Below are 144179 nucleotides of genomic sequence, written 5' to 3'. Positions count from 1 at the left end.
GGCGTTGTTCCTCCTCTCTTTCAGGTTCTTCCTGTTTTTTCAGGAGTTCCATAACAACAGCTTCTTTGAAATTTGTTATGGATATGGGTTTTCCTGTTACTTTTTTGTACAGGATATGTACATTGACCAACGTTGTACCAAAAAGTAGCTATCTTTTTGTACCGTCTTAGAGATTTTTTCAGAGACAAAACTTAACTGCTCATCTGAACGGATAAGCCTGTTTGACCTTTCCCTTCATTGTAATCGAGAATCATTGTTGGTTTCCGGATGTTACCACGCCTTCTTTCTACTTCTACAGTTTCATCACTATGTTTTGTCGACAACATAAGCACGTCTCTTTTATCCTTCCATTTGAGGACAGTTATGCCTTTTCCATTCTCCTTCGCAATCACTTCACCTTTCTACAGTTTCTTCTCAACAACTTCTTTTGATATACCTTTCCTGTTTTTTCTCAGAGTTCCCAAAAGATGTGTCTGATGATCAAGCAGTGTCGTAGCTAACTCCAAGCTCATGTAGTAGTTATGAGTTACTATGGTTCTTCCATCTCCAAGCAAATCTTTAGCAAGTTTCATAACTACGCTTGTTGAGACAGATCTTCCTTCATCTCTTTCCTTTCCTGCATATATTATTATATTCCAGGTGTAACCTTTTGCACAGCAAAGTTTGAAAGCTTTGACCCCGTACTTGTGTGCTTTGTTCGGGATGAACTGTTTTATTATCAGTCTTCCACGGAAGGGTATCAGAGATTCATCGATGCAGACTGGCTAGGTGTTAGTAGCTCCTTGTACTTTGCCACTAGCATTGTGATTAGAGAAGTGCCACATTGCTAATAACAATTGGAATCTGTTTCGGCTCATTGTTGGTGAACATATTTCGTTCCTATATAGAGACAATGTACTCTAGTAATCTGCAACGTGTGACATTTGCACTAGACCCATGTAGCTTCTAATACCTATGAAATTTCTCATCCCATTTTCATTGGTTGGAGTCCATGAGCGGATACGACTGAAAGGAGATTTTCCTTCCACAACAAGTGTTTGTTCTGCGTACAAATTTGTTTTGTTCACCATAAGAGTGATAAGCTCACTGTTAACAAATTTATAGTAGATATCATATGGAGAAGCGCTGACAAATTCATCATTCAATTCAACTGTATCTCGAGTCCCAACATTGGAAGCAAAATTCTGATATCCTCCCTGAGGATTACGCCACATAACAAATATTTCCTCTCTTCATCTTCCTGCACCTCATTTTCCCCCTCTGTACTCTCGCGTTTGTCATTAGATGGTCCTGGTTGCACATTATCTTCAACTGATGCCACGTCTTCCTCATGAATGCAATTTTGCAGATGTGTTGTATTATTCTTGTCTGCTGTATTATGTAGATTGTTATTTTTACTTGACGTCTCACTTGAGCTTTCTCTGGACTGCTTTCGTTTAGGTTCTTCAGCTTCGCTGTCACTTGACCTCTCAGTACAGTAGTCTAGATCGTCTGAGAGGTCATGCATAGCCCGTAACTCATCATCTACCGATTCTTCTGAATCAGAAATATATGTATACAATTTGTGGTTAGTAAATATATTTCAAATTTCATTTGGTGAAGAGTTTTTTTGTCTTGCAAAACGTAATAGATCAGTTTGACATGGACACTACTTACCAGAATTCTCATACTGAAGGACTAGCGTCATTATCTTCAGAGATCAAGAAGAAAACGGTTTCATTCTTATAACTAATCTCCGTTCACTGGTAAAATAACTTAGAAATATCTCCCAAGTATTTCACACACACCCTACTGTAAAACAATGAGTGCCTTGCAATTGTAGTGCTAAGCGCTAATAAACAAATCGTGGCACGCTCTGTTATCTACAATGTGTACTATCAAGCAATGCAAGCTTCTAGTACCGCTAGACTGTACCGCTCTGGCCATCTAGGCAAAACTATGCAGCAAACTTTTCTTTTGACAGTTGCTTTACGTCGCACCGACACAGATAGGTCTTATGGCGACGATGGGACAGGAAAGAGCTAGGAATGGGAAGGAAGCGGCCGTGGTCTTAATTAAGGTACAGCCCCAGCATTTGCCTGGTGTGAAAATGGGAAACCACGGAAAACCACCTTCAGGGCTGCCGACAGTGAGGTTCGAACCCACTATCTCCCGAATACTGGATACTGGCCGCACTTAAGCGACTGCAGCTATCGAGCTCGGTGTGAACATTTCTGTGGGGCGAGGGCAGTACCTTGGGATGCTAGGAATTTTTATTGTATTTTGTATGTATATTGAACACTTAAGCAAAATATCCCTTCGAATTTTGCTTTACTACTTATTTACTACATGCATAGAAGAAAAAATGCTTTGGCCACCGGGACATTTCTTGCTATGTGTCGTAGCAGTCAACATGTTAAACTATGACTTTAGAACTTGACATTAAGAAAGGAAGTTCGAAACCTTCCCCTCAAGCTATCTGCCTGGAGCTATCACATGTTTAAATATTTCTGCCATTACCTTGAGTCGTTAGGCCTTCCGAACGCCGCCCTGTAGCCTCTGCCTCCTAATCATGCCGCACTAACTAGACCATAGAGATAAAGATGACAATACGGCCTTAATGCGCCCAGCTTTAATAGCATCTCAGAGGGCAAGATTCCAGAACTCTTTTCAGATAAACTGGATGCCTGTACACACCCCCAATTTTAATTGGCTAGAGAAAATATACACAAAATGTTTGATTGGTTGCTAGGTCAGAAGTGTTAACAACCTTGACACAAGAAGAAAACAATCTTCACAAAAAGTTTTGCCACCCGTAAAAATTAACTTTCCGTTAAGAATTAATTGTCCTTAATCCCGCCAGAGGGGCACTTAGGCCGATGGTAGAGATATCTAATGGTTGAAGGTCCAAGTACCTTATACTACATTATTTCAAGATTCATAGTACAGAACTGGGCGAGTTGGCCGTGCACGTAGAGGCGCGCGGCTGTGAGCTTGCATCCGGGAGATAGTAGGTTCGAATCCCACTGTCGGCAGCCCTGAAGATGGTTTTCCGTGGTTTCCCATTTTCACACCAGGCAAATGCTGGGGCTGTACCTTAATTAAGGCCACGGCTGCTTCCTTCCAACTCCTAGGCCTATCCTATCCCATCGTCGCCATAAGACCTATCTGTGTCGGTGCGACGTAAAGCCCCTAGCAAAAAAAAAAAATAATAATAATAATCATAGTACAGATGGCCTTCTAGAATGTGCACAGTTCAGTGGGAGAGAGACAGCCAATTATTATTATTATTAATTATTAATAATAGTAATAATAAAATCTGATTAAGAAGTTTCAGGCATCAGAATTTGACCCACTTTTTCACCAAGTTGCAAGTTCTTTCTTTTTCTTTAGTAAAGACCAGAATTTCTCTTTAAAAATGTGGATTTGGTAAAAAGAGGTTCTATTGAGATATTAAGAAATAATATGAAAACAAACCTTAATCAATAATATTATGTATTTAATATAGGTTGTGTTCGGTAAACTTTACAAACAGTGTTCAGTTCAATTTTTAACTCCCCAATTTCTGTGGGAATTTTTGAAACAGAGTTGAAATTCATATGCAGTATAGACTCTCAATTATCCACAGGCAGATTGGCAAATTATACATTATTGAAATATGTCTTTGTTTTGAGGTTGAATGTGCTGAATGTTCAGTGACGATACTAGTGTTAGGTGGAAAAAGGAAACCAACAAAAGTTATATTAACATTCCTTTAATTCTAAAGAAGTTTATTGGCTTCAGTGAATCGAAGACTACCAAGAAAAGAGAAGTGAGCAATAATTAAAACATTAGCCCACATCACTGAAGAAACTAAAAGCTAATAGAAGACCATTTTACAACAAGTGATGTTAACTGAAGACCCACCACCACCACCACCACCACCACCACCATTATCACTGCTCACTTTACCATGATGTAAAATAATCACGTTATCAATGTCCATTTCCATTTCAGTTATGAATTGTTGGTGGTTTTCATTTTTCATCAGATTTGTTATCAGCATTTGCTGTGGATAATCAAGAACCTACTGTATCCTGATTCTCCTATCCAGTTCTTTGTATGTATGTGTATAAAAATATGCAATATGTCTCATTATACTTTTAAAAACTGGATTGGTGCAGAGGAAGGAAAAAATAATCTATTCTGCTTCTGATGTATTACTAGTTAAACCTATGGAACTTATTCAGATGGAGTGGTAGCAAGTTATTTATTTTAATTTTATAAGCTCTGTGTTTACTCACATTACTTGCATTGTTGCATAAGATGTGCTGCGCCATTTTGGAATTTTGGCATTTAAATGCTATAGTTTATTTTTAACGTTTTAAACTTTTTAAAACTTTGTAAAAATAAGTATTTCTCCAAAATGTTGGTGCCAATTGTTTTAACTTCACAAGTCTAGTCTTCTCACTGCTACTGAAGAGCATTTATTACACATCTACAGTATAGGTGTAGTCAAATTATTACAGTAAAATCTTATTTTCACAATTTATAGCCTCAAACATATAATATAAAGCATGAGTTCATTTGATGACCCTTTGGGGTAGATGAATGACCTAATTGGCTGGGAAATTTCATTAATCAGAACTTGATATGTACTGCTTATGTCATCATCCTCAAGACCTTTTTTTCTTTTTTGTTCATAAATTTCTCATCCTGCCTTCATTTTCCGTCTATAGATTCTCAGTAAAGAGTACTGTATATTAAACACAGTAGCAGTTTGTTGCACAAAATGTCAGCAATATGTTATTCAAAATATTTGCCATTGAGGCAGTTGCATACAGTAACAATGTATCAAGATCATCTCTCCTTACTTCGTCTAATCTCTTTCGTTAGTATTGTACCCACATTTATGAAGGATGGATTATCATGAACTGTTATTACTGTCTTTATATGAAGTCAAGATAATTAGAAGAATGTTTATAATGGAAGTCGTGAAACATGAAATGGCTGTAGGTAAAAATGATACAAGTGAGTAATATCTCATATGCAGCATTAATCAAACAGTTGGATAATGACAAATTTAGAAGTAATCTCTGAACTGGTAAAGATACATTGTCATGATTGGTTATTAACCATTTATAAAAGCAAAATACACAGGAGAAGATCCATTTCTCTCCATAAAAGACTGATGGCAACTGTAATAGAAAAATGTACTGTGACTTAATATATTCTATTCCTATTTCTCAACTGTGATTCTTACATTATTCCACAGACATGCTGTATAGTTTACAAAGCTTTGAACCATGACTCTATGATGGTAAAAATGTCTTTGCTTTCAGATTATGTCATATACCCGTATTAACAGTACACTGAAACTTTTTGTTACGGACACCAACGGGACTGAAAGAAATGTTCATTAGGAAGGGGTGTCCTCTTAAGAGAGGTCATGAGAAAAAACCCATTACTGTACAAATAAATTAGAAACACATAATGCTCTGAAAGTAACACAAGCTCTTAAATTTCTCTAAATACAGTACTGTATTTGTACGGTGTCATATGCAGTGGTCCTTAATTTGTAGACGAGTATTATCATGCTGATACAGAAAAGATGCAATTCCAAACTGTTGCCACTTTGAGTGAAGCATGCTATTTTCTAAAAATATGTTTTCATAAGCTCCTGTGTTCATTGTTCTATTGACCAGAACTATTGGTCGGAACCCCAACCAAGAAAAAGAGACCCAGACCATCACACCACCTCCACCGAATTTCACTGTCACCACAACACAGTTACCTAAATATCGTTCGTCAGACATCTGTCAGGTTCACGCATGCTCATCCGAGTGCCATATCATATAATCTGACTCATCACTCCATAATTCCTTCCTCCACTGCTCTACAGACCAATGGCAATGTTGTTTGCACCACTCTTAAGTGGTGTCGCACATTCGTTTGTATAATCAATGGCTTCTGGACCTTAGCACAACTCTGAAAACTAAGTCCTATCACCTTTTGATGGATCGTTCTGCCACTGACCTGCAGCTGTAGTTCTGTGCAATAGTTGATAGGGATGTCTTGACGATTGGTTCGCACAGTATTCTTAAGGCCCTCTACACAAGGTGCTATTCATTAGAAATGTATCTGGTCTGTGAATGGGCACATAAATTGGTTAGTAACGGAATAGCGACTCGGCTCCACACACAAAGCTACTGCACAGAGGCGGTTTTTTACTAATTAGTCACAAAGTTTGGTGAAGACTTGCTGGATCTCTTTTATGCTGTGCTAGAATGTCTACTACTAACTCAAGTGACAAAGAAGACATGGTTGTTTCATTGTTTCAGGAGAAAAAAAATAGAAAAAGGTATTGGGTTCACCCATATCTTGAAAAGAACATCCACTGCAGGTTATTCATAGCAGCAAAGGAACTCAAACAAACTGACGTTAAATTAATTTTTTATCGTATGACTGAATATGGTTATATGGACTTAGTGAAGCCTATTGTACCTGGCATTTGTCATTATAAAAGAGTACTTCATCTTTGAGAACTGAGAAACTAAACCCACTGGCAACCAGCTTGGAAAGTTACCTGGAATAACAGACTAAACTAATTACTATTGTAATTGATTTCTAACTGGTAGTGCCATGTGTGGCATTCCATTGAATTACACAGGAAGTGATCAGCAAGAAACTCAAGTTACCAATGAGTTTCTATCAAGTAGCTCCGTGTGTAGAGGGCCTGCCATTCAGTACTTCCTTGATGTTTCCATTTCACAGTAACATCACTAACAGTGGACCTGGACACACGTAACTCCCGTCAAATCTCTCTGATGGAATGCCCAAACTGCTTGGCCCCTCAAATTCACTCTATTCTCTATGTTGACTATACGGACCATTCATATTGGTGTGATCTGTGTCGCACATGTGGATTTTATGGCTGGATACCTCTTTGATGCTGATCCTATGTGGAGGTATGTATCCTACTAACATATGTTTTTGTTTTCCAATGTGGTATGTTACATGAATCCAGTACCCCAAGCCAGAGGATTAACCAGGCGTGCTTAAAATCTGTGACCCAACAGAGAATTGGACCCAGAATCCTCTTTTAACTAAAGACAATTGCGTTATTCAGCCAAGGGGCCAGATATGTTTTTGAATTTCATCCCTAACCATTGCTACTTCAGCTTCTAGACTGGATGCCATGAATTAAATGTATCACATTCTTCCCTGCTGGGAACGTGACATTTTTACTATAAGCAGAAGCAGGCACTTTCTATATTAGCCTCTTAATCACAACAAAATCTGTCCATATCATGGAACTTTCTCGTAACAGCCAGCATCTTGCCATGCTTTCCTCTAGACCACGAAGGTGGTCTTCATTTCTGCTGCAGTTTACAAATTAACTAGAAATGAGCACTGTAATAAAGCAGGTTTCTACAAGATAAATACAAACAATCCTATTCTATTCTCTGCTGTGACAGTGTTTATGTACGATTGTGATGAAGATGGCCATGAGAGTTATGTGAGTAAATACAATAACTCTATTTGTAGACATTTTTCTCTGTATATTTATTCTCTTACCTGACCTGAACAAATTTTAATGTACAGTTTTAGATGTGTATATCAGCCATGTATTATATTTGAGAATATTAATAAATGCCAGTTTTGGCATTTTTATTACATTTTTACAAACTTTTTTGTGTGGCACCTTTGCATTGAGGAGATGCTGTAAAATGGTTAACAATTTATTCCAGATGTCTATGAACACTCATCGTATTTTGAACTTTATGATCATCATTAGAACTACTTCACTCACAGGGAGGCAAACTAATCATTGTTTTCATTGGTGCTAATGATACTTCCTATTTTTAAAGGGTCTATCTACAAATATTTGTATGGCCAAATGCCCTACCTGGTGGTGGTAATTGTTTTAAGAGAAATTTCAGCTGGGCAACCATCCTCTTTTAACACTAATTGGAGGGAAGACAGAAAAGGGCCATACCTTCAAAGAATGAAACCATCAACAAAAGGAAGGGATGGGCCAAGAAGGGCGTGAAAATGAAGGACACCCTAGGTCTTTAAACCTAATACCATTGGGGTTGGAATAGAACAAGATTGGACCAAGGGACATCAGATTGGAATAATGGTGAGGAGTCAGACCCAGGTAAGTGGAAACAATGCCACGTTGAGCTTGGGGACCAATCCCATGCTCCCAAGATGGAAGTCCCTGCCTGTTAGTTGCCTTCTATGACAGGTAGGGGATACCGTTGGTATATTTTACCACCCCGCAACCACAGGGGGAGATGTTCTTCCTGACGTCTACTTCATTTGAGTTAATGAATATGAAATGAATTAAATTGAGTGAGGAGGCGGAAGGAATTGGAGTGGCCTATGAATAGGAACTGTCCCAGCATTTGCCTTGGAGTAAAAATGGGGAAACCACAGAAAAATGTTCTCAGGACAGCCTACGGTAGGTTTCGAACTCATGTGCCTCCCAAATACAGAGCTTGTCTCCTTAGCCATAGTGTGTTAACTCTCAGCGGACGACTGTCGGGCATTAGTTTCCTGTTCTGGACGTATGTCGAGATATACCCACCAGCTGTTTCCATGGTAAATACTGTATATATGCATCTGAAGCAATTGTGCGTGCTGCTGTTATATATAGTTATTGTATAGAACCTTTAGTAATGTCACAGCCTTCTAGATGCATTAAAACTTTGTTTTACAAGTTTTACAGGTAAATAAAGAATGAGCCGCTGTTTAAATCAGTCAGCTGTGAAAATGGCGGCGCGCAGCAAGGGTAGTGCTACTTCGTCTGATAGAGCTCATTTTTTAGATGAAATTGACAGCAGTGATGATGAATTATCAGTTATGGACAGTGAGTTGGATGTTCCTGAGAGTGATTATGACAGGTGTAGTGAAATGGAAGTAGTTGAAAGCGAGAATGAAAGCGATACAAATAGTGGTGAACCAGACAATGGTTGGAGAGTTTATTGCCCAGCTGATCCGAACTTTGTAAAGAAACCACACGCTTTGATTAGTGGTTTCTCACCTCCCGCAGGTAAGAAACCATCTACTCCCATTGAATTTTTACACTATTTTTTACAGAAGAATTGGTGCAACAAATTATTAATGCGACTAACTGCTATGCAAGAGAAAAAATACAAATGAATACACTATTGAGGGAGAGGAACATCTGGGCTAATTGGACTGATGTGACAATCGCAGAAATAAGGTCTTTTCTTGGTGTAGTACTCAATAAGTGCATGAATCCTAGACCGGATATAAAGAAGTATTTTGCTGAAGGTTGGATAGACAAATGCTCATTTTTCAAAGATGTGTTTTCAAGAGACCGTTCTCTAACCATTTTTGGATGTTTCACATGTGCCCTCCTAGTCCTGCTGCTACTAGAACCAGGGGCGACAAAATACTTAATGTAGTTGACTATTGGAGGGAAATTTAGAGATTATTATGTTCCAGGGTGTAATATTTCTATAGATGAACGTATGGTAGGCTTCAAAAGATGCATCATTTTCAAGTGTTACAATCCCCAGAAACCGACTAAGTGGGGACTGCTTATATATGTAGTAGCAGATTCAAAGACAGCATTTATATTCAACCCTGTACCTTCCAGCCTTTGAAATACGGTGCCGGCAAAATCCCAGGGTCATACACGGGTAATACCCAGAGATATCTTCGAGTAAAAATAATTAATCTTAAATTACTGAGCAGGAAGGATACCCCCCAAACCCCATGGCACTAAAACCCTTGAAGGGCCTTGGCCTAACAAGCGACCGCTGTTCAGCCCGAAGGCCTGCAGATTACGAGGTGTCGTGTGGTCAGCACGACGAATCCTCTCGGTCGTTATTCTTGGCTTTCTAGACCGGGGCTGCTATCTCACCATCAGATAGCTCCTCAATTCTAATAACGTAGACTGAATGGATATTGAACCAGCCGTCAGGTCCAGGTAAAAATCCCTGACCTGGCGGGAATTGAACCCGGGGCCTCTGGGTAAGAAGCAAACACACTACCCCTACACCACGGGGCCGGCAGGAAGGATAAGAGAGAAGAAAAAAAATATGAATGTGAACCTTTGTTGCAAACTAATTTATTAAAGAAAAACAAAAGAAACTTTGGCAAAGAAGGATACGAAAAGCATAATTTTAAAAATGAACACCACCTCGATATACAAATTTGTCACTAGGACAGCTGAACCCCTTACTAATTATTTATATCATAAAATTTATCAGGTCTACTCATTATTTATTCCTAGTAAGCACCAATGCTTTCATTTATTGAATTTCACAGGTCGACTTAATTTCATTTTAATTCCATTTTACTCATAAATTTGTTGACACAAACAACAGTCTTCCTTGGTAAGCTCCAAATCCAAATAAATGCATTTTTAGGTGAGCGGTTAATTGAATTTTGTATTAACCATGGACTAATTTTGGAGACAACAAGGTTTAAAAGAAAACCTCATAAATAAATGAATTGGAAATGTCAAGCCCATGTGACAGGTTCCCTATCTGTTGTTTCCTGACATTTTCTTAATTGATTGCAAAGAAATTGGACATTTATTGAACATCTCCCGTGGTAAGTTAATCCAACCCCTAACTCCCCTTCCTATAAACGAATATTTGCCCCAATTTGTCCTCTTGAATTCCAACTTTATCTTCATACTGTGATCTTTCCTACTCTTAAAGGCACCACTCAAACTTATTCGTCTATTGATGTCATTCCACGCCATCTCTTCACCGACAGCTCGGAACATACCACTTAGCCGAGCAGTTCGTCTCCTTTCTCGCTTTCTCCCAAGTCTTCCCAGCCCAAACTTTGCAACATTTTTGTAACGCTACTTTTGTGTCGGAAATCACCCAGAACAAATCGAGCTGCTTTTCTTTGGATTTTTTCCAGTTCGTGAATCAAGTAATTCTGGCGAGGGTCCCATACACTGGAACCATACTCCAGTTGGGGTCTTGCCAGATACTTATATGCCCTCTCCTTTACATCCTTTCTGCAACCCCTAAATATCCTCATAACCATGTGCCGAGATCTGTACCCTTTATTTACAATCATATTTATGTGATTACCCCAATGAAGATATTTCCTTATATTAATACCTAGGTACTTACAATGATCCCCAAAATGAACGCTCACCCCATCAACGCAGTAATTGGAACTGAGAGGACTTTTCCTTTTTGTGAAACTCACAACCTGACTTTTTACGCCGTTTATCATCATACCATTGCCTTACTCTGTACAGAATAACATCATCTACAAAAGGCCTTATCTCTGATTCCACTTCTTTACATATATAATTGATATTGATATATAGAAGGTGGCCAGTAGTAGGAGTGCAGGTGGGGCTTGGCGGATGTGTCGATAATGGATGCGGTCGGGGCCTGGAGCGGTGTCTCGTGTTCGGTATAGAGCGTCTATGATGTCTGTGACTGTTATCGGGGTGTTTAAGACGTGGGGTGTGAGTGGGTGGATTGAGGATGGTTGTAGTTAGGGTGAGGATAGAAGGTTTTGATAAAAGGTGGGGTCAGTTACGGAATGATGAATGGTGGGGGTAAAGCGTTGATGAAAGTGAGAGGAGAAGATCGCGAGTTTTTCCGCGGTGTTACTTGGAGATCGGTCGTTATGAAGGATGGGGTAAGACAGGGTGCGAAGTTTGCCGAGAAGGGAAGAAAGCTTACGCCAGAATTTGAAAGGGGATTCAAATTGAGCGTTTAGAGAAGTGCATGTAGCAGACCAAGATCGACGATGGTGAACATGGAGATAGTTGCTAATTGTACGGCTGGTTTGGTGATGGAGACGGAGAAAGTAACGATCACGCGTTCCGGAGAATTCGGCGAGGTCGTATTGGGATAGTTTCTGGAGATGGCGGAATTTAGGTGGGTGGCGCGGTTTATGGGGTGTGTGAAGGGAGTTGGGAATATGGGCGTCGGAGGCGGAAGTTATTGTAGCATGGATGAATTGTGCAACGGTTTCTACGGATTGGGCGTCGGTGGGAGGAGGAGGGGCTTGGGTAAGGGATTGACTAATGTGGTCGCGATAGCCTGGCCAGTTGGCTTTGGAAAAGTGGGTGATGATGCGCCAGGGGGTGGGGTTGGTGTATGGGCCATGGGTTGGAATTTGGAGTAGGATAGGGAGGTGGTCACTTGCTATACTGGAGAGAAAAGAGACTTGCAATAGATTTATAAAGGAATTATGAGCGATAACGGCTTCGGGGGTAGTTTGTGAGGAAGGGCGCGATGATCCTGGAAGCGGAATAAAGGATGAGTCTATGGTATGTAGGAAGATGTCGAAGTTATGAAGTTCAGTAGCTGTTCGACCATGGAGGTTGAATCTGCGAGGAGGATGAAATGCCGGAATGAGGTATGGAGATAGGTGTGGAAGTCTCTCGGAAGAAGGTTTTGGGAGCGGTTGTATATTGTGGCTAGATGAAGCATTCTGGATCTGAAATAAATGGTTGCGTTAAGGGATTCGGGAAAAGAATGAGGGTGAGGGGGGAGGTGGATGCGCGTTGGGAGGGAGGTACGGACGGTGATAGCGGAGCCCCTACGAGCAATCCCATCGGGGTGGTCCGCTTTGTGGAGGGTGAATCCAGGTAAGTGAGCAGATTGGCAGGGATGGAACATGGTTTCATTGAGTAAGACGGTATGAGCGGGATTTTGGTGTAGAAGAGCTTGGAGGTGATGGCGTTTATTTCGGAAGGATTGAATGTTCAGGAAAACGATGGAGAAGGGAGGGGAGGGTTTTCTACTTTGGGTTGTATTATCCATCATACAAGGGTTTTGAGGGAGGAGAAGTGAAAATGACAGTTTAAACCAAAGTGGGTTTTCTGAAAATGGAGGTTTAAGGCTTGATTGGCGGCAGCTTGGGGGTGGAGGGGAACGAGGGAGCGGTGATAGGAAAAGATATTAAGGAGAGATAAGGTAAAAAAAATCGGACAATATGATGGGGGGAAACTGAGAGTTGGGTGGAGTGCGGGGGGGGGGGTCAGTGATTCTGATTGGGGCAACACATTCGGGACGGTTTTCAGGAGGGGGAGGGCGAGCTTTACATAGGTGTGAGTAGGTGGGATGAGGTTGACCGCAGGTTTTACAGAGAGGTGGAGCCTGGGTGTTGGGACATTGGTTGGTGGGGTGAGATTGGGTGGAGTGCCCACAGACCGGTTGTTTGGCTTGGTACTGGGCAGTGCTGTGTTGATTGTACGTAGGGCGACGTTCGCAACGTAAGGGCCTTGGATGGTTCCACGCGGTAATGTTGTTTAAAAAAGGAGACTTCAGTAGTTAACAATCTATCCACGTCAGCCTTGGTAGGGAGGAAAACGCAAACCAGGAAGGTCGGCCCAAACTCATTCCTAATTCGAAAGACTTTCCGTGCGGGGACGTTTTCTGCATTAAGTTCGTAGAGGATTATATCGTCGGTGATTTCAGGGTTGACCCCCCTGATTACGCAACTAAAAAATCTGTGTCTGGGGGTGGGAGAGGAGTCTTGATGCGCGGTTGGGAAAGGTGCTCGAAAGGGGAGGATGAGCCTAGTTGTGTAGCCTCGATGGTATTGACGAGTTTAGAGGCGGCCTCCTCACCATTGATTTTTATGATATATCCGTTGGAGGTAGGTCTGATGTCTGCTACCTCTTCATATCGTATCTATGTAGGGTGCGGAATATGGCTTGGGCAGAACGGAACGGGGGAGTTGGGTTTTTAAAGACAAATTATGTGTGCCCTGGGGGCGCTGTTGAAGGAGTCTAGCATTTGAGATGGGGCGAGGAGCTTGGGAGAGGGTGGGAAAGTCAGTGGCTGAAGAGGTGTTTGGGGGAATCGGCGCTGTCTCCATGGATCGCTGGTCCTGGTCAAAGTCGGCTGTTGCAGAGGAGTTATTGGTGCCGGAATGTAGTCCTTGGTAGGATCCTGCAGGCGGCAGAGTGTCCTTGACCTGTGATAAACCGTGAGGCGGGCCTGGAGTAGGAAGAGAGGTTGCCGTCAGTTTTCTGGGCGGTTCAGATTCTGCAGCGGGATGTGGGTGTTGACGTTTGTACTGTACTCGAGTAGAGTCCCGTTGTGTTGGGGCTGACTGAACTGGTAGGTGACGAGGAGGTGGTTGGTCTTCGGAGGAGCACATAACAGAGTGATGAGCAGTGGTGCTTGTGGTGTTTGTAGCACTGTTGATGGTGGAACTGGCGGCGTTTGCGGTAGTGATGGTGGTGGTAGTAGTTGTGGCACAGTTTGTAGAAATGGTATCTATGGTGTATGGAAAAAGTCACTGTCTCTGAGGGCAGTCTTTATATACCCTTTGGTGAACCGTAGTGGGTCAGGGAGTCACCAAACCCGAGCTTTAGCAGTATACTTGCAACTAGGTGTCAAGTCAAAACTCCGTTCTGAATTGAAGTGGCCATCAGTGCTTCTTCTTCTTCTTCGTCTTCTTGATGAAGATAGTCCTGAGGTAGACACCTCCCGGCAAAGCTAAGTCCACCTATCAGGTAACATTTTCAAAGAGGAATACCTCTCGTCACTGATTTCAGTGTCGGATTACGGCTGGACCGAATATGTTTACATATAAGATTATATACACGCTTAAAGCAGAGCGGCCGCGCGCGACATAAGTTCGGTTGAGGCAGCTGCCGTAGCGCGTTCGGTCTTAGTTTATACGAGAGACCCTGTAGTTGAATATGTAGCACTTTTCTAGGCGTTTTACAAAATAATATCGGCACACTCATTTTCGTATGAGAACGTTATTTTACGCAATAAGTGCTTATTATATACTATCTACCTTGCACTCGTAGTTACTGGAACGTCGCATAGATGGCAGCACAGGAGATTCCCTACCATCGGGTATCACTTCAGGTCACGGCTGGTGGTGATTGAGGGAACTCTAACGGCACAACGGTACTTCACGGACATCCTACGTCTTTATGTGTTACCTCTCATGCGACAGTATCGGGGAGCTATTTTTCAACAGGGCAATGCTCGTCTGCACACAGCACGAGGCTCTATGAACAGTCTGCGTGATGGTGAGGTATTCCTGTGGCCAGAAAAATCCCCAGATCTCTCCCTGTTAGAACATAAGTGGACCAGCTTGGACGTCAACTCCTTCCCAGTGTCAGGATCCAGGATATCAACGATCAGTTACAAGCAACAGTTGTGGGCCAGCTTGCCTCTGGAGAGGATACAACGGCTCCATGGCACCCTTCCCAACTGAATCAGTGCATGATGCATCCAGGCCAGAGGGGGCGCAACGTCGTACTGGTAAGTGCGCTCGTACTGCCAAGTTCTTTGTAAGCTTGACACGATTTTGTAATCACTGAAATAACATCACTTAACCTCTCAACAAGTTTCACTTCGTTTCCTCCTCCCCTTCTGGGTGCTTCAAGGTTTATGTCAGTCAGTGTATTTTATTTTTAAATACCGCAACCTCATCTCTGGCAGTAGGCCTACCGATGCTAGTTTTTCTGCACCATTCTTGCATTAATCAGCATCCTACATCAAGTAGGTGCTTTAAATATGACACCGTGCCCATGGTAACAACAACGTCGTTTTATTTCTGTTTTCTGATAACCATGAATGTTGTTTCTGAATGTTTAATTTAAGGCAAACCTACCCGCTTAAATCGTTGATCATGTTCAAAACAGAATGAAAGTCTTCTAAATTGACAGGTTGATTGATGTTTATTCGCTTTCCCTTGAACTTGACTCCTTCATTAACTTTAAAGGCGATAAGAAAAATAATTCTGAGTACCGGAATGTACCACCACTTTCTAACAGGTATGGAAATGGTGCTCATATAACATGCTTTTCGAGCTGCTGGTAGGGAGAGTGCCGATGCTGGCCCAACTAAAACCCTGCATAAACATGAAAATGAAATCCAGTTTTCCGTTAAAGGAAGTCACGACTGAAATTTGAAACTTCTAGTTTACCGCTTATCACAACCAGATTTAAAACACGAGTATCTATATATATATAAAATAAGAGGTTTTTTTTCTGTACATTGCTCAGAATTTAAAAAGGATTATATTTCTGTATCAGCCGTGTCCATAGTAATAAAAAAGGCACTAGGAAAGTTTTGCAATACGCAAAAACGGTTGGCTGGACACCCCTGTTATGGTGAGGGATAAAATGAGGGGTAAAAACCGGTCTAGAAAACAGCAAGGCACGACCTTCACACCAGTTGTTACCAAGCAGTGGGATTAAAAGCAAGTTAAGATGTCATTGTGATCTTTTTTTTTTTTTTTTTGCTAGTGGCTTTACGTCGCACCGACACAGATAGGTCTTATGGCGACGATGGGATAGGAAAGGCCTAGGAGTTGGAAGGAAGCGGCCGTGGCCTTAATTAAGGTACAGCCCCAGCATTTGCCTGGTGTGAAAATGGGAAACCACGGAAAACCATCTTCAGGGCTGCCGATAGTGGGATTCGAACCTACTATCTCCCGGATGCAAGCTCACAGCCGCGCGCCTCTACGCGCACGGCCAACTCGCCCGGTCATTGTGATCTAAAGGTGAATATCGCGCAATTATCCGCTAAAATTTTGCTCGTAGATTAACTGTTGGAGGAAATGACTTCTGTACTGGGGAAAGACTGTCCACATCGAACTAATATTACATACTTACACAAAAAACATTATTTTAAAAATTAATTGAAAACGTCCGATAACAGGAACAGGTGCTCTTAAATCCGGACATCACTGAAACATGCATTACATTTACATTTTACTTTTTTACGGACATCATAAGGTAACTTTTGGAGATTCTGACATGAGGGAGAACTCAACACTTTCACATTTTACTTACATTTTCCGGCCGTCGTAAGTTATTTTTGCCGGTTACGACGGTTTAGTTCCCCACTATTCACGGTACATTACTATTTACAATTCACATTGTTTTACAACACATTTACCACACACAAAATCACGCTTTCATGCTGTTCCCACACAAACTTCGTGAAACCATGTTTGGCACAGACCGCACTGAATCCATGATCCCATTCGTGCAGGAACGTTACTGAAATAGTCAATACCACAAAAGCACATAAACATGTATCGCCCTTATTATTTTGTAATTTTTTCAGGATGGGGTTGAGGTAGAGCCTCATTTCTCCTCTATCTTGGACATCCCTCTATAACTGAAGCTGATCAGCCCTGAGGGTCATACCAAGTCTGTCCTGTTAAAAGTGCTAAATTACCTGATAAGGGTACCTGATGAGGGTTCAGTCGTCATGAACTCAATACACAATGGGTTTAGAGAAATAGCTTTCGAGGGTGCGTTTTCCCTGTAAATGAATCTTCCTTTTTCCACCTGGCATTCGAATAAAAAGCAAGTGAGAGAAGTCGTATGGTTGCGGGGTAAGGAGTGCGAGAGGTACTGTGTAGAGATGAGAAGAATGCAAGGATGAGGGATGTGGCCTGCAAGTACGAACTTCCTGTTCTGCCCAGACAGATCGGCTCTTATCTGCTACACGAAAACATTAACTCACACTTTGCAGTTTGCTGGATTACAACTGACAAGAGCGAATAGCTGCCAGTAGAAGATAATATAAAGTCGCCTGGGTAGTAGCGGAGTTGCTATGGTAATCATTGCTTCACTGGCTCTGCTGGTGAGAACCCTTTCGCCCCGTGCCTCACCGGGCATGTGCATTCTTCTGATCTCCCAACAGTAAGCATTGCTGCCACGCGTGTGTCTATCTCAAGGCCTGACAATAAACATCTGTTCCGTCCTAGGTGACTCTTGCGAACTGAGGTGCAGTTGTGAATTTTTAAAGTGGTAGTACAATTATACATTTACTATAACTACTGCATAATGAACAGCTTAATAATGAACATGAATCTGATTTTGCTATCACGACTAATGTTTGTAATGAGTACAGTATCTGTTACTCTTACCGTACCTACAAGCTGGCGCGACTTCCCGTATAGTATCTTGCGTTTACTGAGTAATTTCATCATCTCAGAATGTATCTACAGCAATACTGTACTGATATGTGAAGAACAAGTCATACCCCTTTATCTTGTGCACCCCTAAGTTGAACTGATAGTTTGAGAACCAAACCTTTCACCTTAAATACCGGTACTATAGATTCTTACTCTCAGGTTGTACATTTTTCCAATTTAAGTGAAACGGAAAATCAGAATAAATATACAATCAAGAAAAAGTATAGGAGGCGCGTCTTACCGTGTTTCTTTTGATATTGTCTGGAGCAAAAACCGCGCGACTCCTGTCATTCACTACCGTTTCACTCTAGGCTACTGCAAGAGGGTGCTGTCATCTAGTTATCTGTTTTTAAAACACATCTGACTCTTATTTCAAACTAGCTGATGTACCCGCGCTTCGCTACGGGATTCTCAGAAAGACTGACCTTGTGGATTTCCTAACTGAAGTTAACAAAGGCCATTACAAAAACGTCAGTAGGAAAGTAGCGATGTTATAATAATAATAATAATAATAATAATAATAATAATAATAATAATTTCGTGCGGCTATTTCTAGCCGGGTGCAGCCCTTGTAAGGCAGACCCTTCGAAGAGGGTGGGCGGCATCTGCCATGTGTAGGTAACTGCGTGTTATGTGGTGGAGGATAGTGTTATGTGTGAGTTGCAGGGATGTTGGGGACAGCACGAACACCCAGTCCCCGAGCCAAGGGAATTAACCATTTAAGGTTAAAATCTCCGACCCGGCCGGGAATCGAACCCGGGACCTCTGGTCCAAAGACCAGCACGCTATCCATTTAGTCATGGAGTCGGACAAAGTTATCTTATAAAATACTCGATCAAATGAAAAACCGCACATTTTCTCACTTTTAATGAACAGTACTACGGTGCCGATCTAACAGTCCAAAGTTCCAGAGCTGGAATGACCAGGCCACAGACATCCGTCATCACTCCTCTGCCATAATTCTCTTAAATATGCAAACTTCTCATTCCAATCAGTGCCTCAGAACGGATTGAACAGCTCGAATGCTATGATGAACCAGTGTGTTATGTACCAGTAGTATCCGAAATTTTATGAACCAGAGGAATAGCATGCTAAAGAAGAAAGTTATCTAAGTTCCCATCTACTTCCCGCTAATATTCAGGCAGGCTGTTACACTCGGTACGACCGGGCGAGATGGCCGTGTGGTTAGGGGAGCGCAGCTGTGAGCTTGCATCCGGTGGATTCGAACCCTGAAGAAGGTATTCCGTGGCTTCCCATTTTCACACCAGGCAAATGCTGGGGCTGTATCTTAATTAAGGCCAAGGCCGCTTCCTTCACACTCCTAGCCCTTTCCTATCCCATCGTCGCTTTAAGACCTACCTGTGTCGGTACGACGTAAGGCAATTTTCATCCTAACTATCGTAGATGTGTGGCAACAGAAGACACAAAGCCCACCACAACAAACAATGGTCAATGTAATGTTATTGTTTATCAATGCTACGCGCTTTCATTATTGTAGGCCTTCACATTTAGTTTTCTTACGACTCCGAAATACCACTCTTATCATAGTCGCTACGATAAAATTGAATAAAACATAAATGGTCGGAAATTGTATTATCACCGGGCGAGTTGGTCGTGCGCGTAGAGGCGCGCGGCTGTGAGCTTGCATCCGGGAGATAGTAGGTTCGAATCCCACTATCGGCAACCCTGAAGATGGTTTTCTGTGGTTTCCCATTTTCACACCAGGCAAATGCTGGGGCTGTACCTAAATTAAGGCCACGACCGCTTCCTTCCAATTCCTAGGCCTTTCCTATCCCATCGTCGCCATAAGACCTATCTGTGTCGGTGCGACGTAAAGCCCCTAGCAAAAAAAATGTATTATCCCTAAACTACAATTTCATACAGGGCGCATAAAACTGTTTATAGTTTAGACTGTAGTTTCTTATTCCCCTGGCTCGGCGTTGATATGAACTTGGCAACAAAAATACAAATTCATGAATATCTGTGTTATCAAAGACGATGCGGCAACAATGTATGACATAAATGATCGGAAATGTAATTCTATATAACTTTTGTTATGTAGTATTTATCGATAGGACCACTAATAATATAAATATTTGATGATTAAATTTTAGGCCTTCCCCTAAACTACCATTTCACTCAGCGTGAGTAAAATGATTTATAGCCTAGATTGTAGAGGCTCATCCCCCGACTTCACATACCGATTTTCATTAAATTCTCTTCAGCCGTTTTCTTGTGATGCGTGTACATACATACAGACAGACAGACAGACAGACAGACAGACAGACAGACAGACAGACAGACAGACAGAAATTACGGAAAAGTAAAAAGTGCATTTCCTTGTTGCTATGGACATGACCGATACAGAAATACAATTCTTTTCAAATTCTGAGCAAAGTACAGACAAAACTCTTATTTTATATATATAGATATCTAATCTGTTTGTCATACTCATACCTTGGGCTACCCGTACCGTTCTTACCGCCTACACTTCCCTCAAGATCCGACTGAACTATTCCTTAGTGCAGGCCGTTCCAACTCGAGCACTTAGTGCTGGGGCGCACCAGCGCTGTACTCAGCAGCACCGTTCCCCTCCTTCCCCACCTTCCCCACTCAATACATTGTACTTTACATCAAGAAAAATTATGTGCAAAAAACGTCCGCAACTTTGAATCTGTTATGGATACTGTGTCAAAATGTGTAAATTTCTGCTGAAAGCAAGGTTTGAACCATCGGCAGTTCAAAGAATTTTTAAAAGATCTCGAGGCAGAATGTAGCGACATTCCCTTTTATTGTATTGTGCGCTGGTTAAGTTGTGCGAAAGTGCTAGCAACCTTCTTTGCAATAATTGAAGAAATTTCTCTGTTGATGGAGATGAAAGTTCCTCCACAACCAAACAATGGGTAGCTGACCTCGCTTTCTTGGTGGACATAACGTCTTATTTCAATAATTTAAATATTTCATTGACTCGTTGGCTGAATGGTCAGCGTACTGGCCTTCGGTTCAGAGGGTCCCGGGTTCAATTCCCGGCCGGGTCGGGGATTTTAACCTTTATTGGTTAATTCCATTGTCCCGGGTGCTGGGTGTTTGTGTTGTACCCAACATCCCTGCAACTCTCACACACCGCACATAACACTAACCTCCACCACAGTAACACGCAGTTACCTACACATGGCAGATGCCGCCCACCCTCATCGGAGGGTCTGCCTTACAAGGGCTGCACTCGGCTAGAAATAGCCACACGAAATTATTATTATTTAATATTTCATTGCAAGAGAGAAACACATTGATTGGCACCATGTATGATAGATTAAGGCTTTCAAAATGCAAAGTTTGTTATTGAAAAGTCAGCTTGAAGCCGGAAATTTTGACAATTTTACTTCATTAAAATCATTACATTTGTCCACTTACGAAAATATTAGAGGCCAGCAGACGTCATTACAGACTTTGCAGCATGAATTCAATGACCAATTCAAAGAAATGAACGATATGGCACCTCAACTTAAAATATTTATGACCCAATTTTCAGCGCGTCCTGAAAAACCACCATCATATTTTCAAACATAGCTGATAAAACTACAGTGCATCGCAATCCTAAAGGACAGGTACTACCATTACAACGGTGATTTAATTTCCACGAAGGTGTTCATCCACAAGAATTTCCCAGACTTCATGCTTTTCCTTAAAATTTACCTAAATGTTCGGTACAACTTATGCATGCGAACAGATGTTTTGCAATTCTGAATTTAAATATGTAGAACTAGGAATTCTCTCTCTGATGTTGTCGTAAAGGCTGTGTTTAGAATTTCTACTGCCAAATCGATTGTACCTAATATTGGTAAATTAGTTGCCGCAAAACGATGTAAACAATCGACTTAAACGCTAAAAGTGCATTAAGGCAAACGCAATGTATGTACAGAATAAATTGTTTGTTTATGTGCTCACAGAATTGTCATAAATAATATTGTTTTTGTTGTGTGTCCTTCGCGCTCCTAGCTCTGCGCCAGCCAGCACCGCGCACGCCGCAGCTTGGATTATTCGAGACTCTACGAGACGACTCCAGTGCGCTTGCTTGTGACGTCAGTCTGCACTATAAAAAGAGCACCTTGCAGCCACTTAGTAGGATTCCCCAGTGTCCAGCACCAGATTACACTGAACGTCGAACACGGAGGTTATCCCTCTTAAACATGTGTCTCGGCCAGGTGGACTGAATTCTGGTTGTATGAGGTTTCACCTCAGATCACTGCCTCAGTTCCCGTTCCTGCAGCCACGTCGAGCCCCGATGCCTGTATTCTACACATCCTCAGTCCTCACTCAGGCTCCGACACTCACATTAGATTCTCTAATAGTGAATATTCATGTCATTTCATGACAGGCCAATGGAATTAACCGTATTATGTTAGTAGGAACTTTCATGGCAAGTTATGCTTATAAAACCGATAGTTTTCGACTATCATGAACTCTATCTTTTTACAGACTATCTCATCAAGATAGCTTCGAGTGTACATAAAGTTAATGTGTATAAAGTGTACATTTCTACAGACTCTCAGTCTACTATCAAGATTAGTTACTTGCGAATTTACTCAGCTTCAAGAAAAATTTGAGTAAATTCATGTATATATTGTATAAAGTTATATTGAAGCAATAAATTTATGTTGTGTTCCAGTATACCTGATCTTGTATACAACACAACAAATTGGCGACGAGGAAAAGTTCTTAGTGTGTGTCGTCAACAAATTGGCGACGACGTAAAAACACCGTACTCCGTGCAACCGCCAAATTTCAACAAATTTGACCACGAAGAAAATTCAACAGGTCTACCGCATCATTCGAACTACGAACAGTCAGCTGACATTTCCTAGGCTATCTCTCTCTCGCAGCACCTGTTCTGCACGCGCCAGCTCGCTTGCTCTCTCTCACTATCAGCCGCTCGAGGTGAAGGTCTAGTTAACAACCAGTCTTTGTACACGCTGCTTCGCAAGTTATTTTCTCTTTCACACATCCCAACATGGCAACGACTGAGCAGTTCGCCGCCGTCTTACAAGCTTTACAACAGCAACAACAATTCATGCAGCAACAGCAAGCAGCATTGCTTACAGCTATTCAAGCTCTTTCTGCTTCTGCACAGCCCAAAGCCGTTCCTCCATTTGCCGCCTTTGACCCGGCCAAAGAAGAATGGTCCGTTTATTTCGCCCGCCTCCAGCAACACTTCATATGCCATTCAATCACGGATGAAAAGCGCCAACGTGCTCTCTTTCTCAGTTCGGTTGGCAACTCTACGTGCGAATTACTGCAAAAATTAAGCCCGGAGATGCAAATCTCCGAAGTGCCTTTCGCGCAGCTCTTAGCTCGTATCAATGAACACTATGCTAGAGACCCACACATCGTAGCCGCTCGCTACAAATTTTTTTCAAAGCAGGAAGCAACCGCACCAGACTCTGCCGAGTGAATTGCGGAACTACGTGGTCTAGCCAAGCCCTGCCAGTTTATATGTTCCAAGGACGGTTGTAGCACGCCCTATACAGATTTGCTCATTCGGGATATGGTCATTCTCCATACTCCCCAGGACAAAGTTCGTTTCGACGCTGTCAAGAAGAGTAACCCTTCTTTGGAAGACGTCCAGCGTATTGCCACAGTATACGAACTAACTACCAAGACTGCTGCGGAAATAGCTACTAAACATGAGGTCGCTCAAGTCTCTGAACCAGCCCGCCAGTCGTCTGCTCCTTTGAACCGCGCAGCCAAGTCGCTCTCTGCCAAGCGTTCTCGCCAGGTTCCCTCTCGTTCTTCTACAAGAAAGCTCACTTCTCAAAACACGTCTCAACTCCTGCCTTCCTGCAGAGGATGCTTCAAGCATCACGAACGCCGTGACTGCCGTTTCTTCAAAGCCACTTGTGATCGCTGTCATAAAGTTGGGCACATCAAGGCAGTATGTAAGAGTTCGCTCCGCCCTGTCAAGACTCCTTCGGCACGCCCGCATCGTACACAGCCCCGACAGGACATGGAAATAGATCAGATCAGTCTTATTCTTCCTACCACGAATTCTAGCAAGATAATCGTTCCAATCTCTTTCTCTGATCGCTCTATTGATTTTCAGTTAGATACTGGGTCACCTGTCTCTATCATTAACCTTGCTACGTATCACGACTTAGGTTCACCTTCGTGCTCTCCGGCCGACATAGAGCTTGTTACGTTTAACAAGAGGAAGATTGACATTAAGGGACAAATCACTCTTCCAGCCAGTTATAAAGATTCAGGTCGTCATTCCCTTGCTCGTAGTCAACAACTACACCGCATCTAATATTCTTGGCATGGATCTCTTCAATTTATTCGGCTTCCAAATTCATGACAACGTGAATGTAGTCTCTACTTTGCAACCTACCTCTGATGTTACGGATCACCTAGAACAATTTCCAGAAGTCTTCGACTCTACGCTAGGCACCGCCAAAGACTACACAGCTCACATACAGCTGAAACCAGGAGCTAAGCCTCGCTTTTTCAAAGCCCATCCAGTACCACTTGCACTTCAAGACCAAGTTACTAAGGAGTTAGAAAGATGGGTGGAAGCCGGTATAGTGGTACCTGTCACTTCCAGTCAATGGGCTACTCCACTCGTCGTAATTAAGAAACCTGATGGCAATATACGACTTTGTGGTGATTTTCGATCTACGATCAACTCACAGATTGAAACCGATGTCTTTCCAATTCCCCGTCCTGAGGACTTATTTCGCCGTTTAGCCGGTGGTCAATTCTTCTCTAAAGTGGATCTTAAAGAAGCCTATCTACAGCTACTTTTAAATGAAGAATCCAAGCAATTTCTCACGCTCAATACTCCTCTTGGACTGCTCCAGCTCCAGCGTCTCCCTTTCGGCGTCTCTTCCTCCGCTGCTATTTTCCAGCGCTATCTAGCACAGCTCACCGCCTCCATTCCCGGTTGTGCTAACTACCTTGATGACATTCTTGTGACTGGCAAAGATCATCAAGAACATCTACATAATCTGCGCCTCCTTCTCACTAAGTTGAAAGAAAATGGCCTCCGAGCGAACCTCGCTAAATGCACCTTCTTTCAACCTCAAGTTCACTACTTAGGACATATCCTCGATAAAAACGGCATTCGACCTAGTGAACGGAATGTCTTGGCAATTGTCAACATGCCTGTACCGCAGAACATCAAGCAGCTCCAATCCTTCATAGGCAAAGCCAACTACTATAACAAGTTCATTCCACGCTTCGCTTCAGTTGCAGCTCCATTGAACGCCTTACGCAAGATAGGTGTTAAATTTCATTGGTCTCAGCACTGCCAACATGCCTGACAAACGATCAACAAAGCCCTTGTTCAAGCTGTCAAACTCACTCACTTTCAGCCCGGAAAGCTCCTCACGCTCGCTACAGACGCCTCCGATTACGGAATCGGCGCCGTTCTGTCCCAGAAGGGTCGTCACGGACAGGAACGTCCTATAGCTTTCGCTTCAAAGACACTCAATGAGCATCAACGTCGTTACTCCCGGATAGAAAAAGCTTTCGCTATCATCTTTGGTATTCGCCGTTTCAACGAATATCTCTATGGCAACCATTTCCTGATCATTACTGTTCACAAGCCTCTAGTCCACTTATTCCATCCTGGTAATAAGATCCCTGAGCATTCTTTCAGAAAACTTCAAAGATGGTCAATGTTCCTTTCTGATTATTCCTATCAGATCGCCTATCGTACCACATCCCAGCATTGTAATGCTGATGCCTTCTCTCGCTTACCAATAGGTCCTGATACTGCCTTTGATTCTCAAGAATCAGAATGTCTTCAGTTGGACATCGACCTCGAAGACACCGTATACTGCTTTCCCATTGACGCTACCTGCATCGCTAAGGCAACGGATAAGGACAGTACACTTGCTACAGTACTTACTTACATCCACAACGGTTGGCCTCTTCAAAACAAACTTACTGCCAACCTTGCCCCTTATCATCGTCTTCAGCATCGTCTCACGACTCGTGCCGGAGTTATACTCTTGGAAACCGGCACCCTCTTCCGAGTGGTTATCCCACTTAGTCTACGACAACAAGTTCTCGCCTTGTTACATCAAAGTCATTGGGGAATATCACGCACCAAGCAACTCGCCCGTCAACACTGCTTTTGGCCCGGTATTGGTGCCGCCATCGAGAAGCTCATCCGCCATTGTGAACAATGTCAAATTCATCAGAACGCCCCGTCCTCTGACCTCGCTTCATGGCCTCCTGCTACTTCTCCATGGGAACGAGTACACATCGATTGCGCCGGACCTTTTCTCAACTCCATATGGCTCATCGTGATAGATTCTCTATCTAACTTTCCCTATGTAGTGGGCATGCATTCCACTACTACTACAGAAGCTACCATTCGTGCACTTCAGAAAATATTCACAACTGAAGGATTACATCAAATGCTAATTTCTGACAATAGACCGCAATTTACGGCTACTGCTTTTCAGAACTTCTGTACATATAATGGCATTCGGCATATCCTAGCACCGCCTTTTCACCCTCAACCTAATGGTGAAGCTGAACGTTTTGTGCAAACTTTTAAGAAAAGTATGAAGAAAGCCGTATCTTCAGGCTTAAGTAAAGAGCAAGCCTTGTTACAACTCTTAGGAAATTATCGAACTCTGCCCGGCGCTGACAATGTCACTCCCGCTCAAAAGCTCCATGGACGCCCTCACAGAACTTTACTTTCTCTGTTGCAGCCTCTTCCGGCACAGCCGAAGCGCTCGCAAACGAAGTTCAGCGTCAACGACAAGGTCTACATACGAACATTCAAGTCCAATCCGCTCTGGTTACCTGGTGTCATCTGCCGCTCCTTGGGCCATCGTCTCTACGAGATTCAGACTGCTGAGAAACGCATCTGCCGCCACCAGGACCAGATACGCCTCCGCTACCGTCCAGCTCCTTCTATTGATTCTCTTGTCAAACCTGATAAGTCTATTGCTGAACGAGCTCTAGATCACTTAATTAACATGGGTTCCTTTCAGGACGATTCAGCGCCCCTCCGCTCAGTCCCGGCTCCGGACGACACAGTAGAAACGGCCGACTCTCCTGCCCAGCATCGCTGCCGCCGCCAGCGCCGCCGCCGCTTCGCGCCGTATCGGCGTAATTAGGAGGGGAGGGTGTTGTGTGTCCTTCGCGCTCCTAGCTCTGCGCCAGCCAGCACCGCGTACGCCGCAGCTTGGATTATTCGAGACTCTACGAGACGACTCCAGTGCGCTTGCTTGTGACGTCAGTCTGCACTATAAAAGGAGCACCTTGCAGCCACTTAGTAGGACTCCCCAGTGTCCAGCACCAGATTACACTGAACGTCGAACACGGAGGTTATCCCTCTTAAACATGTGTCTCGGCCAGGTGGACTGAATTCTGGTTGTATGAGGTTTCACCTCAGATCACTGCCTCAGTTCCCGTTCCTAGAGCCACGTCGAGCCCTGATGCCTGTATTCTACACATTCTCAGTCCTCACTCAGACTCCGACACCTACATTAGATTCTCTAATAGTGAATATTCATGTCATTTCATGACAGGCCATGGAATTAACCGTATTATGTTAGTAGGAACTTTCATGGCAAGTTATGCTTATAAAACCGATAGTTTTCGACTATCATGAACACTACCTTTTTACAGACTATCTCATCAAGATAGCTTCGAGTGTACATAAAGTTAATGTGTATAAAGTGTACATTTCTACAGACTCTCAGTCTACTATCAAGATTAGTTACTTGCGAATTTACTCAGCTTCAAGAAAAGTTTAAGTTAAATTCATGTATATATTGAAACGGGAATGCCCTACGAGCATTCACGTGTCATTCATTTATTAAGAGGAACTCGCTAACACCCGGCCGTAAGCATTTAAAACTTGCGCCGAGCGCACAGGCATTGTGGGAACTGCAAGCAAGCTCGCGCTGTTCCAGAACACCGGCCAAGGTCAAGCGACGTCACGCAGAAGGTTCTTTCGTGTTCCATAGCATTGCAGCATGAACGAAATGTGATATCAATATTTCAATAACGTCACCTTGCAGGCAGGAATAATGAACGCTGCTAGCCAAAATTTGATGTCAATCGGTGTAAAGATGGCCAAGATATAAAATTTTCTTAGGGCCCACATGTGTTGCCACGCCCACCGACCTTCGGCAATATAAGCGAATCGCCAGCCTGGGGTAAATCAGAAAGTGTGCAGTGTGCAGCTGCAGTGTGCCGTAGGCAGAGAGAGTGAGAGGAGTCGGCAGTAAGCCGTGAACTCAGTGTGTGTGTGCAAGTAAGCACGTCGCGATATAATTCGTCACTCGGTCCGGCTGTGTACTTCAGTTCGGAAACGTTAGTGTTGGAAGCCTTCTCCGTGGGCTTGAACTTTGTGCATGAACAAAAACGTAATTTCGTTTTTATCAGTCTGTACGACTGGGCGATTATATTTCGTTTGTGGACTATGAATGTTTCTAGCATAAACTGTGCCAGCCTTGATTTCATTTAAAGACTGTGTGAAAACCAAGGCCCCACACCGCTGGCTGCGCAGAAGCGTGTGAGTGGGGAAGATATGTCCATGCGCGTACCGCCATGTTGCGGGCACTCCACAGCTCGCTGTGGAGACCGTAGTATGGAATTCATGCATAAACTTACATTTCGCACATATGAAAACACCTGCCCTAATAAATTAATGACAGCCTACACAGACTATCATGTACATACGCAATAAATATACATAATATCAAGACTGCGGTAAAATTAAAAAATACTTATGTATAAAAACTGAACACATTTTGCATTGTACTGAACAATCTAGACAAATCCTTTGGATAGCGTATAAGTGGCCCACATAAAAGAAAATTTAAAAATAAGAAAACCTTTAGCAGACTGAATATGAAGACTGAAAAATACACCACAAAAAGATATGCATAACTCCTATTTGAAATTCAGTCCCCGAAAACAGAAAAAAAGCAGTATATAGGCCTAGCGGTACTTAAACATAATCATGTCGCTCATTTTAATATAAGGGTCATATTTGTAACTGATATGTTTGAACATTCGGAACAGATACATGTAATTGAAACCTAGGCTCTACACTTTAGCTTTATTGAGAATACGAAGGCATGTTCAAATGACAGCGGTCTACAACTTAAGTACGATTACATATCGCGAGAGAAAAATTGCCCGTCTCTCAGCAGACTGGAGAACACATTAGTTAAATATTTACAAACTCCTGTACCTATAACAATAATTTTCAGTATCAACAAAAAGAAACCTGTGAAATAAAATATTTCTATGAACGGTAGGCCTACATAGCTTATAATTCCCCTCTGATAAGTCATTACAGGAAATTTTACTCAAGTCTCTGCACACTTTGTTTAAAAAGCACATAACTGCGAAAATCTTTATAAAATATTAGATACATTTATCATTTTCTGAATATGAAATACCGGCTCCGCGGTGTAGGGGTAGCGTGCCTACCACTTACCCGGAGGACCCGGGTTCAGTCCCCACCCAGGTTAGAGAATTTTACCTGGATCTTAGGGCTAGTTCGAGGTCCACTCAGCCTACGTGATTGCAATTATGGAGCTATCTGCGGGTTAGATAGCGTCCCCGGTCTAGAAAGCCAAGAATAAGTCCGAGATGATTCGTCGTGCTGACCACATGACACCTCGTAATGTGCAGGCCTTCAGGCTGAGCAGCTCTCGCTTGGTAGGCCATGGCCTTTAGGTTTGGTTTGGTTTATATATGATATAACGCAATGGTATGAGTAGAACTTAAATGATCATTTCTGTGTGATTTGGATTTAGGAGAACTTAAGATATAAGTTACGACACCAATAAATCATTTTTCAGATAACTGATGATAATTTGAAGCAATACCTTACCCTAATATTAAAAGGGTTTTATCAAGCTTTATCAGTCATATCTTACGGATTCTAGGCCAAAGTTTATCAAATTTGTAAAACCGGTACACCGTGTGTACGAAAAATATGTGTGCTTTTTCAGAAAAGCTGTTTAGTTCTAAAAGGTTATCCCCGATGAATTGGAAAGAGGCGAAGAGGGAAAAGAAAAAGCCTAAAAATTCTAAATTTAATGTCCATACGTTGTCTGAATCAACCACCTTGTAACCTGTTTAGTTTTCTAATATTGTCATTGAAAGTCATTTTATAACAGTTCAATTTTTACTCACATGTGAAAAGAAATACCAGATCCCTTCTGATAGCGATCTGTTCAAATAAAGGTTGCACACGAATTCACCCTGGTGAATACGGTACCTTTCCATTCCACGCGTAAGGCCTAACTTACTTCCATTATTCCCGAAAAATTTAACTAGCGTGTCGTACAAGTTCTCACATTCCTTGGCGATATTAGACAATATAGTATCACTCCGTCACATATAATACTAAAACAGATCCACTAACAGACATGATTCAAAACGAAAACATGCAAGGGACAGTAAACATTACCACGTGCTAACCATGCATTCGAAGCTGAAGCGCCCGCACCATGGCGATGCGCGAATGTGTTCAATATTCCGCATAGCATCAGCGCGCTCTGTGAGTCTAGATAAGTAATATTAAAGTCTTTGGTGAAAACAGCGATAATGTTTCTAGCATAAACTGTGCCAGCCTTGATTTCATTTAAAGACTGTGTGAAAACAGCGATAATGTTTCTAGCATGAACTGTGCCAGCCTTGATTTCATTTAAAGACTGTGTGAAAACAGCGATAATGTTTCTAGCATAAAGTGTGCCAGCCTTGATTTCATTTAAAGACTGTGTGAAAACAGCGATAATGTTTCTAGCATAAAGTGTGCCAGCCTTGATTTCATTTAAAGACTGTGTCTATCCATTTTTCGGAACTGTGTTCGTAATAAAACTGTGCCAGCCTTCATTTCATTTAAAGACTGTGTCTATCCATTTTTCGGAACTGTGTTCGTAATAAAACTGTGCCGACATTCCCTCTTAAAGACAGTATTAACTTGTGGAATACGGTATCGTCATTTCTTTCCGAGGGACCATGCCAATTCCCATCATAACCTGTTCAGAATCACGTATGATCTTAAGTGTCAGTGATAATCTTCTGAAAATTACGACGTAACAGAACTTGGACTGTCGTTTATTTCAACAAGTGTGTGAATATTGTGCTCATGGTGTACAGTGCAGAGACTGTACCCGGTGAATTTAATTTTATTTGTGAAGTGCTTAATCACTGCACCTCGGAAAGTCCTAGATTGTTTTCGTTTGTTTATTATTCCAAATACGATAATTCCTTCCATCTTATTCTCATGGAACTGTGACTCTGACTTTATCCTTGTTGCTAAAGTGCGTTCAACATCATTGACTGTGGGAACTATTTCGGTGTGCTTCGCCTTAGAAAAGTGTCACACCAGAGTCCCATGACGTCCGATGCGGAAGCTCCACATTTCCCCGTTCCTGCCTCAGGTTCGAGTCGCCATCAACACTAATACAGAGAAAACACCAACGACGGAAGACGACGCCGGCGCCGACCGCAAGACGACGCAGACGCCGCAGGACGACGTCCCCTCCACGCCTTCAAGGACAACCCCACGATTCAGCTGTAAAAGGTGACATAATTCTTTGCATATCTATTGAATAAATTGAAGGATCGACTTTAATCATACATTTTTTTTTCACTACCCTTCTCTCTCACTCTCTTAGCATTGGCCGTACACGCCTTGTCGTTTCTCACGCTCTCCGAAAATCTGAAGTACGGGCGTTCCTGTTTCAATATTGTATAAAGTCATATTGAAGCAATAAATTTATGTTTTGTTCCAGTATACCTGATCTTGTATACAATAGTTTTCGTAAGTTGCGCCCTGACTTGACGACCTGTGGTTCTGCCTCTGCCACTTCCCCTCCTTCCCCTACCACCTCATCGGGGCTACAGCACAGCACCAGGGGTGCTGCCGGTGCCGCCGGTGACATGGGAGCACCTCCGTTGGAATCGTTTGCCTTAGTATCTTAATATGTGCCCTATCTCTTCTTGGCAAAATTCGCCAAATCGTTCTCCTCTCACCGAATCTATTCATCATCTCTTCATTCGTGATTCGATGTAACTTTCAGCACTCTTCTGTAACACCACATTTCAAAACCTTCTATGTATTTTCTTTCTGAACTCCATGTCTCACTTCCATACAATGCCACGCTCTACTCCGGATGAAATTCTTCAAAAGCATTTAATAATTCTTATATCAATGTTTGAAGTGAGCAAAGGACTTTCATGCTTTTAGTTTGCATTTTATGTTCCCCATACTTCAGCCATCGTTAATGTTTCTCCCACCCCAGTAACACTTTCTTTAAAGACTTTATTTCCTGTATAATCTGATCTAATTTGACTGCGCTCCCTTACTTTTGTTTTGGATTTATTTTCGTCTTCGACTTCTTCTCCAAGAATGTTGTCTATGCCATTCAGCAGTTTCTCCAGAACTTCTGCAGACTCAGATAAAATTACAGTATCATCGGAAAATCTCAAGAGTTTTGATTTCTTCTCTTTGGATTGTGATTCCCTTTTCCAAATTTATTTTTGAATTCCTTTGTCGTCTGTTCTATATTATAAACATTGAAAACGAAAGCTACAGCCGTTCTTCACTCCATTCTGGATTACTGCTTCTTTTTCATAGCTCTCCATTCTTATCACTGCAGACCCTCCGGCTCCATGTCTAGATGGTTAGCGTGCTGACCTTTGGTCACAGGGGTCCCGGGTTCGACCCCCGGCAGGGTCGGAAATTTTAACCATCATTGGTTAATTTCGCTGGCACTGGGGCTGGGTGTATGTGTCGCCTTCATCGTCATCTCATCCTCATCACGACGCGCAGGTCGCATACGGGCGTCAAATAAAAAGACCTGCACCTGACGAACCGAACCTGTCCTCGGACACTCCCGGCACTAAAAGCCATACGCCATTTCATTACTGCAGACTGCATATATCCTAAGGTCTAAATTATGTAAATTTCAAACCTTTAGGCGCAAAATTACTTCACGCATTCCATGAAGATGATTATGACAGAAGCCTTGAGTTCTGTGAGTGTGTTGTCTGTGATCCGGAATGAAACAGACTCACATTTTTGGCGGTAAATTTTATGGACAGATAAATCAGTCTTCAAACTAAATGGACGTGTTATTCACAATAATTGTGTTTATTAAACACTCCTGAGATAATAAAGAAAGAGCTCGATGTGCCAGGTATTTCTGTCTGGGGAGAAATTTCAAGTATCGGATTAGAAGTTCTGCAGACCTATGTTATACTCAAGCTGTAAGGCAACCACATTCTATCCTTTGGCAACGGAATGGAGCTCCTCCCGACTTTGGATTGAACGTTCGCAACTTTTCTGGATAGCACTATTCACAGAGAGGATCGGACGCTGTGAGACCATTGATTGACCATCATGCTCTTGTGATTCGACGCCGTGTACGTTTAGTCTATGAAGGATTGTGAAGAACATAATTTCTTCCGCATCGCCAAAAAATATAAATGAACTGAGATTGTCCATGGAAGTATAATGATTATAGTGATTCAAAGGAAAGCAGCACCATTTGTTCCAGAGTTGTAACGATTACATTCTTAGAACTTATAAATCTCATTTTTCCCGTCTTTGCATCAACTCAACGAAGGTTAGGTTCAATGGAGAATCCCACCTTACAATACAGTACTTGTTTTTCTTTATTGCTAGTCTATGTAATTGTGTAACATAATCCATCTTAAAATCTAATTACATTATTTACAAAGTTCATATTTCATTCCTAATGAGGAACATCTTCATCTAAAAACGATACAAAAATTGACATAAACGAAATGATGGTGAAACGTTCCTTCATGTTGGGTTGAAACCTCAACAAGTCAATGTTCGAGTTTGAGATACAAACAAATTGACGTAAGGGGTCTTCTTTCTTCAAACGCTGGAGAAGTATGCACTTTTTATATCTTGAGGATAGACTTAAAATGTAAAATTTTTAGGAATGAAACATGTACTTTTTAAATAATATAATTAGATTTTTAAGCTGGATTATGTTACATAATTACATAGACTAGCAGGAAAAAGACAAACAAGTATTGGAAGGTGGAATTCTCCGTTCCACCTAAACTTAGTTGATTACATTCTTAGTAATTTTTACTTGTAATTGACTTCTTGAAATGAAATTGTAATCGTTACATTCTAGTAATTGATTTACATCACACGGAAGATGAAATGTGAACAATAAATTATGATGATTGTTCCGAGGATACCGTAGTGGACAGAGGTGAAAGAAGGTGCGGCATGAATGGGGCTATATATGGGAATCAGAAAATAAATTTATAACTTTAAAATTAAGATTATATTTCCTTCTTCTTTTTGTTTCTTTTCAACGTTAGACTTTACAATTTCAGGTACCATAATTTTGCTTACAAGTTAGGTGGCAACGTTTAGACAAACAGAACAATCAATTAATGACAAATTAGCAAACTTGAGCTTGCAGCTTCCTAATTACCAACGTTACATGAGCACCACTGCTCCCATTAACAAACAGTGAAGGAGACGAGTCTGCCAGGTTCTTTTACAATCAAAATGAGAGCATTTTTGCTCTACAAGTTCATCTAGGAGATTACTCATCGAACCTTATGACATTACAGCCTTCCAAAGGCACCATTCAACAGTTACATTACTAGAAAGAGCGTCTTTTCTCTTTGAAGCTTAGGAATCTATTTGCAGAAATTTCCAGGCCTGCTAAAGGCACCACCTACATTTTACCATTCAAACAGGATGCACTGTCTTATGTGCTCAACATTCTACATCTTTACATAAAAGAAATGTCACAGGGGCATCGAGTACCCATTCTACCAGGCCTTTGTCAAAAACAACAGGCTAAGTTATTGGCCAAAAATTGAAAATGGAACGGAAGCGGAGATTTGCGCTCTTTGAAAATCGAAATGAAAGTTTAAAACCCTGTTTGGGCGTATGGCCCGAAGTTACAGAGGCTAAGCCTATACCACTGAGGTGACTAGATGGAGAGAATATTTAAATTGCCAGGATCACAAACTGAAAAAGGTTACAGAATCATTGTCACCTCCAAATCAATTTGATAGTGAACACGAGAGGGTAGTTCACTCTCTATTCCCTGGTCACGTTTAAGTTCCTTTGAATTGTTTGAAATTTACATTTGAACTTGAAATTTACATCTCAGTGGTTCGTGTGATTAGCTTCAACCCCCGGAAGCCCGGGTTCGATTCCCGGCTCTGCCACGAAATTCGAAAAGTGGTACGAGGGCTGGAACGGCGTCCACTCAGCCTCGGGAGGTCAACTGAGCAGGGTTCTTTTTCTTGCTAGCTGCTTTACGTCGCACCGCACAAACAGGTCTTACGGCGACGATAGGGCAGGAAAGGCCTAGGAATGGGAAGGAAACGGCCGTGGCCGTAATAAAGTACAACCCCAGCACTTGCCTGGTGTGAACATGGGAAACCACGGAAAACCATCTTCAGGGCTGCTGACAGTGGGGTTCGAACCCACTATCTCCGGGATGCGAGCTCACAGCTGTGCGCTCCTAACAGCACGGCCAACTCGACCGGTAGAGTGGGGTTCGATTTCCTCCTCAGCCATCCTCGAAGTGGTTTTCCGTGGTTTCGTACTTTTCCTCCAGCCAAATGCCGGGATAGTACCCAACTTAAGGCCACGGCCACTTCCTTCCATCTTCCTTGTCTATCTCTTCCAATCTTTCCATTCTCCAGCAAGGCCCCTGTTCAGCATAGCAGGTGAGGCCGCCTGGGCGAAGTACTGGTCATTCTCCCCAGTCATATCCCCCGACCAAATGACACACACTCCAGGACACTGCCCTTAAGGCGGTAGAGATGGGATCCCTCGCTGAGTCCGAGGGAAAAACCAACCCAGGAGGGTAAACAGAGTAAGTAAGTAAGTAAGTAAGTAAGTAAGTAACGAACGGGCCTATCGCGGACTGGTGGCTGGTTGGAAATCACCCTGTTGTCCTTAGGCGTATTTCAACACGGCGGAATGTCGTAGCAGCCGGGTGTCGCCTGTCGGGATACCGTTCCTGGTACAGGCGTAGTGCCTCGCACGCGTTTTGTCTTGCTTCCCCATAAATGAGGAGCATGTCAACGTATTCCTCTGTGGAAAACATGCCGAATGACAGCAGATATTACATTCCGGCACTAACCAGCCGAGTATGTGCAGGGCACAACGTGAATAACAGCGTCGTTCTACTGTTTGAATGTGGCAAACGTGTGTGTGTGTTTACGTATTCAAACATCATACCAATGCAAAAATAGTTGAACGATGCAGGATTCAAACTGCTGATGGCACATTCCGTAAATTGGTAAGCGAACGCTAACCACATCCGCTACACTGCGCTGGTAGTACAACGAGAGCAGAGTTCATACGACATCCAGTGCGGTTTTTAAGACTTTAATTACTGCACTGTTACCTAGTTTTATTCATTGATTTCACTCCTGTCCGCCTCTATGGTGTAGTGGTTAGTGTGATTAGCTGCCACCCCCGAAGGCCCAGGTTCGATTTCCGGCTCTGCCACGAAATTTCAAAAGTAGTATGAGGGCTGGAATAGGGTCCACTCAGCCTCGGGAGGTCAACTGAGTAGAGGGTTCGATTCCCACCTCAGCTATCCTGGAAGTGGTTTTCCGTGGTTTCCCACTTCTCATCCAGGCAAATGCCGGGATGGTACCTAACTTAAGGCCACGGCCGCTTCCTTCCCTCTTCCTTGTCTAACCCTTCCAATCTTCCCATCTCCCCGCAAGGCCTTTGTTCAGCATAGCAGGTGAGGCCGCCTGGGTGGGGTACTTGTCATCCTCCCCAGTTGTATCCCCCGACCCAGAGTCTGAAGCTCTAGGACACCGCCCTTGAGGCGATAGAGGTGGGGCCCCTCGCTGAGTCCGAGGGAAAAACCGACCCTGTAGGGTAAACAGATAAAGAAAAGGAAGATTCCACTCTTCGTTATACCCGGTCACGAGGCACGGCATATTAACATACTTACATGGTCAAAGGACGTTTATACATGATCACACTATTTCATGGCGTCATGTTTTGCGAGCAAACGATATAATCTGTTCGTAGGGTTCAGAATCGTGTGGAAAATGTACTCACTGGACATTAGTACCATACAGTACGCCTGTAGGGGAGTAGCTACCTTATAAACACGTACGTTAGTTGGGTTGCATAAAACTACACTGGAAGGGGTGCTGAATCACACGGTATAGAGTCCAAGGGGCTGTTACCAAAGCACAATCCTGAATCGATGATGCTTGTTATCTAAAGGGGTCCAAAATCCAGGTGAACGGCCCCTCATAATGGTACTTATCGCTAGGAAAGTAAGAACCATGGTATTTCTCATGTAGCGGTACTAATCATAAGTAACGCAGACTTACTGTGTTCCACACAGTGTGATACTACTCACAGGTAATGTAATACGCACAGGTAACGCAGACCAATGGTGTTTCTCACATTACAGCGCCCTCATAGGCAACGCAAACCCATGGTGCTCCTCACATAGGTGTACTAATCACAGGGACTCGTACTATCCCGTGGTGTTCGTCACATAGTGGGTACTAATCACAGGGACTCGTACTGTCCCGTGGTGTTCGTCACGTAGTGGGTACTAATCACAGGCAACACCCAGACCCGTCGTGTTTTTCACAATGGTACTAATCACAGGGAACGTAAGCCCGGGGTGTTCCGCATATAGTGGTACTAACCACAGGTACTATAAAACCCATACTGATTCACCCTCTGTTGCTACAAATCACAAACCTATTGTGTACCAACATAGTCGTATTACTCGCAAGTAAAAGGGACCCAGGTTTTCCTCGCGTGATGGTACTAATTACAAGTAGTCTAACGTTTCTACTTCAGTCACCCCATGGTCGCCCCTTTTAATCGCCTCTTACCACAGGCAGGGGATACCGTGGGTGTATTCTTCGTCTGCTTTCCCCCACCCACAGTGGGGGGATTTAAAAGTAGAAAAGGTCATAAAATGAAGATAAAGTTGGGATTCAAGATTACAAATTGGGGCGTATCAGTGGCGTATACTGAGGGCTACCAAGGCTATCGGTGAAGCCCAAACATCAAATGAGAACGATAGAAATCTAAAGCACATTATAAGGCAAGCGTCTGACACATTGTTCCATTTACAAAGCTATGAAAGCAGTGAGAAAAAACGTCGCACGTAGAGCAAGGCATCGGAGACTGTTCTTGCTGCCTAGGTTCTGCGTACCACTTCCCTCAGCCCATCTCAAGCGGCTTACTGCTGTATGTCCGATAGGTGCGGGAGCGGGGTGGGGGGGGGGGGGATAGGTGTGCTAGGTTTCGCTACGTCAGATCGCCACTGCTAACCATGCGTTCCTCTTTGTATATACTTCCTCACCTCATGCTTCAGTTTTAATTATAGGAGAGTGCTGGTATTTAACTCCCGTTTACTTCTACATTCTTGTAGGAAAAAACTGCAGAGCTGCTGTTATAGGAACGATATAGTTTCATTCTTATAGGTAGGTCTGCTAAAATGAAATCCAATCTTTCAGGTTTAGTTTACTCTTTTGTTGGTTGGAATCTAACCCGTGATCATGGGTCGGACACCACCATGATCTCCCGAGGAAGCTAATAAACCAGTGAACGATGGGTGTGACCTCTGTAAAATTCAAAATTTATATTTAATAATAATGGTGCATGACATCTTTGTAGGCTTGGTGGTGACCTAATGAGGATAAAATGAATGGGGAAGACGTTATAAACACCCAGCCCCCAAGCCAGGGAATTAAACCATACGACGGGGTTGATTCTGAGAATTTAACCGGGGCCATCGGACCAAAGGCAAGCATTTTATCCATTTAGCCACAAAACCGGACTTTAATTTGCTAAGGACTTTAATTTGCAAAGCATTAGTTTACCATCTCTACTGATCAGGTGTTGATTATTGACAGTAGAAGAGGCCAGGGCAGTAGCTTGTGAAGCAGTCTTGACATCACAGTAGGCTTCTCCGTTCGCTATTGGCTGCAGGGCAAAACGCTTAAAGCTTGACGTTCACTAAACCCTGTCATACCATCGAAAAGGGGTAACCTAAATCTAGTAGTAGCTCACGTCTTGATCCAAGCATACACCACTCGGCAGTGCTTGCAGTACTTTAAAAGATATTTCAATGATGTTCTTAAAGCTAAACGCCGGCATTCCTTTAAGTGCCTCAGTAGGACGTCTTTAAAGATGCACTTTCCCCCTTAAAGACGTTGAGAATTAGCGATGAGAATTTAAGAATCAATTAATTTATTTGCAAAGTAAATGCAAAATTATTCCAAACGCTAAAAGTCATTGGACTAATTTATCAAGAAAGATGTTTGTCACATTTCCAACTGCGTTGAAATATAAGAACAGACTAGGTAAATAACACAGGGAATCTGCCGCCTGAATTACAGTCCTAAATACAGATCCATGGTTACTAATTGAAGACCTCGAGGGTAAAAAAAGTGATAACCCTGATATTTTAGATTTTTCAGCTCTCTGTTATAAACTGTCATACCCTACATGAAGTTCTTTTTTCTTCAGCCTCGTGTGGGTAGATTTACCGGTACGTTAAAAAACTCCTACGGGACAAAGTTCCGGCACCTCGGCGTATTCGAAAATCGTAAAAATAGTTAGTGGGACATATAAGCAATAACGTTATTATTTATTATATAACAGTTCATTTTATTAAACATAATAGTCTACATTCAGAATTTTTCCTCCCTTCCTAGGGCGGTAAACAAAGCACTTCAGCCAGAACTTCAGAACCGGGATGTTTTCTTATGTGGTCAGTTGTTCACTACCTTAATATTTTGCATGTAAACAATTATAACTCTAAAACTGATAGGCACATTCAGTGTTTAATATACGGTACTCTAATTACTTACAATACATGTACGATTGTATTGAGTAAGGTGTTTCAAAGATTGAAAATTTTAGCAGTAAATACTTGTGAAAATTCGCTATTTTATATCTCAGGACTTACAAAATGTGGGATGTCATTATTTACCCCCTAGTCTTCACTTGATAGATAGATAGATAGATAAGTTGTAAACACTGTCTTTATAAAAGTATTTATTCTTTGTTCGTCTTCAGTAAATCCCCCATGTAAAATCCAACTGTACTGTACACTAAACATTATCGTTCTAGTGAAGTAAGTAATCTCACGAATAATGCTAGCAGGATGATACTGGGAAATGCTGCATTGACATTGAGATATTCTTGTAAGTTGACCTAAGAAGTCTTCAAAACCAGTAGGTTAGTTTCATGACACCTGAAGCATCAATAGGAGTCTCCATGGTACTGGACTGTCGGACAAGGCGAGGAGTTCGAAATGAAGCTCGTCTGGTGTCCTTAGCGAACGGAGTCATTTCTCGGTCTTCTTGAAACTGAGGCTGAGATGAAAGTTCTAGGGCCTCCTTCTCGTTGCTCAGATCTTCGTACGATCCAATCGCTGACGATGGCCTACGAAAAGAAGAAAACACATTAATATGTGTATTTTTATCGTTACCTCTATTCGAATGGATTTTTAACATTGCACGATCATACATCATCTGACCTCCTTGCCCCTTTCGATGGTTTTCAAACCAGAAGGAAATGATGAGGGAACCAAGAAATGTGAAAGAACCAAAAATGCATTTTTATTGCAATACCTTCTCGAGTTTTCTGATCAAAATATACATTCCTGCCTTTGTTCCGAGGTGGCTATTTCTTCAGGCACACCCCCATTGAAAGGGGGATGTACGCACTTCTTTTTAACCACATACCGCCCCCCCCCGAGCTAATTTTAAATGCCTGGCAGTATAGGGAATAGAACACAGATCCCCGAGAATGGTAGCCAATGACGCAAAACAGCAAGCTGCGGAAGTGGACTGAACAAAATTGTCTATACGTTTATTACGTTTCGTAAGTATTTAGCTCTTAGCTGCCTCTGTGGATCAGTGATAGAGTGTCGGTCTCCAAGATAGCGGGTTCAAACCCAGTCAGAGGTAGTTGGATTCTTGAAGGAGGGAACAAAGTTCATTCGACACTCCATGTCGTACGATGTCGGCATGTACAAGATCTCTGGTGACACATTTGTTGTTCACCCGACAAAATTCATTAAAACTCAGCCATACACGCCCAAGAGAGATTTGATTTACTGTGCCACCTAGTAGGCCTAGAGTAAAAAAGTAACGTCGAAATTGAGCTGACAGTCAGATGGCGTCAAATTAAAATGTCTGCACATAGTACACCCTAGCTGGGCCCTTACGATTATTATTATTATTATTATTATTATTATTATTATTATTATTATTATTATTATCATTATTATCATTATTATCATTTACTAACAGGTACAAAACCCACTGGAGGTTGCTCTGATTTAAAAGTCTTCAATGTGGGTTAGGATATTCTTATCTGTGTTACATTCTCTGAATTTTCGCTGCAGACTCCAGACGTTTAAGTAGGATATTCATTTATCAATAAAAATAATGTCTTACAATATACACTTTAATTAATTTCATAAATTGTTCAATAAAATCATTAACATACATTTAATTCCCTTCCCCCAAAATTATGATAATAATAATAATAATGGTACATACATACATACACATACCGAGCTCGATAGCTGCAGTCGCTTAAGCGCAGTCAGTATCCAGTATTCGGGAGATAGTAGGTTCGAACCCCACTGTCGGCAGCCCTGAAGATGGTTTTCCGTGGTTTCCCATTTTCACACCAGGCAAATGCTGGGGCTGTACCTTAATTAAGGCCACGGCCGCTTCCTTCCCAGTCCTAGCCCATTCCTGTCCCATCGTCGCCGTAAGACCTATCTGTGTCGGTGTGACGTAAAACCAGTAGCAAAAAAAATAATGATACATAAATCTAAATTAACTCAAATATGTCTTATCTTATCAATCTTTTACCCACCTGGGGTGGTTTTTCCCTCGGACTCAGCGAGGGATCCCACCTCTACCGCCTCAAGGGCAGTGTACTGGAGCGTCAGACATCGGGTCGGGGGATACAACTGGGAAGAATGACCAATACCTCGCCCAGGCGGCCTCACCTGCAAAGCTGAACAGGGGCCTTGTGAAGGAATGGGAATATTGGAAGGGATAGACAAGGAAGAGGGAAGGAAGCGGCCGTGGCCTTAAATTAGGTACCATCCCTGGAGGAGAAGTGGGACACCACGGAAAACCACTTCCAGGATGGCTGAGATGGGAATCGAACCCTCCTCTTCTCATTTGACCTCCCGAGGCTGAGTGGACCCAGTTCCAGCCCACGTGCCACTTTTCAAATTTTTTGGCAGAGCCGGGAATCGAACCCGGGCTTGCAGGGGTGGCAGGTAATCACACTAATCACTACACCACAGAGGCAGGCTCAAACATGTACTCTTCCAAAAGAGTTGAAGTAAGCGGGAATAAAATAACAAAAATTACCGATATAATAGGTAACCCATTAGATGGTGATTACCGAGCTCGATAGCTGCAGTCGCTGAAGTGCGGCCAGTATCCAGTATTCGGGAGATAGTAGGTTCGAACCCCACTGTCGGCAGCCCTGAAAATGGTTTTCCGTGGTTTCCCATTTTCACACCAGGCAAATGCTGGGGCTGTACCTTAATTAAGGCCACGGCCGCTTCCTTCCAACTCCTAGCTCTTCCCTGTCCCATCGTCGCCATAAGACCTATCCGTGTCGGTGCGACGTAAAGCAACTAGCAAAAAAAAAAAAATGATGGTGATTAAGTAACCTTGCGTAGTTTACATAAAGGATTGTAATACAAGGATAATATTATAATAATGATACTAGTAACGATAACAACAACAACAACAACAACGGTAATACTGTACTAAGGGAACGCCAAAAATAAAAACATCTAAAAGTAAAACACAGCGTGCCATTGGCCTAGCCAAGGGGAGGGGCGTGACGTAGCGCATGGTCAAAGGTTTGCATCCATTTGGACCCACGCCAATGACAGGCGAACGGTTGTTCAAACACCTCCCAGTATTTGCTGGAGTAGAGAGGAAGTAGGACATCCTTAAGATACGTTCCAAATTTCAAGTTCCTAAGTATTTAAACAGAAATAAACACAAATATTTATTTCTAAATATTTCCCTTTATTATAATGCAAAACATTGGCAGCATCTCCGAACCCTGGAAAATAAATACGATACTCCACATTGCTAATAATTGCTCTAGGAAGATCGTATCTTGTACACACGCCACTCTTGTTTTAATTAAGTTACACGGAACATGTCATTCTGTTTTACTTAAATTGATATTTTCAGGAGTAATACTGTTACCATATGTTTTCCCTTTTAGGTAGTTTATAGATTTATTTACTCAATGTTGGTTTCGGCAAAATGAAGTGTCTAACAGTTATAAAAATGAATTAAAAAACTAATGCCTTCAATATTTCACACTTTACGCCGTTCCCTTCGTTGTAAGTTGCTATTGCAAAATAAATACCGTTGTGCTTAGTTTTTATATCTATTAACACTGTCTTAAGGACCACTGGCCAAATTAAATTCATTAGATTTCTGAATTTTTCATTTAGATATTCTAGTTGGATTAAATAATAAATCTTGGTCTTAGTGCTTCTACCACAGCTTTTGGCAAATCATGCTTGTGGTCATATTACTTGTTGGTGTTATTTATGCACCATATCGTAATATTTTGTGGCAGAGCGCGTCGAGATCTTTCTTTGAACGAAGCAGTGTGAAAGAAACAACGTCCACACTACTTTCCTCATACCACCAGCACTAGCAGCATTTTACCTAGTAGCGTACGCGTAATATCTCTATAGGCGTCCCATCACCTCACCGCAATAACTCCGCGTCTAGGGCAAAGTTTGCTCTGAAGAAGAATGTTCGGAATATTTTTTGTACAAAAACAGAAAGTTGTTTCTTTAAATCACCTCCTGCTACCCTTAAATGCTACTTTGCAGTGTCTGCAAGAAAACTTTCCTGAACTTACCTTTGAGGGATACAGTTTAGGCAGTCTTTCATCGTCCAGTCTTTACCAAACTCCTCTCCTTCCTCAAGTGTCTGTGGCAGACGTTGATGGAGAGTTTCTGGAAGTCGCAGACCTGCTATGCCCCCAATAACTGAGATTACTCCCATTATTACCAGCGGCATTGCAAGCATCTCCGAACCCTGTGAAAATAAATATTCCATAGTGTTATTATTTACTCTAGGAAGATCGTATTATATATACAACTCTGACTGTAAACTATGGAAGTCCGACAGCTAAACATCTACTAGGATATTTCATTTGATTAGTACAATTCTTGGGCGGTAGGTGACTTTTCAATTTACCATAATGATCGTCTCCATTTACCGAGTGCTTCAGATAGATACTCCGCTGTAAAAAAGATGGTCTACCATGTTCCCCGCAAGAAGTTTCACTGGGATGCATGAAAAGGCTACACGCAACAACGTAAAATTTGAGAAGGTGCGGAATGTTGCAGAGGCTGTAGACTAACCCGAAACTCAATTTACTGAAACGCTGTGTGAGGGCTCTGTACTGCTCAGGGTAAAATGAGCTCTAGTGTTCAAACATTCAGTCTAATCAAATACAAAACAATGAAACAGCCACGTTATAAGCCTAATGAACTTGTGGATATGCTGCTTATATTTGGAGAGTATCATCGCAATGAACGACAACAGCTGCACTTTCTGCACAATAGTATCCACATAGACGCCATCCAGATCACAGTATATACCGAGATTTAGAGAATAAACGATTCATATCGAAACTCGTCCATTGAAATGAAATGTCGTATGGCTTTTAGTGCCGGGATATCCCAGGACGGGTTCGGCTCGCCAGGTGCAGATCTTTCTATTTGACGCCTGTAGGCGATCTGCGCGTCGTGATGAGGATGAAATGATGATGAAGACAACACATACACCCAGCCCCCGTGCCATTGGAATTAACCAATTAAGGTTAAAATCCCCGACCCGGCCGGGAATCGAACTCGGGACCCTCTGAACCGAAGGCCAGTACGCTGACCGTTCAGCCAACGAGTCGTGCACTCGTCCATTGAGGACCCGGTATAGAGATGCAGAGTAGGTGAATGTGACGAGAAGAGCTGTTGCCATAGAACCTCATACAAGTACAAGAGCTGTGGCTCACAAGTTGGGAACACATCATATTAAACTACATAGAATTATTAAACATAAGCTACACTGGCACGTGTTCAAACGGTATATAATTCAGCGCTTGCAACCGGATTGCCATGCCGAGGTTTTCTGCGAGTGAATCATTGAACAAGTGAGCAGAACACACCTGAGCATAAATTGCGTGTTAATTTAGTATGCAACGTCTCTATTGATTTGATTTGACGGTTTATAACTTCAAGATCGTCTGATTTAACTCTCATGTGCTTTTGTCATTAATATGTCTTATCGCTGGGAGAGAACTGAAATTAGGGATACAAAGTATGTGACGCGATGTTACCTGGCAACCGTGCCGGCTGTGATGTGAAGTATTGATGAGTAGCCGTGACTGAGAGATTGGTTCACCCTCCTCTTGTGATCTAGTTTTATGAAACCCGCCGCCTTTACTAAAGTTCTAAAATACATAAGTTCCTCTCCCTAAACCAGGGTAATATAACGAGATGTGTGATTACGGGCTAGAAGACAGCAGGAATCGTGTGCACCTCTAGTAATTCATTACGAGTACCTCGAAAGAACCCGTAAAAATAGCACAGATACGAAAAACATGTACCTTACAATAGGAGGTGTACACACAGCCCAGGAGCAGATATTGTATAGGTTGGGAACTGCCCGCTGCGTGTTAGACCTCGCAATAGCTCACTTGGCAGGGGCGCGGGCGGAGATCTGAAAAGTGAACAGTGCTCGAGGGTTAGGAGGTTCGAATCCCACGCAATTGAACATGTACAACGTTTTCACAGATTGATTTGTTTATTTGGCCCTGAAAAGGGCCATTAATATGTTGGCATATGGTATGAATCTGGTTTGGAAGAGGCTAGGAAATATGTGACAGGATTTCAGTTACCTGCATCTTTTAACGTAGCACCTGCTCGAACAGGCGACCTCTGTGGCCGATACAGAGTTGTGCGGGATGTTGTAAAAACCGTCTGGCACATTGAAACACCACCGCCGTAACGGATCGGCATGTCTCGGTGATGAGCTTGTAACCGTCCAGGCTCCTCCAGCCATACTATATTTAGTGTACAATCCTTTTACGCGATATCACTCGATATCAAGTTTATCCGCCATCGGCAATTATTCATAATGACATATTAATTCAACTTCAATCATTTGTAATTAAGGCTTTTGGAATCATATTGTATGTATTAGAACATCATTTATTATTTAAATTATTATATTATGTAGGATAGGAATTCATTATGTACTGTAAATATGGTAAATGTTGAGACAGAGTTGGTGTCATTTCATCTCATACTTGTGTACACGGAAAAGTTATTCTTGAAGCGGGGAAGTTGGATGACTTACGGGTTTAACTCAAGAGCAAAGGTTATACACAGCGACCCGCGTGCAAGGCTAGCAAGCTTTGATACTACATCATCGCCACGCCTACTGGTTACTTGTGAAGAATGAAGAGAGGGAGATGATAATGCGATCTACGAATCAGACGCTTCGTTGTATTGAGATTTGGTATTGAGCTGTTACCAAAAGTGAGGAGAGCCCGGGGATATATTATCTAGCTCACTACCAGAACCACAACAACTTTATTATTTTTGAGACAGTGAGTGGTCGCTTCGAGACATAGTTATTTTCGTATTCGTACAGTGAGTTGTCGCTTCGACACAGTACTTAGCTGCTGTGATGCTGTCGGATCAGGATGAGACGAAACAAGCTTACGGCTTGTGATATATTCAGTAATTATTCTGGACGAAGAACTACGTGTAGTTCAAGTCCACGGAATTCAGTGCAAGTCTGTATTGTATCAGTAGAATAGCTAAATTGCATTGAGATTTCTGATAACATGGAAAAATTCATAACTCTGAATTTTCTCCTCCTACGATCAACGGTGATCAATTTTCACAAAAATAGGGCCAATGTCTAATTTAAAGACTAGGCAATTAGGGAGTGCTAGTCCAAACAGCCCAAGCCATATCACAGAAGGAAGGAAGGATGTCCATGGCGCCAATTCTACAACGAGAAGAGGGGAACGAGTAACCACGGAATATAGATGACATCAACGGAAGCTGTAATTGGTGAGCCTCAATTAGATAAAGCAGGCAACAGTTAATTTTCAGTAACGTAATTTTTAAATCCCTCCAAGCTTTAAGGAACTTTTCCGATTCATCTCATTTTTGTATAATAAATTCATTTTATTTAATATTGCGTTAATTTTCTTTCTCAAGCGATACTTAATGGTTAATTATTTTATATCCTACCTCTGTGATTTAAGTATAAGTCTCTATGCTAGTAAATATAAATTTTGCGGTACAGTTTTGTTTAAAACTGTAACGCAGGCGCCCAAACATTACATAGAGAAATGGGAAACCATGGGATGATAATTGATTATATTTGCGGGCAAGCCACATATAGTTTATTTTTGTATTCATGTGCCCCCAGCTATTAACTTTCGTCTCCCCAAGTATGAAGTTTAGGAGAGCGAACAGTTACAAGCTGTCTAAAGTGACCAGTATTACTCGGTTCCTGTGCATATACTGTTTTAATGGCACCGCAGAAAGAAAGCAGGGGCATAAAATCGAACAGGTCCTCCCCTTCCTATCCATTTATCAGGATACGTTGCATTCTGGTTCCGGACGACCAAAGCCCCGTGTGGTGGAGCCTCTTCATGTTGAAATCACATCCTGCAGCGGTCAAGGAGTTGTACATCTCCCAAGAACGGTGGTAGTTCATCTTGGAGAAACCGCAGGTAGCGTTCTTCCGTCAGAGGTCCCTCAAAAAAATGGTGACTAATGAGGTGTTCATCCACGCTGCCACAGCATACTTTCACGCCGCACTGTACCTGAAAAACTGTCTATCGTACCAATGGGGTTTATCTACACTCCCCTAAAACATATTATGGCGGTTAACGGTTCCATAGTTGTGGAACCGCGCTTCGTCCGTAAATAAGAAGGTCGCTAAAAAGGCAGGATCAGTGTCCACATGTTGTAGGGTCCATTGACAGAACTCTACCCGGACTTGGAAATCATAACCAAGGTAAGTGAAAATGGTACCGGTGAAACAGCTGGGTATGCAATATCCTCATAACAGATGTCCGGTTGATGTTCGGTTCCTGTGAAAGTGTTGGGGTTATATCAGATAGCGTCCAAGACAACCTCTTCTTCGTGAGCAGACGTCACGGGATGATCTCGAATAGGCCATGTACTTCCCAGTGACGCAGTAGCCCGCAGACGTCTTTCTACACTCCAAAATATCACGCCTGTCGGTTATCGTCTATTCGTATAGCGTTCTTGATACAGCCGTTGTGCCTGGTATGCACTCTGTCTATCTTCTCCATAGATGAGTTACATATCCATATACTCGTCGCTGGAATACATCACGAGGCAGTGAATAAGCTTTGTATTGTAGTGTGACTTGGCTTGAGTTCGCGCAGCTACCTACCTACCTACCTACCTACCTACCTACCTACCTGTTATCGCATATTGTAACCGTTCCGATGTGGCACGCCTTGCCGTACCTGTGATCTACGAAGCTTGGAACATGTACGACGTAGCTAACTGGTTGCCTGTGCCGTAGCCACAGACCTCGACCAACCCTGCTGCATACCCTGTGCCATGAAACATACGGCACTTTACAGGGCCACATAAACAAATCAGTCTGTGTAAGCTATCAAGTATGCATCCTTACCGCATTCCATGCAATTGGTGGTAAAAAAGAAATACTACTTGGGTGGGATTCGAACTTTCGAGCACTCTCCACTATCACGTATTCCACCGCGCCCTTACCATGTGAGCTACTGCGAGGTTTGACATGCAGGGGCATTTCCCAGCCTATACAATACCTGCTCCTGGTCTGTGTGTACAACACCTGTTGGAAGGTACGTGTTTTTCGTATCTGTGCTTGTTTTACGGGTTCATTCGAGATACCCACAATGAATTAATAGTGGCGCACATGATTCCTGCTGTCTTCTAGCCCGTAATCACACATCTCGTCATTTTACCCTGGTTTAGGGCGAAGGACCTATGTATTTCAGAATTGTTGTAAAGGAGGCGAGGTGCATAAAACTAGCTCGCAAGGGGCTGGTGGACCACCCGATACAGAAGGCTGTTTTATCATCATACTCTAGAGAACTGATGATTTCATTCGCGGTAGTTTCATAGGCCCTGAGTCACTTTCCCCGTCTGATTCCCACACTTGTCGGATCCATATTCCACCCAGACACCTCTGGTAAACAATTTGTTTGATGTAAATAAATTAATGGCTATCATTTTGAGTTTCATTTGTTGCTAACTTTCTTTTTGTTAAGGGCTTTACGTCGCACCGACACAGATAGGTCTTATGGCGACGATGGGATGGGAAAGGCTTAGGAGTTGGAAGGAAGCGGCCGTGGCCTTAATTATGGTACAGCCCCAGCATTTGCCTGGTGTGAAAATGGGAAACCACGGAAAATTCATTTGTTGCAAGACATATTTATGATCACTTGACTTCCCCAAAGGGGAATTTGACAACATTATTTTATATGGGCTATTTGTGTGGTCAAGTTTATGCAACATTACCTGCAAACAGTACCGAATTTTTACGTAAACTTCCTCCAGCAACTGCAACTATCACACCAGAAATGTTAACAAGAGTGCAGAAGACCATAATGAGAAGAGTAACATTGCATGTGGAGCAAGATGGACTATTTTGAAAAATATTGCATTGGTAAAGCGTGGGAAAATTTTTTGATTTCCCTTTCATAAGAATGCGCCTGCTACGTTCGGCCTCCCAACACACTGCGAAGTATGTAAGTTATCTGAAGAACCCAGTAAAAGACACTAATCGAATCCAATACTCTCGTAGCTATGTCGCTACAGCTTACAGCTACACTACTACAGTAGTATAATTTACCAAGTAAGTAACGAAGGGGATGAGTATCAGGCCCAGCCCACTGATGTATGCGGATGTTCCAATACCGACGCCTCGCAGTTGCGTTGGGTATAACTCTCCAGAAAATGGATAGATGATTAAAAATGAGGCTGAAATGGCGAACTTGGAAAACAGAAACAAGGCCAGTGTTGTATTGACAGCATCTGTGAACATACAAAACACATTCAATTTGCGTTAATTGAGATGCAAACTATTTTGTCACTGCGGCTGTCCAATATTTAACAGCCTTCAATAAGAATTGAAGTTCAAAAATAAACTTCAAAATGTTGGTAGTAATAGTCATAATACAAGTCAGTGATCTCAGGACGTGTCCGATGTTTCTGAAATAAGTTGTTATGATAGACTTCGGTAATCGACACTTCTACTTCTCCAGTTTTCCCCCACACTTGTGTAGTCGTGGATGCGAAATGTGTCGCACATGAGAATTGGGTCCTGTTTCACGGCCGGATGTCCTTCCTGATGCCAACCCTATATGTAGGGATGCAATAACAATTTCGTGTTGCTGTGATGCTTGGTAGTGTGGTGTATTGTCTGAATATGAAGAGGAAAGTGTTGGGACAAACAAAACCCAGTTCCCGAGCCAGAAGAATTAATCAAACGCGATTAAAATCTCCGACCCGGCCGGACATCGAACCCGCGATCCTCTGAACCGAAGGCCTCAACGCTGACCATTCAGCCAGGGAGTTGGACACTTCGGTAATCCACAGATGCTAATGTTTATATTCAGGATAGAATAAATTTACTTCTTACCTAACAAATACACCTCAAATAGCTTTTCCACTCAGTGACCATTCCTGGCTACTCGTATACTCTCAAGTTCACACCCGAATCGGTTAACATGCATGGCATTTATTTTACTTTAAAGTAAAGGACATTTAAAAGAAATACAAGCTTCCGAAATTGTAGTCTGTTTTCAATTTGCGTGCGCTCTCCCCATTGCTATTGACAACCCTCACGAGCTTGTTGTTTCCTGGTGGAATCACAATATTGGGTACATGGGAAGCGTCCTGTTGCTTTGTTGAAAAAACTGCTAGTAGGAAGCAGGAAGTGGGCGTTTGGGGACAAGGCTATGAATTGCGATAGTTTCTGTGTAAGCACATTTGAGAGTTGCAGTGGGTGGGGGTAGGCAACATCCACACTGTCCGAAGAACTTTCACCACCACTAGTTAATATCAGGCTGCAGCCTATACGGAAGACTAATTATTCACTCACCCCCCACTCAGGTTCAGTTCTCGCACTTGTTACTGTACCCGCTCAAAGCCTGAGTCCCAACCAGCATTTATCTCAGGGAGTGTTACGGTCCGAATCTATCGCAACTAATACACAATAAAAAATATATTGAGATATAAGATCTCAAACTAAATGTACGGGCGCCATCCAATCAGTACTACAGGGTTGAACGGGACACTCTAATCATTAACTTTAGGCTCATCATAAAAAAACACAAACAAAATATTAAATCAGATCAAAGGGAAATTATGAAGGCCCCGTCCTAGGAATGGGGACGGATATTTAAACGTTCACCGAGGGTTTACTATTCTACAAGAACAAGAACCTGGAACTGTTTCCTTGCAAATGCTAAAGGAGCATTTTATTTAAGTAAACAAAATAATTTTTATACACAACAAAATCTGTTGACCCTTGATTTGCCGGTAATTTGGCAAATTATTCCAGGAAATGATTACATAATATTTATCACTTTTGACCACCCTTCCATCTGGGTGGTGGAACCGTTGATATCTGAAGGTATCAGGTTTACCTTCGTTAACACCATGACCATATTTGGTCATGGACCAATTACCTGTTGGCTAAGTGGGCGCGATCACATGGACCATATTATCGCCTCCACTTTGATTGAGATGAGACCAACCCGGGAAACTACAAACCCTTCCCGGGTTCCTAACCAAGATGTGCTAATCGTTAGTTGAAGGAAACGACAAAGCGACTCTAACCCAATGGTCCAGATGTAGGGATTTGCCTTCATATTACAAATATTAACTTATTATTTACAACAACGTGACATTATTACGTTAATTCGCCAGCTGACTTCCCTAGTATCATTCATCATCACCATCCGAAATAATAATAAAAAATAAAAAAATATTATTATTAACATTATTATTAATAGTGGCGATCGTGATTATCGTAACCCGTAATCATCCTCGCTCTAATACTTCAACTTCTCGCTCTTATTATTCTCATCTGAAATAAAAAAGTAGCTTCCTTTTTTCTATACTTCAAATATTATTATTATTAAAGTGGTTTGAAAATTTCAATATTTTCAATTCAATTCCCACCATCATTATTGTGTCCATAAATTAAAAAATTCTTCTCCTTCTTCTTCTACTTCAAATAATGCATTTAAAAAATTTAATTTCGCTTGTTACACGGTAGTCCACTCTTAATATGTTTAACGCATAACCCCTTTTACAATTCCGGTCTAGTTTTGGCACTAATCAATCCGGACATGATTTACTTGGAATATTATTATTATTATATTTATTAATATTATTATTCTTTCGAGAATATTTATTTTTATTTCCCATCTTTATAATTTAGTCACATACGTTCTCTCCCAAACAGAAATCACCAAGATCCGAATTCACATCGGTCGGGACATAAGTGTTCGAACCCGCAACCTTATTTTCGTACTGTCGTTAATTCATGGAGACCATATGCTCCTAAGACAATTCTCAAATCCCATAACACCTCGCAGTTGAGCAAATACCTCCAATCTCTGCAAGTGTTAAATTATTCCTTCCTTTTCCATTTTGAAGTCCATTTATCCATCGGAACTCTTCAAAACATTTTCATTAATTAACCCTCGGTGCGTGGACTCTCTTCTGCCACTCATATCACCGGTACAGAAATACAACCTCTATGTAGGCCTTAAGATCCATGTATTTCTTCATCAACATCAGTACAATTCACTTTCATTTCGGGCCGGATTTCTGTCCCACAAAACTCCAAATCTCAACTTTTGGCTCAAATCACTCTGGGCCTCAAACATAGCGTGACCATATTATCAAAGTGCCTATCTCGTTTCTACCAAAATTATTTATGATTATTGTGGAGTCCAACAATGTTAAATCAACAATTAGTGTTAAAATCGGATTCACTTCCCAAATTAAAATATTCATGCCACATATTATCTCCACATTTAAATTAATTTGCAATCATTCTATCCAACTAGGCCCGTGCCTTTATTCTCAAAGATTATTATTAAACACGCCTTTAAACATTACCCAATATTAACTTATTACTCCGACACTTCTACCGATTATTATTATTTTGTCCACTGGCGAACTTCGCGATATTTACAAACAAATCAATGGACTTCATTCCGTCCCACAACAATTTAAATCACTTGGCAACCCTACCTCTGGATTATCTTAACAATATGCCTTAATATCTATAAAATTTCCGATAACGGAAAAACACTTTGGAAGCACTTCTAAATGAATATTAACATTATCTTTACGTGAAACGTGCTCCATATCACATCAAACAACTTAAGCACTTGAATGAACAAATAAACCCTACTCTACTCTATTTAATAATCAAAATTATGATGAGTGCTTGATCTAATTATGTACATATTAATTTGTCCCTTTGTCTATCTATCTCTGAATTTACATGAGCCAGAAACGGCTCGTTTCATAATCAAGTTACATGATAAATTAATATGATTTCCTCCCCCTAACGATAGCAACCTACAAATATCTTAAAAGGTTACTCATCTCATTTTTGTCGTCTGCTAAACCGGATGAGGAGCACAAGCCCCGTCCAGTCTTAGCCCTGCATCCTACTGGTTTTCATGCCAGCTTGAAGAAGTAATCCAATGCACTTTTCAGATTTACACATATTAATTTTCAAGTTTTAAAATTTTAACATTTTAACAAATTTACACACACTAATATTGAACTGAAACTTTACACTTCTGGCCTTTATTTGACCCGCCTAATTCATACACATATTCTTCATTCCTTCCCCGGCACTAAGGAACTGGTGACACCTCGATATCACACTCAAACGGCCCGGCGCGCACTCGATTTTCCCGTCTCGCGTTCGCGTAGCTGACCAGGTATCAATTATGATCGACTGTTTACTAGGCGAAATACATCGAACACTCGTGACCGTTCTCACGTAACGTACTTCCTAATCTGTTGGTAGAATATCACACTCTGTAAGTTATGCTTTACTGAGTCCTGTAACTATTGGAACACTTTCTACTAGTAGACTGCTCAAGACTGTAATATAAGCTACATCACGTCAGGAATCACTATGCTACGTAACCATATAATTCTTCGAACCCTACTCCACGAGTAAGTATACACATGCTCCCTGTCGTAGTAACGGCACGGAATATTCACAAGTAAGTTACGCACCCCTTGCGTGGTAACAGCTCCGACACTTTGTCAGAAGTTGTCACGCACCCCTGGCGTGGTATCCGCCCGAACACTTTGTCAGAAGTTAGTTAGTCCTTGTCCACGACCTCATATTTATACTTGTATCCCCTCTCTTCCGAGTTCACGGGAGGTCATCTTAGTACGCGCAGCCCCGACATCCTCATACGACTATTTGCGCCCTTGCCAGTGGCTTAAATATGGGATTCAGTGATGTAATTATGTTCTCAAAGGCTCTATACCAATTCTCAACTATTATCGTTCGCTGGTAATTGATATATTTGCGAATTTAGCTGCCGTCTCACGGCTCGGGATTTCGCGCTATATTGTGGCGTCCCTTGCCTCCAGCCAATCAGCGGATAGCATTCCTTAATTCTTAGAATTACGCCATGCAATCTCCCTCAATTATTAACTTTCAATAAGTTTTATTATATGGTTATGCTTCTAAATTCCACATGATTCCGAATTTATAACTCACTTCCTTTTATAAATTTAATCCGTAGAGTTCAGGTTTCTCGTGCTTCTTACAATACGAACTTGGCGTACCTGCGACTGGTCGATGAATTTTTCTATTGGTCCACATAAACCACGGGACCGGGAAGGCTCATACTTTTCTTCAAGTGCCAACCTCGCGTTCAACTCCCGCTAGTTCATGGAGATACCCCTACGTCATTTCTCGGAATTTTCCGCATGACCCGATGCGTTGTTGCCGCTACCAATTCTGCCCGGGGCTACGAAACTTTGTCAACACTTTTAGCCTCGCTCTTTCCTCTTCGTCACAATTTCTGAAAATTCTAATTCTGCTGTTCATTGTGTTTGTTAATCTCAGTGGAGACAACAGTCTGGGGTAGGTTGCACAACATCCTCTCAGCCTGGTCTGTACTTATAATATATAAAGTACGATCTTCTCGCTTCTGAAAATGAAATATATATTCCTCCATAAATAATTACAATTGCATGACGCTTATCACACCCCCACCAGGTCACAAGGCCAGCTGAGTGTAAGTTGTGTTACGGTGCAAAGCCTTTGCTAACCCGCCACCTGCCCACGTGCTCGACTCCTTCTTTTCGGGTAATGGAATACATTTTCCATCAAAAAGGACCGTAAGATGGCTTAAGTCATCGCCATATTGTCTAAACTGTTAACTGGGGGTGTCAACGACTGATGGAAGGGTAGGTCTGCCATTCTGTGTATATGCGTATTTGTGTATGTGAAAGAGAGAAATGCTGTTCACCTGTTTGAATAGACCACGAGCCGCCACTGCTAGTACTATAAAAAGTAAGTATGCAGTAGGAAACTATACATAAATGTCACCGATAGAGTACATCATTTCAACATAAATTGGAAGTTTTCGATCGTTTTAGGCATTTTCAATCATGAAATAACTAGCGATTGGCCCAAGTGTCACAGTGAGCTCATCAGTTGGACAAGGCTTTGACAATTATTGTTCTCTTTCAACCCTGATTACAAACTACCGTCCGAGTTTGCCACGCGGTTAGGATCGCGCAGCAAATTGTAAAAATAAATCCACTAACTCCTTGATTGCAGCACAATATTATCCGTAAATTTCTTATAACTACAGTTTTGTCAAATCCGCGTTTATCTTGTGTACCTACCTTCAGGTAGAAGCACTGTGACGATACAGCTTACTCCGCCAACAAACATGCACACGCATAGAGGCCAACGCCGACCCCACCGATCCATAACCACCCAGCAGGCCAGGTAACTGGGGATCTCAACGAGTGAGGAGAGAAGGAAACTGATGTACTCGTTGCTGCCGAGTGCTGGACCGTAGTAACACAGCCCCACGTACACCATCTCGTTGGCGAACCTGGAAGAAGCAGTATTCAAATATGGGATCGAGCCAGCATGATCATTACATTTTTCTTACAATTGGCTTTACGCCGCACCGACACAGATAGGTCTTAGAGTGACGATGGGATAGGAAAGGGCTAGGAGTGGGAAGGAATCGACCGTGGCCTTAATTAAGGTACAGTCCTACCATTTGCCTGGTGTGAAAATGGGAAACCACGAAAAACGATCTTCAGGTCTACCAACAGTGGGTTTCAAATCCACCATCTCCCGAATGCAAGCTCACAGCCAATCACACGGCCAACTCGCTTGGTTACTTATTCAAGCAGTCTGGTTTATGAGAACAGTATGAAGTTTCAAATGGCTGCGGCTGACATCTATGGAGTGAAGTGACTCAGTCACTCTGAACGTCATCAAAAGCTTTTGATGAGTCACCATAAGACCTATCTATGTCGGTGCGACGTAAAGGAGATTAATAAAAGTTCGACTTGGCCTAATAACTCTGAAATACACTCCAGATATTGTTAGTTGTGAAAATTTACATCCAGACCCTATTTTGTGGCGGGACAGACTGGATAGAACCAAGGGCGCATGGGTGAGTATTTTTGTAGGCTGGAATTTGAAGAAAATAGTTTAAAAACAGTATGTAGCGCCCTGTCAATATTTGTTTCTGGTTGCAGCGTTACTTACCACCTGTCAAAGTCATACGAATTTGTCCTTAACCAGCTGTAACTTCATCCGACCGTCCGGTGTTTATAAAATGTATAGTAGAAACCTTCCTTATGAAATTTGTAACAATCTCCTTGTCTCTTGTAATATTTCCATATTTATTCCTTTTTTTGCAAACTGCTTTACGTCGCACCGACACAGATAGATCTTATGGCGACGTTGGGACAGGAAAGGGCTAGGAGTGGGAGGAAAGCGTCCGTGGCCTTAATTAAGGTGCAGCCCCAGCATTTGCTTGCTGTAAAAATGGGAAACCACGAAAAACCATCTTCAGGGCTGCCGAACAGTGGGGTTCGAACCCACTATCTCCCGAATACTGGATACTGGCCGCACTTAAGCGACTGCAGCTATCGAGCTCAGTTTTTTTCCTTGTAACAGAATGGTTGTCGCATGTTTTCACGAACATTTATAATTTGAAACTTGAAGTTTATAGAATAGAAATAAATGATTCTTTAAATTTATCATCATCGCTGTCGATTCAAGAACATGTTGAAGATAGAGCGAGTTGGCCGTGCGGTTAGGGGCGTGCAGCTGTGAGCATGTATTCGGGGTATAGTGGGTTCGAATGCCACTGTCGGTGCCCTGAAGATCCCATCCTCCGTCGCCGAAAACCTTCGATGTGTCAGTGCGACGTTTTTAAAGAGGTACCAAGAAAGAAACCAACATATTGCAAGGTAAAGTGTTCAATCAATCACGTGTCAATCGATATCAACATGATGGCATAACTCTTATATCAAGTACGTGGGTTACACTATTAACATCTAGAAATCATTTGGACGTAGAAGCAGAAGCAGCTTTTTTTTTCGGGAAGCTCAGCCGACGCGTCTTTTCGTCCCATTATCTGCAGCTGCATAGAAAACTTTTGTATGCTTCTCCACTTATTGTCCCTATCGATGACATATGAAGATGTTAGATTGTTTCCATCTGAAATGTCCCGCGAATCAAGTGGAATGACTACCTCAGAAATACTGATATACTTCGAAGGGAAATCTTGTCAGGTGTTGAGACACCGCTCACTCAAAATCAATTACGGTGGACGGGATATGTTATTCGGATGCAATACCACGAGTTACGTAGGAGGATCTTATATGTTGAACTACAGAATGGCAGAATAAATGTTGGAGGACAGAAAAAGAAGGTTTTAAAATATCCTGAAGTGGTTCGAATGGGTCACTGCAAACTCCATAATGTTGACGTTCAGTGTTTGACTTGTGAGCGCTCCGTATGGTATCACATGATACCACAGTCTAATATATACAGTCGCGAAGCTCTGATGATGTTTTTCATCCGAGGCGACTACAGCGCTCTAAGCGGCGAGGTAGAGGCAAGTTGCTAGCAGACGAAAGGGAACGAATTACCATTGCAGTCTAAAATGGTCATAACTTCTGAACCATTCATGCCAAATAATGTCTTGACAAGGTTATTGTAATTCTTATGAAATAATGGAGGAGGTCGAACAATTTATTTCGATGAGGAGTTCGTGGATAATATCGAAATATTTATTTAATCTTAGGGAGTTATATTTTTTTACCGCGGATTATAACATAAAATCGCTTCTAGAGGGCAACCGATTCGAAATAGGTATATACCATCGCGGACTTTTTTTTTGTAGAGGTTCCTATGCTCTACAGTTCGTACACTTACACTTGGGGTCTGTCGTTGACGGTTCAGGCAGCGTAAGCCAAGAAAGCAAGTGACCGACCGACCGACATCGAACCTGCCAAGTTGGGCTAAGAAGGTCAGCGCTCTACCATGGTCAGTCCACTATTTTATAAGGATTACAATAACCTTGTCAGGATATTATTTGCATGACTGTTCAGAAGTTATGACTATTTTAGACTGTAATGGTAATTCGTTCCCTGTTGTCTGCTAGCAAGTTGCCTCTACCAAGCCGCTAGAGGTGCTAGTGTTGCTCCAGCTGTCAAGTGGATGAACCTTCCTCTTATTAGAGCTTCGTGACTGTATATATTAGACTGTGATGATACACAAGCAAACTGAAGCTTACGAAAAGGAGCGGTTGTCGATGCTGAATGCCAAACGTGATGAAATGAAGAATAAGCGGAAGGGACAGATCATATACTGTACAACCACAATGCCGTTAACATATTCACTCCACCACCACCTGTCACCGTCTATTCAGAACAATAACTGAGTTCTGCAGTCATGTGAGACCTCTGAGAAAAATAGCAATGACACGGTGTAGTAGTCAATGCGATCGGATACGGCCAGGAACACACACACATTTAATCATTACTGAAATAATCAACAAACCAGTTGAGGGTGATGAGGATGGTCTTCAGTCGCATGTTGGGAGTCTTGCAGAGCATCATCATTCCTGGAGTTTGTTTCATGCGGATTTCCTCACTTTTTGTTCTGTGAAGAGCCATCTTTTGCTGGAATAGGCAAACGAAAATAAGAATTTATTATTAATTCACTCAAAAGGACCCTTCAGCGCTTCGATCATGCCAGTACTTTTAAATATCCTTTTAGTTGATAACATTTTACCTTTATACCAAAAGTAGTGTCCATTGCAATTTGTACAAATGAAGCCTGTTAAAGTGCACAACAGTCGCATGACTCACCTTCAGCTTCTGTCGGAAGGTTGGAGGTAGTTCTTTGTTGTTAATTTTTGCAAGAGTTTCCAAAATCTTCGATGCCTCTTCAAATCGACCTCTTGCTAAGAGCCACCGAGGAGACTCAGGCAGAAAGCTGAAAATTTACGCTAGATTTTACAACCAGTAAATATATATGATAAATTGCACTAATTGTTATTATTTAAGAAGATTTTGTCTTAAACTAAGGGAATGACTTAACTGGGTGGTATCTTGATACTTTTGTATTTTACGTCACTGCATCACTGTGTATAAGTGTTAAGTTAAATTATTGATAAACAAGCTACGATCCGACTCATTGGATGAATGGTCAGCGTTGAGGCCTTCGGTTCAGAGGGTCCCGGGTTCGGCGATTTTAATCGTGTTCGAATTTTTCTTCTGGCTCCGGGGACTGGGTGTCTGTGTTTGTTCCAACACTTTCCTCTTCATATTCAGACAACACACTACACGACCAACCACCACATAAACATAAAATAGTGATGCATTCTTCCATATAAGGTTGGCGTTAGGAAGGACATCCGGCCGTAAAACAGGGCCAAATCCACATATGTGTGACACAGTTAGCACCCGCGACCCCACAGGTGTGGGAAAAACAGTAGTAGAAGAAGAATAAGAAGGTTGATAAACAAGCTACCCGTCCGGGCTTCGAACGGGAGCAGTTATAAATTCAATGCAATAGGTTACTTTTATTCGAGGTCTTATAAGATTTCCTCGTATACGACGTTGGCTGTTTTTCCTCCAGTAATGTACACGAAAAGATTTTTTCAAGTAACACGCGAAAGGAATACGTAAAGCTGTCCATGAGAAAAATATTCTCCACTGAGATCAACTCCAGCCACGCTGTCTATCACTGTGCTTTGTTTATTGTCATGACTCATGACAAAGCAAACGCCTGCCGGGAATTGGACTCGCTTTTGTTTGTTTATTTCTAATAGGATATTTAAAAAACAAAAATTCCAGTCCGAGAGATTATTCGCGCTAAGGTGGAATGAGGAGGGGTAAGTATACCCCTAAATCCGTTTCCACTATGAAGCACACCCTAGCTCGCAGGAGTTGTTTAACGTATTTAAACATTCGTAATTGCCTCTGATTTCAGGTTGAATCAAGTGGCACATAAGTGGAGGGATTATGAAAACAAAGACTGAAATTGACGAAATACAACTTACCACCAGTAGAAATAATAGACGAGGAAGGGGGCCGATGTTACTATAGAGAGTGTGACCCAGTCCCTCACCAAATAAGCGATGCCGGACAGAATGATGAGTCCCACCGTATAGAATATACACATCATTACAGTAACGAACGAGCGGTAGTTTGGGCCTACCAGTTCCAGAGCTGAAACAGAAGTACAAATTATTATCATTTGATTCTTTAAGACGCTATACACTGACGTACCAAAAATCATGGGTGGGGGTCTAGTATCGAGTAGGCCCTCCTCTAGCTCGACCAAGTACAGCAACTCGTAATGGCATCGATTCCACTAGTGGAAGAAACACGCGTGGAGAGTTCTGACCCATGCCGTTTTGATAGTTACTCACAGCTTCCTGCTATTTGTAGGTGTGAATGGATCTGATGATGATGATGATGATGATGATGCTTGTTGTTTAAAGAGGCCTAACATCGAGGTCATCGGCCTCTAATGGTACGAAATGAAATGACAACAAAAAGTTCAAAAAATCCACTGACCAAAATAAAAAAAATCATGAAAAATGAATGGATGGACATGAACCCAAATAACAAAAACCAACAAGAAACAAACAAACAAAAAACAGTGGATCCGACTCAGAAAAAAGGTCATAAATAACACTATTACTGACCAAGGGACCACTTATAAAGCACAGTCCTGAATCGATTATGCTTGATGTCTAAAGGGGTCCAAAAACCAGGTCTAAGGCCCCTCAGAATGGTACATGTCGCGAGTAAAGTAGAACCATGGTATTTGTCATGTTGGGGTACTAATCAAAAGTAGCGAAGACTCACGGTGTTCCACACAAGATGGTACTACTCACAAGATTGTACTTCGTATAGGTAACTCAAACCTATGGTGTATCTCACACAATGGCGCCACTCATAGCCAACGCAAACCGATGAGGTTCCTCACCTAGGTGTACTAACCACAGGGACTCGCACTATCCCGTCGTATTCCTCACATAGTGGGTACTAATCACAGGCAACGCAGACCCACGGTGTCGCTCATATAGTGTTACAACTCACAGGCAACGCCCAGAACCGCGGTGTTGCTCACATGGGTACGACGTACGGGTACTGGAAACCCACAGGAGAACCCCTCTTGCTGCTACTAATCACAAACCTATTTCGTACCTAATGTAGTGGTACTACTCGCAAGTACAGGAAACCCATGGTGTTCCCCGCATGACGGTACGAATCAAAAGTAGTTTCATGGTCCTAATTCAATCATTCCTTGGTCGCCCCTTTTAGTCGCCTCTTACAACAGGCAGGGGATACTGCGGGTGTATTCTACATGTGCGTCCCTCACCCGCAGGGGGTAGTGTGTTTGGTCCGCGAGAGGTATTTTATTTCCCTCAAGTTCGCCGGCAAGCCGGTTAGGACCCCCCCTATCCGCCACCTGGGACGCGCTACGTGGGAGTATCACCTCTCCCCCTGCTACGCCAGCGTAAGTTCGTGGGTGAATGGATCTCACCACCATAAATGCTCGACAGGGCAGGTGGACGAGGTAGCTACAACAGTAGTTGAAACTCTACAGAACGCTTCTCGAACCAGTTCTGGAGAACTTGGGCCCGATGACACGGTGTATTATCCTGCTGGAGTATACCTGAAGTCCATGAAGGGCTGAAAGTGGTCACTAAGCAGTCCAGCGTAATAGGTGGGTCAGCGGATCCAGCCCATGTCAAGTGAACACACCCCAAAACATTATGGAGCTACCAACAGCCAGTATGGTGCCTTGTTGACAACTGGGGTCCATGTCTTCATGTGGCTTGCGTCATATCCGAACCCTACCGTCAGTTCGAAACAATTGGAACAGTGAGTCAACAGACCAAGCTATATGTCGCTAGTCCTCCAAGGTTGAATTACAAACATTAGGTGATGGTGTCGTGGTCTTAACAAGGGCACTCTGGTAAATGTTTTGCTCCCATGTCCCACTGAAGAACGCTGCATTGATCTGTTGGATATGCGTTTGATACCTCTTGCATTGACTGTGGATGCGATTTGAGCCAGTGTGGTGTGTCTATTATAACGGACAATTCTAGACACACGCCGTTAATCGCGATCATTAAGCACCTGTGATCGGCCAGTGCACTATTCACTGTAGGTAGTAATACCTTCCATGATATATTCCCGATACACACGCGACATCGTCGATCGAGGAAAGTTAAATGTCCGCACAACTTCTGGCCCCACAGTCATGACCCATTCACGTCACCTTGCCACGATCAGCACAGATGGAGTCTACACTCACTCTCGAGATGTCAGATCACACTTGATACAGGTCTGGGCACTGTCAAGACGTTACGGTACGGTGGCGCTACCGATCTTTAAATACTGCTATCCCATGACTTCTGGCATGTCAATCTATGGACAGCATCAATATCATTTAGAAGCTTTAACTGGAAATTCCTAGCACTTAATTTTTCCCAAGCCCTTGACTCCAAGAATATCATTAACACAAATATATTAACCTCATCAATAAAGAGCGGGATGGGAGAGGTTGCATCATTAGTACAGTGACTTCGTTGCCGACTTTCCATTCCGACGGCCGAACTTCGAATCGCGATAGATTCTAGGTTGAAGTTTTCATCTGAAAAATCATGGGGTGTCGGGAAGACATCCTACGGACGTAAAAGCAATAACACTGACATTCAAAATGTGTCAAGACAGCTCCAGACTCTCCCCCTCCCCCCACCCCAATCTCCTCTCTGTAAAAATGCTAGGATAAACTGTAAAAAGTCTTTTAACCTGATCACCAAAGATAAATAACATAATATTTTAAACACAGTTCACACCACATTCAAATTGTTTGGGTATTGTTTGTTTCTTATACAGTACATTCGATAACAGAAAGAAGGAATAAGGATTGGAAGTAAAATGTCGGAAGAAAGCAGAATTGAAAGGAGCGTTAGTTGGAGTCCTACCAGTGACTTATACGGACTATCCTTTACATCCTTACTACAACCCCTAAATACTGTCATAAAACATATTTGTATTTTCATCAGCTACAGTTAATATTTTGTCATATCTTTACGAATCAAGATATTTGGAGTGATTTAAAACATATTTTATTTTCCATATTTGTCCATATTTCCATCCTTAGGGCATACTTTTACATATTTGAGGAAAACTCACATATAATTACATAATTTAACGTTTTATTTTAATTTTTTTCCCATATTTTGTGGTTGCAAAGTTATTCTTGGTAGAAAATAATTTGAAACTAATTTTACTAGAATCAATAATCGAAAGCTGGATTCTGGTACTTCGTATTCGAATGAAGTATGGAAAGAAAGTTCTGCTCTTTGTACATCTCTTCATTTTTGATGGCTTTGACCGTGTCACTCTATGTTTAAGCAATAAACATCTACCTGTATTTTTATATTATTTAATACAATATTTTTTCACCTTTTTTAAAATTAAAAAATAGTTCATATTCCACTCCATATGTTAAAGCTTTTAGCCATTATACAGAGTCTCTCTTATAAATCCAGACCGTCCAGCGGCGTTTTTATACTCCCAGACCCAAGCAGCTGTACGGTAGGCGCGTGCATAGTTCGTGATCTTGCAAGGAGCGTGCACATGTTCGGCCTAGCATCAACAGCTGGTCTGAATCTCAATTGTTAGCATGGTGAGACAGTTATTATTGCAACACCGTATTTTCGTATGTAAAAGTTATTTTAAATACCAGTCAGCTCAACGGGTACGCGATACCTTTATTCAGCAATTTCCTGGTGAAGTGCTACCTTCATGAGCACAGATGCACGTAATTGTAAATAAATTGGAAACTACTGGCTCAGTGCTCAATAAAAAAACATGCGCGTACACAAACAGTTTTAACAGAGGAAAGGCTAGATTACATTAGTGCGAATCTTGAACGGTCACTGAATAAATAAATAAATAAATAAATAAATACTGTAACCGTTCACCACCATGCTAATAGGCATGCCATGAGGCCCAACAAATAATATATGCCGTTTTCCATGTCGATCTACGGCATATTTGGTCGTAATGAGCATTTTTTGCCTAGTCCGGGATACGAGTGGCGCTGCGCCAGCTCAGAGGGCGAACGTATAGTTACGCGTACGGAGAGAAAGGGAGCTCAATAGAGAGGAACCTTGAAAGCACGCTCTTTATTTGCCGAGAGAGAAAGAAACAGCCACGCCAAAAGCAGAGAACATTTAGGTCAGAAGGCGGAGTCTATTTACAGTGTTCAACCCAAGAACGGGAGATTCTCAGCGATTTCCCTGTATATTCATGGATACCAACTCATAATGTTCACTTGTTAATAATAATATTTTTATACGAGCTTGTGAAACTTACGAGTAAGGACTCGTTTGAATCGGCGTAACTCATGCTATTTAATGATGTCAGAAGATGTCATACTTGATGAATGTATCGGTAATGACGCACCTTAGACAGATGTACCTAATGGGAACCAGATGTTGAGCGCCCGTCGCCTGACGAAATCGAGGGAGTCCCCACTTGATAAAGCTTGGCGCGCGAATTTATAAAAGGAAGCTTATAAGATCAATGGAAACTAGAATTCAGGAGCTACAAAATGACTATGAGATATAGTTATTCACGGAATGATTTTTCGCAGGTGGGCGGAGCATACTCACTCTCCTGCCGACAAGCCGGATCATTATAAAAGGAAACCAGCCTCTTATCGATTATTCATTATGATCCAGTCCACCGCAATCTAAACTCATTCGTTGTGAAATTTCGTTGCACAGCTATTGTAATTCAGTGCAACTGAAGAATATTGTGTGTTACTCGGTTTCAAATAAGTGTGTTAGATAGAAGCTGTTCCATATTCGGCCGATACGCGTACAACGTAATCAGGCCCTCTGGTGTAAAACAATGATTGTGTATGTACGGATATAGGTGCCTGTAATTCCCAGATTCATATATTAAGGGGATGCAGACTATTAAATCAGTAACGGCTCACATAGATAATATTTAAAGAGCGGGTAGAAGTTCTGATAATGGCTCAAACGTAGTGAGATGCTGACTATGTTCTAATAATTATTACTCGCCGAAATTAAGGCAAGCGCCGTACTGGGAGGCATCAGTCGAAGTAATAGAAGGTGTTAGATTAGCCGGGCAGTGACGTCTGATTGAACGAGTGATGCTCATATAAAAATAATGGCAATAATTAACTGTGTCGTATTACAACAGGGAAATAAGTAGCGATCTACAGGGACTTAATCGCTACTCGGGTAATCCACTTGAGTCCATGAGTATGTTATTTGAAGACGCATGGACAGTACTTCATTAACCATTTTCCCATTTACCCATATGTATGTCAGTGCTCGTCGAACCCAGGAAAGGAACTGACCACAGACGCGCCTTTGTGCCAGTAGTTGCAGAGAGGAACCGACCAGAGACGCGCCTTTGTGCCAGCATTTGCAGAGAGGAACCGACAAGAAACGCGCCTTTGTGCCTGCAATCATCTCATCAGGGACCGTCCAGAATTTCCGAGCGCAGGTTGCAGATCAAGCCATCATGTATGGGACCCAGAAGAAGATGAAAAAAGGACTCTCAGCTAACGAACCTTCAGGGATGGAAGCTTAAACTCCCAGGTGTACTCTTCGATGACAGCCGACTACACGCAGTAATGTTGAGTACACTTCATTTTTCTAAGCATGAGAATCACGAGGATCACTTAAAATGTTTAAATTCATGCATATAACTTTTTCCAGCATGTAAATGTATAAAATGCAGGTGAATGTCAAATGCGTGTTTCAAGGGGGTAAAGCTTTATTAATTTGATTTTTCTTCGGTGATTAAGGATAATCACTAATTTATTCCGTGGAATTTTATTGCATGAATTAGTATGTAAGGCCCCATTGTGTTTGTTTGTTTGTTTGTTTGTTTGTTTGTTTGTATGTGAAGCATTTTAGGGATAGGATTAATACTTCAACAGACGTCCTAATTCATTCCAAGTTCCATCAATCGATATGGGTCTTCATAATCTTTCAAATATATTCTGTATAATTGGTACACAGTCTAATGTATGTGCCCAACTACTTCCCTTTAATCTTAAGGACGATGACCATTCGAAGAAGAACAAGAAGAAGATAAAGGCTCGGGGTGCAATCCATGCTGTATGAAATTACGCGGGTGAAGTTGTGTTAATTAAATTACCTGTCGAATCAGAGTCTTCTAAATGCATGAATAATGTGAGTTTGAGGTACAGGTGTGTAAAGGAAAGGGGGACGGCCATGTGACAATATTTAAAAGAACAGACCGAAAGGATGACAGGAGAATAAAAATAATTATTACTATAGCGACGTGATGAATTAGGCTGAATACGGCCGTAGCCATTAAGGAATGATATTTGGGTAGCCATGAATAATTATGTGCCTGAAGAAGCAAGAGATAATTGAGAATAGAACTGACATTTTGGGGAGCGACTAAAAGTAATTCTCCTCAGCTGGCGGAAGAGACTATAGCTTAGAGACATATTAATGGCCTTAACAGGAAGGAATATTAAGTCCTTGTAGCGGGCTCGTTCATCTGTAAAATGCTCGTAATATTCACAGCAGAAGTCCTCCTCACTTTAACATTTGTATCGAATATTCACATGCCAATTAGATATTACTACCAGCGTCGCAGATTCTATGATTCAATAGATTAAGTGATCCTCCCCATTTCATATTTAAATTAGACCGAAATAGGATTTTCAGACTCGCACCTCGAAGCCCAACGAACACGGGTTCGATTCCGTGTCGTATTGACGACACTGAATCAACACCAGGAGACCAGAAAGGGTCACACTTTCAAAATGCATTGTAGTGTGTGAAGTGTATTATTTGTCGAGGTATTTACAGGTGATTGCTCATTTCTTCGTGTATTTTATTCATATGTTTGTATTATTATATGATGTTTTATGGTAACTTACAGGAAACTAACCTTTCATTGGTCCGCTTTGTAATATAGTAGGATAAGATAAGCCCCGGAGAAACACGAACATGGTGTATGCGGTAATGTAATATGTAATTAATGTAGTCAAGTAAACCTTATGTGCGATATGCGGCGATATGATTTTCATGGAAAAATGTGTACGCAACCGTATCTTATACAATACCTCAGAACCATGATGGCTATAAAATAATCGTGTTCGTTTCACGAGAAATGCCCTCTACGTGTGTATATAATTGTGTGTTTGTATATGGGGTAGTATAACAGATACCAGCGGGTATCATATGTGAAGGGGTAAACCTTTCTTTAGGCTGAAGTGTAAAAATCATAGGTGCGTGTTAACAAGATGATTTGGGTTTGCCAAATGATAGTAAGAGGTAAAACGAACTGACATGGACATGAAGGCATTCTTCATAAAAGTCATTTTTGTATGTGATAATATAAACATTGTCTCGTATAATTTGATTTCATGTGACTCTATCAGTTTCATTACATTTTATGTTTTTTAATTGGGAACATTCTTCTCATTTCAGTTGTTAGTGTATTCCTCTTATGTTATAGAACACCCTACTTTAAATATATTTAACTTAAGTGCCCACTTTATATCGAACAGTCCATTAACCCGCATACTCTTGAGTTAAGCCGTTGTGACAGTGAAAGTAGGGAGGATGGGACTTCGATGCTCGCGATTGACTTCCGAAGTTCTTCCTCCAGCATATTGGCATTCAAAGATTTATTTGTGAAACTTAGTTGTTAAAATGCCCTGCCGAACCCGGGACAGGTGCAGTACATACATACATACATGCATACATACATACATACATACATACATACATGCATACATACATACATACATACATACATACATACATACATACATACATACATACATACATACATACATACATACATACATACATACATAAATCATTATAGACCGTTATGCCTTTCAACGTTCAGTCTGCAAGCCTCTCTGAATTTACTATACGGCGCCACAATCCTATATATGCAACTAGTGTCATGGCCTCATTTAGTTCTATACCTCTTATCTTTAAATTGTTAGAAACTGAGTCTAACCATTGTCGTCTTGATCTCCCTCTACCTCTTACCCTCCATAACAGAATCCAATATTCTCCTAGGTAACCTATCCCCCTCCATTCGCCTCACATGATCCCACCACCAAATCCGGTTAATGCGTACAGCCTCATCCACCGAGTTCATTCCTACCTTAGCCTTTATCTCCTCATTCCGAGTACCATCCTGCCAGTGTTCCCACCTGTTTGTACCAGCAATCATTCTTGTTACCTTCATGTCTGTTACTTCTAACTCACGAATAAGATATCCTGAGCCCACCCAGCTTTCGCTCCCGTAAAGCAAAACTGGTCTGAAAACAGGCCGATGTAAAGATAGTTTCGTCTGGGAGCCGACTTCCTTCTTACAGAATACAGTTGATCGCAACTGCGAGATCACTGCATTACCTTTACTGCACCTTGATTCAACCTCACTTACTATATTACCATCCTGGTAGAACACACAACTAAATACTTGAAAATTATCTACCTGTTGCAGCTTTGTATCCCAATCTGACATTCAATTCCTTTGGATTTCCTACCTACTGATATCGTTTTAGTTTTTGAAAGGCTAATTTTCATACCATACTCATTGCACCTATTTTCAAGTGCCAAGTTATTAGACTGCGAGCTTTCGGCACAATCTGCCATTAAGACCAAGTCGTCGGCATAGGCCGGACTGCTTACTACATTTCCACCTAACTGAATCCCTCCCTGCCACTTTAAACCGTTCAGCAGATGATCCATGTAAACTACGAACAGCAAAGGTGAAAGATCACAGCCTTGTCTAACCCCTGTAAGTACCCTGAACCAAGAACTCATTCTACTATCAATTCTCACTGCAGCCCAATTACCTCGCGCATACTGAAAATCTGATACAGCCTCTCTGAGGTCTGAAACCAAACTGGTTTTCATCCAACTTCCTCTCAACCACTGATCGCACCCTCCCTTCCAAGATGCCAGTGAATACATTGCCTGGTATACTAATCAATGACATGAAATTGCGTATGGCTTTTAGTGCCGGGAGTATCCGAGGACAAGTTCGGCTCGCCAGATGCAGGTCTTTCGATTTGACTCCCGTAGGCGACCTGCGTGTCATGATGAGGATGAAATGATTTTGAAGACGGCACGTATATCAAGTCCCCGTGCCAGCTAATAACCAATTATGGTTAAAATTCCCGACCCTGACAGGAATCGAACCCGGGACCCCTTTGACCAAAGGTCAGCACGCTAACCATTTAGCCATGGAGCCGGATAACTAATCAATGAGATTCCTCGATAGTTGTTGCAATCGTTCCTGTTCCCTTGCTTATAGGTGCAATTATTACTGCTTTTGTCCAATCTGAATGTACCTTACCAACACTCCATGCTAATTTTATTACTCTATGAAGCCATTTCATCCCTACTTTCCCAATATACTTCACCATTTCAGGTCTAATTTCATCTATTCCTGCTGCTTTATGACAATGGAGTCTATGTACCACCTTTTCCACTTCCTCAAGCGTAATTTCACCAACATCATTGTCCTCCTCCCCATGAGCTTGGTTGTTCGCGACACCACCATGAAGATTTCCTTTTAAGTTGAGAAGATTTTCAAAATATTCCTTCCATCTGTCCAGTGATTCACCGGGATCTATTGTGAGTTGACCTGATTTACTCAAAACAATGTTCATTTCCTTTCTCCCTCCCTTCCTAAGATTCTTTATTACTGTCCAGAAAGGTTTCCCTGCTGCTTGACCTATTCTTTCCAGGTTATTACCAAAATCTTCCCACGACTTATTTTAGGATTCAATAACCGTTTGTTTCGCTCCGTTTCTTTCATCTACGTACAAATCCCTGTCTGCCTCGGCCGTTGTTTGGAGCCATTTCTGATAAGCCTTATTTTTACGTTTACAAGCTGCTCTCATTTCATCATTCTACCAGGATGTTCCCTTTTCCTCATCTTTACACACAGTTGTTCCTAGGCATTCCTTTGCTGTATCTACCACAGCATCCCTGCATGCCACCCATTCTCTTTCTATATCCTGAACCTGCTTACTGTCCACTGTTCGGAACTTCTCACTAATCATATCCAAGTAATTCCGTCTAATTTCCTTGTCCTGGAGATTTTCTACGCTTATCCGTTTGCAGACAGATTTCACTTTCTCTATCCTAAGCCTAGAGATACTTAGTTCACTACAGATCAGATAGTGGTCTGTATCATCGAAAAATCCCCGGAAAATCCGCACACTCCTAACAGATTTCCTAAATTCGAAGTCGGTTATGATATAGTCTGTTATGGATCTGGTACCCCTAGCCTCCCATCTGTAGCGGTGAATAGCCTTATGCTTGAAGAATGTATTCGTAACTGCTAAACCTATACTAGCACAGATGTCCAGCAAACGCTTCCCATTCCTACTAGCTCCCATATCTTCCCCACATTTAACAATCACCCTTTCGTATCTTTCAGTTCTATTCCCAACTCTCGCATTGAAATCGCCTATTAGTACTATCCTATCCTTGCTGTTGACCCTCACCACGATGTCACTCAATGCTTCATAAAACTTGTCAACTTCATCCTCATCTGCACCCTCACATGGTGAATACACTGAGACAATTCTCGTCCTAATTCCTCCAAGTGCCAAATCTACCCACACCATTCGCTCATTTACTTGCCTAACAGAAACAATGTTGCGTGCAATAGTATTCCTGATGAACAGCCCTATCCCACACTCCGCCCTCCCCTTTTTAACACACGTCAAGTTCACTTGATAATTTCCTATCTCCTCCTCGTTATCTCCCCTTATCCGAATAGCATTTACTCCTAGCACATCCTGACTCAGCCAGTTCTACTTTCTTTCTTCCATAAGCCCCATTAATACTGATAGCTCCCCATCGTATTCCATTTCGTTCGCTGAGTTGTTTCCCATGAGTCCCTCGCCTGTCAAATGGGAGTGGGACTCCGTTACTCCCATAGGTCTGAGGCTTGCTTAAAATGTTCTGAGCTCGGTAAATTCATGAAGCAGGATGCTTTTCTACGTACACATAGTCCAAGTGAGGATCTCTCCTTTAACGGGTTAGGGATCACTGGTGGATTGCATAGTCCTAGCCGCCTGAGCACAAAAAGGTCCATGACTAAGAATATGTCCGAGATGCCCACTCCCATTCCGTAGCAACTGGTATCCGGACTTTCAGGACCACTTACTAGGCCACTCAGCCGTTGCCCATGGTTCACGAACTAGGACGCGACTACTGTACAGTAACCGACACCATGAACCATCGCTCACAAAATTAGCACAATAAGTAGGAGTTTTGGTTTCTACTGCACACAGAGCTACAAAATTGTTACACATCAAACCGTACAGATTTACACCGACCCATTGTTTAAAACCCGCTGACCCAGGCACAAGTGTGATATATTGTGAGTGGTATCTTGCATCATTGAATGATCGTTTATTCGACCCACAGCTTGCGTTCTTTTCGGATGAGGCCCGATTTCATCTTAATAGTGATGACGCTTGTTGTTTTAAGGGGCCTAACATCGAAGGTCATCGGCCCCATCTTAATAGTCATGTAAACAGTCATAACTCTCGCTATTGGTATGCAGATAATCCTAATGGTGTTTATGAAGTCACTCATTATGAAGGATGGCACTTCGAGCATCTTTTATAAGGTAAGATTTTGTATGATTGTATACAACCTTAAAGCAGGGAGGCGCGCGCGACTTAAGTTGAGGTGAGGCAGCTTCTGTAGCGCAGAGTACAACCACTGTGTGCTCGGACTGTGTTTGTAAGAGAGACCCTGTATGCGTAATTATTTAGACATTTTTATTCCGTATAAATCCTAGGCCAAATGAACAGATTTGTAACCCTTATGACAACCTCCTTGATGTCATTTATCTCAATGAAGAATTTTCCTTATACTAACACCTACTTGTATATACATTTCAATGTTGCAGTTGTTTAGCTTATAAAGAAAATAATGCAATTTGACAAATAATATCATTGTCTAAAGATGTGCAGTGGTTGCTACTTCTTATCAGCTCACGTGTGAATGCAATTATTATTTTTGTCGCTCTACGTCGCACCGACACAGATAGGTCTTATGACGACGATGGGAAAGGAAAGGGCAAGGAGTGAGAAGGAAGCGGCCATGGCCTTAATTAAGGTACAGCCCGAGCATTTGCCGGATGTGAAAATGGGAAACCACGGAAAACCATTTTCAGGGCTGCCGACAGTGGGATTCGAACCTACTATCTCCCGAATACTGGATAATGGCCGCACTTAAGCGACTGCAGTTATCGAGCTCGCTAATGCAAAATGATACACAGTTACCGCTAAAGTAATGAAAACAGGAAAAGAAATAATTACTGAACTAAAATCATATTTTCAATGTTGGTAAATTAAAACGGGGGAGTACTGAACAGGGAAATCTGCGTTTAAATTTTATCTTCTTCCTTTGTTTCTCTTTGTGTGTGTGTGTGTGTTTTTTGTGTTTCAGTATGTGGTGTGCGGGTCTTTGGGCACTCTGCACGAACCGAAATGTTTAAAGTTGAATAAAAAATATGTTTACCGAGCAAATAGCTACGCGGTTTGAGTCACGTAGCCGTCAGCTTGCATTCGGGAGAAAGTGGGTCGAACCCCACTGTCGGCAATCCTGAAGATGGTTTCCGTGGTTTCCCCACATGTTCACATCAGGCAAATGCTGAGGCTGTACTTTAATTAAGATCACGGTCGCTTCCTTCCCACCCCTAGCCCTTTCCTATCCCATCGTCGCCATAAGACCTATCTGTGTCGGTGTGACGTAAACAAATTTTAGAAAGAAAAAAATCCTTAATCATGGCTTGCAAAGTTTCATCAGGGAAGAAAGAAAGAGTTTCGCGATTAACAAACAAGCAGCCGAGTGACACGAGTGGTGGTGGCTTGAGTTCGGAGTAGCAGCCAAAAGCATCAACACGTGCTCTTACTCCCAGGGCTACGTTTTGGGCATCTCTGTAGTAATCTATCATCTCCTACTCGATGACCATAGGATCGTATGGATGAGTCATCGAATGAGTGACCAGTGGGTACATATGTTCATCAAATACACGACTATAAAAATTAGACAGGTAAAACATGCTTGAAATAATAATAATAATAATAATAATAATAATAATAATAATAATAATAATAATAATAATAATAATAATAATAATAACAGGAGGACACGTGTTGCTCCGCAGTATTCGTTACAAATAGGTCAGATAACTCGTCTTGATATGCCTGTCGTAGTGATATTGGTTTGCCTGTCCTTTTCAGTGCTTTTATGAATATTTAATAAAAAAGCGCGTTATGGTATGCTGAAGTTCGCAGTCAGAATTCATCGATTCTGACGTCATCATGCCGTCTATTTGGTAAAAATCTATCCATATATTCGCTTTTTTTTTTTTTTTTTTTTTTTTTTTTTTTTTTTTTTTTTTAAATCTTTCAGTTCTTGGTGTAAATCTTGGTATTGTGCCGTAAAGTGCAATGGTATTTTTAATCGCAGTTCTATATAGAACGGTTGTCCTTTCAGGTCATAGGTTAGTCTCGAAGGAGCGTTTTTTGCCAAGCAGAGATACATGGCCTTCACTCTTTCTAGTGTAGCTAGGTTATCCTTCGGTGGGTGTTTCCAGATAATGCCTAAGACGTATGTCATGATGGGGTCTGTTTGTACGTAGACTTTTTTCTCTTAGCAGCGCGCAAGTGATTTGGAACGCTGTGCCATCCGTTGAATATATTTGGAAGCTGGGAAAAGGTTATAGAATCAAAGAGTATCTAGCAGAGAATAGTATTCCTCCGTGATCAGAGGGAGTGTATACTCTCTGGCTTGACAGGTAATAATCAAACATGGCTGCATTACCTACTAAGAATGAAAATCACATATATCAGAATATTAATGAAAGTGTTAGTCGCTTAGCAGCTGCTAAGTAGCCTACAGAATGAATTGCGGGTTAGGGTAAGCCTTCGCCTGCAGTTATTTGTTTGATCATTTAATGATTTTATTTTAAGAATACTCAAAGCAGGATCAACTTATAGACGTATGAGCGTCCCATGATTCACCGGCAGGTAATTTCGGAAAGAATTGAAAATAGAATGAAGCAAATCGGCCCAGTAGAACGGACGGACGGATTTGCCAAGGCTGTTTTTAGTAAATAACAATAATAATTTATCGGTTTTTGTCCACTAACTACTTTTAAGGTTTTCGGAGACGCAGAGGTGCCGAAATTTCGTCCAGTAGAAGTTCTTTCACGTGCCAGTAATATATCGACATGGCACTAACCTACTTGAGCACCTTCAAATACAACTTGACTGAGTCAGGAACGAATCTGTCAACGTGGGCGCAGAAAGCCAGCGCCTTAACCGTGTGAGCCACTGAGCCCGTTGTGTCTTAACTTATTGATGTTCTGTGATCTACCGTTGTTCTGTTCCGAAACCAGCAGTATTAAGGGGCCAGGGGTTTAGGGTGCCTTTCTTTGTCCTTTTCCTTTCTGGACTTGCGTCCCAATTTTCTACTTACAAGGGTTATATTCCTGTTATGATATCAAATCTCAGATTCATCCTAGATCCTCATTCATACATGGTTAAAATCGGTAATTTCTTTTCTCTTAGAACGATGATCCATAAATACAAATTCGACCTAGAGAATTCTTATCATTATTGCAGTTTCCTCAATAAGTAAATCAACACGTAGCATGGTACTCGTTAAAATTGCAATTATCGCTCTGATATAATGTATTAATAGTAAGGATAATGGGAATGCAGGAACTTACCATCAGATAGAAAGAGAGGGCGGTCACTATACAGTGTGTATCATAACATGCTGAACGGTTTTTCAGTTTGGATTCAGGACCTGCAAAAATAAACAAAAAGTCCATGTAAATACCTAAAGGAAATGGCATTTCCTTGTATGTACCAAACCAGAGTATTCTGATAGACCCACCTTTAAGCGAATATGCATTCTTAACAATAGCCTTGCTTGTGTAAGTCCTATGTATCGTACTTAGAATCGGAAATGCCCTCAACACAGGTACAAAAAATGAGAATATGTTTTTCCTTATCGAATATAATGTTGATCTAGTATTGACAAACTCATATTTACAGAAGTCCCTAGGCATACATAAAACTTTGTTTTTATTATCGAGGTCATTCGAGATCAGGAAGTTTACAAATATAGATGTATGTTTACCTGTACTTTGACATAAATATGTCTTATGGCTGGAGGTCATCCGAAAATGCATGAAACGTGACGTGACAAAATGTGTGACGGAAGTGTAACCGTAGAAACCGTGCAGGCAGTGATGTAAGGTATGGATGGATGGTCAGACAATGTTACCTAGCAACCGTGTAGCCTGCGATGTAAGGTATGGATGGATAGTCAGACAATGTTACCTAGCAACCGTGCAGCCTGCGATGTAAGGTATGGATGGATGGTCAGACAATGTTACCTAGCAACCGTGCAGGCAGTGATGTAAGATATGGATGGATGGTTAGACAATGTTACCTAGCAACCGTGCAGCCTGCGATGTAAGTTATGGATGGATGGTCAGACAATGTTACCTAGCAACCGTGCAGGCAGTGATGTAAGGTATGGATAGATGGTCAGACAATGTTACCTAGCAACCGTGCAGGCAGTGATGTAAGGTATAGATGGATGGCCAGACAATGTTACCTAGCAACCGTGCAGACTGTGTCTTATGGCTCTTTACATTTGATGGCCATGACCGGGAGACATATTCATGATCATTTTATTTTCGCGAAGGGAAAAGTGTTTTTTTTTTCTTTAAATTTTCGGGAACTTCAAAGCTGATAGGGCATGGGGAAAGAGGGACACATTAGGTGTTTCCGCGGAATTGGAGGACGGATAGACACTTCTTATATGCAATACAAATTTAGATTTGTCTATTACACGTTTTGCAATGGATTGGGAATCACAGAGAAAATCCACGAACGTAATTCAGCACAAGCCGTCACTGGTCTGTATGTAGTGCAGGTAAATAAAGGTATTATATCGCCACACAAAGATTCTGAAGGTAATTTTATCCCATGTTCATATGCATCCATGTTGCCTTTACCCCAGATCGGGGTTCCCTGTCTCACATTGTCGTATGTGTACCCTTCTCCAGCATACTTGAAAGACTGCATCATCCTCGCGGATAACACCCGGTATATTAATCAGATTCATACCTAATTTACAACATTAATTCTTCGTCATCGTTTATATGAAGTTATGTTTAGTGTTCGTCAATAAGCAACAGTTTAACGTCGCTCTTATATAGATTTCGATGACAGCAAGATGGGAGATACAGTGGCTGTGGTCCTTAGTTAAGGTCCAACCCCGGTATTTTCAAAATATGGAAATGAGAAACCACGGAAAATCTTCTTTAGAATTGCCGACGGTGGGGTTCTTCAAACCCATCGTTTATCGAATCCAAGCTTACAACTACACCTAGCCAAGACTTCATTCCCCTTTCTCAGAAGATTTTGCGAAACTTAAACCCTTCCCTGCAGTTTTGTTTCATTTCACTTGGCATAAATCCGAAACAATGAAAATGAAAATCCTCAGCCTGTTTCCAGTTATTCGACCGGGTCAGGAATGGAATGAATGAAGCCCCCATCCAGCGGCGAGGATAGGAATTGAGCCGGCTGCCAAAACCTGTCGCACACCTCTGGGGCAATGATTAATGACTGACAGATGAAATTATATTGGTGAGTGTCACTGGAATGAAAGATGACAGGGAAAACTGGAGTACCTGGAGAAAAACCTGTCCCGCCTCCACTTTGTCAGCACAGATCTCATATGGAGTGACCGGGATTTGAACCAGGGAACCCAGCGGTGAGAGACCGTCGCACTGCCGCATGAGCCACGGAGGATCAAATCCAATAATGAATATCCACTATTGAGCAGTATATCTGAGGAACAGTTAGAGGATAGTTGCGACTAGGTGTCCGAAGAGCTTTGATCTGACAATGTATGTCTTTCTCTTCTGGGCCTTATCATGTTGTGATATTTATTTAATATTGGTTTTTCAAGCAATTGATGTGATTTATTTTATATTTTACTTCCATCCGATGTGTGCTTTTACTACAAAAACAAATAAAATATTGAATACCCAACCAAGTTTTCGGAACATTTATCACTGTTATACCATTAACGATCCAAATAACTGTATTAACGTATTCATTTAATAGCCTTGGGCAGGTAGTGCCAATCCCACTTCGTGGTTAGAGAATAACGCGGAAATTGGGACGCGGCTCCATCGAAGTAAATCCTGTTAGTCCTTCATAGCCAAGTGCTGTGCTAAGAAGATAGCTCGATTACCAAATCAATATCCTAAACTGCGTAGCTCAGCGAACATTCTGTTACGTACCTTGAGCGCCCCATTCATAATAACGTGCCTTAGCTTTTAATCAGAACACTCCTACTTTGTAAATATTGCTTTGAGGACAAGAATCCAACAGAAAAACAGCCAACACATTATCACACACACACACAGGAATACATGATGTAGACAAGTACGAACAAACAGCAGTTAGTGAATTATGCACTGGACCAGAAGCTTTGTAATAATAATAATAACAATAATAATAATAATAATAATAATAATAATAATAATAATACAGTAGGGCATCTATTATCCGAACCAACTGGGTCCAAATATAATTCGGACATTCGATTGTTCGGATAACCGAACATCAGACAGTGCAAAACATTTAAGTCCATAATTTTACCATGCAAATTGAATTATTTCGATTAAATTACACAATTGGCTTACCTTTATTTTGTGAACTAATCGCTGTTGAAATATAGCTCTGCGTTTTCTAGCCTTTTCTTTCGGGGGTGACCCATGAAGCCCGCAACCCCCCGCGTGGCGATCAACACAAGGTACATCGCCTCCGACATGCTGTTATTTCTAAGTAGAGACAGCAGGGAATATTAGGAATGAATGATACGAAGTATTAAGGGGTATCGGCCGGTCTCACTGCTCTGCATGCTACCAGGCCAGATGAGGTGACAAGGTATCATAGCGGTTTAGTCAGGTTGTAAACGCCAGGGAAAATCCACATAAATTTGCCTACATCTAAAACCTGGCAAGGACATTTTCTATCTGCAAGATCCTAGTTGTTTTTTTCTGTTGTCAATACTTTGCAATTACGTTTAATGGAAGATGTCATATTTCGTATTGCGTACAACACACAGGGATCTCAAGTTCATGAAATACAGAACACAGCACAACAAAAGACAACACGATACAGCACTTTAACAACAGTAAACTGAAAATCTCCGAAAATCGTAAAAGTAGTTAATGGGACATAAGGCAAATAACATTATTATTATTATTATTATTATTATTATTATTAGTATTATTATTATTATTATTATTATTATTATTATTATTATTATTATTATTATTATTATTATTATTATTATTATTATTATTATTATTATTATGTAAGAAGAGAATTAAGTTCAACAAATCAGGAAAATTTTCATACTTTGCAACATTAAACATTAATTCACTAAGTAAGGTGGGCAAGTTGAAACATTTAACTGATGTGATGGACCAACATAGGATTTTAATAATGGCTTTACAAGAACTTAGGAACACAGACCAGGACCCAATTGAATCAGGAGGTTATCGTCTCTACAAAGGACCTCCAGGAGAAAGAGTAATGAAGAATGTCCCTCAATTTGGTGTAGGTTTTCTTGTTCATAGTAGCATAATAGACTCAATTGAAGAATTTTCTTCAAAATCTTCGAGGATGGCACTTCTAACAATTAAAGTAGGGAATAAAACTTATACTTTAATAAATGTCCATGCACCAACAAATGACAAAAACAATAAAGATAGAGAAGGAGTTGAAAACTTTTGGGAGGAACTTGATTACATATTAGCGAAGATCCCTGATGAGCATATAAAAATCTTACTTGGAGATTTCAATGCTAAAGTAGGCAGAGAAAAGAAGTATCGCACAGTTGTAGGAAAATGGCCAGCTCATAAATTAACGAACAAAAATGGCCAAAGATTAATTGAACTTTGTGCAGATCATAGACTCGTTTTGGAAACCACCAGATTCATGAGGCGACCACATAAACTTATGACATGGAAATGCCCTAACGTAAAATTGGGAGAGTTTCAGATTGATCATGTTGCCATGGATAAAGATTATCATAAAGAAATTTATAATGTCAGAGTCCTCCGTGGGGTAGACATTGACTCGGATCATTATATCTCAAAAATAAAAATCAAGTTAACACCAAAAAGGAAACACAAACATAATCATCTCAAAGCAAGGAGAAATTATGATCCCAGTTACTTAATAAATAATAAAATATATTTAGAGAGATCCAAAACACCTTTAAATGACAAATTAGAGACAATGATCAACAAACTTAAAACCATAGCTGAAGAAATTGCCCCAATCAAAAGGAGAAAGAAACATGCGTGGTGGAACGAGGAATGTGACAAAGCAATTCAAGCAAGACACAAGGCATGGATAAATGATCAACAGAGGAAAACGGAAAAATCTCGAGAAGAACTAATTAATGCCAGAAGACAAACAGCTAAAGAAATTAGGACAATTAAAAGGAATTATCAAAAGGAAATGCTTAGCACTATAGAAGAAACATTCAATCAGCATAAAACAAGAGACTATTACAAAACATTCAAGCAATATCAATCTAAATTTACCCCTCCCACACTTATGTTAAGAAATAAAAATGGTAAAATGGCACACAATAATCAGGATAATGCTAACATTCTTGCAGAATACTTTAAAGAGTTACTTAATTGTGAGGATCCTGTGGAACATTTAGAATTTGATCCTAACCCAAAAAATAAAACTCCATTACAAAAGATTATACCACCAGTTTACAATGAAGTGAAAACGGCAATTAATGCACTTAAAAACTACAAAGCAGCAGGAGAGAATCAAATAGTAGCAGAAATATGGAAGAATGCTAATGATCAGACTATTCAAAACCTACATAAATACATCATTGATATTTGGAACACGGAGAAGCTTCCTGAGGAATGGAATACAGCGATAATCCACCCGCTGCACAAGAAAGGTGATCGCTCCGATCCAAATAATTATCGGGGGATATCCTTACTTGATATTACATACAAGATTTTATCCAAGATTATATACACAAGAATCCAAGAACAACTCGACCAAGAACTTGGAGAATATCAGGGAGGATTTCGACCAGGTAGAAGCTGTCCAGATCAAATCATTAGTTTAAAATGGATAATGAAGCACCAAAGAGTTCGAAGTAAGGGTCTGGTCATCACGTTTGTAGATTTTAAAAAAGCATACGACAGTATTCATCGTGACTCATTATTAAAAAGCCTTAAAGAATTTGGCTTACATCAAAAACTTGTTAACCTCATTAATATGACTTTTAAAAATACGAAGGCAAAAGTTAAATTTAGAGGTGAATTATCAGAATCATTCACTATAAGAACTGGACTTCGACAAGGAGACGGACTTTCACCATTGTTATTTAATTGTGCATTGGAGAAGGTTATGCGTGAATGGAACAAGAAATGCCAACCAACTATCAAGATCGGTAGAAATATTAAACTCAACTGCCTTGCTTTTGCGGACGATTTAGCATTACTTGCAAATACAATAGAAGAGGCTAAATTTCAAATTGAACAACTAGAAATTATAGCTAAAAAAATGGGATTACAAATTTCATTTGAAAAAACAGAAATGATGCCAACTTTTAAAGTTGATTTACCAGTTATTCAGCTGAACAGTAATAAAGAGATTAAAATTGTTCAGAAATTCAAATATCTTGGGGAAATAATAACATGGAACACAAATGAAAAAGAAGCAATAGAACACAGAACAACTAAATTTAAACAAGCACAAAGACTTACCTGGCCAACCTATAAAAAAAAATCTCTTTCGATAAACGCTAAGCTGAAACACTATAATTCCATAGTTAAACCAGAGGCAACCTATGCTAGTGAAACTTTATTCAAATTAAATGTAAAATCTACAACAGACAAATTACAGAAAACTGAGAGAAGAATTCTTAGAACAATTATTAATAAAAAACATCAAGTTGATGGACAGTGGAGATTGTTGCCTAACAACATTGTCTATCGTGAATGTGAATCAATAATATCTACAATGCGTAAAAGAAGAATTTCCTTTTTCTGTCACATATCAAGATTAGCAGACACCAGGATATTGAAACAACTATTCGATTACTTTTTGAAGAATAAAATCAATAATAATTGGTTCAAAGAAGTTCAGGACGATTTGGAAGAATTGGGTATATCTCGGCAACAAATCAAAGACAGAAAAGAGAAGAGGATTTTGAAGAACAAAAGCATAAGTCTCAAACTAAAAGCAGTTGAACGGAAACAATATACTATATCGGACACACAAAGGGCTTCCAGGTCGGAGAGGATGAAAACGTTCTGGGAGAAGAAGAAGAAGAAATTAACTCAAATGTATTGATTTCAGTGCTCCAATGTGGGCGTAAAATATGTAAATAATAAATAATTATCATTAAGTTGAAAAATGTGTAAGAATTTACTGAAGTCAAATTTTCAATGTGTGGTGTGCAACAGTACGTAATCTACTTGCTCTAACAGATTGAGGTTTCCCACAAACCATAGATATTCAGATGAAGAGATACTACGCTGTTCTTACGAAATGATTTTGACGGGGCTGAAAGCTAATTGGCGTCAGATGCTTGACAGAAACATTACGATCAAAACACTGTCTGTTTTTTTTTTTTTGTTGTAATTTAATCTTGTCCCAATCAGTATACACACATATATTTTCCAGGAACGGGCTACCCTTCCATAATCTTTATTAACAGTTCTCACCTTTTATTTGGCACGCACCACAGTCACTTTACATAGCAGCTACATGCACACAAATTCGAAAACAAGTCTGTTGACTATCACAGCGCACGACTGCTATACACTTTGCGTGATCGATAACTCGCACAATCAACTCACTTGATTGCTCCACACACCAAACACATATCACTCGGCAACTCAACACCAACAACTAAACTACAACGTCAACTACTAACACTACTCCAACAAATCCTGCCTATTCGCGGCGAACCTGCTTTTATATACCTGGCGATGGCATACTCGAATCTTCGTGGTGCTTCTGGAGTAGCAATAATATAGTTTCGCCTTCCATAAAATCCATAAAACCGAGGAACACGAGAAGCTATATAGTCTCCGAATAATTGTAGAAAAACGCTGAGATTTAACGAAAAGGTCATGAGATTTTCGTCACCGAGCTCGATAGCTGCAGTCGCTTAAGTGCGGCCAGTATCCAGCATTCGGCAGATTGTAGGTGCGAACCCCATCCCATTTTCACACCAGGCAAATGCTGGGGCTGTGCCTTAATTAAGGCCACGGTCGCTTCCTCCCCACTCCTAGCCCTTTCCTGTTCCATCGTCGCCATAAGACCTCTCTGTGTCGGTGCGACGTAAAGCAACTTGCAAAAGAAAAAGAAAAGGTATTTTCGTTGACACTGAAAAGACACTTGACAATGTGGACTGAAACACAGTGTTTAAACTGCTCAAGAATGCAAGGATAGATTACAGAAACAGAAGAAGAATCCTGTAGCTACACATAAATCAGAAAATCCTCATCCGTCAGCAAGAACTTCAAGGAAAGATTGATAAAGGTGTTCGACAAGGATGTGGATGTCTCCACTATTGCTTAACTTGTACAGTGAGTTTCTCTCATCGGTTCCGACAGGCTCGCCGAGCTTATCTGCCTCCCTTTGACTCATCACTCCCCGCTCCGTGGCGTAGCAACAAGGACAGCGCTTCGCTCACTTTATCCGTGCATGACATGAACTAACAATTAACATTAAGAAAAGGAGAATTAAGACATTTAGTAATTAAGAATTAAGAAAATAAGCTCGTACCTTATGGCAGGAGGTGTTGGAAACATTTCATTTACTTTTTCCTCGTTAAGTACACGTCTTTTAACACTTCGCTTCTTATCGAGCAAAGAACCAGTTCCTCTCAATTTGTTTACAGTAAGAGTTTCCACACGGTCTCTCTATCAATCAATCAATACTGATCTGCATTTAGGGCAGTCGCCCAGGTGGCAGATTCCCTATCTGTTGCTTTCCTAGCCTTTTCTTAAATGATTTCAAAGAAATTGGAAATTTATTGAACGTCTCCCTTGGTAAGTTATTCCAATCCCTAACTCCCCTTCCTATGAATGAATATTTGCCCCAGTTTGTCCTCTTGAATTCCAACTTTATCTTCATATTGGGATCTTTCCTACTTTTATAAACGCCATTCAAACTTATTCGTCTACTAATGTCACTCCACGCCATCTCTCCGCTGACAGCTCGGAACATACCACTTAGTCGAGCAGCTCTTCTTCTTTCTCTCAATTCTTCCCAACCCAAACTTTGCAACATTTCATGTGAAGGGCGTTCACCTGAGTGTTACAAATCGCCTAAAGACTTCCCTGAAAGACGCTGTTTTCGCATTATTATCGTACAGATTGTCAGCTCCTCTACCGTGTACACATGTGGAGGCATTATGGGAATTATACCCCGAAGTAACACTTCACAACTCGAGAACTGTTGGAGCGAGAGATCAACTATTAATAACCCCCTGCGGGCGGGGGCGATAGAATAACACCCAAAGTATCCCCTGTCTGTCGAAAGAGGTGACTAATAGGGGCACCAGGGACTCTCAACTTGGGACCATGGGTTGGCGACCACGAGGCCCTTAGCTGAGTCCTGGCATTGCTTCCACTTACTTGTGCCAGGCTCCTCACTTTCATCTATCCTATCACACCTGCCTTGGTCAACTCTTGTTCTTTTACAACCCCGGTGGTATTAGAGCACTCGAGGCCTAGGGAGTCTTTAATTTTCACGCCCTTCGTGGCCCTTGCCTTTCTTTGGCCGATACCTTCATTTTTGGAAAAGTCGGATCCCTTCAATTTTTCTCTTTGATTAGTGTTTTATAGAGGATGGTTGCCGAGTTGTACTTCCTCTTAAAACAATAATCACCACCACCACAACAACAACACTTAATACACGTTCTAAGCACGGACCTGAACTGCGAAATGCGGGCATTCCCGTGCTGTCGCTGCGCTGTATAACGGGAAGCAGATAACCTGGGCGCGCCTGCCGGCCAACCGGTGAGAGAAACTCACTGTACATAGAGCATGCAATGAAATAGTTTTCATAAACGAGCAGGAGTGGTATAATGTTGAACAGAGAATGCTACAAAACAATCCGTTTTTCAGATGGCATTGCTTTGCTGGGAAATGATGAAGAAGAGCTACAAAACGTACTACACCTTATGAAGAACATACTAAAGATTAACTGCAACATGAAAATAAACAAAAATAAACAATCGTGAAGTGCTCGATAGATGGATAGATGGAGAATAGATCGCACAAGTATATCTAGAAGACGAACAACGAATGCAGGTTATTTCTTGCTAGGACTCTGCCGCTAGAGGGAACACCAGAGACAACTCGTCTTAACAGATGGAGGAGCTCACTGCCCACAGACATGTCACCAAAAGAAGAATTACTCCTGGTGCTGACTTATCTTACTTTGTATGGAGGTCCCCCAACCGCTTAAGAGTGGGCGTCCCTCGATGCAACACCAACCTGAAGAAATGGTGGATCCTTCCAGCAAACGCAGACACCTCGTGTGAATGTGGTGCTGAACAAGACGCAAGCCATCTACTTATCCGTCCCCTCCTGGACAACCCATGCATATAACAAGATGGTTTTAGAGGAAACAACAAGGCCATCGCAACTATAGTTTTTCGGAAATGCTGACCGGACACGAAAATGGATGATGATGAATGAAGAGTTGTGTCACTCCAAACTAGGAAACGTCTTTCCAAAAGGTTTGCTTGGAGCTTAGCCACTTACGTTTCTGAAACTTGTTCTCGGCGAGCTTGCTTTTATAAACCTGGCGGTGACATATTCGAATCGAACAAAAAAGAAAACTCGAAGCTTTCGAGATGTGGTGCTGGAGGAGGGTGTTGAAGGTACCATGGAAAGAGAGAGAGTGACTCACGAGGAGGAATCTGCTGAAAACAATTGTGAAAAGAAGGAATGGTATTGTTGGTCACCTACTGCGACATTTATGATGGTTCACGGCGTTGCTAGAGGGAAAAATTGAAGTACGTAATACGAGAGGAAAACCAAGGCAGGAATTCATGGACGAGATCAAGGAAGGAAGAGAATACAGTAAGGTGAAGACACTGGCCTTAGAAAATAAGAATCTGCAAGCCCGCCAACCTCCAGGTTGAGAAGAAGAAGGAAAACGAGAAGAAGAAGAGGACAATCTACCGATACAACAAACGGAAAGCACAGTGCAAGAAGAAGCCGTCGCATATCGTTAGGCCGGCTGGGAGATCTCCGGCCGGCCTAACCGTGCCTTTAAAACGAACAAGAACGAAGAAAACGGAGAAAGTGTGGGTTCAGATATTTGACATGTCTTAACTGACGTTCGGATGGTCAACGTCCTGTTGTAATGTTGTTGGTTTTACATCTAACTACCGTTACGGTTTTCGGGAATGCCCGAGTTCTGTAAATTGTCCCACAAGCATTGTTTTACCTGCCAATAAATCTACCGACAAGAGGCTGACGGAACACCTTCAAATACCGCCAAATTTAGGCAGGATTCTACCCATAAACTTGGTCTCTGAGCACTCAGCCTGGCAGACGAGGACTATGAAGTCACGACAGTGCATATTAGAGTTAACATATGCTCAAGGTCTCAGTTAGATCGTTTCTGCAATCACAATAACGTTTATCAGTGTTTTGGGTTAGTTTAATTTTGGTAGGTTAACGAGTTGTTGTCGTTAAGTATCGGGTGATTGTCCGACTCGTTGGCTGAATGGTCAGCGTACTGGCCTTCGGTTCAGAGGGTCCCGGGTTCGATTCCCGGCCGGGTCGGGGAGTTTATCCTTCATTGGTTAATTCCAATGGCCCGGGGGCTGGGTGTTTGTGCTGTCCCCAACATCCCTGCAACTCACACACCACACACAACACTATCCTCCACCACAATAACACGCAGTTACTTATACATGGCAGATGCCGCCCACCCTCATCGGAGGGTCTGCCTTACAAGGGCTGCACTCGGCTAGAAATAGCCATACGAAATTATTATCGGGTGATTTATTCTTCGCGGAACCGCTCCATGCGCAGTTGGTCGAGCTCTGTATTTCTCATCTTACACGTCTCGTTCCCACGCTTCAAAGCCGGCCAGAACACCGGAAAGGAGCAGGTCAGTACTCTAAGAAGGCACGTACGTGTCTTGTTCTTATGTGGTAATTCAGTTTTCATTAGTCGTAATCAAACCAAACATACCCCATGGCACTACAACCTCGACTAAAAATACCGAAAGGACATAGTTCCAGAATCCTCTTGCTTGAAAAGCGTGTGTAAATTTACATGTTAAGTGTATGTTTAAGTACTGTTCATTATTCATTAATTTATTCATGGATACGGCCACCTGTGGGCCACGTTTACTCATCTACCTGCTCTTCTCCTTGCACTCTCGCCAAAACTCCTTAAGTCTTCGGCTTCTCCTTTGTCATTCTTCCACCGAGATGTTCCGAGGCTTGGCTTGTGTTTTTTCGGATGCATCCCTCACGCTCGCAACCTTTCTTCCTGAATATTGCTCTATCCTGTATCTCTTCCTCTCGGCCACCCACTTCCACTAGTTCCTTGTGCATCTGTGTTAGCCACACAGGCTGGTTTTCCACTTTTCTTGTAGAAGGAGTATTTTGTTAGCCAACTTCTCTTGTTTCATCCTTTTAATGTGCCCATAAAAGGTCATCTTCTCTTCCTCACTGTAAATTTCTACTTGTGAATTTTGTTTTACTCGGGGTAGTCATTCTTTGCACGTTTTATGGTATAGGTGTGGCCATTAGCCATCAGGAAGTACAAGAGGACACTTTCAATTGCAAAGAGTAGGTCTGTATGAGAAGAACTAAGAAAATATTGAGGTAATTACCTATAATGAAGGGTATTTGGTAGATCGCTGGGATAGTAAGGCCTACAATGGCCCTGTACGCTGCCCATGACCAGAAATCCTGAGCGACTGGCGTCAACAAACTTCCAACCAGAAGGGTGGTCAAACAGGAGAAGAAGGACAGTCGCCGACCAATTCTGTAAAGAGAAGTTCCCATTATAAATTATACAAATATGGTAAGTTATAAAATGCAAAACTCAGAGCTACTATTGTTGATAAAAGGTCATTAGGCCATGTTCTACGAGGTAGAGAGTATATTACAAGGTAAGACAGAAGGCAAATGAGGAGCTGGTAGACCACCGACGCCATGGCTCCAAAATATCAAAGACTGGACTTGCATCAACAACGCCGACCAACTCTTCAAGTTAGCTAAAAAAAGGAGTGCTTTCTCCAGGGTGATCGCTAACGTCTGGGGACCGGATATGGCGCTTGAAGAAGAAGAAGAAGAAGAAGAAGAAGAAGAAGAAATATGAGGATTAATCTTACTAAGCATTCAATGTTACATTGCCTGTCATTTTTAATTTGCAAATTGACCACTTATTAGGGTCACACTACACCTTCATGTTGTCTTCTTTATCTGGAGTTTCCTCTGTGTCCAATACTCCTTTATACGTTCACTGACCTGCTGCCTTTGCTCTTCCATTCACGCTTTTCCAGTCTTTGTAATTCTTCTTTCGACTTGAAACCCTTCCAGATTTTGTATAGTACTCGGCAAGTAATGCAAATATCGCCACCCTATTCCCTTTTATTAGTCACTCATTACTGCTGCCAACTTGACTAGCGAGACATAACCATCAACAAACTAATCTCGATGTAAGTATCAGTCATGGAGGTTCCCTTACCCAAGTACATAATCAATATATTAATAAGTCGGTTTTCAAGCTCAATGACAAAAATGAGAAAATATACACCCTTACTCAATTTAGCGTCATATATTTTTACATTTATTTTGATATACGCATTACTATAACCGTATTCTTCGGTATTTGCCTGGTGTAAATAATTCACCTTCCTTCATGAAATTTGCTATCACTTGTCGAACTGAAGTGAAACCACGCTGTAATAATACACACAAGCAAATATATTACATGTAGACATGATATAGGCTTTTGGGCTTATGCCGTGTCAAGAAAATAAGGTGAAATTCTTAGACTGATTCTCATGGTTCCGTCAGCTTCCGCTTCGAACGGTATCGCTGTACCGCGTCCGGGGAGCCATCTGGTGACGAATGAACGTACCATTTCCACTTCTATTATAACGTCTAAATTCAAAAGCTCATTGTTTAAGAAGCCTTTCTCGTGGACAGTCGAAATTTTCTTCTGATGATGCAGAGCACAGTTTTCTGCGAAATGTAAAGAATTTCACCTTATTTTCATGACACTGCATAAGCCCAAAAGCCTATATCATGTCTATTAGTACGGATCGTGAAAGCATCAATGGCAATACTACTGTACATATGCCGTACCGGTAAGTCAATAGGAATATACACTGACTGACAGAGCAAATGCAACACCAAGAAGGAGTGGTCAGAACTTTATGCCAATTGCAGGGTAGACTGACGTCACTGAGGTATGCTCATGATGTGAAATGCGCCGCTGTGCTGCGCACGTAGCGAACGATAAATGGGACATGGCGTTGGCGAATGGCCCACTTCGTACCGTGATTTCTCAGCCGACAGTCATTGTAGAACGTGTTGTCGTGTGCCACAGGACACGTGTATAGCTAAGAATGCCAGGCCGCCGTCAACGGAGGCATTTCCAGCAGACAGACGACTTTACGAGGGGTATGGTGATCGGGCTGAGAAGGGCAGGTTGGTCGCTTCGTCAAATCGCAGCCGATACCCATACGGATGTGTCCACGGTGCAGCGCCTGTGGCGAAGATGGTTGGCGCAGGGACATGTGGCACGTGCGAGGGGTCCAGGCGCAGCCCGAGTGACGTCAGCACGCGAGGATCGGCGCATCCGCCGCCAAGCGGTGGCAGCCCCGCACGCCACGTCAACCGCCATTCTTCAGCATGTGCAAGACACCCTGGCTGTTCCAATATCGACCAGAACAATTTCCCATCGATTGGTTGAAGGAGGCCTGCACTCCCGGCGTCCGCTCAGACGTGCCGGGCTAGAGCGACTTGGATGAGGGAATGGCGGAACGTCGTGTTCTCCGATGAGTCACGCTTCTGTTCTGTCAGTGATAGTCACCGCAGACGAGTGTGGCGTCGGCGTGGAGAAAGGTCAAATCCGGCAGTAACTGTGGAGCTCCCTACCGCTAGACAACGCGGCATCATGGTTTGGGGAGCTATTGCGTATGATTCCACGTCACCTCTAGTGCGTATTCAAGGCACGTTAAATGCCCACCGCTACGTGCAGCATGTGCTGCGGCCGGTGGCACTCCCGTACCTTCAAGGGCTGCCCAATGCTCTGTTTCAGCAGGTTAATGCCCGCCCACACACTGCTCGCATCTCCCAACAGGCTCTACGAGGTGTACAGATGCTTCCGTGGCCAGCGTACTCTCCGGATCTCTCACCAATCGAACACGTGTGGGATCTCATTGGACGCCGTTTGCAAACTCTGCTCCAGCCTCGTACGGACGACCAGCTGTGGCAAATGGTTGACAGAGAATGGAGAGCCATCCCTCAGGACACCATCCGCACTCTTATTGACTCTGTACCTCGACGTGTTTCCGCGTGCATCGCCGCTCGCGGTGGTCCTACATCTTACTGAGTCGATGCCGTGCGCATTGTGTAACCTGCATATCGGTTTGAAATAAACATCAATTATTCGTCCGTGCCGTCTCTGTTTTTTCCCCAACTTTCATCCCTTTCGAACCACTCCTTCTTGGTGTTGCATTTGCTCTGTCAGTCAGTGTATAAAGGCCAAGTCTGAAAACTGTACGAAAGTCGTGACAAGATAAGCTTAGGTTAGGTTAGGTTAGGTTAGGCTGGTAACAACATTTCCTTCCATTTCAATCGAATTTATATTTACAGAAGAGGTAACGTTGCGTTCCTTTTAGGAGAAGTATTTGCGTTTTTTCTTTCTTCTTATACATCCTAACTGAATTCTATACATTCGAATTGGACGAAATAAGACCGTATTCATACAATGCTGTGTTTGTCATTTAACACCAACTACATTATGCAATGCATTATTCGAATATGCCGCCAATTCTACTTACCTGGTATTACCCAAACAGATGTCCAATCCTACAGAAAAAGAAAAACGTGCTTTATTTATACCCGCAAATGTAACACAGTATGGCTGTACAGTGCCAATATGCAGGATTTACAGTAATTGTAAGACGTCGTATCGGCAGGTAAGGTTCCTGAACTGTGCGGTTAGCCACGCTGAATCGAACCCAACAGTTAGCAAATAAATATAAATCACAATCTTCAGTATTAACAGAGGACAAAGAGGAAGTTTGTACCGTTAGTGTATGCGCGTACACGGCGTACAGCCTCATTTTCTTCATAATCTCCGAGATCCTCTCCACCTCTTACGACGTACAGGGAATACTATGGGTGCCTGCTAGCCCGATCGCTACATTTATCGCCCGTCAAACATGTCTTCGCCCACATGAGGCGTCAGCTTCAGCGGCCTAAAGAGTTGACACGATCTAGAGCAGGGGTTTCCAAATGGCGGCCCGCGGGCCGCGTGTGACCCGCGAAGCCATATAATGCCACCCCCGAGAGCATTTTGATAAATAATGTGAAGAATAGTTACAAAATAATATTTTATAGGTCGTTCAAATATGTATTAATTTTTATATCCTTTATAGACCCAAGTCCGAACTAATTAATTCTGTAATATTTTTTCCCCTTTTCAAATATTTATTTGATTTGAATCGATTATTTTTCATTTAAAACATTTAAAATCCAAATTTTAGATAATAATAATTGGTTTTTACGTCCCACTAACTACTTTTGATGGTTCTCGAAGACGCCGAGATGCCGGAATTTCGTCGCGCACGATTTCTTTTACGTGCCAGTAAAACTACAGACACGAGACTAACGTATTTCAACACCTTCGGAACGATATTAAATCAAACCTGCCAACCTGCCTCAACCATCTGAGCCACTCATCCCGGATCCAAATTTCACTCTTTTATGCAATTGTAAAGTAATGTTTTACCTAAGTAATTAAAATTATCGAACCTTTATTTCAATTGAATTATGCATATTATTTTCTAATGGTATTTCTGTAGGCCTACTATACGCAGAATTTTACGAAAATTGGCCTATTATTCAAGTGCGGCCCGCGAACATGACTAAGGTTTCCAATATGGCCCTCGAGCCTTTACAAATTGAAAACCCCTGATCTAGAGCATAGGTAGGATAGCCCCGCTCCTTGAACTAACGGCATGAGCGAGGGCAGAGCCGAGAGCAGCTTTCTAATAGTTCGTACTGTAAAGACTAGATGGCGATAGGCGGAGTCAAGGCACAAGCAAAGCCACGGCAATGTACCTGAGTATATGATGTTTACACAATATAATCGTACAGTTCGTTCGTCGTCCATCGGGAGAGTCTTTGGGATCAGCACCGCTGAACTCGTGGGCTGCGGGCTAAAATCCCTCAGAGAGTCTATCCTCACTTTGAGACATCTCGTCGGAATAAGATGAACTACCTCAAATACGAATCATACTTATAGTCTTTTAGGAATTATTTCTCAGGTTATTCTTACAAATTTTTAAATGATTTTGTAGCTTTTAAAATTCACTATGGCCCGGTTTATTCAGTCTCAATTGAAATAACACTAACGCACTGTTTGTTAACATAGAGTTAAAAATGTACCAGCATGCTAAGATTTTTGTGTTTATCCAAATCTCCTGGTAACTGTTAGCTAACACGGTGTTAATTTCTCATAACAGTCACGATCAGTGAGAATCTAAAAGGCAGTGGCAAAACCATGCAGTTTCTGAGGGCACTCCGATACAGCTGTAAACCAAGGGCGTGAAGTCAACATTTATTCTAATTTTTTGTCTTGACCGTAAATTTGCTGTTGCTCTGTAGACCAATATGGAAAAAACATTATAAGTCGAGAAGGGAACGTGTGATTGAAATTTCTCTTCCTTTGGGAATTATTTCCATGTATAGAAAGTAAGCAAACTAATGCATCCGTGTTCAAAGCTAAAAGTGACGCTTAGCAGAAAATTTGTAGTGAATTCTACGTGTATACTCACGTTAGCTAACATATGATCAACTTTATGAGAATCATCTCTTCTGTTCCTAACTCTTTCTGGAAAAGGCCTATCATATTGCAAATAATCAAGATACAGAAGTTCTGCATCTAATGCACCTGCCATATTTTGAGCTAATAGCGATGTTAATTGCTTGAACCTGGGCAGTTAAGTTAACTGAGAGTTTAACAAATTGTTAGTTTTAACCAGTGTTGATTAAATGCTAACTTGGTTAAGTTCACTGTTAAATTATTTTGACATTCAGTTAAATGTTAACGAAGTTTGAATAAACCGGGCCTAATCTGTTTAGATACGCGCCCCTGTGACGGAGAGCCATGCAAGCATTTGCTAGGCTCTACCTTCCGTCAGAGCGCATACTCTGCTCCTATACCTGGCTGAGACGGAACGCTGCTCATTGAGGCGAATTGTGCCCGCCTTTGCAACGACTACGAACAAACATGCCGCAGGATAATGTACGAAATCATTTTAAGTCTTTTTTGCCCAGTCATATCACATCTTGAATCCAAGGTAGAGGCGGATCCAGTTTTTCACAATAAGTTACATTATCCTTCAGTTGCTATTGCACAATTTGAATATGGACGTCGAGGAAGAAGAGACGTAGCTACGCCAGGCCCAGCCACGTCCTCCACCTTCCATGAAGTATAAGGGGCATTCAAATGAACATCCACCATAACACATAATATTCCGTACGAAAGGTGGCAACACCGTTGTTACGTATCGATACTGTCATTGCTGTGGTAAGAGAACCGCAAAGTTACAACTCACAGATGCTCGCAGTTGTTGGGTTACGCAGGACTGGTCTAGTGTGTTCGTCCAGCTGTAAAAATGGAGGCAAGCAAAGAAGAGCAGAGAAGTGTGGTTCGTTTTCTGGTGGCTGCGGGTGCTGAAGTACGCGAAACTCATCGCCGCATGTCTGCAGTGTATGACGAACACTTCATTTCCATGGCGGGTGTGCACGAGTGTCATAGGAGATTCCGAGAAGGGCGTACATCACTGCAAGACGATACGCGCCCAGGATAGGCCCATCGAGCCATTACTCCTGATTTGGTAGGGTGGATTGATGGCCTTATCTGGGAAAATCGACGAATCACGGAAGAAGAAGAAGGACATTCGTGGACGTCGGTTTCATTTAGGCGAGAAAATGCAAGAGTGGATGCGGTTGTGGATCCGTCAGCGACCTATCTCTTTCTACAAAACTGGAATTGATCATCTCGTCTCCCAGAGGGATAAATGTGTTAACGCTTTTGGCAATCCATTTTGAATAAAACCATTCCATGGTCACGTTGTAGTGGGTGTTCGGTTTTCATTTGACTGTCCCCTATAAAATCAATGTGGGCGCATGTCTCATGCTAGGATTGCTCTGCTAAGCCATCAGAAACATCTACATAAAATATGTAGATAAATTAATGAAAGAATGTTAGGAGAGAAATGAATACTCGGATGCAGCATCTGTCGGAGACAGTTTGGTGACTGAAAATAGTGATACCACTGAATGTTAAAAACTGCTTCAAAAAGAGCTGCTTTTTATACAGTTGTATCCGATATGGAAGCCCCGTTATGTTTTCCAGCTATTTAAACTTAAAATACAGCAAACTGTCGATTATCCGGGTGCGAATTATCCGGTTTGCGAATTATAAATACAGAGTGTGCCGGGAGGAAGGAGCCATATGTTAAGGAGTGATAGTATTGATCATTCTAAAGCGAAAACATCATACTGTATGCACATATGCTTTATTTTCAATAGTTTCCGAGATACAGACCGTATTGGGTAATTGTACTAAGGTGGCCATGGTGGCCAATCCGGTTGCCATGGTGGCGTTTGTTGATAAAATGGTATGTTTAACGTAGCTGGGTTAGCAGAAAGTATCGTATTTCACATTTTGTACATTTCGTTTGCTGCAGTAGTACAGTATCTCAATCTAATTTATCCTGGACGTTGTGTCGGATGTGGTGTTGCATGGCCACCAAGATCACGCCACTGGATTATTGTTTCTGGGTTTGGTTAAAGAACGAAGTCTACAGGGAAAAGTGCAAACAAGGGAGGACTTGCTTGCCCGCATTTTAAATGCTTGTGCGCACATCAGCTCCGATTAGTAACACAGCATCTGTCTGCAAAGAGCTGCAAAATGCATTGAACTTGGTAGGGGTATTTTTGAGAATAAGTTGTAAAGGTAAATTGATAATAACAGAATAATTACACATAAGTTGCAAAGGTAAATTAACAATTGACAATTACATAATACGGTCTGTATCTCCAAAACTATTGGAAATAAAAAATATGTTCATATGATGTTTTTGGTATAGCCTATATGATAATGCCCACTCTGTCCTAAGTCATCTCTTAAGGTGTGACTCGTTCCTCCCGGGACACCCTGTATAATAATGTTATTGCTTTTACGTCCCAGTAACTACTTTTTGACGGTTTTCGGAGACGCCGAGGTGCCGGAATTTTGTCCCGCAGAAGTTTGTTTACGTGCAAGTAAATCTACCGACATGAGGCTGACCTATTTTAGCACCTTCAAATACTACCGGACTGAGCCAGGACCGAACCTGCCAAGTTGAGCTCAGAAGACCAGTGCCTCAATCGTCTGTACCACTCAACTTGGTGGTTTGTGGATTATCCGAGCACAGTGCAAGGATTTTAAAGAATAAAAAACGAAGCCTGAAGTAGTGTTTTCATTTAGCATGGACTAGTATGCATGTAGTCATATATGACAATGCCCACTCTGTCCTGAGTTGTGCTCTGATGGAGAGTTAATGCAGGCTGAAGAAACTGCAGTATCTGTTGCCCGATTGTAGGCGAATATTATTTAATTTTCTCCCATTAGAGATAGAATAACTTGTTTTTATATAATAATTATTTTACACAATTATGCCATGTTCAAGGATGTATAGCTTCTGACTCCAGTAAATGTATTGGAAAACAGAGTCAATAAAGTCATGTCAATAGTAATGTCTGGTGATGTTTGGAGACCGACACACACTGAGCAAGGCCGTCATTCGGGCCTTGTCCAAGAAACGGAAAACCAAGGGGATTTTATTGGACGACAATGCAGAAGATCGTCTAAACATACCGAAGAAATACAGACCGTGACAATGGATGTACCTGCGAGGACTTCCCAGAATATAGGGCGCCGGGTTCAATCTTAACTGGACGCTAATGGTGGCCATTTGGAGTGAGTATGATGTCGTCACATTCCTTACAAAATGATGCGAGTCCTGTATTTGTTCACACTAAAACAGGACATTAGTATATTTTATGATCCTGTGACCCTTACACAGCTCTTAACTCCTCACTGGCATGAGTCACCATGAATATGTCTTATGGCTGGGGACATCCGAAAATTTGTGTAACGTAATGCGACAAAATGTGTGACGGAAGTGTAACCATAGCAACCGTGCAGAAAGTGATGTAAAGTATGGATGGATGGTCAGACAATGTTACCTAGCAACCATGCAGGCTATGTCTTATGGCTGATTGTTATCTGAAATTAACAGCCGTTGATAGATGGCCATGACCGGAAGACATAATTATTTATGATCATTTGATTTTCGCAAAGGAAAAAGTGGTTTCATTTTCTAACATATTACCTGTCGCTAAGCCACCCAAAAGCGTAGACTCCTGCAGGACCACCTGTATTTAGCGCCACCAGACCTAGTGTGGGATAGATCGAGTGAGTGCAGACCAAATCAAACTGCAAAGAAGAAACCATAGTGGTTTTAAAACAGATTAGATCCAGAATACAGGGATAGAATTAGAGAAGTAAACATAGCTTATTAATAAATTAGTACTTTGTAATAAATTCTTAATACAAACACAAAAAGCAAAAGTAATATTTGGTTACGGAAAAATAAGTAATACGACTTATATATTGTGACGTTTATCAGTTTTATTTACGGGCAACTCTTTCAGTTCCACTTTCACTTGCATGAGATATATGACAGGTTTTGTGGACAAGACGTTCTGAAATTTGGAGCCACCATCACATCGTTTTCGTTATTGGGTTCTAAGAGTAGTTTATTAGAGTAAAGCTTACGTTTAGCCTTCGCGATTGATTCCAATATGGCGCGGCACGGATGATGTCACAGCGCGCTATGCAGGGCTGCCAATATAAGAACTAGTGATAAGACCAGGCTAAGTAAGACCATAGATCTGGATTGGTTCGATCCGGATAGTAACAATACCATAGATCTGGAATGGTTAGGTCCAGCTAGTAACAAGACCATAGATCTGGAATGGTTAGGTCCAGCTAGTAACAAGACCATAGATCTGGAATGGTTAGGTTCGACTAGTAACAAGACCATAGATCTGGAATGGTTAGGTCCGACTAGTAACAATACCATAGATCTGGAATGGTTAGGTCCGACTAGTAACAATACCATAGATCTGGAATGGTTAGGTCCGACTAGTAACAAGACCATAGGTCTGGATTGGTTAGGTCCGGCTAGTAAGAAGACCATAGATCTTGAATGGTTAGGTCCGACTAGTAACAATAGCATAGATCTGGAATGGCTAGGTCCGGCTAGTAACAAAGCCATAGATCTGGAATGGTTAGGTCCGACTAGTAACAATACCATAGATCTGGAATGGTTAGGTCCGACTAGTAACAAGACCATAGGTCTGGATTGGTTAGGTCCGGCTAGTAACAAGACCATAGATCTTGAATGGTTAGGTCCGACTAGTAACAAGACCATAGGTCTGGATTGGTTAGGTCCGGCTAGTAACAAGACCATAGATCTTGAATGGTTAGGTCCGACTAGTAACAATAGCATAGATCTGGAATGGATAGGTTCGACTAGTAACAGGACCATTGATCTGGAATGGTTATGTCCGGCTAGTAACAAGAGCATAGATCTGAAATGGTTAGGTCCGGCTAGTACCAAAACCATAGATCTGAAATGGTTAGGTCCGGCTAGTAACATAGATCTGGAGTGGTTAGGTCCGACTAGTAACAAGACCATAGGTCTGGATTGGTTAGGTCGGCTCGAAACAATACCATAGGTCTGGATTGGTTAGGTCCGGCTAGTAACAATACCATAGATCTGGAATGGTTACGTCCGGCTAGTAACAAGACTATAGATCGGGAATGGTTAGGTCCGACTAGTAACAGGACCATAGGTCTGGATTGGTAGTTCCGGCTAGTAACAAGACCATAGGTCTGGATTGGTTTGTCAGGCTAGAACAAGACCATAGGTCTGGATTGGTAGGTCAGGCTAGAACAAAACCATAGGTCTGGATTGGTAAAGTCCGGCTAGTAACAAAACCATAGGTCTGGATTCGTTAGGTCCGGCTAGTAACAAGACTATAGGTCTGGATTGGTTAAGTCCGGCTAGTAACAAGACCATAGGTCTGGATTCGTTAGGTCCGGCTAGTAACAAGACTATAGGTCTGGATTGGTAGGTCAGGCTAGTAACAAGACCATAGGTCTGGATTCGTTAGGTCCGGCTAGTAACAAGACCATAGGTCTGGATTCGTTAGGTCCGGCTAGGGACAAAACCATTGGGCTGCGGGCAAGCAAAGGGGAGTTTGGGATTGCATGGCCCCTCATAGGTAAATGGCATGAAGCAGCCAACAGGCCTCTAGCATCTCCTGCAGTCCTGGTATGTGATTCAAAGTAATGAAGTAACACAAAGTAAAGTTAGGGCGCACTCCATGACAATTGAAACTGCACGGTTTTCTTGTTTCCAAGGAAGGAGCTCTCCTGTACGCTACTTCAGGTCTCGTTTCACGTCATTTGTACATGCTTTTTCACCCGCTCCAACCGCTCCACCCGCTAAGGCTCTACGAAAGTACCATCTTACTTTGTACTGCCTTTTCTTGATTTTTCAAAGAAGATTACATTTTGAATATTAGCATTTTTCTCTGCTACTGCCGGACAAAATGTTTCAAAATTGTGCGCTACATAATTAATACTACATTTAACACCATTTATAATTAATATTGACTTTTCGTCCGATGATTTAAAGAGGAACATTTATGTTTGTAAATGCTTAAGTCTGTTTATTTAAATGTTCATAAAAATGCGTAACTAAGAAAAATGAAACAAATGTTGTTAACCAGTGATGGGAAGAGTACAAGAAGAAAGTAAGTTGGCTGTACTACAGTTAGCTGAGAAATATTTTACTTAATTACAAGTACAAATAACTTTTTCAACAAGTAATCAATAACATTACAATTACTACACAGAATGCCAGTGTTAAGGAAATCACCGACATGATACAAATTTTACTAGGGTGGTTGGAAACAACATGAACCTGGTATATGAGGGTTAGAGTGTTGGTCATACTGATCAATAATTTGAAAGAAAAATCTTCCACCGTTGTTATTTTATGAGCTGCTCAAGTTAGCCAATCAGATCGCTTCGCGGGCAAATTCAAGTGGACTTTGCACGCCAGTGTTGGTAAATCTGCACGTGAGTAAAGACCGGTTTGAGAGCCACGCCGAGAAATCAGTATCAAACACAAACACACTGCTGGTTTCAGCCAGTGTAACTGTAGCGTATTGCTATATAGCGCGATCCTGTCAGCTCGGAGGTCTGTATTCAAACCCCTCACCGGACGAAGTTTCATTCTTCGACTGGTGCTCTCAAGCCGGTCTTAAGCCGCGTACAGATTTAGCAACAGCGCCTCTTAAAGCCCATTTGTATTCTCTCGCGAAGTGATCTGATTGGTTAACTTCAGCAGCGGATAAAGTGACATCAGCACGAGATATCGAATTATTTCTTTCAAATTATTCATCAGCATGAACAACCCTCTAACGCTGATATACCCGGTTCACGTTGTTTCCGAACACCATGTATATTAATTTTAAGACGTAGACTTTTACGACTACTAAATGACATACGTGGGTGGATCAAACATAAACGGGCCTTATTGCATGCTTGTAGAATGCCTGAGGGGTTGGATTATTTTAAGACACGTGTGGTGTGGGTTTCGAGAGGGAGAGGTATCCTTCGGAGATCGCCTTGTTCACATGGTCAGTTGCTATCGCAATGAGGGAGAGGGAGGCGCACCCCGCCGTTGCCCAACGTGTTTTTATAAAGTTTCTTGTCAATGAGAATGTCATTGCAGCTGAAGTTCACCTTCGTTTACTTGCACGGTTTGGGAAAAGAACACTTTCATGGACCGAAGTGAAACGTGGTGCGACGAGTTCAGGGAAGGACGTGAACGTGTTGAAAACATGGCCCACCCACGTCGCCCTCGCAGCAGCATCTCGCCCCAGAACATCCGAGCTGTTGGTGAACTCATTGAAGCGGATCCTTAGCTCACAGTGCTTGGAATTTCCCAAGAACTCCTCATAAGCTACGGGAGTGTCCAATTAATCATCCGGCAGGAGTTGAGAACGCGAAAAGTGTCGGTTCGTTGGGTTCCGCGGTTACCGAATTAAGAACAGAAAGCTGTTCGAGTCAAAATTTCTCAAACACTTCTCACGCGTTATGAAAAAGAAATTGGCGCTGATTGGGACAGAATTATCACATGTCATGAGACTTGGGTGAAACATTACACCCTGTAGCGGTATAATTATGAAGATTATGTGAAATTATCGCTACACCGCAAATTTGCTCGTGTGGAAATTAAAAGAAAAGGTGAATGGGAACTATTATTTAACCTTGCCCAGTGGAACGGAACTCTGGGATAACTAATTGTTGGACAGTTAACGTTCTTATTGGTGTGCAATTGTACTATAACGGTGGGCTGATTCATCGCCATTGGATATTCCGTGGAGCCTTGTTGTTCTGAAGTTGGTATTGGTCAGCGCGCGAGTTGATTGTCGACTGTTTGACACTGCGCTCCCTCGCTTAGCCGTGAGTTCTCTGGCCTGGCAGTTGTAAGCAAGCTTCGCTTGAAGACAACATGTCGTGCTTACGAACTCCTGTGACTGTGGCCAGCAGATGGTTGGTGTGTGTGTTCAAACCACCCTAATGTGGGCTTCGTGGTGTATTAAATTACTGCTTGTGGTGGGTGGGTGATAGAAAATTACTAGTTTGTGTGGTGTTCTTATTTTAAAAGTTTTAAGAAGTCACTGTTCCATTCACATCCAAGCATGCCGTTATTCTGGGATATTACATCGCCACGGACGCAAGTTTAAAAATCTTGACAGTGTGAAAAAACCTCATCACCTTGGTGAGTCCAACCTTATATATTATATTAACTGTCTCAGCGAGATTGATGTGCGTTGCTTCGTCAAGCTTACCGCTCATCGAAATTCAAAATGTCAGATCGGCAATAATAATAATTACGTTTTCTTGGACCGATGATACCGTTCGCCTTCCGATCATATTAAGTCTTTGAGTGAACTTTTGTGGTTGAAATTTATTAATTCCGCAAGAAATAACCATGCCCAAGCTGTTGTGTCATTTTCGGGCAAGATGTTATTTAAAAATGTAAGGACATATTTTTACGTCACGAGACTGTGTGTTTAAAACGACTTGTTCTTTTAACTGAAGCTGTGACAAGTTAAATCACTGTATCTGTTGTTATTAATTTAAAATTCTTCCCGGTGGAAAGGAAAGAAACCAAATGGAAAGTATTTACTATCTATGTAGTCTGGTTGTATAGTTACCCTACTAAGGGCGTCTGAAAATGTTATATTAATGTAACTGATGCTGATTTCAAATCCTAGTGAATTCTGAAGCGTGCTTGGATCGAAGTGAATTTAATTCCATTTTCTTTTTAAAATTAATTTTCATTATTATTATTTTTTTTGCTTTGAATTTTGATTAATGTTTCTGTTCTGAAGCTACATTCTATTTAATGACATTGTTGGAGGTATGCTTCCATCTTTGTTTTGTTGATAACGGTTTGATTACTCCGCATTATCGCGGCGTGGCAGTGTTGTAACAATGCTTGAGTTATGTGAACGTTCGTTGTTGTGTGGCGTACTCGTGCCCTTGGTGTGATGAACTGTCACGAGATTAGTTTTAATTACTTCCATATTATGGTGTTACCTTATTATTGATATCCTTTATTGTTTTTCTTTTGATGTGGGCTCCTTTAAAAAAAATTTTTGCCTTCCTTATGTTACTTGTGGACATTGTCGGTCTGTTAGGCGACGCGGTTAGATGTTTTTAATTCGAAACGCTTCCGTGTTCACTGAGGAACTCAAACATGTAATATTTAGTGTATTAATGCCTGTCGGCTTTTAACTGTTCAATAACAATGCGGTAAATTTTTTGGGAAATTTGTAAGGACGCGCGCGTTCCCAGGTACACCCAAAATATTAATAACTTGTAATAATAATAATAATAATAATAATAATAATAATAATAATAATTTCTTAATTTAAAGGAAGATGGTTTCGAGCTCGAACAAGCAAAGTTTAACGAATTGTAAATTTTAATGACCCTCAAGATTAATATGAAGTTAATTCCATCCTAAGAAGATTGCTGAACTCTTAATATTGGTTGAAATAGTTGGTATTCATACTTGGTTACCACGCTTGGTAATAATTTGAAAATGAGCCTTATCCTTGGTTTTTTCATTTTTTAAACTTACTTTTCATCTATTTTAAATTGCACCACCACCTGACTTATTTTCTTCTTACATTGTATTAAATTTTGGTCTTGAGTGTGACGGAGAGTGTTATTATAGTGAGTTGCTCTGCCCTTACTCCTTCCACCCTCTGTTATGGTATTTGACCTATTGGCCCTTGACCCGATCCCATCGCTTCCCTTTTCTGTGTTGTGTTTTAATCGAGGGCCTTCTCTCCGTAGCTGGCGTGATTGCGCGCTGAGAGGGCCCCTCTTATCTCTTTGGTGGTTGCACTGACAGTCGAGGACTTGGGCTGCGGTGTTGTGCCGCCTGTTGTTTCATTGCCTACTTCCTCGGTTGTTAATGCGCCACAACCCCCAATAGAAGAGAGCCAGTATGGAGTGGAGGAGGAGCGACGAGCGAACACCGGTGAAAGGCAGGACAATATGGCGTGCAGGTAAGGTCTTGTGCACAGTATTTTGGGACTCGACAGGTGTTTTATTGGTTGATTTCCTTGAAGGGAAACGGATCGTTAAAGCTACCTACTATTGCAACCTCCTCTGTAAAGTTCGAGGTATCTCCCGGGCAAAAAGGTGCAGTACCCCAAGCAGACATGTGCTGATTCTCCACGACAATTCACGACCCCACATCGACAACAAAAATAGACTGAGATGAATTGGACGACCCTTCTACATCCACACTATAGTCCAGATCTCTCACCGTATGATTTTCACATGTTCGGCTGGCTTAAAGAAGATCTTGGTGGACAGGGCTTCTCAGCTAACGAGGAGGTGCAAGATTTAGTACGCAACTGGCTGAACAACCGGTCTCGAATTTTTTTTGATAGATGCATTAAAATATCGCCTAACCGTTGGAAGAAGTGCATAGATAATATTGATGAATATGTACAAGAATAAGAAAAATGTGCTTTTGAATTAACTTTGATAAATTAAATTTGTATTACAAAAAAAAACGTTTATATTTGATCCACCGAAGTAATGTATAATTTTGGGGATATTAGGTCGGGTAATATGTGCTGACGCGTTTCGAAACTGCAACCAGGATCGTCTTCAGAGCAATAACAAAGATATCAGTGGCAAAACTGGCATTCCATAGTAACTAGACTCAAGATACGCAGACCCTGTTGAAAATAAGGATAAGGTGAAATACCACAACGTATTTGAGTTTTTATGGTACAATATATGAACAAATGGATGGTGTTGGCATGGGATCACCATTGGCACCAGTAATCGCCAATTTCTATATGCAAGATTTTGAAGAGCGCTGTCTTCAATCTTGCACACTCATGCCTTCCATATGGTTAAGATTTTATGTCAATGACACATTTCTTATCTGGCCCCATGGAGAACACGAATTATCCATATTTTTGGATCACTTGATACATCCAAACATTAAATTTACCATGAAGACCGAACGTAGAGGATGTTTAACGTTCTTGGATGTTTTGGTTTCTAGGAAATCACATGGGATTTTAGGTCATTCACTTTACCGTAAACCTACCCATACTAATAGCCTATTAGTAAAAGGTCCTGTCGCCACCATCCTTCCACCGATTGACAAAATGCTACATCCTAAGCCAAAAGACAGGTTACACCATACACCTGCGTTACCTGTGCGTCTTACATTACCTGTGAGTAGTACCACAATGTGTGGAACACCGTAAGTCTACGTTACTCATGATTAGTGCCGCTACATGAGAAATACCATGGTTCTTACTTTCCTAGCGATAGTGCCTTCACGAGGGGCCGTTGACCTGTATTTTGAACCCATTTAGACAACAAGCATCATCGATTCAGGATTGTGCTTTGGAAGCAACTCCTTGGTCAGTATACATAATTGTTTTAAGATAGTTTTTAGGAAGGTGGGACATTGCGGGTCCAATCCACTGATTTTTTTAAGTTCATAATCATTCGTCTTCTCTTTTTTGAATTCTAGTCAGCGGATTAATTTTGGAATTATTTTTAAATTTCAATATTGTGAGCTGGATCCGCAGATTATTTTTAAATTCATATTCATTCATTCTTCATCATCACGTTGTGAATTCTGGTCAGTGGATGAGTTTTGGACTTTTAAATAGTCATTACATTTCGTCATTAGGGGCCGATGAGCTAGATGTTAAACCCCTTTAAACATCAAGCATCATCATCGACATCATCATCAAAAGATAGGTTGTCATGTGATTCTCGTCCTTTGAGTCTGGCCTTCTAGCCATACGAACAATATGTAACGGATAGCATTGGGGATATTCTCAGAAGGCACAATATCAAGACCATCTTTAAGCTTAAGATTTGTTAAAGAACCTATTGATTTAAACTGTGATGGAATCTATAGGATTCCCTGCTCCTGTGGATCAGTTTATGTTTGCCAAACATGTAGGAAGGTAGCAACGAGCGTTAAGGAACATCGCAGGCACTTACGTCTTCGCCAGCCAGAGAAGTCTGCTGTGGCAGAACATGCCATACATAAGGACCATTAAATCATTTTTGATGCAACTTTTGTCATTTGTAAAGATACCGAGAATAATTCGTGAGTCAATAAAAATTTCCAAAGACTCGAACTACTGTCGGATTTTTTATTATGGACACTCGAGTTTAGGCTTTAATTGCATACGAACTAATATGCCTATTGCAATACGAGTTATACCAATATTTTCCTTGTTTAATTCTACATTAGCGTATATAAGACACATTGTTTTCGACGTTCATTAAATATTTTTTATTTGTGGTTGTAATAAATATTGTGCGTGTTTTTGGCTTCTTCTCTAGGAAGCGCTCACTTAGGAGTATATACAAGGAAAACTACTTGTCTGATGGTAATGAAATTTTAATATGTTATAACCACATGTATTTGTAGTGTAATACTCAGGATACAATTTTTTTCAACCACCCCGAAAAATGTTCTTATCATTTTTCTAAAGCAACTCTTTCTCAGCCCAGGGTAAACGTACAGCAGCAAACTTGGACTTGTTTTGAAGCACTCAGTCATTGTTATCAGAAACTACAACAACTGTAACCGTACAGTGTGGTGCCGAATTTATGAAGAGTAATATTGAAAGGAGGTTTTGTGTATGCCGGACCGTGCGATTAACAACAGGCCGGGTGGTGAAAACGGGCGCAGTGTTGCCACGTTCAGTAGTAATCACGCGCGCAACGAACACAGCTTTTCGTTTACTTTCAACCTTTAATTTTATTTCCTCTTATAAATTCCACAGTTGCTGCATCCCGACATACCTACCTTAGACGAATTAGAGACTTAAGAGCACAGAGCTACTAGATCTTCTTTACAGACGAAATGAAATGAAATGGCGTATGGCTTTTAGTGCCGGAGTGTCCGAAGACATGTTCGGCTCGCCAGGTGCAGGTCTTTCGATTTGACTCCCTTAGGCGACCTGCGCGTCACGATGAGGATGAAATGATGATGAAGACGACACATACACCCAGCCACCGTGCCAGAGAAATTAACCAATGATGGTTAAAACTCCCGACCCTGCCGGGAATCGAACCCGGGACCCCTGTGACCAAAGGCCAGCACGCTAACCATTTAGCCATGGAGCCGGACTTTACAGACGAAACCTGGTGCGGACAGAACCATACTATGAAATATGGGTGGCAAGAAAACGTGGTTAAAGCTTTAGAAAACAACTTTGACAACTATAATCTGTACAGAGGGTACATTCAGCAAATTTATGGATGGCGTGGAGGGTTCCAAACACCGCCTGGATCTGGGAAATGCATCATACACATCGGAAGTGGAGAAGGATTTCTTGACAGTGCAGAACTTTGTTTTATTGGCAAGAAAGGACGTGGTGGTTACCATATTGAGATGAACTCGACTCATTATGAAGAATGGTTCACGGAGCTCCATATCATACGATGGTCGGTCCTTCATCTAAATACCCGAACATGTCATGGCTGAAACCTGAAATTATATCTTGGATAAAGTAAAAGAATATTTCACTACCACCTGGAGTTGACGATTATAACAAAGAAACTAAACCAGAGCTGATTGTCCTTGCCAGGCCTTATTTTCAAACACCGGTAAAGAAGCTGGAACAACTGACTAAACGACTTCGACCTGATGTACAGCTCGTTTGGTTACCAGTGTCCATTGCGAGCTTAATCCAACTGAGCTCATTTGGGCTTACGCAAAAGGGAAAATAGCAAAAACAAATATGGCTAACACATTAGAAAATGGTAGAGGTATGGAAGCAATTAACGCTTTATGCCGAGAAGCCTTACGTACCGTGACCCCTGAACTCTGGAAACAATTTGTTAAAAACGCTAAGAAAATTGAAGACCACTAACTGGGAAAAAGATGGACTGTCTGAAAATTTCCCTTATTTCGAGCCAGTCGTAATCAACATGAATGACAGCAGCACCAATTCATCGGAAAACAGTGATTTGTCAGACGAAGAAATTGATGTAATTAAATATTGTAAATATATGTAAGTAATAATGCAAATAACTCGTGTAAAAATTGTGCAGTATGATATTTCTAAATTAGGATGTCAACCATTTTTAAACCTGCCATTGAAGGTCCAAAGCCCTTATGAGAAAAGCTGATGGGAAGTGGAATTTATAAGAGGAAATAAAATTAAAGTTTGAAAGTAAACGAAAAGATGTGTTCGTTTACGCGCGTGATTACTACTGAACGCGGCAACACTGCGCCCGTTTTCACCACCCGGCCTGCTGTTAATCGCACGGTCCGGCGTACACAAAACCTCCTTTCAATATTACTCTTCATAAATTCGGCACCACACTGTACGGTTACAGTTGTTGTAGTTTCTGATAACTATAACTGAGTGCTTCAAAACAAGCCCAAGTTTGCTGCTGTACGTTTATCCTGGGCTGAGAAAGAGTTGCTTTAGAAAAATGATAAGAACATTTTTCGGGGTGGTTGAAAAAAATTGTAACCTGAGTATTACAATACAAATACATGTGGTTATAACACATTAAAATTTCATTACCATCAGACAAGTAGTTTTCCTTGTATATACTCCTAAGTGAGCGCTTCCTAGAGAAGAAGCCAAAAACACGCACAATATTTATTACAATCACAAATAAAAAATATTTAATGGACGTCGAAAACAATGTGTCTTATATACGCTAATGTAGAATTAAACAAGGAAAATATTAGTATAACTCGCATTGCAATAGGCATATTAGTTCGTTTGTAATTAAAGCCTAAACTCGAGTGTCCATAATAAAAAATCCGACAGTAAGGGGACGGCTATATACTGAGTAGAACATGGCTACCCTCCATAGTTAACTCGTCAACTTGTCTCTGGAGGACCTGGAATGAACTACATTTCTAACAGGGTCTCTCTGTCCTTTGTCTGGTTACTATAAGTGACAGTTGCAACTAGAATCGTCATTACTGCTCTGAAGACGATCCTCCGCGTCACCTTATAATAAGTATTGCACGACCCAACATCACCAAAATGATATGTTATAAAAATATGGTAGGCCTACTTCATTTTGCGGTTTTTTTTTCTAAAAGTGCCATCCATTAACTATCATCACTGAAACTAAACACAAAATGATTGTTTCTACATAATTTTTATTTTAGTTAGTGAATTTTCGCATTTCAAATATCTAATTTACCATTTACTTTACAAAATAAATGGTTCTTAAAATTCGCATAGCTAAAATTCAATATTCCAAACATTTTTTAGCTATGTAAAAAGGTTTACATTTGAAAATTTAGAACGCAACATCTAACAGGCTTACTTACATCAATAACAATAGAGGACGTAATTTCAGTGGTGTTGTATTCCCAGCCGTGGGCACATGGCTGTGTCGTCCAGCTGGAATTGGGTTCCAACTCTTCCCAAGGCAATTCTTCAAGCAGAGCCGTCCAGTTGACAGCGTAGGCGGAACATTGACTGTACGAGGAGTTGGAACCTTCCTGAAACAGAACCCACGATCCTACTTCAGTCGATGAACTCGGAATTGTATACATTTACGGAAAATGATTTTCAAAACACCTTGAGAGAGGAGAATTATAATGATGGTGATTGTTGCTTAAAGGGGCCAAACATCGTGGCCATTTGTCCCTAGGAGGCGAATGAGTAAGAATGTATTTTCATGTCACCGAGGACAGCACATGAGTTAATAATGTTATTGATTTTACGCCACACTAACCATTTTCGACGGTTTTCGTAGACGCCAAGGTGCCGAAATTTTGCCCCGCATGAGTTCTTTTTCGTGTTGGTACCTCTACTGACACAAGACCGATGTATTTGAGCACCTTCAAATACCACCGGACTGAGCCAAGATCAAACCTGCCAAGTTGGGGTCAGAAGGCCAGCGCCTCGCCATCTGAGCCACTCAGCCCGGCACACGAGTTATCAAACAGAGTATAAGAGTCAAGTATCGCGCTGTATATCTGAGGCCATGGGTGTTTTTGGAATGAAAATTGACCATAATATTGCTCAATCTATTCTGCTACTATTCTTGTAACAGTAAAGCGATGTCGTGCGTGATAATGCCTGCCCACATCACACTGTACGTCTGATTTGAGAAAGGTAGTAATATTAGGTAAAGTACTGAAGACAGTAGTGTAGCCAGGATCGGCCGTTGGGGTGGGGGTGGGGGGGGGGGGAGAGTTAGAGTTACAAAATAATGATAGAACACAATGAAGGTACTTGTGCGTGTGTGGTGCGCGCATGCAAGACTTATCATTATAAGGACACTTATAAAAGTGAATTATGTTGATATTCAGACTACAGTACACTGCAAAATCTAATAATAATGTTATTTTGCTTTACGCCCCACTAACTACTTTTACGGTTTTCGGAGACGCCGAGGTGCCGGAATTTAGTCCCGAAGGAGTTCTTTTACGTGCCAGTAAATCTACCACACGAGCCTGACGTATTTGAGCACCTTCAGGATCGAACCTGCCAAGTTGGGGTCAGAAGGCCAGCGCCTCAACCGTCTGAGCCATTCAGCCCGGCACTACAAAATCTGACATTAAAATACAGAACAGGAACAATATGATCAAGGATTATTAGAATCTTTGTGGTTCGGCTAGAGACGGAACATTTTCGCTTCGTCTTCAAGAAGGCGTATGACGAAAGCATAATAAAAGGAAAGACCGCGACATGACTTCGGGCCTGCTGGGAGGTTACCGGTCTGACTTACTCACCTCTTCCAGGAGATACCGAAAGGGAGTACGACAGGACTAGCACGAAACAATAATATGACGACGAACATTTAATCCGATAATATCAATGTTCTAAAAACGTCGTAGTATTTATGAAGAAATCCATTTTACGTCACTTTTCTTAGATTCATAAAAGTAACAACAAATATAGAGAACTTCCGTCCTCCAATATGTATTCGTTTGTATGCATTAGCACAAATATCATCAGCAAGTGAGCAGCCAGACAGTGCAGATGCAGAATTGTCCCAGTGAGTGGCGGTGGCGGTGATTTTTGTTTTAAGAGGAAGTACAAACAGGAAACCATCCTCTATAAACACTAATCAGAGAGAAAAAGTGGAAGGGGCCCGACACTTCGAAGGTATGAAGGTATCGCCCAAAGAAATACAAGGGCTACGAAAAGCGTGAAAATCAAAGACGCTCTAGGCCTTCATACGTAATACTGTCGGAGCTGAAAAACTAAGATTTGACCAAGGGAGGTCGGATAGGATAGATGAAAGTGAGGAGCTGAGGAGCCTGGCACAAGTAAGCGGAAGCAATGTCAGGACTCAGCTAAGGGTTACCGGTACGTGGTCACCAACCCACGCCCCCAAGTTCAGAGCCCCTGAGGCCCTTTCTAGTCGCCTATTACGACAAGCAGGGGATATCGTTGGTGTTATTCTACCGCTCCCACACACAGGGGAAAGGAACAGCGGAACAGAGAAAAACGGATTGGCATACTTCATTTTAAAGTAGGTAAATCTTGTAAAGAAATGGGCTAAGACAAATTATCTGCTACGAATGACGAAAACAGTGAAAAGCGTTATGGAATTCAAGTTCAATAGAACAAAAGGAAAATACCAAAACGCTCCAGGAAATGACTGAGAAAGAAAGAGGGTTACTTGTCAGAAAAGTTAAACAAACATCAAAACTAAGTCCACCAAAAATTAAAACAGAGGTCGCGAATGAATTAGGAAAGCAGTAAGGACTGTCTTCTACGAAGGTGGCTTGCTTAGGCTAACAGCCCGTAGAGATGTCACTCATAAACAAGGCTAATAGAAGCAAGAGACTTCGAAACCAACAGAAAGACGACTTCGAATTTCTAAAAGGGTAGTCTTAATGGAAGAAAGCAAATTTGACATTTTGAAGTCTGATGGGAGAGAGGCGCTGTAGAGTGGAAGTGGAAAAAGCGGAACTGGACTGCTTCTGACAACATTATAGAGGGTTAAATACACTTTTGGGATCATATGCGTGCGGGTGGTGTGGAGGCCATATTGAAGATGCCATGAGCCAACATGGATACTGTATATGCAGAATCTGAAGGTTAGTCTTGCCAGAAGTGTGGAGGATACGTGCTTCATTGAGAATTGTACTTTTACCCGGACAACGACCCTAGGAACATGGCTTATAATATCTGGATGTGACTACTGTGTATCACACCACATTGTAGGCAGACCGGGCCCGATACAACGGACATCAATCCAATCGACAACTTGCGAGATGTCGTGGATCAAAATACAAGAAAATTCGTATTCGTACATTTTCTCAGGGGCTGCCTGGCCGAGGGGTTGAAGGCGTGCTCTGTCCACCTAAAAGGACGTGGGTTCGATTCCTCGTCAAGAAGTCGAAAAATTAAGAAATAAGATTTCCACTTCCGAAGGTGCACATGGTCCTGAGATTCACTCAGCCTACACAAAAAATGAGTACCAGGTTAATTCCTGGGGGCAAAGGTGGCCGGACTGTAGGGCTAACCACTCCACCCCAACAAGTGCCGAGGTTACGGATAGTGGAAGCCTTTACCTTCCACCCCTCCACGGGCCTTCATGGCCTCTACGGAGATAACTTTGCTTTATATTTTTACATTTTCTCTGCTACGCGGTAAAACATAGAATCATGAACGTGTTTTTAGGCTTATAAACCGTGAGAGCGAGTTTATATCCACAATTCTATGCTCAAAGTTTAGAATACACTGGGTTTACCAAGCTGACGGATCATCGCAAATACGTCCTTCTTCCACTGCATCCAGTAGTTTTTCGGGTTGGGAATCGATTTTGGGAATGAGATATTTCGCTGCTCGATACTGCCCTTCATAAACTGCTTGTCTTCTACGAGAGCACGAGCAAGGTTTGCTGTGTCGCCGGTGATTTTGAACGTGGCGAACAATCCTTCAGTCAAATAGATACGCATAGTTTCATCGCCATGTAGAGGACATGCTCGAGCTTCACTCCGCATCTGTCTCGTCTACAAATTTCATTCGTAGCCATCACAAACTGAGTGACGTGCTCGATCTTGAATGTACTCGGTTCATCGAGGTAGATACTTGGCAACGAAAGCTCTTCGACGTTTTCGTCGTACAACCAACTGATCGGTTTCTGTGCATGCCCGGTGCGAGATCTAAATAATTGTTATCCGCCATTACCAGAGTGGGTTGCTCAGCGATAAGTAACTCGTGTAGAAATTCGTTATCGACTGGAATCGAAATAAGAGAAGGCGTTCTGCTATCAATGTTTAAAACAGTGGCGTGCGGTGAACATATTCATTACCACAGCTAGAAAAAATGTTTTTTTAAATATACACTGACTGACAGACCAAATGCAACACCAAGAAGGAGTGGTCAGAACTTTATGCCAATTGCAGGGTAGACTGACGTCACTGAGGTATGCTCATGATGTGAAATGCGCCGCTGTGCTGCGCACGTAGCGAACGATAAATGGGACACGGCGTTGGCGAATGGCCCACTTCGTACCGTGATTTCTCAGCCGACAGCCATTGTAGAACGTGTTGTCGTGTGCCACAGGACACGTGTATAGCTAAGAATGCCAGGCCGCCGTCAACGGAGGCATTTCCAGCAGACAGACGACTTTACGAGGGGTATGGTGATCGGGCTGAGAAGGGCAGGTTGGTCGCTTCGTCAAATCGCAGCCGATACCCATAGGGATGTGTCCACGGTGCAGCGCCTGTGGCGAAGGTGGTTGGCGCAGGGACATGTGGCACGTGCGAGGGGTCCAGGCGCAGCCCGAGTGACGTCAGCACGCGAGGATCGGCGCATCCGCCGCCAAGCGGTGGCAGCCCCGCACGCCACGTCAACCGCCATTCTTCAGCATGTGCAAGACACCCTGGCTGTTCCAATATCGACCAGAACAATTTCCCGTCGATTGGTTGAAGGAGGCCTGCACTCCCGGCGTCCGCTCAGAAGACTACCATTGACTCCACAGCATAGACGTGCACGCCTGGCATGGTGCCGGGCTAGAGCGACTTGGATGAGGGAATGGCGGAACGTCGTGTTCTCCGATGAGTCACGCTTCTGTTCTGTCAATGATAGTCACCGCAGACGAGTGTGGCGTCGGCGTGGAGAAAGGTCAAATCCGGCAGTAACTGTGGAGCGCCCTGCCGCTAGACAACGCGGCATCATGGTTTGGGGCGCTATTGCGTATGATTCCACGTCACCTCTAGTGCGTATTCAAGGCACGTTAAATGCCCACCGCTACGTGCAGCATGTGCTGCGGCCGGTGGCACTCCCGTACCTTCAGGGGCTGCCCAATGCTCTGTTTCAGCAGGATAATGCCCGCCCATACACTGCTCGCATCTCCCAACAGGCTCTACGAGGTGTACAGATGCTTCCGTGGCCAGCGTACTCTCCGGATCTCTCACCAATCGAACACGCGTGGGATCTCATTGGACGCTGTTTGCAAACTCTGCCCCAGCCTCGTACGGACGACCAACCGTGGCAAATGGTTGACAGAGAATGGAGAACCATCCCTCAGGACACCATCCGCACTCTTATTGACTCTGTACCTCGACGTGTTTCTGCGTGCATCGCCGCTCGCGGTGGTCCTACATCCTACTGAGTCGATGCCGTGCGCATTGTGTAACCTGCATATCGGTTTGAAATAAACATCAATTATTCGTCCGTGCCGTCTCTGTTTTTTCCCCAACTTTCATCCCTTTCGAATCACTCCTTCTTGGTGTTGCATTTGCTCTGTCAGTCAGTGTAAACAATCATAGCCTCTCTAAAGTCAACTTTACCATTTTATAAGGCTGAATTTTTCGTGGAAAGGTCTACCTGAAACAGATCTTTCAAGAATATTTTCAACCACACACTCGCACATACTTCCAAATTGATATTCACGGCATTGACGACACCATCATAATTTAATCTATAGGTAAGGTAAGGGTTATTCTGCCCGAAGGCAGGTCCGAACCTCCACAGAGGTGTTCCTGAGCCGGAGTTTACGTGCGGTAGGGTGGCCAGTTCCTTTCCGCTCCTCCATTCCCTTACCCCCAACCAACAACGCGTGGCAACCCATCCAACTCCTGACCACGCCCAATGTTGCTTAACTTCGGAGATCTCACGGGATCCGGTGTTTCAACACGGCTACGGCCGTTGGCATTTAATCTATAGCATATTTTAAACAATGTACCAACAGTTTCATCCGGTGAAGCTTCGTGATAGTACAGTCATGGTCTTCAGAAAAATACACCGCGACTATTTGTTTTTCTTACTTAAAAAGCATAATGTAAACTAATCAGCAAAATTTAACTGGTATTTTACGGTCGTTGAAGTTTTATAGTTTCACTCGCATATTGAGTGTACGTGCATCAACGACAAACGAGGAAAAATATTTGTCACGACGTATAACACACGTTATATTCATTAAGAATGCCACAGAACTCACGAAACCTTCACCTATAATCCAAGAGGAACACTACAAAAATTCACTATATACCATCATCACAGACAACCATTCGCGCTTAACTCTGTGTTGATGCTGGACAACCTAAATATTTTTCTGTAGCTATCGGAACCCATACTCTACACATGCCATCAATGAACTGCTCGAAGAAACTGTATACATGCCGAAACCCAAGACTAAGATATATTCTTCTGTATTACAATTGATTTAATGTACTGGCTCTATTTTTTATTAGCAAGATGATGTGCAAGTGGCTGTATTGTTAAGATGTTGATTTTTTTCTTGCAGTCTCTAGTGTGTGGCGCTGAAGACTTCGAGAGTCAAGTATTAAAACTAACACCCCTCACCTAAGCTAGCTGGCCTGTCGCCGTAAACTGCTGTCGAGGGAGGGGGCACAGCAGCGTATCGAGGAAGCTTCAAGTCCAGGCGTCACCCAAGCGACCTGAAATTTCGCTGGCAAGGAAACCCAGCTCGCTGGAGAAACTAAACTGCGGTAGTGCGAGCGGATTGTCGAGACAGCTTCACTTGGCTTGTCTTAGATATTCGCATTTTTTAACATTATAAAAAGCGTTCCAAGAAATAATTAGAAAATGTTAATACAAAGGTGGGGTTCAGTGCACGCCACAAGTTTAAACAACGTGTAACTAATGACTTCCGTTCTTACAGAAACGTATAAATGACGCTCCTGGCCTGGTATACATAGATGACGAACATTGGTTGCCATGGTTACAATGGTATCGGGAAATTGATGACGCTAACTCCAGATAGAACTCCAGCCCTAAAAAATATCCATGTTAACAAGATCTATTTCCAACAAGAATGGTTTAAAGGCAGCTTTATTGTCAAGATAGGCGTAAAATTCCAACAAAAAGGACTGAAAATTTGTTGAAGTCGATGCCAAAAAGACTGACGAGTTTGTTAAACGAGAAGGTGGACTTACAAGTACTGAATTCCAAAATCAATGTTGGTGGACTTACAAGTACTGAATTCCAAAATCAATGTTGAAATAGCAAGACGAATGCTCAGCTCAAACGAGTACTTTATGGAGAACACATTAAGAACTGTTAAGTTGATTTTGTTTGTTTTGTCAATAAACACAGAAAAATGTACCATTTTTGTTTCCTTTGTGAAAATTATGATTTATGGATACAGATTCGTACTATCATGTCTGAACCTACATTTTCTTCTCAGTAAATCACCTCACATTATGTATTTATAGTGCAACGAATACTTCTTGGAGCCACTGTATGTATATTATATGTATATATATCATAGTACAGTGAGTTTCTCTCATCGATTGGCCGGCAGTCTCGCCCAGCTTTTCTGCCTACCGTTGACTCATCACATCCCGTTACACAGCGCAGCGACAGCACGGGAATGCTCGCACTTCGCAGTTCAGGTCCGTGCCTAGAACGTGTATTAAGTGTTGATCTGTTGCACCAACTGTTCTCGAGTTGTGAAGTGTTACTTTGGGGTATAATTCTCATAATGCCTTCACATGTGTACATGGTGGAGGAAAGGGTATTTATGTACGATCATTATGTGAAAACAGAGTCTTGCAGGGAAGACGTTATGAGATTTGTAACACAATTTCCAGGTGTACGCCCTCCACATAGAGAGACCGTGCGGAAACTCGTAAACAAATTGAGACGAACTAGTTCTTTACTCGATAACAAGCGAGGTGTTAAAAAACGTGTACTTAACAAGAAATAAGTAAATGAAATCGCAAAACGATTAGAACATGCGCCTACAAAAAATCCCTAAGACGACTTGGACAATAAGCCGGGGTTTTGAAGAGCTCAGTGTGGCGGGCTACGAAAGTGTTAAAATTCAAATAGCTTCAATTGCGGAGGATGAACTTAGGCACGTGAATCGGAATGTCCTAAGACGATGTCAGAAATTTGTGGATCCAGCATCTCCTGTCAGAAGGTACGAGCTTATTTTCTTAATTTTAATTGTTTTCTCATGTAATGCACGAATAAAGTGAGCGAAGCGCTGTCCTTGTTGCTAAGTCGCGGAGCGGGGAGTGATGAGTCAACGGGAGGCAGATAAGCTCGGCGCGCTCGGCGGCCAAGCGATGAGGGAAACTCACTGTACTTAGCTGTATAGTATGTTCAATGCTTTGCTGGCTGTACGGCCAATGTAGATGGAAGCCAAATACAGTAATTCATTCAGAACAGCATTTTACTACTTGTTTCTTGTAACTTACCTCCAGCGGTATAGCTAGGTGGCGACGGACGGTGCTCGGGATCCCTTCCAATTCGGGTATACGGCACCAATGGGGAGGCACTCCTGTCATGAACAGCTGGTTGAATGCAGCAAACCCACATGGCAGGCAGGCAGGAAGACACACCAACCATAACAGTAGCTTCTGGTACCTGCCGTACTCGCCAACTTGTGGTAACAAGTCATCAAGATCCATTCCATCTCCTCCACTCTAAAAACAGAGGGAAGTACTTGTGTTCGAATGCTCCGAATCGCGTGAACATTGGTAGAAAATGTTAAATACGGCCTCCGAAAACTGCTGTAGGGTTCTTTTCCGTGTAATGTAATGTATATGATCAAACGAGTATCTGCAAATAGCTGCGTTTAGTAACGTAATGTTATGACCAGTGTTGTGATTTTTACTGTTGGTGAAAATTGCATATGAAAAAAGGAAGGGAAAAAGGTGATAAAATAAGGTAAAAAAAGGAACAAAAAGGTGATGTTTTATTCAACTAATTCAAAATGTATCTTCTATTCTAGGTTATTGAGTTACAAACAAATACATCAAATCATCACTCATCAGAAATAGGAAACTACAGGAAGCTGTTGTATTTCAAGACATTGAACATCTTTATATTTAAAAAAGTCTGTTCCTATCAGGATATAGAACGTCCTTGTAGATGTTAAAGCTTCGTTTGACATCCACAGAAACCAATGGGGAATACTTCGTATTAAATCGGAATGGCAACTCTACAGATGCGGCAAATTCCTCAACATTCGATTCTTCTGAAGACAAGACTCAAGTTTGTCTTTGGCAAAGCCCTCTAACTGGTCGCTCACTGCAGTAAAAATATCTCTTTTTTTCTTTTCGAAACCTTGTTCTTCCATTTGCTTAATAGCTGTAGTCAAGTACTTGTAACCATAGACACAAAACAGTTCTGTCTGCAAATTATGTTTCTTTTCGGTAGCAGAAGTTGCTGGGCCTCGGAAATCGCACCTGCGTCGGATGGATCCAATGAAATCAGAAACTCCTTAATCTTGTCAAAATTCTCACACAACATAGCAGCACACTGAATCCACGATCCCCAGCGAGTAATGACTGGGAAATTTGGAAGGGGAAGACCAGTGATTTCCTTGTAAGCAACAACACGACTTGGAATTTTCCGTAGAATCTTCTTCAGGTGAGAGATTAATTCATTTGCGATGGCATATTCATTCCTTATGGATTCACAAACCGTGTGAAAGGAATCGACTAGGCATGTCACATACTTAGGGAACAAAGGTTTCAATTAGTTAATTGCTGAAACCGGAGCCTGGCCCATAACAACCAGAAGAAGTTTTTCAAATCCATACCACTTGGCCGCAGCTTTTGACAGAAGTCCATGATTGATTGCATTACTGTACTGGCATTGGCTTTATCGAGGTCATGCCTTTTAAACAACATGGGCTTAACTATCTGCCCTGGTAGGGGAAAAAACTAAAATGTTCAAAACGTATCGTTTCAATGAATCTGCAATTTCATCAATATAATTTCCACATGACAACCAGTCACTTTCTCCTTGATTCTTTGTACGATTTCTTGGTAAAACAGGCTCCATGTAGTTTGTTCTTACTGAGCCGTACCTGCCGGCCCATAATAATTGTTACCGAGTTTTGTGGTAGTTAAGCATGAAAGAAGGTGCTGGGTGGTGAATAGGTCTCAAGCTACTAAAGAGAAATTAAATTTTAAAATTTAATTAGGTTATATTTTCTTTTCAAAATTAGGTAACAACAAATAGAACAGGTACTTAGTAGCCGAAATACAACTTGAAATGTACAATTACAGGGATTAAAGAATTTGGGCTTCGAGCCCTGAAAACACAATTCTTGAGCAACTAGCTCAACTTTACGATATACCAATTTCAACAAAAGGGGCAGAAGACCCCAATCAAACCCTGGAGCCCTTGCTCCAAATTACACAGCAAAGCCACCTCGAGGCATACAACTCTCAGTCTTAGAAAAGAGCCACTCGCTCTTAAGGTTAAGCCTCTCCCAGGCCACACCAAACTCAACTTTCAAGTTGTCCTCAAAGGACATATACACAGGGGTAAAATACCCAACCTACTGAGGTCTATTAGGTGAGAAAAGATTAATACATGACCTCTAAAATACAACTTGAGAGGAGGCGAACTTGCACTCCTAATACACTTTGCTTTTAAAACCTAATCTGGCTCTGGGCCACTAACGCAAGGGCTAATCCCATACTACAGAGGTGACTTAGAGAAGAACACTTTACATTACATAAACGAAGAAAAGTTTGAGAAAATAAGTTCACCTCAAAACAAATGTGAGTGGGAGCTCGAGAGGGTTAGCACTCTCTATCCCAATATGTAACTTTACAAGAAAAGAAGAAAAGAGTAGTTACATTTTAGGAAAAGGTTACATGATGGAAAACGCTTCGAACCCGCCGCGAGAGTTAAACTGCCGACCTAGCAAGAAAAGAAGATATTAATAGGCCATTACCTGGTAGTAGATCGCTGCCGAGGAAAGAGGCGCTTCCCGCCTCCTGCAATGTACTTAATACACTGAAAGATGGAACAGAAGTGGCTCGGAGACCCCAAAATCAGCAGTTTATATCCTCTCGCGGAAGATTCTAGGCGTTAGGGGAAAAAAAACACCCTCCCACAAAATCTTTATTGGTTCGGGAAAAGAAACCCCTACATAGAGGAAAAGAAACACATTATTGGTGGAAAATTAATTAAAGAAATTCGGGATTGGCTAGATCCAAAATAAGGGGAAAAGGAGGGGTATGCAGCCAACTTAAACCATGACAGAAAGAAATTTAACAAAGAACAAACTCTTGAAATAAAAATTTCTCCAACAAAATAGTTCTTTGATTTCGCACTAGGTCGCACTATTGTTGATCTTCAGTAGTGTCCTCTAGAAGAGAAAGTTCGCACTTCTTACTTCAAGCGGAACAAAAACACATCAAAAGTGACACAGTTCAAAAACTCAAAATTTTCCATGTGGTGACATCTTCTGAGAAAGTAGAGAATTAATAGAATAGATAAAGTTCAACCTTCCTCCAGAAGAGGAGTTTCAACTGGCGCAACTTTTAAATACACGGTGTAGAGGTGTACCGCCCGGTACAGACCTCCCCCCCCAAAAGTTCCTCCAAGGGGTAACACAGAAGAACATAAGCTTTGTTTCCAAAATAAGGTCCAAGTTTTGATGTGTATATTAAGATTAATTGCGGAAGCATTTATAAGATCTTAGTAATTTGGTTGGTTGCAATTTCAAAATTTTGTTGTTGCCGGTGCAGTAAAGTTTTTATGTTTGTAGAAGTTGAATTTCTGAAGATAAACCTTTAATGCTTAAAAGTGAAGAAAAGTTTTGCAATGTCCACCAAATATTGTTGTTAAATTCCCATATGTAGTTATCGCTTAAGGTGACTGTCCATGTAGTTGATGTAGATTGAGTCGAATGGCCGGACCGGCCATTGCAGCTTGCGTCCAACGGGGGCCGCTCGGACCCCTCAAGTACCCTGAGATACCGCTCGCCCGCACTATGAGGGGAGCAGAGGTGTTGAAGTACGCCGCGCCCGCGGTGAACAGATACAGGCTGCGGGCATGTAGGAGGTCGTGCGCCGCACATCAGCCTTGGCCGGGAGGTGAGCTCCGGCTCGCCGTGCACATGTCGTCCTCGCTGGAGAGGAGGGGGCCCATCCCCCTCCCCAGTCGCTGCACGGCGCTGCGCGGCTGCGGGGGCGCTGAAACATTAAAACTAGGCGGCAGAATTGTGTTGGACAATCATCTTCTTTGAGGGTACAGGCTTGTGGAGAGGTTGAGGGGCCAGCGGCGTGTAGATATCTATGGCATTTACTATTATGAAGCCACAGTGTAAGGTGGAGCAGGAGACGGGAGCGTGGTAATGGCCGTGGCAAGAACAGGATGGCAGTTTAACGGGTCGGGGCAGGTTTTACATAAGGCTTACATCTAAAACCAAAATATTACAGAAGGGGCAGAATGCCTTAAAAGTGAAACTCAAAAAAAAAATATAACCTTCATATCCTTTCAAAATACTATGAAGCAAGTTAACACAGAAATTACACCGGTTTCACCTGGGACAGGTGAACTCTAAATATCCTCTCGGTGGCTGGATTACTTAACAATAAGGTAACCGGCGTAAGAAAATCGAGAATGATACAAGGCCCATGAAATCTGGGGGCAAGCTTGCCCGCGGGAACAAAATTTTTGACCATAACCTGGTCACCTACCTTCAAAGTGGTGGGTCTCCGTCCACGATCATACCTTTCCCTAACCTTTTCATGAGACCCTTTAAGATTGGCTTTAGCCTTCTTCCAAAGATCTTTAATGTTATCCGGATCTATTGTCTCGGGTAGAATGTCATTCAAAGACCAGAGGTTAGAGAGCGGCGAGTTGGGAACAAACTTGAACATCAAGGAAGCTGGAGTAAACTTGTGAGATTCATGAACCGCCGAATTCAAAGCAAAAGCTATCCAATGCAGGGACGTGTCCCACCTGGAAGGATCTTCATGATGATAGGCAATGAGTGCGGACCTGAGATTACGGTTAACTCGTTCAGCCAAAGATGGTTGCGGGTAATAAGCAGAAGTAGTTACATGAGATATTGATAAGTCAAAACAGAATTTACGAAATAAATTAGATGTAAAAGCCTTAGCATTATCAGATACGATATATTGACACGGACCAAAAGAAGCAAAAATAGAATTTAAGCAGGTAATGGTGGACTGAGCGGTAGCCAGCTTAGTCGGAAATAACCAGGAAAATCTAGTAAAACCATCTACACATACAAAGATAAACTTGTTGGCATTACCCTTTGACTGGGGGAAGGGTCCCACATAATCGATATACAGGCGTTCCATGGGGCGCGACGCTTGATGAGAAGACAAAAGGCCTACTTTAGTGGACATGGTGGGTTTACTGATCAAACAAGATTTACAAGCTTTTACAAGTTCCCGAATTTCACCGTCCATACCTTTCCAGATGAACATTTCACGAATCTTTTCACGAGTTTTAAAGATACCCAGATGCCCCCCCAATGGGGTCTCATGATAGTATTTGAAGATCATAGGCACGAGAACAGCTGGAACGACAACTTTCATCATCTTGTCATGCCTCGAAGGGCAACATAAAACACCATTCCTCAGAACATAAGGGACGACATGCTCCCCAGAAGAAAGGGTTTCCATTATCGGAGCCAGCGTCGGATCTTCACGTTGGTATTTCTCAATATCCCTAAAAAGCATGGGAGCATCTGTTAAGATGGCATTAACATCAAATAGTGTGGACTCGGGAGGAGATGAACGGTCGACCGGTTCATGGTTCTCAACGTCGTTTGAAAACATACGGCTGAGTCCATCAGCAACCACATTTTCGGTACCTCTGATATGTCGTACATCAAATTGGAAGGCAGAAATACGGATGGCCCAACGGGCTATACGACCAGTACGACGCGGCCTACCTAAGACCCAGCTTAAGGCTTGATTATCTGTCTCCAGGTCGAATTTGACATGTTCCAGATAGAGACGGAACTTTTCTAAGGCGAATAAGACTGCCAAACCTTCAAGCTCATATATGGAGTACTTTGCTTCTTGAACCGATAGAGTCCTAGATGCATAGGCGATGGGACGCCTCCCTAGTTCAGTCTCTTGAAGAAGGACTGCAGCTACAGCTGACGACGACGCGTCCGTTTGGACGATGAATTTCTTCGAGAAATCAGGCATAGCAAGTACAGGGGCATTACAGAGAGCTAATTTAAGATCTTCGAAAGCGGCTTGTTGAGAAGGTCCCCACTCGAATTTGATGCCTTTCCTACGAAGAAGGTTTAAGGGCGCCGCTCTATTAGCAAAATTAGGAATGAACTTCCTGAAGAAATTCACCATGCCAATGAACCTGGCGATACCTTTAATGTCCTTGGGAGGTTTAAAATCACGGATGGCCTGTGTTCTAGAATGATCGACTGCTACACCATCAGGTGACACAATATGCCCTAGGAATGACATAGAGGGCTTAGCAAAGGCAACCTTGGACAACTTAACAGTTAACCCAGCCTTACGAAGGCGATTGAGAACTTCTCGCAAATGATCTAGATGTTCTTCAAAGGTTTCGGAAAATACGACGACATCATCCAAGTAGTGATATAAGTACTCAAATTTGATGTCGGAGAAGACCCTATCTAGTAGCCTAGTGAGCACAGCTGCCCCCGTGGGGAGCCCGAAAGGCACGCGGTTGTATTCATATAAATTCCAGTCCGTGGCAAACGCTGTAAGATGTTTAGACTCTTCGGCAAGGGGAATTTGATTATAGGCCTGATTCAAGTCCAAGATGGTGAAGAACTTGGCCTTACGAAACCATGAAAAGCAAGAATGAAGGTCGGGAAGGGGCACAGATTGCAACACCACCTTCCGATTGAGAGCCCTGTAATCAATGACAGGCCTGAAGCCTCCTTGAGGTTTCGGTACTAGAAAAATAGGCGAAGAATACGCTGACTTAGAGGGCCTAATAATACCATCCTTCAACATCTGATCGATGATTTCTTTCAGAGCCTTCATTTTAGGTGGAGATAGCCTATACGGTGGAAAACGGACAGGAATAGAATCCGTGACCTCAATTTTGTATTCAATAAGGTCAGTAACACCAAGAGTATCAGAGAACACCTCGGGAAACGACTGACACAGTTTGCGAATACTATCAGCCTGCTCCTCAGGTAGATGTCTAAGGTCTAACAACATCTCATCCTGGGTAGGCGAAATAGATGAACATGACACAGAATTACACTTTAATAGTGGGATTTTACAACTAGAAGCAAATTTGAATGTGCACGACCTAGACTGCAGATCGAGCACAAGACCAGTGTGAGAAATAAAGTCAGCTCCCAATATAATGGGGCAAGACAATTGCTTAGCCACAAACAATTTAACTTTCCATGTAAACTTAAAAACACGAATTTTGACCAGTAAGGAACCTAGAATTTCTAATGGAGATGAATTAGCCGAAACGTATTGAACAGGAGAAGAGACATAGTCAGGGAGTTTACAAACAGATTTCAATTTAGAATACCAATCAGCCGAAATAATGGAACAAACACTGCCTGAATCTAAGAGAGCTGTTATAGGCTCGTTATTTAACTCAATCTTAAGAAAAGGAACAGGTGCGGGGGTATCCGCCGCAATCCTAAGACACTCTTTAGGGCATTCAAACGATGAATTTGAAGGCTGGTCGTTCTCTGCATTTACAACCTGTTTACTAGGGGCTGAGTCTCGGGAAGATGGATTAGTCGGCTCAGCCGACGCCACTAGTCACTTTTTATTATTGGCATAGCTGGAATTTGCACCAGAAGTTGAGCAGGAGGGGGTGCTATTTGAGTTTGGGCAATTCTTGGCGATATGTGAGAAGGCCCCACACTTAAAACAGCCTTGTGATGACCCTGCTCCATTCCTTGTCCCACTTGACTTGATCAGAGGACACTTATTCCGCAGATGGTCAGGCGACCCGCAAGCATAACATTTACGGGGATTGACTGGTCGGCGAGGTGGAGGCCGAGTGTTACTAAAGGAAGGCGGGGGTTCTTTCGCGACACGCAAAGAATCGGCGTATCTAACTCCTTCCGCTGAGACTGCCAATGCTTCAAGTTCCGAGAACGTTTGCGGGCACGCCGCGAAACACAAATATGACCTATAGGATGGTGAAATACCTTCCACAATAGCTTGTACAATTTGATCCTCAGGGAAGTGAAGAGCAAACACCCTAGTATAAAACTTAATGTCTTGGATGAAGTCAGCCAAGTTTTCATCCAAGCGCTGTACACGGTAATAGTACTTCTGAATCAGGGAGGACCTGGCCCTAGCCGGGATGAAGTTAGCTAGCAAATGGGCATGGAAATCCTCAATAGATGATTGCTCGGCAATGGCTCTTACGATTTTATCAGAGAGAATACCAATAGCATACGGATAGATAATTTGCAAAATTTGACATGGCGAAAGAGAAAAAACAAGAGCATGATCCTGAAATTCCACTAGAAATCTTAAAAATGAAATTACGTCACTGGTGGTATTAACGGAAAACTTGGATATACCTCTGAGCAACATTGCCAATGGATGAGGCAAGCTGCTAAACCCGGGCGACATAGTAGGTAAAGGTTTCAATGGCAAGGAAGTTAATTCAGCACGTACATTGTTCAACGATGTGCGGCGTTCAGACTCGTTGTCCAATGGGGCAGAGATAGTTTGAGCAGCAACGGTTATCCTATTGCCTTCTCCCTTAGCAGGATCTTCCTCACTACTTACATTCACAACGGTGGGCTGATCAGATTTGGGAGGAACTTCCCCAGTTAACAATTGAGTGACTTTACTAGACAATTCAGAGATAGTTTCAAGGAGCGTATTAGCTTGCTTCCTCTGAACGTCATTCACCTTCAGAGACAACAGATCATTAACTCTATTTGAAAAGTGATATAGCCTGCCTTGCACACGCTTAATTTGATTAGGAGACGGATCGTTTTCATCAAAAAAGCTGACTACAGATGCTAGCCCAGTAATATTCTCGACGATCGTGGAAAGAGACTCATCAATTTCTTTCTCTCCCAAATTGGGGATGGAAATGGGCAAATCAAGGGACTCTCTAAGCTTGTTGGTGTCGATTGCAACCGTGCCTCCAGATTGCACATTTCTGATAGTTAACTCGTATATCAACTCCTCTTTGCGCAAATAGTTAAGTAGGAGAACATCGCGAGGGCCGGGCATGATGACAGAACAATTTTGAAAAACTCAAAAAATTCCAGCAACTGAGACAATTATTAGAGTTCGAATCAAAGCAATGTTTAGCCGTCAAAAGGGGCTAAATTGAGACCCATTCAACCACGCTCTGCTACCACTTGTTACCGAGTTTTGTGGTAGTTAAGCATGAAAGAAGGTGCTGGGTGGTGAATAGGTCTCAAGCTACTAAAGAGAAATTAAATTTTAAAATTTAATTAGGTTATATTTTCTTTTCAAAATTAGGTAACAACAAATAGAACAGGTACTTAGTAGCCGAAATACAACTTGAAATGTACAATTACAGGGATTAAAGAATTTGGGCTTCGAGCCCTGAAAACACAATTCTTGAGCAACTAGCTCAACTTTACGATATACCAATTTCAACAAAAGGGGCAGAAGACCCCAATCAAACCCTGGAGCCCTTGCTCCAAATTACACAGCAAAGCCACCTCGAGGCATACAACTCTCAGTCTTAGAAAAGAGCCACTCGCTCTTAAGGTTAAGCCTCTCCCAGGCCACACCAAACTCAACTTTCAAGTTGTCCTCAAAGGACATATACACAGGGGTAAAATACCCAACCTACTGAGGTCTATTAGGTGAGAAAAGATTAATACATGACCTCTAAAATACAACTTGAGAGGAGGCGAACTTGCACTCCTAATACACTTTGCTTTTAAAACCTAATCTGGCTCTGGGCCACTAACGCAAGGGCTAATCCCATACTACAGAGGTGACTTAGAGAAGAACACTTTACATTACATAAACGAAGAAAAGTTTGAGAAAATAAGTTCACCTCAAAACAAATGTGAGTGGGAGCTCGAGAGGGTTAGCACTCTCTATCCCAATATGTAACTTTACAAGAAAAGAAGAAAAGAGTAGTTACATTTTAGGAAAAGGTTACATGATGGAAAACGCTTCGAACCCGCCGCGAGAGTTAAACTGCCGACCTAGCAAGAAAAGAAGATATTAATAGGCCATTACCTGGTAGTAGATCGCTGCCGAGGAAAGAGGCGCTTCCCGCCTCCTGCAATGTACTTAATACACTGAAAGATGGAACAGAAGTGGCTCGGAGACCCCAAAATCAGCAGTTTATATCCTCTCGCGGAAGATTCTAGGCGTTAGGGGAAAAAAAACACCCTCCCACAAAATCTTTATTGGTTCGGGAAAAGAAACCCCTACATAGAGGAAAAGAAACACATTATTGGTGGAAAATTAATTAAAGAAATTCGGGATTGGCTAGATCCAAAATAAGGGGAAAAGGAGGGGTATGCAGCCAACTTAAACCATGACAGAAAGAAATTTAACAATGAACAAACTCTTGAAATAAAAATTTCTCCAACAAAATAGTTCTTTGATTTCGCACTAGGTCGCACTATTGTTGATCTTCAGTAGTGTCCTCTAGAAGAGAAAGTTCGCACTTCTTACTTCAAGCGGAACAAAAACACATCAAAAGTGACACAGTTCAAAAACTCAAAATTTTCCATGTGGTGACATCTTCTGAGAAAGTAGAGAATTAATAGAATAGATAAAGTTCAACCTTCCTCCAGAAGAGGAGTTTCAACTGGCGCAACTTTTAAATACACGGTGTAGAGGTGTACCGCCCGGTACAATAATAATTAGAATATTATTTGACCCAATATGTAAAATTTATTCATAAAAGTTACAGTCTAACATGTTAAAGCATCGTATGCCAAGATAGTTGATACCGGATGTTGAGCAAGACAGTGAGTCGGTGGACATTGCTTCATATTTCCGTATGACCGTGAGAAAGGATGGTGTAACCAAGCGCTGGCAAGGATCGACACGTGTAGTAGATGCTGACCAAGCAAAATTTTTCAGCCAATGGAAACTGAGGACTTGGGAAACATGGAGGCTACACCGCGCCAAATCTTAATTCCAGGATGACCAACGTGCTCAGTTGATAAAGTCAGTTTCTGTCGGAAATCGGTTTTCTACAGTTTCAGAAGTCAGATATATTTGGAAATGTAATATAAAAATTGGTGGAAGTGATTTGCTAGTGTTTGAGCTGTGTTTTGTCAATACATCACAATAAATATTGTGTCATCATATACGACGAATTTTCTGATTGGTGGTTGGTTCAGACACCCGGGAACCCCAGTATTAATGGCGTCACCAAAGCCTCCTCAGTAACCTTAGCTCTGGAGAGCGTCACTCTGTGTTAAATGCTTGGATAGTGCGGAAGCACAAATTCTGAATTGGTGATCGTGATTCCAGTAACAGTATCTGGTTCTAAATGATATCTTAAATTGTGCAGTTGGAAGATTTTACTGTTCTTAATTAAACGGAATAGTATATTTTAGCAGTTTACTTTCAATATATAAAGACGGTGTTTAGTGACCGCTGAGTAACAAGTGTAGTGGAAACGTGCTATTGTTTCACTATTCCGCGACGGGCGCGTTTCGCGATGAACGTCCGTAGCGAACCGTGTGCTGCTTTTTAAACTGTATTCTCACCCTTTAAATGAAGTGTATATATATGTGAATCAGTGTGTTTAGCTGATCTTTTAAAGAGAAAGGGTATTTCGGCTCGTAGCATTAAGCAGCGAAGATATTGTCAACCATAGTCTTCTGTGTTCCAGTGGAATATTTCCAGCAAGATGATGGCTACAACCGTAGAAGAAGGAAGTGTATTCCCACATGCTAATACTGTGATTGACATGGAGTAGATCACTAAATTAGCAGGGGTGTAAGCTGCTATCCTGGTATCTCGAGAGTCGTCATGTAAATACAGTAAGGCGCATGTGTTATTTATGGCATGATATGTAAGTTATGTTAAGGTACTAGGGCAGTGTAGATAGAATTTTTAATTTTCATGTAAAGTAAGCCTGACGGCATGTGTTTGTTTCATTTTGTTACTATGATAGTTTCGGATACGAGAATAATGCATGTTTATTTTATTTTTATTTTGCTTTATGATTAGATGATTGGGAAAATGAGGGATTGATAGGATTAGTTGTTGTTTATTTACGCATGTTACTTAGTATAGGATATTCCATGTTTTCCTTATATTTTTATGCTAGAAGGGCTAGATTGACAGGTTCATCTTTATACAACGTTAAACACGTATTAGTTCATTTTATTTCGGTTATTCAGAGAGACAGGTATAGCTATTCTGCATGATGCATGGTTTTACAGAAGCTGACAGAAGGAGCTGCAGAACGCCGTTGTTAAAATAAGATCTTTGAAGTTAAGTTGGATTCTGTTTGCCTGATGGTCTGCAAAGGACACGAACTGCGTCTCATAATGTGGAAGGCCAATGGGATTTATGAGAAATAATGAGATAAAAATTGCATGCTGAATTATAATGAATTGATGCAGGCTGATTGTACGCCTGACAAGATAAAAAGTATTGTGCAGATGTGTGTGCCTGCCTAGTGTCTTCTGAGTGTATATTGTGATCAGAATGGACAGTATTAATTCCAGACTATTGAGTCTGATGATATTCAGTGGTAACAGCATGCTAAGAAGGTATGAATATACGTGAGTTTCCATGTAGCCGGCGAAAGGCGTTATCTCATGGCAAGCTAATTTCTGGCCTGTGTTTATCTGTAGGTGTGAAGGAGACGATACTTCCTTATGACCGCTCCGGGAGTAAGAATCTAAACTTTAGCACAGTGTTGAGTTCAACATTTCTTTTCAGCTCGTAATCTACCCGGAAGTACATGACGGATGACCGCGCTGTTGAGCGCTTAAATGCAGCAGAAGGAGGCAATATTGCCCATTGCTTTCTTCGTGATATCAAGGGTTATTTATATGTTTTCCCTTACAGGATGATGTTTTACATTGTTATTTGTGATTGTATACCTTGTCTCGTTGTTTTAAAAGGGAACAGCCCGAGTGCTGAAGTATTGATGGTTTATCTAGTTCTGTCTAGATCTTTTGCAGTGAATCGGGTTTCACATTAGAATCTGTGTAGCATTTAAGACTTTACTCGATATCCGATGTATATAGATGTGTCTAGTTTGATTATTTAAATTGTTGTAAATATAGTGTAGGATTTGCCCCTAGTATTTTGCATAAATTACATAGCGTCCATTGCGTCTTAATTATTTTCCTTTTCGTCGTAACTTTTATTTATAATGTAACTTTTATTTAACGGTAACATTTCGGCGACTCTCGTGTTTTTAACTTTGGAAACCGTATCGTTGTGATGCGATAGTGTGAAACTCCATACGGAAATACCACATGTCAGTGTTTGCGTACACTTGTTGCCATACAATATAAACATTGGACTATAAGAAGAAGCTCAGTCTTGATGTATATAGTGTTCTTGTTGAACTTGATTTTTGATTTCAAAATGTGGTATTATCATTCAAGTAACGTTCTAATTTCGACTTATTTCTTATATTTTGAGTTTATTTTTTACAAGTTATTTTTCTTGATTTACTTGTTTTCTCGTGATATGATCGGGGATATTTATCAATAAATCCATCTTACCCCCTATGATTGTTTCTCATTCGTGTTATACCTCCATTTCCTGTCATTGATTGATATTTTAGAGTAGAACTTCGACTTTTTATCCTGACCCAACCGACAACCTACCCACACTCTGCCCAACCCTGAGTTAGTCGGATGTTCTTACAGGAATGGAGGCATCCTCCTAGAGGGTATTCACCCCTGGGTACGGTACATTACAGTACTCTCATTGGGCACTGACATCTTTGTGTATTTTTCAAAGAATCCTTTGAAAGCTGGGTGGTTTACCTTATTAAACGCAATTTCCGCTTGTGTAAGAGAAGCACACACAAATCGATGTTGAATTCCTTCAGATTTTGAATTTTTGAAGAACACTTTTCAATGTATTCCGTAATAAACGTTGTCGCGAGTTATTTGTTTGAAGAGTCTTGTTCTTTTGATGCTTAGAACTGGAAATGTGTTGTGTGATGCTGTCTCGCTGGTGTTTTTCATCTAACAAAATTCCTGAATTGCAAATACTACACCGTATTACAGTTCCATCTGTTTCTACGATATCTTGTTTGAATTCCTGAGACAGAGAAAATAATCGGCCCCTGGACACCTTTGGCATAGCAAAATCTAGTAATACATTCGTTTTGCACTCACGATCAACAGACTACTGATTCCGGTGAAATTAAGAGGATGAAGGTGAGAGAAAGAGGGTTTGCGCATACACAATATTATTTTCCGTTGTTAAAGGTGTTCGTGGAATGAAATACGCATTCCCATTGTAGCGAGCTACTTGTTCTGGTAAAGTGAGAGAAAGAGGATTTGCGCACACACAATATTATTTTCCATTGTTGCATTGTGTTTTCAGTCCCGCGTTTACTGAAAGTGAAATGGAATGAAACTCACAAGTCATAACTCTTTATAAATAATAAAATGCGTCCTAGAAGATTATTAAAAAGCTACCGTATAGACAAAAATGAGAAAGAAGGGAAAATAGGGGAATATGGGCACCGTTGAGAAAAAAAGGGATAAAAGTATCAAAAAGGGATAAAATATGCTAGAAAAATGCCTCCTTTCTCAACTAGAGAAAAATCTTACACTGTAGTATCTTTCCGAAGAGCTTTAATTTAGACTGAGGGAAAAGGTGCGCACCAAAAAATCCTAACACTCGTTATGACGTTTGGTCGCAACTTTGAAGTTGGTATGTGCACTGCCGTGGTTGTTGTCAAATATACTCATTGTTGCGCTGTATTGCGCGTTGAACACTTCATTGAAAACTCTCAATCAGGACGAATGGAAATGAATAGTGTGATGACTCCCTCTGAATTACATGTTAACAGACACGGCGTACGTTTTCTGCGCCACCTGCAGCGCTGATGTCGATGTAAAGGCAAGTAGGTGCCCGTTTTGTCGGCTTCAAGCGGAAGTGTGTAAACGTTTTCGGTAGTTGTATATACGCCAGATATCTGGCGTTAACTTTTTCTAAACTGAAAAATGAAAAATATTAAGTATTTGAGAAGTAGGACGTATATTTCGGCATATTTTTCAAATTTCTACCTCATGTGGATATAGGTACAACTTGCTATGTCCCGGGTTGCAAGAAGGGTAATGATTAGGGCAAGGCATTTGATGATTTTGGATCTTTTTGTATGAAGGCCGAAAGATAGCTCGAGTATATATACATGTGTTTCATGAATCGATTGATCAAATAAGGGCAAATTGTTAGGGCATTTTGTTTTTGCATTTTTTCCGTTTACAAGAAATGGGTCGTTTTTGGAGCAATTTAGGTCAATTTTGGCATTTTTAATTGTTTTCTGGTAAGTGATATATATATCGTTATATTTGGATATTTAATTAATATTATTTATGTTTACAGTGGTTGTCTATTATGTTTAACTTAGACAAATTACTTGCTCAAGAAATAAAATAGACTTGCAACATAACCTGCTGCCACTAGTTTTCAAGGAAAGAGTATTTTCAACTCGATTACACTTCCAAGAAAACATAATATAAGCAGTACCTGCTTCCCCTATATGTAAGACGCATAATGGACTCGCCCAAGCTGGTCATTGCTCCTTATCTTCAGCTGGATAAGAAGGAAGTCAGTCGCCCACGCGCTGAGAGTCGAGTGATTTCTTTGTTGACAAGTACCGTAAGATGCCCGAAGTTAAAGGAAGTGCAATTGTTAAATTAAAACAATTTGTTACACAATATGGAGAAAATATTTTTTCCACTGATGGGAAAATATTATTTTGCAAAGTGTGTGATGTGCGAATTTCAGCAGAAAAGAAGTTTACAGTTGAACAACATGTGTCGCGAGAAAAACATAAACGTGGTGTGCAGCGACTTGAAGATAAAAGAAACCGGGGCTTATAGCAGACACTACTGGGTGAATCTTCAACATTTTCTCCGTTTTGTGAGAAACTGTGTACGGTACAGCATGTTTGTGTGCCGATATTCAACTGAACAAATTGAACCATCCAAAGCTGCGTACATTCCTAGAAGAGGAAACTGGAAAAATCTATACCAGATCCCAGAACGTTAAGAAGAACCTACGTTGTACGGTGCTATGACAAAACATTACAAGAAATAAGGATAAGGTTAGGAGACGGAAACATATGGGTGTGCACAGATGAAACAACAGACAGTATGAGATGACATATAGCCAACGTTATTGTAGGCGTCCTGGAAGCAGGGAATGTTGGAGAACCATTTCTACTACATTGTGAGCAACTGGACAAAGGTAATTGGTCAACAATTAGCAAACTGTTTGATCAGTCTTTGAGGCTATTGTGGCCCGATGGCATTCGGAATGCCAATGTGCTGCTTTTAATAACAGATGCAGCACTCTACATGGTGAAGGCTGCAAATTTGTCACGTGCGCTCTTCACGAAAATGGTGCATGTCACATGCCTAGCCCATGCGTTACATCGGACCGCGGAGGAGGTACGACATAATTTTCCTGAAGTTGACAAGTTAATTGGGTGCATAAATAAAGTGTTTTTAAAAGCCCCATCTAGAGTTCTAGCATTCAAAACAGAAGTTCCTGAAATTCCCTTGCCCTTTTCACCTGTTTTGACTAGATGGGAACGTGGATTGAGGCTTGTTGTTATTACTGCGAGAACTTTGAAGTTGTAAAGAAAGTGGTCGATTCCTTCGACAAAACTGAATCTGGATGAATAAAAACAGTGCAGGAACTCTTGGTTGACAAACAGATTGCAGGTAAACTTTCCTACATAAAAACAAATTTTGGATCCCTTCCTAATGCAATAATCCCAAGTGCCACTAGTGGAGCAGCTGCAAATTGTGTATAAAGTTGTGAATGATCTGAATCGTGTGTGTGATAACGTGGGTGAGGTTGTATCCGTGAAATTGAATAAGGTGTTGCAAAAGAACAGTGGGTATAAAACTTTGTGTTCTATTGGCAAAGCATTGTTGGGTGAAAATTCTTCTCTTACCAACTGTGAATTGAATCCGGGAGATATTGCTTGTTTTCAGTATGCACCAATTGTTTCAGTTGAGGTACAGAGAAGCTTCTCCATGTACAGATCGTTACTTGCAGACAATAAGCAATCGTTTTCATTTGAGAACCCACGCAAAGATTTCATTGTGCATTTCAATTGGGATTTATTGTAAACAATCACTGAAGTTTGTTTTCTTAAATATTCTTTGTTAATTAGATGACACCTATTTGCTAGGAGAGTATGTGAAGAATATGCCAGGTCTAAAATATTTAATTTTTTCACCAGGGGTGGCAAAGTGGTATTTACTTTGTTAGTAACAAAAATAATCTAAACTTAATGCATTGTCATCCATTAAAATTCTCTCTCAAACCAGATAACCGTTTCTTAAAGGATTAATAAATAAGTGATTTACGAATAATTTATTGGTCATATTTTTCAAATTTTGTCATTTTAAAACCATTTTTAGGTTATAAATGCATTTTTATTTTACTTTTTCTTGCTATTTTTTGGTCATTAAATGCCTTGCCCTAGTTATGATGAACAGTCGAATGAAAAAAAAACACGTTTTTTCACCCCAAAAGATCCCAATCTCTTCTCCAAGTGGTCGAAGAATATTCCACGATAAGATCTTGAGTGATAAAAGTCGTATCTGTGAGCTGCATTTTACGGCCGAACTTTTCCAAAACTGCGACAGTTTCATTATTAATGCTGAAAAAGTGGAAATTCGAAGACAGAGATGTAAACTGGATCGCGCTGCAGTTCCGCACATTCTTCCAAATCTTTCGATATATACAGAGTGTGTCAGAACTATACCGCAAAAAAAAAAAAAAAAATCAGGGATGCTCTTCGTGTTATGTTGCAGTCGGATTGGCGGAGAATATGTATATTTTCGAGAAAATCAGGTTACTTCGTTACTTCCATATCAACGCCAATCTACCAAATCAGATGTCCTTTCCACTCATGATTATTCCATACTGGACTCCCCTAGTATTAGCTCTGTATGCTCTAGTGCTGGTCATAACTCAAAGGTTAGTGCTGATAATCCGAGAAAATGGACACTAAACAGTGACATCTTACTTTCTAAGGTTACAACTGATAACTGCAACAGAGTTTGTTATATAGTCAGTTCCGTTCAGAATGGGTCTGCGTTGCCTGTGAGTTGTACCACTTTATGAGAAACACAATGGGCCTAAGTTGCCTGTGATTAGTACCACTATGTGATGAAAACTATGGGACTGCGTTGCCTGAGAGTAGTACCATTATGTGAGGAACACTCTGGGTTTGTGTTGCCTGTGAGTGTTACCATATGTGTGATACACCGTGGGTCTACATTGCCTATGATCAGTATCACTATGTGAGGTGATTGGTGATGATTATTGTTTTATGAGGAAGTACAACTAGGCAGCCATCCTCTATATAACACTAATCAGAGGAAGAAAATGGAAGGGATCCGACACTTCGAAAAATGAAAATATCGGCCAAAGGAAGACAAGGGCCACGAAGGGCGTGAAAATTAAAAACTCCCTAGCCCTCGCAAACCTAATAGCGTCGGGGTCAGAAAAGAACAAGAGTTTATCAAGGGAGGTCGGATAGAATAGAAGAAAGTGAGGAGCCTGGCACAAGTAAGTGGAAGCAATGCCTGTACCCAGCTGAGGGCCCCGTGGTCGCCAACCCACGCTCCGAAGATCAGAGCCCCTGGGGCCTATCACTATGTGAGCGACACCATGCGTATACGTGGCCTGTGATTAGTTCCACTATGTGAGGAACACCATGGATCTGCGTTGCTTGTGAGTAATACCCTTATGTGCGAAACACCATGGGTTTGTGTTACCTGTGAATGGTGTCATTGTATGTTGCATACCATGGGTCTACATTACCTGTGATTAGTACCACTCTAGGAGGAACGCCATGGTTTTGCTTTACCAGTGGTTAGTACCTACCATTATGAGGGGCCGGTGACCTGGATTTTAGACCCCTTTGGACAACAATCTTTATCTTTGAAAATAAGCAATTGTGAATTGGTTCCACTGATTGTTTTGGATTCATGGTCATTTTTTCGTCTATGCAGTGGATATATTTTGAAGTTTTAATTATTGTGTCATTTCATTGCACCTCGTATCATTAGGAGCTGATGACCTAGGTGTTAGGCCCCTTTAAACAACAAACATCATTATCATCGTACCCCTAATGTTTATGCAAAGCTCATAGCATAACCATTGTGCAGGCTAGAGTATACGTTAGTAACTTTGCATGCTAATCTCTGACTGCTTAAAAGTACGGGCTATAAATACTGACAGGGTCTTATTAGACTCTATTGTGGTATCCATGTATGAGTTTTAGAAGTGTGGTGATCCAGGATTAAATCATTATACCATTCATAATCTACAACATAAAGACGCAATCTTTATAGATGCTTTTCCGATTGTTAATTAATCATGCTCTCCAACCACCTAAAGAAAGCTGATGCTGACGTATTTAATTACTTACATTTGTAGAAGATTGCTGTTCCTTGGTCTCCATGATCTGTCAGTCTGTTCCTCCTTCAAGACACAAACTGAGCAGGTGAAGCCCCACGACAGTAGTTACTTGTTGCACTTAGAACGCTTCCTAGTCATTGACAGCATTGGCAAATCTAACTCAGAAACCCTAAAGGTCAAACATAATTTAGAGCAGGACGGCTATACCTTGGTCAGCACATTTGATCTTCTATGAACGATTACACAGGTGTGCCAGAAAGGATAAATAATGGCTTCAGTTGATCAGAGTCCTAAATATGATCCGAAGTTAGTGAGTTCGATTCTAAACGAAGTAGGCCTAATACAAATAAACTTTCAACCTATTAGGGCGTTGTTCAGTACATAAGTACTCATCAAATAGATGTTAAGTACAGAAGAACAATGTTCAACCAGTTACCAGTGGGATTTGAACCCACAAGTAAGAGCATCCGACGCGAGATGGAAGGATTATTATTATTATTATTATTATTATTATTATTATTATTATTATTATTATTATTATTATTATTATTATTATTATTATTATTATTATTATTTAGGGATAGCCTCCTTACCTCTTACCCGGAGGCCCCGAGTTCGGGTCCCAGCCAGGTCAGGGATTTTTACCTAGATTTGTGGGCTGGTCCACTCAGGTCCACTCAGCCTACGTGATTACAATTGAGCAGCTATCTGAACGGTGAGATGGTGGCCCCGGTCTAGGAAACAATGAACAACTGCCGAGAGGATTCGTCGAGCCGACCACATGGCACCCCGTAATCTGCAGACCTTCGAGCTGAGCTGTTGCGCCATGAGGTTTGGTTTTAGATGTTGATGATGCTTATTATTATTATTATTATTATTATTATTATTATTAGTATTAGTATTAGTATTAGTATTAGTATTAGTATTAGTATTAGTATTACGTAGGGCGAGTCATAAGCCATAGCAATTATTTTTTCTCGCGAACAGGTGACAACACGGAAAATCTAAGATATGCATTTGAAAACGTACGGTATGCACTTGCGTATGATGCCACTAGATGGTGTATGTAAAAAAACAGTGTGGGTATAAGCATGTCTCCAAGTTCAGTGTGTGAGTGAGAGCGTCACAAAATGGAAGTCGCTTACAACGGTGGGGATGGGAGGTTCTTCCACACCCGCCTTATTCGCCTGATTTGAGCCCATGTGACCATGATCTAATCCCCAAAGTCAAGAAGCCATTACGTGGACAACAGTTTGCTAACAAAGAAGACATCGTAACAGCATTTCGGAGGGAGGGGTCACACGTCAGCGATACACATGCGGCGGATGGTATTCAGCGCCTGCCCCACCGCTGGCAACGCATAGTGGAAACCTTGGGTGATTATTTCGAAGGTCTGTAACCAGTGGAGACCTGTCCTTTTTACGTAGTCTTATGCATTTGCTATCTATACCATAGTAAAACAATGTTTACCAATGGCCTGTGTTCTGTCACTTTCCTACGAGAATCTCCCGAAGTCAGAATTTGTCTTCAGGCACTATACATAAGTACATGCCCTGTATGTATGTTCAGTCTTCAGCCCTAAGGCTGGTTGGGTCTTCAACAGCTTTGCCATCAGCTGTCATAGATGGCCTAGGCATCACTGAAGAGGCGTACTAGGGAAATGAGGAGTGAGGTAGTTCCCCGTTGCTTTCCTCGCCGATCCAGAAGTTGCTATTACAATCAATCTGCCAAGCCCACTGAAATGCATGCACCAACCGACCCTATGAGCAACATTTTCACACCATTCATAACAGGGACTAGCTGCATAAGGAATGGCATTACTGGGATCGCTCATACCTCAGTCACTTTCATACTGTCAAAGCCAAGGATAAGACAGAGACAGATCTATGAAAGTAACAAAATTGCTCTAGCCTATACCAGAAGACATAGTGCACTGGCTAGGTCCCGCCAGCAAAGGCAAGTACATGCCCGATATTTCCAAATGCGTAGGCCTATCTTAGATTTTCCGCGTTGTCTCCTGTTCGCGAGAAAAAAAAATATAGTTGCCATGACTTATGACTCCACCCTCGTATTATTATTATTATTATTATTATTATTATTATTATTATTATTATTATTATTATTATTATTATTATTATTATTATTATTATTACAGTGATTCCGTGGCTCACAGAGCATCCACTGACTGAATGGCTGGGCAGGGGATTACTTAGAGCAAACGTTTACTTTAACTAATTTGGAAATTTTATTTATTTCCTTTCTTAACATTCAGAAGGAGTAATTCAATGACATAAAAAGGAACATCAGAAACATTAACAACGAACTCGTCAGCTCCAACAATGCCTTGGACTTAGAAGTCCTAAGTCAAGTACAAAATAAACTGAGAGAATCTCCCAGTCGCTAACTTACATACGAAAGAGCATAATTGCTCCTGATAGTTACAATGTTATGAAAGAGTATAGATGCTCCGATCAGGTACAATTTATAGAAATCTCAGCTCCAAGATACAAGATGCTAGCCTCAATCAAGCAATCAGTTGCAATTTACAATGTAAGTTACACTCGATAACCTCCAGGATGACCCCACTACAAAGTGTGCATACACTGGTTGCTCCATTGTGGGCTTATCTATTACAGAGTTCCACGATTAGTTTAACCAAAACGTAGACACGGTTACACTAAGAACAATAAATAATATGCAAGGGCATAATTACCCATACTACGAGGCCTTAAGAATAAAAAGAAAAGATTACACACAACAGATCATGAAGGAGGGGAAACACTAGCATTCCTTAAGGATCATTTTAGAAAAGGCGAGAACCTAATTGGGCTTAAGTCCCAATGACACATGGGCTAATCCCATACTAAAAAGGATAACTAAAGAGGAAAAATTTAACAGCCGAGCTAAGATTTCCAAAATTTAGAGGTTTAAAATTTTAGTCAACCAGCTCAAAAGTTCAAAAGGGGAGAGATCTGAGGGTCACCACTTGTGCTCTCTTACATTAATTTTTTCTCAGTAGGGAACGAAAATAGAGTCCTAAGACTGCGCAGAAGGTCCTACATTTCATCCCCAAAAGAAAATATATTACATGTTAGATTTTTAGAAAACTTATGAAAACTTCCCCTCGAACTACCCGCTGGCGCGATCACATGTTTAGATAAATTCTGCCATTACCTTGTAGCGCTGGATCTTCTTCAAGCCGGCCGCACCCTGCCCCTTAGCCCCTTCTGGCCTCTGTCAAGTCGCACTCTCAAGAACTGGAGCAAATCAGACAAGATGACCCTAAAGTGATCTCCTCAAATAGTTCCTTAGGGAAAAGTTCCAGATTAAATTAAAATACAAAGCCCTAATATGATAAATTTCCATACACGCCTCCGGGTTTGATTGGCTAGAGAACAAAATTACAGGCATGTGATAGAGAGATTACATTAGAGGAGAAACCAGGTACATAAAAAATCACCAAAAAATAGGTTTACCAACTACGTGCATAAAGATACCTTCAGCAATTAGTTTCTTTTTTGTCCACCAGAGAAGAAAGTTTTAGAATGTTTTTAGCATTTCGTGTTCACTGACATAGATGACCATAGAGAAGGCGCGCAGTTTAAGTAGCTGGGAAAGGTATACTCCTGGTATTATTATTATTATTATTATTATTATTATCATTATTATTATCATTATTATTATTATTATTATTATTATTATTATTATTATTATTATTATTATTATTATTATTATTATTATTATTATTACTGCATTTCCATGACGTAACTCATGCTATGAAGCCTGCTATTTTGCCAAACCTTGTCTTATAATGTACATACAGTTTAACTATATATTACATACCACCATTATACTAAGCTGTAGTGTTATCTAGCACGAGATGTTTGGAGACAAAGATGCCAAGTACTGAATATAAACTGCAAACATATGTTCTAAGTTCGCGTGTAAAATCTAGAGCAATCTGCAGGGCAGAAATATGGAGCATAGAAGAAGGCAGTAAAGAACTAGAGATAATAGATAATTTCTATCTTTCTTTCTTTCTTTCTTTCTTTCTTTCTTTCTTTCTTACTTACTCCGTTTACCGTCCAGGGTTGGTTTTTCCCTCGGACTCAGTTAGGGATCCCACTCATACCACCTCAAAAGCAGTGTCCTGGGGCCTGAGAATTTAGGTCGGGGTTACAATCGGGGAGGAGGACCAGTACCCCGCCCAGGAGGCCTCATCTGCTATGCTGAGGAGGGGCATTGTGGAGGATAGAAAGATTGAACGGGGTGGGCAAGGAAGCGACCTTGGCCTTAAGTTAGGAACCATCCCAGCATTTGCCTGGAAGAGAAGTAAGAAACCATGGAAAACCATTTCGGTGATGGCTCAGGTGGAATCGAACCCCTACTCAGTAGACATTCCGAGGCTGAGTGGACCCCGTTCTAGTACTCGTACAACTTTTATAATGTCGTGGTAGAGCCGGGAATCGAACCCGGGCCTCCAGCGGTGGCAGCTAATCACACTAACCACTACAGCACAAAGGCGGCGATAATAAATTCTACAAAATAATAATGGAGTTACCAGAATGTAAATCTAATAGTGCAGTTAGAATTCTATGTGAAGATATAAGTATACCATTAGATATAGCTAAAAAAAAGGTAACTAAATATTTGTTAAGATTAAAGAGGTGGTGGTGATGATTATTGTTTTAAGAGGAAGTACAACTGGGTAACCATTCTCTATATGACATTAAACAGAGAGAAAAATGGAATGGATCCGACACTTCGAAAAATGAAAGTATCGGCCAAAGAAAGGCAAGGGCCACGAAGGGCGTGAAATTGAAATATCCCTAGGCATCGGAACTTAATAGCGTCGGGGTCGGAAAAGAACAAGGGTTGACCAGGGGAGGTCGGATAGGATAGATGAAAGTGAGGAGCCTGGCACAAGCAAGTGGAAACAGTGCCAAGATTCACCTAAGGGCCCCGTGGTCGCCAACCCATGCTCCCAAGTTAAGAGCCCCTGTGGCCCCTTTTAGTCCCCTCTGTCGACAGGCAGGGGATACGGTAGGTGTTACTCTACTGCCCTCCACCCACAGGGAGACACCAGGACATTACTTGCCATATATCACTTGGAAGACTCTCAACATCCAGATTTAAGGATAACTTAATGAAGTCAGGATCCTTCGTGCATCGGGAGACATCCTTTGTGAGTGTGGAGACGCTCACAGTTAAGAACATCTGTAAGTCTGCCCAAACATGAACCAGCTGTCCTCCAAAAAATGATTTGTGGGTTGCCAATACCAGAAGTGTCCTCGCTAATGAGTTATGGAATTATTTATATCATTCGTTAAGGTCATCTATGGACCACGTTTACACAATCCACGAGATCTGCTATCACTCAAACTTAGTCCCTTTTCTTTCCACTCCTTCCAGACGTTCTTAAGTGTGTGACTTTTCCTTTGTCGCTCTTCAACCGTGATGCTGAGTGACTTGATAAGTTCCTCCGGTACATTCCTCATTCCCGCAATTTTCTTCGTAAAAGTTGTTCTTTTCTGTATACCTCCCTCCTGGACCCCCCACTTCTTCCAAGTCCTTGTGAGCCTCCTTATGCCATGAAGGTTGTGCCTTCCACTTTTCTTGTAAACTAAGCATCCTGTGTGCCAGTCTCTTTGGATTCATCCTCTTGATGTACCTATAAACTGACAGTATTCTTTTTTCTTATAGTAGTTGATATCTACTCAACTTTTTTTACAAAGTTATCGATTCGGTCTCAATCGGAACATGGGTTGTGAATCTAGTGACTTCTTTGGACTTAACATTTTCCTCGGGAATGTCCTTTCATTTTTTCTATGCCTGGGTCCGTTACTCTATTATTATTATTATTATTATTATTATTATTATTATTATTATTATTATTATTATTATTATTATTATTATTATTATTATTATTATTATTATTTACTGTGGATCCTACCACACACCGCAGTGCTTCAGGCACTCACTAGATTTTTTAAAATCTCGCTTGAGGGTATTTAAATCCTGGCTTGAAGAGTTAAGGTATGCTGGCCTCGTGGTGTAGGGGTAGCGTGCCTGCCTCTTACCCGGAGGCCCCGGGTTCGATTCCCGGCCAGGTCAGGGATTTTAACTGGACCTGAGGATGGTTCGAAATCCACTCAGCCTACGTGATTAGAATTGAGGAGCTATCTGACGGTGAGATAGCGGCCCCGGTCTAGAAAGCCAAGAATAACGGCCGAGAGGATTCGTCGTGCTGACCACACGACATCTCGTAATCTGCAGGCCTTCGGGCTGGGCAGCGGTGGCTTGGTAGGCCAAGGCCCTTCAAGGGCTATAGTGCTATAGGGGGGAGGGTTGAAGAGTTAAGGTAGGATACCTAAATATATAGCTTACTCTCTCACTCTCACAAAGGTTAGAGAACGACCAAACTCCACACCGAGAAAGTCGCAGCCGGTTGCTCACGTATCAAATCATAAAATCATGACCATAAACGACGATCGGTTCTGACGGTGCACATGATTTTTAATAATCTTGAGCAAAGAGAATATAAAGTACAATTTATGAAGTGTTTTGTAACAGGACCACAGATGTTCTGTCACACAATCAGGTTGAGTGAATAATGAAAACTCACCTGGCACTAATTATATGGTTTACCGGCAGAACCTAGGTGCTCTTATTTCTCAAAAGTATATAAAATATATCACAGCAATCTATTGGATAATTTCAAGAACTCAGTTTCACATCAAACGTAGTGCTAGAAAATTCGCTTTGTTTCAGTAGAACTCGACCATTGGCGAAACTCTATCGCGGGTCAGGAAGTTGTTCTGTGTTTCGTCAAAACAGATAAAGGAACAAATGGCTAGGGAGGAATCGTTCTTCTCTCTGATTTCACTTTTATTGGCTTGTGTGGGCGTTTCTCAGCCTACAGAAGACAGATCCTATTCTCTTAGGGACAAAATACTACAATTCATTGTTGCCTGTGGCGATATTAATGTCTATTTCGTGATGTCTAACGTGTTGCTGGCGGCGATGTTTAAGAAAATGGATTTCTTGAAGACAGCTTTCGTTACTGCGATGGGATTGTTGATGGCTGAGATCAATTTCAAGCTCTTTTACTTACTGTATAAGGGAGACACGTTCTTGAAACTAATAAAAAGGTTAGATAGCTACCCGTGGGAGGGGTTATCTGTTCATAATTCTGTTACTGGGCAACGTACTTCCTACGGATACGTCTTCATCCTTGATAGGATCATACGATGGTACCTGACGTCATCCATGTTGTGGGTGGTGGCTGTGGCAGTCCTCTGGTTTCTTTTCAGTGACTATCCTACTTTTATCGAGGGTCTCCTTCCGTTTGAAGAGTCTTCAAAATATGTGTACGCGATTGTCAACGCCTGTGAGATATCAAGCGGTTTCACGTTCACATTCGTAATTGTGTCGTTCAATATGTTCTACGTGAAACTTGTTCTGTTAATTTGCTCGCAACTGGAGTGGGTCGACGAGGCTTTCCGGTCGATCCCACAGGACGCTCTCCAAGCGGACATCAGCGACTGGGAGGACAATGGGACTGCTGTCACTCACAAGGGCGCGCACGACTTGAAGAGAATTATCGCAAGGCATCAAGAGATGTTGAGGTGCGTGCGTTTGAACAACAGTAGCGTAACTAAGAAAGTACGGACCCCTCGCGCAAAACAATAATTTGGGCCCCTTCTCCAAATCCTGAAATAGTGTGAGAATGATGTTTCCTACATTAATAACTGCATGCTTTCATACTATAGATTAGAGCTGGCTAATGTGTGTATGCTTCGAAACACTGAGCCGGCGTAATCAGCTGCCTCGATGCCTCGACACAACACCGCTTCACTGTTTCGAAGCAGTGAGATTGCCTCGTGTGTCGTGTCGCGTGAACAGAAACTCCAGTCGTTCCGTACATGTCGGCTACATCGACGCTTTGAAACAGTGACAGTGCTTTGTTTATCCTCTCGCCTCAATAGCAACACTCCGTGGGATACTGCCCTGAAGATGAGCTGACACTCGTTAGTAGACGTTTCATATTCCGAACCGCGTGTCAAAGTTACTAAAAGAATAAAGTACTACGCAATATAAGGTCTTTGTTTTACACAGGAAAAGGATGTTATTGTTCTCAAAGCCGGGTCATACTGTAAAAAAAAAAAAAAAAAAAAAAAAAAAAGACGCTCCCGTTTGTCAGGTGCAGAGGCTCCGAAAATTATATTTTTAAAGGTCAATTTGAAGTAATTCGGCATCTCGCTGTTTTGAGTTTCTGTAGTTGCTGTAGTTTCTGTAGTTTTTTCCTAAATTCCTAAAACTAGATTAGGTCAAGTCGGTTCAGAGGGTCCCGGGTTCGATTCCCGGCCGGGTTGGCGATTTTAATCGCCTCTGATTAATTCTTCTGGCTCGGGGACTAGGTGTTTGTGTCCCTCCCAACACTCTCCTCTTCATATTCAGGCAAGACGCTACACTACCAACCACCACAGAAACACGCAATAGTTCTTGCTAGTTGTTTTACGTCGCACCGACACAGATAGGTCTTACAGCGACGATGGGACAGGAAAGGGTTAGGAGTGGGAAGGAAGCGTCCGTGGCCTTAATTAAGGTACAGCCCCAGCATTTGCCTGGTGTGAAAATGGGAA

General features: G+C 41.7%; 1 protein-coding gene across 1 annotated transcript; it reads right to left on the bottom strand.

The window, feature by feature from the left end:
- Positions 1–39593: 39593 nt before the first annotated feature.
- Positions 39594–135591, bottom strand: CarT (Carcinine transporter). The gene is made up of 12 exons (XM_067146368.2): positions 135545–135591; positions 116398–116625; positions 108088–108261; positions 96454–96557; positions 87658–87812; positions 60638–60806; positions 59442–59568; positions 59131–59252; positions 55938–56152; positions 49876–50057; positions 43835–44013; positions 39594–40342 (listed from the first exon to the last, which is right to left on the bottom strand). The coding sequence occupies exons 1-12, from the start codon at positions 135575–135577 to the stop codon at positions 40123–40125; spliced, it is 1908 nt and encodes a 635-aa protein (XP_067002469.2). The 5' UTR covers positions 135578–135591; the 3' UTR covers positions 39594–40122.
- Between the last annotated feature and the right edge of the window lie 8588 nt (positions 135592–144179).

This window comes from Anabrus simplex, chromosome 4, assembly GCF_040414725.1.
Source record: "Anabrus simplex isolate iqAnaSimp1 chromosome 4, ASM4041472v1, whole genome shotgun sequence".
Taxonomy (NCBI): domain Eukaryota; kingdom Metazoa; phylum Arthropoda; class Insecta; order Orthoptera; family Tettigoniidae; genus Anabrus; species Anabrus simplex.
This window is presented reverse-complemented; position numbering and strand designations above follow the sequence as displayed.

Excerpts from the sequence above, each read along its gene's own strand:
- CarT (XM_067146368.2), bottom strand. The coding sequence starts at position 135,577 with ATGGAGACCAAGGAACAGCAATCTTCTACAAAT. Across the intron at positions 108,262-116,397 it reads ACCTAGCTATACCGCTGGAG|GAAGGTTCCAACTCCTCGTA; the intron begins GTAAGTTACAAG and ends GTTCTGTTTCAG. Across the intron at positions 56,153-59,130 it reads ATCCTCATCACCCTCAACTG|GTTCGCCAACGAGATGGTGT; the intron begins GTTTGTTGATTA and ends TGCTTCTTCCAG.